Below are 144179 nucleotides of genomic sequence, written 5' to 3'. Positions count from 1 at the left end.
GTGCAGAGAACTGCTTCTAAGCTACTTGGATGGCCCCTTAAGTCTAGAGAACAAAAATTTGAACTGAGTTTATACTTATGAGAAGCACTAGACTGAGTCCTAAAGACAGAATCCCTCTATCCACAGAACAGGCAGAACATATGGTGTGGTAGTCCAAGTTCCCCACCATAGCAGGCCTGAGTCCTATTTCAAAAGGGCCATTTCTTAAGAGTATAGGTCAGACTCTAGCCCCATTTGAATCCTTTGGCTTCATGCTGAAACTGCCAATTATTGCTAAATTATAGATACCTACTGGGATGACTGCATCAAGAATGCCAATTCATTTCATACAAGACACCCGACAGCCATTAGTTGGTAACAACTGTCACTAATTATCTAGATTGGATTCAGATCTCTGATCTAGAGCTGGAAAACACTATTCTATTCATGAATGAAGCAATCTAGTTCTCTCCCCCCCATTACACACAGTTTCTAATAAATACTACACTCATTTCTACGTACATCATGCACGAAGCTATTTTTTGTAAGTTGTTGGGTGTCTGTGGTTTGATTACATGTACACCAGTGGCAGATTTGCCAAGGCCAACACAAGAAGGCCTGAGACACTGGAGACGTGTTTCTCTGATACTGCAAAAACTACAAGGAAGCAGGACAAGTTGAGAGCCTAAAATGCTGCTGCAATTAATATTGGAGTTCTACTCAGTCTTAAATCTTGGTTTCTTCAGAGTCTGATGGCTTTCAACCATAAAAGGTAGTTTGCAGTTCTGAGCGCAAGAATTTCCATATATAAACTTACTAGTGGACCTAAAAGCAATATGAGCATATCCACTCACAGTTGAAACAAGTCTACTGAGAGCTGCTTAATGAGGGGGGCTGGAGGGGAAAATAATCTTTTAACACACCACCCACCCATAATTTGATTAATCCAGTTACCTTCTCTCTTCCGTTGTCTCTTTTGGCAGAACATATTTTCTGTTCCCAGCTTTTGAATCCTGGGTGGCCTTGGTCCCACAGGTTACAGAAACAGACTTTGCTGAAGTTCCTAATCTGACATCTCTGAGTGGAACCTCAGTTCTCTTTGCCGTAGGTACAGAAGGGGGCTTAGCATTGTGAAGAGCTGTCTTTAATGATGGTGGCCCACTTCTATCAGGCTTTCTTTGGACAGTCATATGATTTACAGACACTCTTGTGATTTGTTTCTCCTTGTTCTGGATGGACTTTGAGTGGGTACTATGAGAAGCCCTCACAGGTGGTCTCTTCTGGAAGGGCGGGGCATGTATAGGTTTAGTAGCACTAGCCAAATTTGTGGCTTTAATGTTATTTATGACTGCATTGTTGCTGCAGGTGGATGATGGTCTCACTGCTGGTTTGGTGGCAGGAGTTATAGGTTTCTGGTTTGCTAAAGAACTCTTTGCATCCTCATTTTCTAGTGTTTTTCGAAAGGAGTTTATCTTCGATGGGATAACCTTGCCGCAATATGAGCCAGGCACATGTTTCTTTGGCAGGCTGGCATCAGAGTTCTGATTGTCTGCAATCAGTTGCTTCTCTTTAATGTTTCTTTTGTGCAGGAAGGACTGACTAAATGACACACGGTAAGTAAGTTCATTTTTGGAAGCATTAATAGCTGAACAAAAATCTTCAGGACTGCAATTTGTTCCTACAGTTGAGTCTGTCAATATGGTGGTAGTTTTCAAGGTTTCATCCTTTGAAGAAGCTGTGCTTTTTTTCAGAGCGTTGCTTGGTTGAGTCCCTGGAGGTCTATTAGCATTTTCTTTATCTTCCTGAAATTAGAAGTAACATGAAGATATTAAAAATGTATAGCATAATATAAGTTGCTGAAATGAAATGCAGAAGCCTTCCAAACAGTTGTAGGCTTACAAGACTTGAGAAAATTAATACGGAAAGTTGGCCTTGAAGAAAATGGGGATGCATCACATCTACAAGGGAGTCAAACAAGGGGAATGTGAACTGTTATTTCTGCTTGCCACTGCAAAATCCTCACCCAAGCATTAAATAAGGATAAGAGGCCACTGTCTCTAGAATCTAGGGCAGGGGGGAGTGCACTGTAACCCCCATATTCATCATTTATATATAAATTGTGATATTTTATATAAAGCATGCTATGTGAGGCATCAGTGGAAAGGTTGTCAGAGAATATCAGGGTTGGAAGGGACCTCAGGAGATCATCTAGTCCAACCCCCTACTAAAAGCAAGACCAATCCCCAATTTTTGGGCCAGATCCCTAAATGGCCCCCATCAAGGATTGAACTCACAGCCCTGGGTTTAGCAGTCCAATGCTCAAACCACTGAGCTATCCCTCACCCCCTGTGATCTGCTGAAAGTCATGGTTCTATCTAAATATGTATATCATTAGTGTATATGAAGTTATGAGATTGTGTTGTATGGTTGTCACTAAAACATTCTGAGTTGGGGAATTGTCCAGATATTAGAACCCTAGAGACAAAGACAAGGGAGCTAACCAATGCCCAGGCGGGTGTCCAACAACTATCAGCTGCCATTGTCCAGCAAGGGAGCTACCATGCAATGACTTACTTGCACAAGGCCACACCCAGGGAATTGCTCAACCTTGCCTGGTGACTCAGCAATACCCACCAGACATGCCTGGACTTGTGTTCTCCAAGCACATGGACTAGGGGTATAAAGCAGAACATACTGGCCCCATGCTTGGCTTTTTCTCCTCCCCCCATATATGGTGCAAGCAACAAGGACACCGGCCGAGGTTTCAAGAGTGAAACCTGTGTACTATGAACTACAATATCCAGTAGGGGGAGAAAAACTGCTTAACCCAGAATGTTGTCCAGTCTAATAGGATTGAGAGTTTAGACTGCATGCTTATTTTATTTTGGTAACTAACTGACTTTTTGCCTATTACTTATAATCACTTAAAAATCTATCTTTTTTAGTCAAACTTGTTTTTCTGTTTACCTTTACCAGTGAGTTTGCCTAAAGCGTGTGGTAAATCTGCTCAGGTTCACAAAGGCTGGCGTATATCAACTTTCCATTGATGAAGTGGTGAACCAATTAATAAACTTGCATTGCTTGTCTTGAGCAGAGCAAGAGGGTATATTCCTGAGGTACAAGACTGGGGGGGGGGGGGGGGGGGGGGATTTGGCTGGTGCCTTACTCTGTGATTGCATGAATGTTCCCAGAGCCACTCATGAATCTAGCTGGGTGCAGAGCTCCACATGCAGTTGTGCTGAGGATCCCATCACACAGGGGCACGTGTACCCCTGGGCGTACAAAGAGTTCTTCCAGGGGCTACATCAACTCATCTAGATATATGCCTATTTTTACAATGGACTACATAAAAAGCACTAACGAATCCAGTACAAACTAAAATTTCATACAGACAATGATTTGTTTATATTGCTCTATATATTGTACACTGAAACATAAGTACAATATTTATATTCCAATTGTTTTATAATTATATGGTAAAAATGAGAAAGCAAGCAATTTTTCAGTAATCATGTGTGGGACACATTGTATTTTTAGGTCTGATTTTGTAACGGTAATTTTTAAGTGAGGTGAAACGCAGGGTACACAAGACAAATCAGACTCCTGAAAGGGGTACGGTAGTCTGGAAAGGTTGAGAGCCACTGGTTTAAAGTAATTCTGTCAAACATACAGCCTGCAGGTCAGATTCAGACTGTGCAGAATCTAAGTTTTGATTCTTAAAAAATGTTTTTAGCCCATACGACTGTAGAGATTGCCTTCCAGACAATGTTACTCCTGCTGGAATTCTGTGCCAGAAAATTAGAAATTTTGCAGCGAATATTTTAAAATTCTGTACATTTTATTTGTGAAAACACCACAATATAATCACACCAGTTTCAATTGGTTTTGGTCAATTATTTCAAAATACCTGTCAACAAGTATGTCAAACAAAACAGACAACAAAAATGATTCAGGAAATTTTTTTGACAAGTAGATTCCTTACTAGACATTTTACAGAACTCTTGGTAATAATTCATTTAAACTACAATACAGAACCGTATTTCCTACACCCCTCAGAAGCAGTGTAAAGGCTTGGAGGAGTTGGGTAATGGAGGAGCTGAGGAATCATAGAATCATAGAATATCAGGGTTGGAAGGGACCCCAGAAGGTCATCTAGTCCAACCCCCTGCTCAAAGCAGGACCAATTCCCAGTTAAATCATCCCAGCCAGGGAAATTTTTTTTAAACATTGAGGATATTTAAAGTGGAATACATCTCAAATCATAGAATATCAGGGTTGGAAGGGACCTCATCTAGTCCAACCCCCTGCTCAAAGCAGGACCAGTCCCCAATTTTTGCCCCAGATCCCTAAATGGCCCCCTCAAGGATTGAACTCACAACCCTGGGTTTAGCAGGCCAATGCTCAAACCACTGAGCTAACCCTCCCCTCAAAGGGGAGGAAGAGGGAAGCAAATTGCTAGGAAGGAGCCTGGGTGTGAACTTGGAGGGTTGTTGGGTATGGGTGGGAAAAGTATGGAACAGGGTTTTGTTTTTTTTGTTGTTTTTTTTTTTTGGGGGGGGGGTGATGGGGGCTAGTGGGGGAGAGCCACTGGTTTAAAGTAATTCTGTGCCCTCACCCAGCCACTCCCATTTCTATGTAGCTCTACACCCCCAACACCATGTGTCTGTGCCCCCACCCAGCCACTCCCATCCCTATGTCTCCCTGTGCCCCCACCCCATGTGTCTGTGCCCCAACCCAGCAACCCTGTATCCCCCCATCCTCATGTGGCTGTCCCCCCCACCCAGTCACTCCCATCCCTATGTGTCTCTGCACCTCCCTCCCCCCTGTGGCCCTGTGCCTCCACTCCCATTCAGCCCCTGCCCCAGTCTGTCCTCCCCCACTAGTCCCCATCTCCTGACAGGGCCTGCTGGCAAGATAGTTCTCTTCCCTCACTGGCAGAGAACTGCAGCTTTGTTCTGTCACCACAGCACCCTCTGGTGGTAAAAAGGCAGAACTGCAGCAACATTCTGGCAGAAGCTTTTTTCTGTGCAAAAAATTAGAAATCTGCGGGGCTCAATTATGCGTATATGGAGTGGCGCAAAATTCCCCCAGGAGTAAGACATGAACTGAGTGTAAACCAATGTCACATCCTTTCCCTGAGGCAGTAGACAGCCCAAAATGGCAACTCGGGTTCAAACACCCCATCACCTAGTAATCCTACTGGAGAATCAAATACAACATTAACTATTTCATTGCTGACTATTTTAGCAGATGAAATGGAAAAGGTGGTGGGGAGTGAAGGCCTCCAAAAGTTGGAATTGGAAGTTGCTGCAAGGAGGGAAGTACAGAGGGAGAGAAACAAGGGTAAATAGCTGTGGCCTAAAGGGGAGTATATGTTTCTTACTGAATGTGACAATAAGGTACTGAATAAATAAAAAGTTTAGTTACTACATACTGTGTTCTTCCCTTGGTCTTTGTGCAAGCCATCTCCTGACATTAGTAGGAGAGTCCTTGTAGGTTGAGGGGAATATGAAGTTCTGAATTTATATCCCAGCCCACAGATTATTAAATATGGAATCCAACTCTCTCGTCCAAATGAGTTTGACAGCCCTGCTCTACAGTAAATGATTTAGTGCAGCAATCAGCATGTTTAAGATGAAGTTGGAAGATCCAATGAGTTTGATGGTAAAGATGCTCTCTCTAAAATGTAAGTCAACTCTCATTCTGGGGCACTAGCCTTTTTCTCTTTTTGAGACACTAACTTTTTTCTAGGTCTTTTTTTAGGATTTTTTTTTTTTTGCAGAAAACACAGATGAGAGAGCAGAGACTACAAAAAAATTAGCTTTTAAAACGTTTATTTCAAGGATCTCATTTTACCAATTAGAGGGACATGACATTTAGGGCCATAAGGCATGCCTTGTTTGAGAAAGGCAAGCCCCATGCAGCATCATAAGAGGCCTTATAGATTTCACACAACTGTCTGGAACCTCATGGGCTGTGGAGGGCATCACTAATTTTTAAAAAGCTCTTTTTATGCTGCATGAGATTTAGAAAGGAAGTTTTAGGACTTAACCAAGTTAAGAGTGTTCTTTCCGCACAGGAAGCGGATCTCTCTGAAACCCATCTTGTTCATCCTCTTATCAATGAAATATTGATCCCTTTCATCTACTCTAAGGGTTTCCTCGACTCTTCCCTTTGGTGGTTTTCTACAGCTCAAGTTCTCCCCATGGGGCAACTTCCTACCTAGCCCTCAGTTCCAACCTTCCTTCTTAATTTCATTCTGTTACTTCTAATTGTATTGTCTTGTTATATTAGTTCTACTCTGTGGTTGATGGCGTACACCTTTCAAATTGGAAATCCTGAAATTGTGGATGTATATTCTGATATTTTCCCCTTTTCCTGACAAGGCAGTTTTTGGAAAGGAAATTTAAATTTAAATTGTTCAATCTCCTCTTACAAGTTGTCCTACCAACAATCTCTGTGCGCATCAGATCTGGAAAGGCCATATGTAGTGATCTACAAGTGGGGAAAGAGCATTTTTAAACTCTAAGATTTTTAGCAGATTACTTCCAAACATCCTCAGTAGGTTTAGCAGTGCTTTATAACTATGAGAAGCACACACTTCACAATTATACCCATGCCACATTAATTTTTTATCAATGACTTTTACTGTGATCCTGTTAAAGTGATATTAGAACTTTTACAGTAGAACTTTCCACTCCCTTAACAGCTAAAGAGATTTTGCTCAAACTTAAAAAAAAAAAAAGAATACAAAGACTAAGCATGGAAAATGTCAGTCAAAAATTATTTCCTGAAGATATGAGTATGTGAAGACAGGATATTATAATGGAATTTATTCCAGTTTGAATTATAGACGTCACAGTAAAATAATTCCATTAATCAGTCCCTTCAGTCTCTTAGTAGTCAGTTCAGAAGGTTTATTCTGTACTGGAGAAAAAAAAATTGGGACACAGTATATTCATAAAGATTGCACTTCATAAGGCTCTGCAGGAGCACAGATTAAGATTTCGTTCACACTAACCAGTTAATCATTTACTGCTACATGCGTACAAGTTTTCATGTTGTGGAAGTCACTTATGTTAATGCTAAACAAAAAAAAGGTTATTTGAATTTGTAGCGACAAATTCAAAACAAGCAGTTTTACCAGTGTTTCTATCAGTTATGTAAAAGAAAAAAAGACCTCACACAGACTTACCATTTTCTGCTTCGCAGATTTTAAGACTTTTATTTTGTCTTCTGGTTTATCACTAGCTGCTTTCCCAGTTCTGTTATTGCTTTTTAAAAAAAAAGTCAAAAGCAAAGAGTTAAGAATAGCTAAAAATATATTTTGAATATATAATATAGTAACATTTCTGTAAGTTAAACAAGGAAACCACCAAGATCTAACATTCACGGTTTCCACAAGATAGCATGATAGTAATTTTGTCCCAAAAGGAAATCTATTTCAGTTTGAATTTACAAATTAAAACCACTGCATAGAAATATTTCATGCCACAAGCATAAAACATGTATACCAGTTCCTCTTGCCAACACAGAAGAGAGACAGAGTTAGTAGCTATTATTTTTGCTTTAGAACAGTGGTTTTCAAACTGCAGGTCACAACCAAGTACTGGGTTGTGGAACGTAAGGCACTGGGTCACAGCAGCTCTGGTCAGCACCACCAACCAGGCCATTAAAAATCCCGGGGACAGTGCTGCCCGGCTAAGGCAGGCTAGTCCCTACCTGTTCGGACGCAGCGCTGCACCCCGGAAGCAGGCAGCAGCAGGTCTGGCTCCTAGGCAGGGGGACCACAGGACTCCACGCTCTGCCTCTGCCCTGAGCACCAGCTCCGCACTCCCATTGGCTGGTTCCCAATGGGTGGTGGAGCTGCTTACGCGCCTCTGCCTAGGAGGCGGATCTGCTGCTGGCCACTTCTGGGGCACAGCGCAGTCCACGGTGCCCGGACAGGCAGGAAGCCTACCTTAGCACCCTCGCTGCGCTGCTGACTGGGAGCCACCCGAGGTAAGCCCGTACCCTAATCCCCTGCCCCAGCCCTGAGCCCCCCCCCCCCAAACCCGGAGCCCCTTCCTGCACCCCAAACACCTCATCCCCAGCCCTGACCCAGAGCCTGTATGCCCAGCTCAGACCCCCTCCTGCACCTCAACCCCCTGACCCAGCTCAGAACCCCCTCCCACACCCTGAACCCTCATTCCCAGCCCCACCTCACAGCCCTGACCCACACCCCAACCCTCTGCCCCAGCCCTGAGCCCCTCCCACACTCAGAGGCTTTTAGCCAGGACCATGATATAAAACTAAAGAGATTTAAATAATGTAACTTTTTAAAATTTGGTTAAGTGCTATTGATTGGTAATTCAGTTTCCCACAGCAAGAGTGTAAAGGGGTAAACTGGTCCCTTCCTGGTAGACAGATTTAATTAAACAAAGGTATTGACTCCACCTGATGTTTGTCCGCTTCTCCTGTATGAGCAATCCAGAAATGGCCTTTTTTCTCAACAAGTATTCTTCAACCTTTTGTCTTCTTTGTTCTAATGGATTAAAAGAAAGCTGAACATTTTTTAGTTATACACAAAATCCTTATTTCCAGCTCAACCCATTTCTAACAAATTTATAAGAATAAAATGAAATATGTTTAGGCCAATTTTAAACAAGACTCAAAACACAAATTAATAAATAAAGCCTCTGGCCCAGAGATTTGAAGAAAAAATTCTGACTATATATAAAAATCTTAATATCCACACACTGAGCAATTTTAGCGTGATTTTCATTTAACACTTCGTACATATTCAAGCGTCGCTCACAGTCGGCGTTCTGCTAAATTAACCATTGAGCAAGAACCCCCAAGTCACAGTGGTGTTCTTTTATTCTCTGTGGCTGCCTCTACAGGGACTTTTCACCTCTTCTACTGTAGGTCTAGCGTTGGCGCAGTTCCATTTGCAGCAGCAACAATGAAGTGCTATCATAAAGGGCACAGAGGTGCTTATGCCAGCACTGAGTCTACAGACAAACAATACTGGTAAAAACCATCTGAAGAAGATCATTTTATATTTGTGCTTTTTTATCACCACCCAGATGTGGAATCAACAGTAGAACAAGCATGGAGAAATGTTTATTTAGATATAGTCTTACCATGTAAAAAGGCCTGAAAGGGTTGGTTTCTTTAAAAAAAAGAAAACAAAAAACACACAAAAAACCCCCAAACCATTTTTTACACCTCAATGAGACACTCAGGAATGTGAAGCCTTAATTTCCCTGTTTTTACTGAAGGAGTTGGACAACTGATGTAGACAGAATTCTCTCAGCCCCGTAACTGAAGGGACAGGGTGCTGAATCTTCAGTCAGGTTTCCCCCCTCTACACACAATTCAGTATTAAGGGTCTCAATAGAAGTCCCTTCCTATCTCAATCAGTTTTCACCCCCACAGTTTTTCCTAGTGTCATAACACTAGTAGCTCTCCAGTTATTGACAGAGTCATTCAGTAAGAGAAAAGTGAACAAAAACAAGTAGAATTATTATTATATTTTGTTGTTTAAAACTTTTCAGGCGTTTCAAAAATCTACCATAAAGTGAGGAGAACAAACCTTGTACCCTGGCCCCTTTTTTTGTTCCCTGTATCAGAAGTTAAGGATGCAGTGTTCAGATTTTAAATCTGAATTCTAGACAATAGTGTGATGTGTTAAACTTTTAATCTAGGATTACAGTTTTAACAACCTAACATTCATTGTTAATATTTCACCTCTTGGTGCCATGTTTTGGAAGAATGTTTATACTATATAATATACACATTTATTTGGTTGCCTCTATCTGTGGAAGCCTTTAGTTAACACCAGCTGTTAGAGGCAGCTTGCTCCCCACTACAACTTCAGGTGACAGGTTAAAAATCTGCCTTTCACAGAACTGGTAAAGATTTTTCTAAGGCATAAGCTCCAGAGAAAAATTCCATTCTGTCTCCACCTGCTTTGCTATTTGCTTTCTTCTCACCTCCTGTCCAATGTGTTTAAAGTCTATTGAAAATAATACTGTGAAAGAGGAAAGGAAAGGCATTAAGGAAGATTTGGGATTCCACTATCACCAGTATGCTGATAACACTATGCTGATGTTTCTTTAGACCCAGGATTGGTCTGCACTAGAAAAGTTATACCAGTGTAATTATGGCAGTTAGGGGTATAAGGTTTTTATAAAAGTCCTAGTGTGGACTCCATTACATCGGAACAAAGGTGCCTTACACACAGTTGTGACAGCCTACCCTGTGTTCACACCATTGTAATATTGTTTGTACAGTAAAATGTATGCCTAGTGATGTATTTGAAAACTTCAATTTGCTGGTCAGCATTGTCCTGATAAAATATGTTTGGCAACATTTGAGTTGTAAGATTCCCCTGTATGGTGTTATTAAAACACAGATTCCAAACCCCACAGCCCTGCCCAAACAGAAGGTGGCAAACAGGTTTATCCTAAGCAAAGAAAAGAATGTGTGCTTGCCTTCATTTGCATTTAAGCAGTAAATTAAATTAATCAAACAGGAAGGGAAGACAAAGGAAGTTCAAACAGGTGCAGGGGAAGAGGAGGGAACAGAAGGGAATATCCTCTCACATAGACTGTCTCCTGAGTCTCAGTTGGAAATGTTTTTCAAGAGGGGAACAAACAATAAAAAAGGACAGACATCCCAAGGCACCACTCTTTCTATCCTGCCTATCACATTTACTGCACCTGAAAAGACAAAGGAAGTAGCCATTGGATTCTGGGGGAGGGGTCCTGACCTAAAAGAGTTTGGTCAATAAGACTGCCGAAAGCATGTGATGAAAAGCTTTGCTTTGAAGCTAATAGTTTGTTAAAGTTAGGCACCAGTAACCATTTTATCTTTATTTTTCTTGTAACCATTTCTGACTTTTATTCTTCATTTGTACTCACTTAAAATCTCTTTGTAATTAAACTTATTTTATTGCTTTATCTAATCCAGTGTGTTCAAATTGAAGTGTCTGGGTAACTCCATTTGGGGTAACAAGTTATGCACGCATTAAGGGTCAATATAGTTGTACTGTCCAGGATAGGGCTGGGAAGTACAGGACCTATTGGGGGGAAAATCTGGGACTGGGGGTATGTTCGGGTTACCCTGCAGTATAACCAAGGTTGTAAGAGCCAAGGTATGACTGGCTGGCTCACTGGAGTACACAGACATGGCTGGAAGTGATTTACATACTGGATGCTTTTTGTCAATAGTCCAGGCTGGAGGCTACAGAAGCAAGGTATTGTAAAGGGCACCCCAGGTTACAGGGCACGGGTGACACAGCCACTCAGTCTGCACTGTATAGCTTATTTTTCCCAAGCCAGAATAAAGCTATACTGGTATAACCACTTTTATACTGGTATAACTGCATCCACACTGGGGGGGGGGGGCCGCAGATGTGTTGTGAATTTTAAAGCAGCAAAACTTTCTAGTTTAGTTTGGTTATGAGAATGTCATGTGGGACAGTGTCAAAATCCTTACTAAAAATCAAGATATATCAAGTCTATGGCTTCCCTCCATCCACTAGGCTAGTAAGCCTGTCAAAAGAAGGACTATAGCCCAATCAAAGCATTTCAGTGGTCTCAACTTGTGGAAACTCAACATATCAAAAGGCAATACTGGTTGTAATTACAGAATGGGCTATTTGCTTATCAATTTTATTTTAATTTGTTTTATTCTTATAGTCAAGTAGTTGGTAAGGCCTCACTTGTCTTTTTCAGCACTTTAAATGTGAAAATTGTCTAGATAAATCTGAAATTCTATTAACAATTGACCAAACAAATACAAAATCATCCACGCTGGCAATTACAGACTATAAAGTGGGAAGGAAAAAAACCCTACCAACATGTAAATAAAACATTCTACTTAAAAATCCCCACGCATTTTATAAAACTTAGTCACATTTTTACCTACCCTGTTGAGAACATTTTCTTTTCTGACCAAGTAGGCCCTTCTTTTGCTACTCAAGTTTCCAATCTTGGGGCTCTCTTAAAATCTAAACTGTCTGTGGTGACCAGATAGCAGTATTGGTCAAGAGCAATTTTATATCTTCTTGCTTAAGAAGTTCTGATCTTTCCTTTCAGATAATGATCTAACCAATATCATACATGCCTCTCCTCATCTCTAGATTGGATTACTGCAATGTGCTCTAAATGGGGCTACACTTGAAGACAGGGAAACATCAGTTAATGATGATGATTGTAGCTGATCAGTCACTTAATAAGATTTTATACAGGAGCACATTATACTTGTACTCCAGAGACTGCGCTAGATTCCACTTCACTTCCAGGTGCTATTCAGGTTGTTGGTTTTGTTACATAAAGCTCATTATGCTGGGGCTCCCAGGTACCCAAGAAAAAGCCTCTCCCAGAGAGGTGAAATAATCTGGTATAGTCCCCAGATTTGAAGTTTGCAGACTGATCTCAGAGTGTCCTTACTGTGGAATTTGCTCTCCCCCCCCCCCTTTAAATCTGACAGTGTCCCAAATTAGATCATCTTCAAGGCATACTTTCTCAAGGCCCTTTTTTGATTAAAAAGGAGGAAGAATTAGGATGAATTTAGCCATTTTGGGTTGCAGAATCAGTTTCTTTAACAAGGTATCTTTAAGGCACAACAGTAGTGGTAGTTAGTTGTGTATATGAAAGACGAGTCGGATTGTGCTGTCCCTGGAACTGTCACATGTTCACACTTGGGTGGGGGGGGGGCGGGAGAAGAGGGTTAAGAAGTTGACTCCGTGTAAACTAACCCGAGGTTTTCAAATGAACGAAGAGGCTACCCCCCTCCCCCCGCCTTCTCAGCCACAAGGGACGGACCCTGCCCCTTCCCCCGTGGCTCGTTTCTCTGGGTTGTGGGATCTCGTGGGACTGTGGCTCGGTGGCCCCGGGACATGAGAGACACACGGCGGGTCAGGTGAGCCAGTCAAAGACACTGCGTCTCACCCACCTTGTCGGACCTCGGCAGCTGGGCGGATTTCAGACCCGGACTCGCCCGCAGGCGACACGCCGGCTGTCCCGCCGGCTGGAAGCTGGAGGGAGGTTTCAGGGCCGGAGCCAGCTGCGGACGGGACGGGGCCCCCGAGCAGGGGGCGAGGGAGGGGCTGGGGCTCCCTCCTCCTGGCGGGGGGCCCTGGGCCCGCAGCACCGGGGGGCGAGCCCGGCTCAGGGGCGGCTCCACGGGCCCTGCCGGGCGCCTTTCAGCTGCGCCCCGCGAGAGGGGCCCGACGGGGGGGAGCGCGGCCCTTACCTCTGTAGGCCGGCTCGGCTCTCCGGGTGGCCGGGAGCTGCGGGGGGAGGCGGCCGCTCATAGCCGCGGACGATATAAAGGGAGGGAGCCACCGAACCGCTGCGACCACCAGCTCTGCCGTTTGAATTAGGCGGTCGGTACGGTAGCGCCTCCCGGATTGGCCCGGCTGCGGGACTTGAACTGGCCAATGGGCTCGCTCCCTGGGAGACGCGGCGCCTGACGCAGTGCGCATGGGCAGTACCACGGCCAGGGGGGCTGCTTGAGAGAGCTTTGAAACTAAACAGCTGCTGAGGGCTGGGGTGCTCCCAGAGCTACAAGATAAAAAACGCTGCAAAGCCCTCTACACCAACCTGCCACACAAAGGTGGACTACAAGCCGTCAGGAACAGTATCCCTGATAATGTCATGGCAAACCTGGTGGCTGAACTTTGTGACTTTGTCCTCACCCGCAAGTATTTCACATATGGGGACAATGTATACCTTCAAATCAGTGGCACTCCTATGGGTACCTGCATGGCCCCACAGTATGCCAACATTTTTATGGCTGACTTAGAACAACGCTTCCTCAGCTCTCGTCCCCTAACGCCCCTACTCTAGTTGCACTACATGGATGACATCTTCATCATCTGGCCCCATGGAAAAGAGGCCCTTGAGGAATTCCACTGTGATTTCAACAATTTCCATCCCACCATCAACCTCAGCCTGGTCCAGTCCACACAAGAGATCCACTTCCTGGACACTACAGTGCTAATAAACGATGGTCACATAAACACCACCCTATGCCGGAAACCTACTGACCGCTATTCCTACCTAAATGCCTCCAGCTTTCACCCTGACCACACCACACGATCCATTGTCTAAAGCCAAGCTCTGCGATACAACCGCATTTGCTCCAACCCCTCAGACAGAGACAAACACCTACAAGATTTCTATCAAGTGTTCTTACAACTACAATACCCACCTGCTGAAGTAAAGAAACAGATTGACAGAGTCAGAAGAGTACCCAGAAGTTACCTACTACAGGACAGGCCCAACAAAGAAAATAACAGAACGCCACTAGCTGTCACCTTCAGTCCCCAACTAAAACCTCTCCAGCGTATCATCAAGGATCTACAACGTATCCTGAAGGACGACCCATCACTCTCACAGATCTTGGGAGACAGGCCAGTCCTTGCTTACAGACAGCCCCCGCAACCTGAAGCAAATACTCACCAGCAACCACACACCACACAACAAAAACACTAACCCAGGAACCTAACCTTGCAACAAAGCCCATTGTCAACGGTGTCCACGTATCTATTCAGGGGACATCATCATAGGGCATAATTACATCAGCCACACTATCAGAGGCTTGTTCACCTGCACATCTACCAATGTGATATATGCCATCGTGAGCCAGCAATGACCCTCTGCCATTTACATTGGCCAAACTGGACAGTCTCTATGTAAAAGAATAAATGGACACAAATCAGACGTCAGGAATTATAACATTCAAAAACCAGTCGGAGAACACTTCAATCTCTCTGGTCACTCGATTACAGACCTAAAAGTTGCAATTCTTCAACAACAAAACTTCAAAAACAGACTCCAACGAGAGACTGCTGAAGTGGAATTAATTTGCAAACTGGATACAATTAACTTAGGCTTGAATAAAGACTGGGAGTGGATGGGGCATTACACAAAGTAAAACTATTTTCCCATGTTTATTCCGTCCCCCCCCCCCACACACACACACACACACACACTGTTCCTCGCATGTTCTTGTCAACTGCTGGAAATGGCCCACCTTCATTATCACTACAAAAGGTTTTTTTTCTCTCCTGCTGGTAATAGCTCACCTTACTTGATCCCTCTTGGTACAGTGTGTATGGTAACACCCATTGTTTCATGTTCTCTGTGTATATAAATCTCCCCACTGTATTTTCCACTGAATGCATCCAATGAAGTGAGCTGTAGCTCACGAAAGCTTATGCTCAAATAAATTTGTTAGTCTCTAAGGTGCCACAAGTACTCCTTTTCTTTTTGCCTTTCCACAGCAAGCCCAAACCGAGCCAACCCCATTTTGGAGGCACCGCCCACTGCCAATCACCAAGCCAAAACCAAGCCACACACTTCAGTGGCAAAACTATTTAAAGAAAAGCAACAAGCTACTTAATTTAAATGAATGGGCATCTATGTACACAAACACAACAAGGAGTCTGGTGGCACCTTAAAGACTAACAGATTTATTTGAGCATAAGCTTTCGTGGGTAAAAACCCCACTTCTTCAAATGCGTGGAGTGAAAATTACAGATGCAGACATAAATATACTGAGTTACCTCCCTTCTCTTCATGTGTCAGTATATTTATGTCTGCATCTGTAATTTTCAAACTCAATTTTTTTTTTCAAAATTTCTGGCATAGTGAAGAGTTGAAAAAATTTCACTGCCGGTTGAATGAAAAACCTTCTTACTACAAAATCAAAATGTTTCCTTTCAAGTTTGACCATTTTACATATTTTTGATTCAAAAAATAAAATTTAAGTACATTTTGAAACAAAAACATAATTGCTAACTAAAATATCATAATGTTTAAATTCAGAGTTTCTTTTTACCCAAAACAATTCAGCTAAACTGACAAATTCAGAAAACATTTCAGAATTGCAGAATCTAGGTTTTTCATTGAAAAACAGTTTTGGCTGAAAAATGTCACCCAGCTTTAGGAGACTAATGAGGATCTGAACATAGATTTGCTTGGTTAAGAGTATTCTACGCTCCATGCCTCTTTTACGTGTAGAGCCCCCTCTACCCTCCAGCACAAGTATAAACAGCAGTATAGATAGACCATGAGGCATTAGACATAGGGCAAATACATTAAAAAAGCACACACACAGAGTTTATGCTCAGAAGATAGATTCTCAATCCCATGTTAAGGGGGCATTTGCTATTATCCAAAGACAGTTTATTTTCACAGATAATTGGGCATTTCTGTATCTCTATTTGTTATGACAAAGGCTGATTTAAACTGATTTTAACAGTAATTTTACCTTCATTCAAACTCAAAGAGAATAAACAGACAGTGAAGCATTCACACGTTGAACAGGGCTTTTGGAAAGAAGTCTGCGGGCATCCCTTTATCAAATGCAGTCCACTAAGGCTATGTCTACACTGCATACCTTACAGTGGCACAGGTAGATGTTCCTGTGTGTTCTTTGCCTGCACGAGAGAGCTCTCCTGCCAGCAAAATAAAACTAGCCCCAACAAGCGGCGGTAGCTCTTTTTGTCAGTAAAACTTTTGTCGATCCATGATTTTTCCTTGCCTTCACAGATGGGCCACTGGAGAGCGACAGCTGCTCTCTGTTGCCCAGCTTGGAAGGTAGTACCTCCTCCAGCAGTGACGCAGAAGGAAGAGTGGCAATACCATACCATGCCTCCCCTCCTTCTGCGCTGTTGCTAGTGGTCATGCTGACTTCTGAGCTCGGTGATCTGCCAGGGACTGCTGCTCTCCGGCCACCCAGCTTGGAAGGTAAAGCTATCACCAGCACTGGCATAGAAGAAAGGGTGGCAATACCATACAATGCCACCCTTCCTTCTACACTGCTGCTGGTGGTCAGACTGCCGTCCAAGCGGGGCACCCGGCCAGCAGCCGCCACTCTCCTGCTGCCCAGCTTGGAAGGCAAGGAAAAATCAGACATTTTTTCATATTTCCAAAATCTGCCTGAAGGGAGATTGGAGGAACAAAAAAGAGGTCATGTCTGGAAAAACCCAGACCCGTGGTGACTCTTCTTGCAAACTCCCTACACTAGGCTTGCAACACCCTTTGCAGTTCAGACCCCAGGTTTCAGAAAGGCTGCACTAGGGGATTCCCTAATGACTCTGAGGTCCAACACAGCCAAAAGTTTCTGGCGGACCATTTCCCACAACTTCTGCCGAATAGGTTGTAGATTCTCAGGAACCTTTTCCCCCAGGTTGGTATCCACTTGATTGTAGGCTAGGTGGGTTTGTTCTGGCAATGCTAAGAACACCAAGGGGAGGTCGTTGTATTTGCTGTTTCTGTTCAGGCCAGAATCATGGATTAAGGGTGCTTGTGGGTTGAGCTCAGGTTCTGGTGGAAAAAGAATTATGAGGAGGCCCTCTTGATCCTTCCAAGCCTTCAGTAGGTTCAGATGGTACACTCTTTGTCTCTTTTCTCTTCCCTGTGTGGTGGATTTCATAATCAACTGCTCTTGCCCTTTTTATGACCTTGAATGATCCTTGCTATGACACTGCACCCCATATTCTTCATAGTGATATTCTTATTATATGATTATGGCATAATTATAATGTATTTTATGCAAGATAAGTCATGTGAGGTGGCATTGAAAAGATTATGATTTACTGAATATGATTATCTTATTTGTATGCATGTATGATTTTTTGTATTTGAAGTTAGGAATATTGACTATATATCTGTATTACAACTGTGTTTACACCTGGGGAATGCCCACTAGGCAAAAATCTTTGTCTACATGGCTGGCTGGGAACAGCCCATTCAGGTTAATGAACCATTAGGAGAAAACAATAGGCCTTAGAAGGAGCTTATCTTCAACCAGGGAACCTTCCTGAAGAAGATACAAACAGCCTCTGACTCATGGCTGCTATGACTCTACAGGATCACCCTCGAGCCTGGGAGAGGGCTTGGCAGTATAGTGTAAAGTGCAGGTCACAGCAGTATAGTGTAAAGGGAGCCCAGGCTGGTGGGTCACGGGGCCCCAGTTCCAGGTGGCACCCTGGGAGGAACCTATCACACTTGCCACTTAGCCAGCAGTTTTGACTTCAAGGTTGGCAGCAACAACAAACCCTACCACTGAGCTTAAATTTTCACGGCCTGGCCCCATTATTGTAGGTCCATTCCTGGTTCTACTGAGATTACAGCAGGTTCTCTCTCAAGAAAGCCCACAGTGTCTCCAAGTTTTCTCTCAGACAGAACACGTATTATACCATGTTGGTTGTTCCTGGATCTGGTTCCTCCCATGTCTTGTGGAGCAGATCTAGGATCCTGTGGGGCTACTTCCCATATAGTAGCTCAAATGGGGATAATAGTAGGTGTGGGATCAACCAGGCTCAGTGATGGGGGATCTGTGGCCTTGGCCTTCTGGCTGGTTCACCAATTGAGTTCCGGGTTAACAAAGTCCAGCAAAATGTATACAGTCCAACATCCTCGTAAAAGAAAGGGTCTTCAACACACCTCTGGATGCCTGTGAGTGATACACCTTTGGCTCAGGGCTTATAATGTCTCTCTCCATCCTCTTCTCCCCTCCATGGGAAGGAAAAGGGGTCTATATCCATTCCATGAAATGGGTGGTTAGTATAGGAGCCTGGCCCCTCCCTCTCCACTGGGCATATGGTCAAATGCGTCACCCATGATCCTCGAGAAGTTAGATCAAAGGGTTTTGCAGTCTTAGGGAAAGGCTAGCCCCTCCTCTCAGGCCTGGGGTAGCTACTGCTAGCAGAATCTCTTCTGCAGCCTGGACTCCTGCTGCACCCTTATTCAGGATCTCCCCAAATAAGTCTCTTGTTCTCCACTGTCTCTCCCCTTCTGAGCTGTATAGCTCTGTGAGGTGGTGCATCAGTGCAAATGTTCCTCCCCTAGCCAAATGGGAGAGGGGGAGAGGCATGGCTCCGGCTTATTCAGCTCAGTGGGGCTGTCAGTCCACTCCTGGTGTCCAGTAATCTGGACAGCCTTTCCGTTCTCTGGTCCACTAGGGGAGTTGGTAGGGGAACCCAGGCCTGCTCTCTCCACCGGGTTCCAGCTCAGGACACTCAAGCTAGACAAGGAGAGTCAGGGTGAGCTCTTTCCTATCTTCCCTCAGGCCTCTGTAGGCTCTTCAGTCTGTTGGCCTGTTCACCCCTTTCTGGGGTGTTGTCCCTGGACAGCACTCTAGCAGTCTGCTGACCGGAGTTCCTTTCTCCTGCCTGCTCACTCATCTGCTTCTCAGCCCTTTTGTCCTTCCACCTGCTGTTAGCCTGCCAACCAGTAGTGGCTGGCCGTGCCTGTATTAACCCTTTGGTCACTGGGCTAGCGTGGGGGTGCATACACCCCATGACAGGCTCCATTTTAAACATTTCCTCCAGCTTGAGCAGGTTCTGCAGGTGCGATGGGGCAGGATCACAGCAGCCCAGCACTGCTCTCTGGCCCCTCCTGGTATAGTGTGGGGTTATACACACCATCGGAGGCATCCTAAAAGTTGTAGCCCCTGCAAAGCCTTGGCCACCTGGTGAAAGGATCAGATGGTGTGGAGCTGGTGTATCACCTTGGCTGTGATGTCCTCCTGTCTCAAGAGAACGAGAACCTGTCAGAGACTTGGATGCCCCCAGGAACCAAGGGGGATTAATGGCAACTGCAACCCTGGGATGGACTCTTGTCTTTCTCTCTAGTGACCGCCAGTGCCGAACACTCCCCACCCCATGGTAGGGTGAGCTCCTGTCTCCATTCCCTCAGTCTTCCTATGACAGATGTTCGTTGGCAGCTTTTCTTTCTCAGATTTCTCTTTCTGGTTTCGGTGCCTGTATTCCTCCATTTCCATTGGTGGCTACACAGTGGGAGGAGTCCTCGCTGCATCCCTGGCCCAACAGAATCGCAGGGCTCCCTTCAGTGGGTGGAGTATCCTAGGTGCCTGGGGAGGGGGGTTGATCCTAAATTGGGTTAGGGGGAGAAAGAGAGAGACAGATTCATCATCCAGCTGGGGTCAATCTCAGAGGATTCGGTGGGTTTCAGCAGGGGTTCCATTACCCAGGGGGGTCAGTCTCAGATGGGAGGGAGGCTCATTTCTTCAGGGGTTCCATTGCCCAGCTTCTCTGTCAATGTCTCTCTTCTATTGAGTCCCATTTCCAGATGGGTTTATTTATCTCTCTGGTGTAGCAGGAGTTCCCAGACCTGGTAAATACCCTCCGGGGCCTGCCGGCTGATGTCCTTGGCTGGGTCACTGATGTACAAACCCAGCTGAGTTACAAGGTTCTCTATTTTGGGGGACTGTGTTGAGTTCTAATGGAAGGGAATGAGAGGGGGCTCCATCAGCATTTTACCATCAGCTCCCAGTCTCCCCTGGGCCAGCAGTCTCTCCCCCAAGTCCCTCTGCAGGAGACACTGTGGGAGAGGAGCTAGAGCTAGCCCCTTAGTTCCTTCTGCCCCCAAAGGGATCCAGGAGCAAAGGGATGTGGGCAGGGCCCTCCATGATGATTTGCACCCCCAGCTGCTCCAGGATGACAAGAAGGGGCCCAAGGCTAGGCATGAACCTGGCTGGAGCAGGGGCTGGAGCATAGTCCCCTTAAAGGCCCAGGGTCACCACTGAACCAGGAGAAGAAAGTTTAAGTCAAGTTCAATCTCATTCCCTGCTCTGATTCTGCCTTCCCAAGGGGAACACTCCCAACCCACAGCCCTTGTGGCAGCAGATCCTGTAGCATATCAGAGCCAGCTCACCTATGCCTGGAGTCAGGAAGCTCGTGTCAGAGGTCACTCACATTAAATTCTCGGAGGGTGATGGTGAATCAGAGCAGGGCTGTGCTGTTCTTTATGGCAATGGTTCTCTCCTAGGACACTCTGGACCTGATGAAGAAGTTGACATGCTGTGGACGAAGGAGGTAGGATCATGCTGTGCAAATGGACAGGGGCAGGTGGATATGCTGTGCAAATGAGTCCCTCCCCATCCCCATGGGGCTGAGACATTGTGCTCAGGGCAGAATATCTGATTAATTGATCATAGAGCTTTAGAAGGGGATTGTTGCACCCAGGACGATGCATTTATCTTGCAGGTCACAACTTGTCTTTGTCTCTCTAGATTGGGAAAACTTTTGGTGTTGGGGCTGGTCCCATACTCTCTGTAGTCCTGATTCATGAACAGCTCATCAGGATGGAGATAGACCCCCTTGCCCCTCTCTGGCTCTAAAGTCCTTGGACAGATGAAGGGGGTGACTTTGAGGACAAACCCTCCTCCCCCAAATCTCACTGCCTGTAGGAGAGGAGAGCTGATTCCCTGGCCCCCCCCTGGTTCTCTCGGAAGGAGCCTGTGACTCTTCTGTGAAGACCATCTCTTGGATCTCACTGTGTGTGCGGGGGAGGTTGAGGCTTTCACTCCCCAAGCCAGCCAGGGGCCCTGTGGTTACTGATCAATGGAACTAGACAGAGCCTTTGCTTGAAGTTCCAATTCCTTCCCCTGTCCCTGAAGAAGGAAGCACTCAACATAGCATTGCACGGACTGCCTGACCAAAGATGGACCACTGGGGTGCAGGCTAGGAGGAAAATGGAACTTCCAGTCTCCCCTTGCCAGTACTCCCCAGCACTAAGGTAAAATTGTCTCCTGACCCTCCTTATTGTGCTCACCTCCAAGATGTATTGCAGGTTGTGTCTGGGAACACTACCAGCAGGTTCTCCAGCATGGCATCCAGGAGGTCTGCCAAGACCTTGTGCAGAGTCTGCAAAGGAAGGGAGATTCACTGGTCATTTAGGGAAACTGGGGAATCTTCTCCTCCCTGTCAATAGCTGCCTCCTTGGCCAATCAGCATTCAGACTCTGAGAGGTGGGAGGCTGAAGGGTCTCAGTAGATGTCCCAGAGGATGTCCCAGGTCACCACTTGAGGGGATCACTCTCAGAGCACTAGTCCAGCCCCACCGGTTTGTCAGGGCCTCCCACAATGAGAGCAAATGCGCCACCCTACCCCTCTCCCCCCCACACCTCCTTGGTGGAGGGAGGGAAGCATAGAAAAGGGAAAAAAAGAAGAAAGAGAAGAAGGGAAAGGAGGGAGGGAAACAAGAAAAGGGAAACCTAAGGGGATAAACCCCCATGTCCCCAGTGATTCTACGGGACAAAGTCCTAGGTACAAAATCAATTTCTGCCACCTTAACCTAGTGATTCTTATGCCTAGAATTCAGCCAGCACCAGGTGGATCAGACTGAACAGGTTCCAAACTTCTGAGGCTTAACCTTCTAAAAAGGGATGTTTGTTTTCTAGCAAAAGGAGTAGTAGGAAAGGAGAAAACTCCGAAGAGGTTCCTCCTCAAGCTCATATACATGAATCCTAATTCTCTCTCAGTCCTCAAGAGAGACCTTGAGAAGGAGACTTGCTGCAGCAAAGCCATAGGAGTCTCTGAGGTTGCCCCTGCCCTGCCTGGCTGATGTCAGGGTCTCTCTATGAGGTCACTGCTCCCCACCACCTTTGTCCAATAGGCTGAGGTCCTGCAAAAGGCCTTTGGTCACTGCCACACCCACCGCTCCCCTGCAAGGCTGATGTCCTGCCCCTTGCCAGCCCCTTTGGATACACCAACTGATCAGAATAAAGTGCTCTCAAATGAGCTACAGACCAATAATTGTTCATAGTCGTTATTCAGCGAGTATTTTAGAAGAAGTAGAACATTAGAGAGAATCATGAACTGCTCAGAGACAATTATTGGAGAGAAGCAGCAAGATTAATCAAATACATGATTGGTTATTATGACTTATTTGCTTGGTTATAAAAGAGAACAAAAGGACTTGAGTCCTCCATGTCAATAGCCCCCTGCTCAGCCAATCAGCATTGAGACTCTGAGAGCTGGAAGACTAAGGGGTGTCATCGGATGCCCCAAAAGGATGGCCCAAGTCACCACCAGAGGGTATCACTCTCAGAGCATTAGTACAGCCCCACCTCTTTGTCAGGACCTCCCACAATGAGAGCAAACCCCCCCCACACACACACACACCTCCTTGATGGAGGGAGGGAAGCAGGGAAAAGGGAAAAAAGAAGCAAGAAAAGAAGAGAAAGAGGGAGGGAAAAAGGAAAAGGGAAACCTAAGGGGATAAACCCCTAGGTCCCTAATGATTCTACGGGACAAAGTCCTTGGCAGGAAATCAGATTCTGCCACTTTAACACAGTGATTTCTATGCCTAGAATTCAGCCGGCACCAGGTAGATCAGACTGAACAGATTCCAAATCTCTCTGAAGCTCTTACCTTCTGAACAGGGACTACAAAATGAGTAGTAGGAAAGGAGAAAACTCTGAAGAGGTCCCTCCTCACGCTCTAGTAAATGAATCCTAATTCTCTCTCAGTCCTCAAGAGAGACCTTGAGAAGGAGATTTGCTGCAGCAAAGCCACAGGAGTCTCTGAGGTTGCCCCTGTCCTGCACCTCAGTCCTGCCTGGCTAATGTCAGGGTCTCTCTGTGAGGTCACCGCCTCCGCACCACCTTTGTCCAATAGGCTGAGGTCCTGCAAAAGGCCTTTGTGATGTCACTGCCACACCCAGCCCTTCCCAGCAAGGCTGGTGTCCTGCTCCTGGCCAGCCTCTTTGAATGTTTGAGTTACTTCCCCTGGATCACTCCCCTCAATTACTATTGAGTCTGGAGATCAATCTGGCTACACAGTAAAGCATCAGAGGCTGCTCCCCATGCCACACTCAGTTTTTCATAAATTAGTAGACTGTATGGCCAGGAGGGAACATTAGAGCATCTAATCTGACTTCCTGCATATCCCAGCCCTCCCTGTACATCACAAAATAGCTAGGTTTTGAACAAAACATGTACCAGAAAGGCATCTAGTCTTCATTAGAAGACATCAGGAGATGGAGAATCCACCACTTTCTTTGGTAGTTTGTTCCAATGGTGTATCATCCTTGCTGTTAAATATTTATACCTTATTTCTAATATAAGAATATAAGAACATAAGAACACCCATACTGGGTCAGACCAAAGGTCCATCTAACCCAGTATCCTGTCTTCCAACAGTGGCCAATGCCAGGTGCTTCAGAGGGAAGGAACAGACCAGGTAACCATCAAGTGACCCATCCCCTGTTGCCCATTCCCTGCTTCTGGCAAAACATGAAATATGAATATTTGTCTGGTTTCACCTTCCAGCCACTGGGCCTTGTTAGGCCTTTCTCTGCAAGATTAAAGAGCCCTTTAATACCCAACATTTTCTCTCCATGAAGGCACTTAGACAGTTCAATGAAGCCATGTCTCGACCTTCTTTTTTGTAGATTGAGATCTTTCAATAGCTCAGAAGAAGGCGTTTTTCTCCAGCCCTCAAAATATTTTATGGTTCTTTGCTGCACCATCTCCAATTTTTCAACATCTTTTTAAAATGTGGACACCAAAACTGGCTGCAGTATTCCAGTCTCAGTCTCACTGATGTTGTGTCACCTCCTTATGCTACTCACTACTCTGCTCATATGTCTAATGATGGCTTTTACCTGCTCACCACAGCATCGCACTGGGAGCTCATGTTGAGCGGCTTGCCCAGTATGGCCCCTAAATCTTTTTCAGAGTCACTGCTTTCCTGGATACAGTTCCCCCTTTTGTAGGTGTGGCATGCTTTGTTGCTAGGTATAAGACATTGCATTTGGCTCTGTTAAAACCTGTTTTGTTTGAATGGGGCCAGCTTACCTAGTGATCCAGATTGCTCTGTATGACTGCCCAGTCCTCATCATTATTTACTACTTGGCCAGTATTTTGTCACACACAAATTTTATCAGCAGTGATTTTATATTTTCTTTCAGTTTACTAATAAAAATGATTTTAAAAAATTTGTTCTTAAGAGCCTCTTCAGACCCCTAGTACCAAGTACCTGCTCCCTACAGCACAGCAGGAAAAGGCCATCCAACCCTGGTGTTATATAGGGGATAAGCACAGAACAAACACATGCTTAGGAGCTGTTTTATCTGTAGGATCTGAACAACATGTGGGGGTCAGCAGCTTACAAATGCACTACAGTCCTGTAGCATAGACAGGCCTCAAGTGTGTCTCACTCTCCCACCCTGTAAAATGGGGATAATAAATGAAACCTTGATTATCTCTCTTTTATAGTTGGGAAAACAGAGGCACACAGAGGTGAAGAGACTTGCTCGTGGTCAGAAAGCCAGGAATAGAAAACAGCAGGTCGCCTGCTTGCCACTCTTGGGCCCGAGCTCTGATTATCCTGGCCTCTCTGCTCTAATTTTAGTCTCAGCCCAATTAGAGGTTTTCCTCTTCTCCATGTCCCTTAACTCCACATCATTACAGAAAAACGATTTCCTGTTAGCCATCTGGCTCTAATGCATATGGATGCCTTTCCAAGAAACATGCTCTGGCTCAGTCACATGTTATGGGTTTGATGGAGGAACCACTTGGTGACATTCTAGGGCATGTGTTATACAGGAGGTCAGACTAGATGGACATAATGGTCCTTTCTGACCTTAAAATCTATGAATCTGCACATTTTTCTGCTGCTAGTAAGATAATGCTGGTCGTAATTCACTTTCAGGTGGAATAATAAAGCAATACTTACAAGCACACTCTACTCAGGGACGTTTATTTATCCAGTATTGGCTCCCAATCCATAACACCAAATTAGCCTTCTTCCTTCTCTGAGCACATGCTTTATCTTGCCTCCTTTCCCACCTCCTCCCCAACTCTCTCTTCTAACGAACTATCAGCAATTTGCAGTAATACAGGGTAGAAACAGGCAGAGTTATATAAAGAGAGCATGGGCAAGTCAGGGTGAGTTAGTAGCAGATGCACACAGATTATCTTTATTAATGAACAACCCCAGAGAGGAGTGCATATATTTAGCACTGGAAAAGCCATTACAGGTTATCTGCATTCATAGAATAGTGTGGTGTTGTAATATTTCACAAGATTAGCAGCGTCAGGATTGGTTGGTGCTTCGATAAGTGACCTCTAAAGAAAACAATGTGCTGTTGGAGTACTGTGGATGTTTTAGTAGGAAGCACTTCTGTTTGAGTCAGTTTGGAATCAATGTCCCAGCAGGGTGCTGCTGGACATGCAGCTTTTTGGAAGAGATGGAAAACAATGCTGCTGACCACCCTGCAGGGCCGGATTAACTCTCCTGTGGGCCCAGGGCTATTAGATTTTGTGGGGCCCCTGTGGGTTTGGAGTGGGCTCAGGGCTGGGGCAGTGGACTGGGGTGATGAACGGGGTGCAGCTCCAGCTGGGTGGGTGGGCTCTGGGGTGGGGCCAGGAATGGGACAGGGGGTTGGGGTGCAGCAGGAGGTTTGGGGTGTGGGCTCTGGGTGGGAGTTTGGGTGCAGGAGGGGGCTCAAGGCTGGTACAGGGGATTGAGGTGCAGGTGGGAGTGCGGGGTGTAGGCTTCAGCCGGGAAGCACTTACCTTGGATGGCTCCTGGTCGACGGCGCAACAGGGCTAAGGCAGGATCCCTGCCTCCCCTGGCTCCACGCTGCTCTGCTCCCCAAGGTGGCCAGCATGTCCGGCCCTAGGCAGAGGGGCCAGGCTGCTCTGCGCGGTCCACGCTGCCTGTGCCCACAAGTGCCACAGGGTATCTGACCAAGGGGAGCTGCGGAGCCGGTGCTGGGGGCAGCGCGCAGAAATTCCCTGAACTCTCCTCGCCTAGGGACTGCAGGGGCACATCGGCGAGCCAGCGCTTGCGGCTCCAGCCCCGGGGCGGGGGGCGCCAAGGCTCAGGGACTGGTGTTTGGCCCGCAGCACAGAGACTTGCCATGGGCTGGATGAAAAGAAGTAGCGGGCCGCAGCAAGCCTGCAGGGTCCCCCCTTAGCCTGAGGCCTTGGGCTGCAGCCCCTAAAGCTCCTGCATTAATTCAGCCCTGCCACTCTGGTGCTCAAAAATCCTAGTCCCAGTTTCCTGACCAGATGCCAATGTAAGAAGCTACAATATGCCTACCCAACCCCACTTTGAATATAGGATGCTTTCTTAAATACCTGTCCTCAACAGTTTTTCAGCAGCTCATGTTAACGCTGCACAACTATCACCTTCCACCCCAGAAGTAGCTGCATTTCAGTAGAAGATAAAATGGTTCCTCTTTCATGAATCTGATTCAAAACCCAGTGAAGTCAATGAACATGACAGAAAGACTCCCAATAAGTGTTGTTGCAGGTCCGATAGGCATTAAGGATAGCCTTATTAGATCATAACCTGATCAGACGTTTCCAAGAGGTTCTTTGTATAAGAAGAGCCTAGTATAAAGGTTAATCCTATGGTAAGGCATTTATCAGCCTTCTGAAGATCCCTTGATTATGTCTGGAACGGATTTCAGGCCAACCAGAGAAGCAAAGGATTCTGGAGTTTAGACACCTCTATGATGGGCTTCATTGTAAAACAGGAAATTGAATGTAAACAATTTTTTTTTTACTATAAAGTAGCTTAAATTTCAAAACAAAGTTGTATCAACTTCAAAAAACTACAACTTCTGTGTTTTGAAAATGTGTTTAGAAAGTGGAGGAGGATCTTTTGATAATTTTGACAATATTTTTTAATTTTTTTGTTGAAGCTGGAAATTTGTCACAACCTTTCTTTTCCCATGAACAATTTTGGTTTCCACAAATCAGCATTTTCCTTTGAAAAAGCCTTTCATCAAGAAATTCTCACCCTGCTCTACATCTGAGGATTAGCCCCACTGCTGCTGTGAAGCTCCAAGTGGCCAGACACAAAAACTGTGAGTTCAACTATGAGCCCCAAGGTTACCTCCAGCCACTTGCTTAATACAATCCAACTAGGCGGCTAGAATACTGGCTTCAGACACTGCCAGTCATTCCTGTTGAAGCTGTTTCACGTTGTATAAATATGAATTGAGCCAGAAACAAAGATAGATTCTATAACCTAGTGGGTAGGAGCCTGAGGACCAAGTCTGTGCTGGCTGATTCAGTTCAGGGACTTGAGCTGTGGTCTCCCACACACAGATGCCCACTCCATGGATGCTCCACGGCTGGAGCACCCATGGAGAAAAATTAGCAGGTACTCAGAACCCACCGGCAGCCAAGGCTAGGTTGTAGATCCTTGATGATGCGCTGGAGACGTTTTAGTTGGAGGCTGAAGATAATGACTTTGACCCCACATGGCCCCACAGTATGCCAACAATTTTATGGCTGACTTAGAAAAACGCTTCCTCAGCTCTCGTCCCCTAATGCCCCTACTCTACTTGCACTACATTGATGACATTTTCATCATCTGGACCCACGGGAAAGAGGTCCTTGAGGAATTCCACTAGGATTTCAACAATTTCCACCCCACCATCAACTTCAACCTGGTCCAGTCCACACAAGAGATCCACTTCCTGAACACTACAGTGCAAACAAGCGATGGTCACATAAACACCACCCTATACTGGGAACCTATTGACTGCTATACTTACCTACATGCCTACATTACCTACATGCCTCTAGCTTTCATCCAGACCACATCATTGGATGGGTCACTACAAAAACTAATTTCCCCTTACTAATTTCCCCCTACTGTTACTCACACCTTCTTGTCAACTCTTTGAAATGGGCCACCCTGATTAACACTACAAAAGTGATTTTTCCTCCCTTGGTATTCTACTGTTGAGAATAGCCCACTTCCACTTTAATTGAAGTGTCTTGTTAACACTGACCCCCCCACTTGGTAAGGCAACTCCCATCTTTTCATGAACTCTGTATTTATACCTGCTTACTGTATTTCCTACTACATGCATCTGATGAAGTGAGTTTTAGCCCATGAAAGTTTATGCCCAAATAAATGTGTTATTCTCTAAGGTGCCAAAAGTGCTCCTTGCTGTTAGGACTAAGTGAGGCATTAAGAGTGATTAGTGTCCAGTACATAGGTACATTGGAACCTACCGTGGCAGGTTATATCTTAGAGGAATATGTCACTCATCCTCAGATACTGGTAAGGAGGGTGGGGGAGTCTGGAAAGCTCCAGATATCTCACGTTGTTCCAAGAGGCATGGTACCTGATTATGTCATTGTGATATAGTGCAGAGTGAATTGCTCGCATGTGGGTTCACCTTGGATGAAGAAACCTGAAATTGCACCATACAGCTGAGGCAATCAGGCTACAGTCAAGCCAAGGTTGCAAAGGTTGGAGAAGACAAATATTGTGTAACCTTATGGATCAGATGCTTCTAATATGGAACACAGACATGTTATTATAACTGGCCAGTGTTCTGCTTGGTTCCAAGAAAGATTACCCAAATAGGGGATAAAGTAATATTTCAAGTTCCCAAGCATGAGAGCCACAATATATCAGCTGATGCCCCTATGTTTGGTGCTGCCCTAGACTGTGTGGTATAGCTAAGCTGAGTCATACAACCATTACATTTAAATGTGCAGGCCTTAATGAGCAGACATCCAGAACATTTGCTGACCTTAAGACAGGAGAGTTGAAATATACAAAGCAACATAGGTACACTGGGAAATGTCCCATGGCAGGAATTAGCATGCAGTATTGGGGAACATCCACAGATACGTATAATATCAATGGGCTTTGTAACTGTGTAAGCCATACTACTAGTGGTGTTAATTGCATTAATTTGGAAGGTTAGGAACTTGGTTAGGAAATTGGGAAAGAGAAGAGATGTTTAGGAAATACAGGTTTTAATGAAGCCTTAGGCCTTGTGTAGCAAAGGGGCATAGCCTCCCTCGGAGATTGACAGCGAGGGAGGGCCAGATGCCCCCTGATGAGGGAACCAGGAAAGCCATGCCTGGAAGCAGAGGGGGTGGGACAGGAACAGAAATTATAAAGGGCAGGCCCTGTAGCTCAGTTGGGCTGAAGTTGCCAAGGGAGGTAGATACCTTCATCCTCCTGCTGGAGCTGAAGCCTAGTGAGGACTTCTGCTGTCCTGAGGACTTGTCTGAACTGTCTGAGCAACCTGATACTGAAGAGCGGCTGGGATTACCACTTGCAGTGTACCCAGGGGAGATGGAGGACAAGCCTGAGATCCAGGTACAACCCCAGGGAACGGTAGCAAGTGGCCCAGGGACAGCTGACTACAGTCTGGCTGAGTTGCTGCCTGAGTTCGGGTCAGTGTGTTGTGGTTGGATCCCTGCTGACCCAGTGGCAGACCACTTTGCCACTGTTAGGGCCCTGGGCTGGAATGTGGTGGAATTGGGTAGGCCTGTATCCCCCTATCCCCTTTCACCCCACCCCTGGGGTGGCAGCCTCCCCACCTTTAGCCAGGAGGCCTGTGTGAATCTACTGCCTACTGAGCTGGGATGCTAGACTGTTTGCTGGGTGCTCAACCCCTGCCTGAGCCCCCTAGACTGTTTGCTGAGGGCCTGGGCCCCTGAACTATTTATGGCTCTACCCTGCCTAAGGGTTGGAGCCAGAGACTGCTATGACCATATACCACTTTAATTACATCACTTATGCATGTCCACACAATGCTCCTTGTATCAGCAAAGCACGTCCACAGTCAGTACTTTTGCATCCACAGAGAGAGCATTGCATCATGGGTAACTAGCCCACTGTGCATCTCCCCACCCTCTGCTGCTGGGAGATCTGGGAATGGATCACAGGGGTGTGCTCACCATCCCATGATGCAGTTCTTTCTGTCCCATCATTCCATGGGTTTCTGACTTCATTTTGTGCTGTTTTTTAACTGCCCTTCTAAACTTTGCAATCACCATCTCTGCCTCAAAGCAGGGATCCTGAACTGCTGACCAGTCTATGGATGAGCCTTATGAACACAAAACAGCTGATCCTGCAGTATTTCATGAGCTGGGAAACAAACTGAATTTATGGTGCTTGCCCTGCTGTGTGCAATGGAAAGAAACAATTCAAGATTGCTGCTGGCATTCATGGAGCAGCTGCACATGGTGGATGGTTGGTACTGGGCTCTAGAAACAAGCACTGAGTGATGGGATTGCATTGTGATGCATATATGGAATGATGAATAGTGGTTGCAGAACTTTCAGAAGTGCAAAACCATCTTCCTAGAACTGGGTGCGGAGCTTGCCATTGCCCTGAGGTGCAAGGACATCAGAATGAGAACTGCCCTCACTGTGAAAAAGTGAGTGGTGATTGCTGTGTGGAAGCTGGCAAATCCAGACTGCTAACCGTCAGTCAAGAATCAGTTTGGAGTTGGAAAGTCCACCGTGGGGGTTGCAGTGATGCAAGTGTGCAGGGCCATTAATTATCTCTTGCTATGAAGGATTGTGACTCTGGGTAATGTGCAGGAAATAACTAATGGTTTTGCAGCAATGGAATTCCTGAACTATGGTGGGGCAATAGATGGAATGCATAACCCATATTTGGCCCTAGACCATATTGCGACAGAATACATCAGCCAAAAGGGCTACTTTTCCATAATCATAGAATCATAGAATCATAGAATATCAGGGTTGGAAGGGACCCCAGAAGGTCATCTAGTCCAACCCCCTGCTCAAAGCAGGACCAATTCCCAGTTAAATCATCCCAGCCAGGGCTTTGTCAAGCCTGACCTTAAAAACCTCTAAGGAAGGAGATTCTACCACCTCCCTAGGTAACGCATTCCAGTGTTTCACCACCCTCTTAGTGAAAAAGTTTTTCCTAATATCCAATCTAAACCTCCCCCACTGCAACTTGAGACCATTACTCCTCGTTCTGTCATCTGCTACCATTGAGAACAGTCTAGAGCCATCCTCTTTGGAACCCCCTTTCAGGTAGTTGAAAGCAGCTATCAAATCCCCCCTCATTCTTCTCTTCTGCAGGCTAAACAATCCCAGCTCCCTCAGCCTCTCCTCATAACTCATGTGTTTCAGTCCCCTAATCATTTTTGTTGCCCTTCGCTGGACTCTCTCCAATTTATCCACATCCTTCTTGAAGTGTGGGGCCCAAAACTGGACACAGTACTCCAGATGAGGCCTCACCAATGTCGAATAGAGGGGAACGATCACGTCCCTCAATCTGCTCGCTATGCCCCTACTTATACATCCCAAAATGCCATTGGCCTTCTTGGCAACAAGGGCACACTGCTGACTCATATCCAGCTTCTCGTCCACTGTCACCCCTAGGTCCTTTTCTGCAGAACTGCTGCCTAGCCATTCGGTCCCTAGTCTGTAGCTGTGCATTGGGTTCTTCCGTCCTAAGTGCAGGACCCTGCACTTATCCTTATTGAACCTCATCAGATTCCTTTTGGCCCAATCTTCCAATTGGTCTAGGTCCTTCTGTAGCCTATCCCTCCCCTCCAGCGTATCTACCACTCCTCCCAGTTTAGTATCATCCGCAAATTTGCTGAGAGTGCAATCCACACCATCCTCCAGATCATTTATGAAGATATTGAATAAAACCGGCCCCAGGACCGACCCCTGGGGCACTCCACTTGATACCGGCTGCCAACTAGACATGGAGCCATTGATCACTACCCGTTGAGCCCGACAATTTAGCCAGCTTTCTACCCACCTTATGGTGCATTCATCCAGCCCATACTTCCTTAACTTGCTGACAAGAATACTATGGGAGACCGTGTCAAAAGCTTTGCTAAAGTCAAGAAACAATACATCCACTGCTTTCCCTTCATCCACAGAACCAGTAATCTCATCATAAAAGGCGATTAGATTAGTCAGGCATGACCTTCCCTTGGTGAATCCATGCTGGCTGTTCCTGATCACTTTCCTCTCATGCAAGTGCTTCAGGATTGATTCTTTGAGGACCTGCTCCATGATTTTTCCAGGGACTGAGGTGAGGCTGACTGGCCTGTAGTTCCCAGGATCTTCCTTCTTCCCTTTTTTAAAGATTGGCACTACATTAGCCTTTTTCCAGTCATCCGGGACTTCCCCGGTTCGCCACGAGTTTTCAAAGATAATGGCCAGTGGCTCTGCAATCATAGCCGCCAATTCCTTCAGCACTCTCGGATGCAACTCGTCCGGCCCCATGGACTTGTGCACGTCCAGCTTTTCTAAATAGTCCCTAACCGCCTCTATCTCCACAGAGGGCTGGCCATCTCTTCCGCATTTTGTGATGCCCAGCGCAGCAGTCTGGGAGCTGACCTTGTTAGTGAAAACAGAGGCAAAAAAAGCATTGAGTACATTAGCTTTTTCCACATCCTCTGTCACTAGGTTGCCTCCCTCATTCAGTAAGGGGCCCACACATTCCTTGGCTTTCTTCTTGTTGCCAACATACCTGAAGAAACCCTTCTTGTTACTCTTGACATCTCTGGCTAGCTGCAGCTCCAGGTGCGATTTGGCCCTCCTGATAACATTCCTACATGCCCGAGCAATATTTTTATACTCTTCCCTGGTCATATGTCCAACCTTCCACTTCTTGTAAGCTTCTTTTTTATGTTTAAGATCCGCTAGGATTTCACCATTAAGCCAAGTTGGTCGCCTGCCATATTTACTATTCTTTCGACTCATCGGGATGGTTTGTCCCTGTAACCTCAACAGGGATTCCTTGAAATACAGCCAGCTCTCCTGGACTCCTTTCCCCTTCAAGTTAGTCCCCCAGGGGATCCTGGCCATCCGTTCCCTGAGGGAGTCGAAGTCTGCTTTCCTGAAGTCCAGGGTCCGTATCCTGCTGCTTACCTTTCTTCCCTGCGTCAGGATCCTGAACTCAACCAACTCATGGTCACTGCCTCCCAGATTCCCATCCACTTTTGCTTCCCCCACTAATTCTACCCGGTTTGTGAGCAGCAGGTCAAGAAAAGCACCCCCCCTAGTTGGCTCCTCTAGCACTTGCGCCAGGAAATTGTCCCCTACGCTTTCCAAAAACTTCCTGGATTGTCTATGCACCGCTGTATTGCTCTCCCAGCAGATATCAGGAAAATTAAAGTCACCCATGAGAATCAGGGCATGCGATCTAGTAGCTTCCGTGAGCTGCCGGAAGAAAGCCTCATCCACCTCATCCCCCTGGTCCGGTGGTCTATAGCAGACTCCCACCACTACATCACTCTTGTTGCACACACTTCTAAACTTAATCCAGAGACACTCAGGTTTTTCTGCAGTTTCGTACCGGAGCTCTGAGCAGTCATACTGCTCCCTTACATACAGTGCTACTCCCCCACCTTTTCTGCCCTGCCTGTCCTTCCTGAACAGTTTATAACCATCCATGACAGTACTCCAGTCATATGAGTTATCCCACCAAGTCTCTGTTATTCCGATCACGTCATAGTTCCTTGACATCACCAGGACCTCCAGTTCTCCCTGCTTGTTTCCAAGGCTTTGTGCATTTGTATATAAGCACTTGAGATAACCTGTTGATCGCCCCTCATTGCCAGTATGAGGCAGGAGCTCTCCCCTCACAGACATTCCTGCCTGTGCTTCCTCCCGGTATCCCGCTTTCCCACTTACCTCAGGGCTTTGGTCTCCTTCCCCCGGTGAACCTAGTTTAAAGCCCTCCTCACTAGGTTAGCCAGCCTGCTGGCAAAGATGCTCTTCCCTCTCTTCGTAAGATGGAGCCCGTCTCTACCCAGCACTCCTCCTTCATGGAACACCATCCCATGGTCAAAGAAACCAAAGCCTTCTCTCCGACACCATCTGCGTAGCCATTCGTTGACTTCCACGATTCGACGCTCCCTACCTAGGCCTTTTCCTTCCACGGGGAGGATGGACGAGAACACCACTTGCGCCTCCAACTCCTTTATTCTTCTTCCTAGAGCCACATAGTCCGCAGTGATCCGCTCAAGGTCATTCTTGGCAGTATCATTGGTGCCCACGTGGAGAAGCAGGAAGGGGTAGCGATCCGAGGGCTTGATGAGTCTCGGCAGTCTCTCCGTCACATCACGAATCTTAGCCCCTGGCAAGCAGCAGACTTCTCGGTTTTCCCGGTCAGGGCGGCAGATAGATGACTCAGTCCCCCGGAGGAGAGAGTCCCCGACCACCACCACCCGCCTTCTCCTCTTGGGGGTGGTGGTCGTGGAACCCCCAACCTCAGGACAGCGCATCTCATGCCTTCCAACCAGCAGAGTCTCCTTCTGCTTTCTCGCCCCAGACATATCATCTGGTCCATTCTCCGCAACGATACCTGTGGAGAGAACATGAAAGCGGTTAGTTACCTGTGTCTGTGTTACTGGAACCCGGACATTCCGCTTACCTCTTCTGGAGGTCACATGTTGCCAAGCTTCTTCACTAGCCTCTTGGCTCCTCTGTGCAACCTGCTCTATATCTGTAGAGCTTTGTGCCCCTAGAAGCCTATCCTGAGTTTCGTCCAGGAAATCCTCAGTTTCCCGTATGCAACGCAGGGTTGTTATCTGTTGCTCCAGACCTTCAATCTTCTCTTCCAATATGGAGACCAGCTTGCACTTTGTACAGACAAAGTCGCTTCTGTCCTGTGGAAGAAAGACAAACATGGCACATGCAGTGCAGGTCACAACAGCTGAACCCCCCCCTTCCATATCACCTTCCTACTATGAGCTTCCTCAGAGCAGTTTGCAAGACGTAAGCCTCACTGGGCTCCCTCCAGGCGAACTCCCAGCTGCTCAGCTGGTTCTCCGCCGCTCAGCTGGTTCGCGAAGCTCTGGCTATTTTTAAACAGCCAGGCTTCCCTGTCGCAAACAAACAGACACCCTACTGCCCGCCCCCTGCAGGCTAGCAGCCAATCAGACACTCACTCAGGCTCTCACACTGCCCCCCCCAGCAAACACACGCTCGGATACTTCCTCAGCAAGCAAACAAACACAGACTCGGATACTTACCAGTCCCAGGCAAACTCCTGCTGTGTGCTGCTCTGCTGTCCCCGCTGCTCAGCTGGTTCTCCGCCGCTCAGCTGGTTCGCGAAGCTCTGGCTATTTTTAAACAGCCAGGCTTCCCTGTCGCAAACAAACAGACACCCTACTGCCCGCCCCCTGCAGGCTAGCAGCCAATCAGACACTCACTCAGGCTCTCACACTGCCCCCCCCAGCAAACACACGCTCGGATACTTCCTCAGCAAGCAAACAAACACAGACTCGGATACTTACCAGTCCCAGGCAAACTCCTGCTGTGTGCTGCTCTGCTGTCCCCGCTGCTCAGCTGGTTCTCCGCCGCTCAGCTGGTTCGCGAAGCTCTGGCTATTTTTAAACAGCCAGGCTTCCCTGTCGCAAACAAACAGGTGCATCTTGCAGGTGCTGGTGCATTACCAGGGCCGTTTCACTGACATCAGTGGGGGTTGTTCAGGGAAAGTTCATGGTGCATGCATCTTTCAGAACACTGGACTGTACAGAAAGCTGCATGCTAGGACTTTCTTTCCAGACCAGATCATTCCAGTGGGGATGTGCAAATGCCCATAGTGATCCTGGGAGTCCCCACGTACCCCTTGCTCCCATGGCTCATGAAGCCTTACGCTGGGAACCTAGACAGCAGCAAGGAGTGCTTCAACAACAGGCTCAGCAGGTGCTGAATGACTGTTGAATGTGCCTTCGGCAGATTAATAGGTCACTGGCGCTTCCATTTTGGCAGGTTAGACCTCAATGAGGAAAATATTCCGATGGTCACAGCAGCCTGCGGTGCTCTGTAAAACACTTGTGAAGCGAAGGGTGAAAAGTTTCCCCAGGGGTGGAGCGCTGAGGTGGGTCATCTGGCTGCCGATTTTGAACAGCCAGATACCAGGGCAATTAGAGTGGCTCAGTGGGGGGGTTATTGGAATCAGGGAGGGTCTGAAGGAACATTTTGATAACAAGTACTAGTAATGCATCTTTATCTGATGCATTTGGTCAGGCAATGTTTACTTGCTGCCTTAAATAACTCAGTAATACTTGCTTCCTGAGTTTTAATTGTAGTGAGCAAAAGTTCCTGTCTATAGCCACTGTGTTTCAATTTTAGCAGCAACTACCATGTGCATGACACAAATAAAGACTCATTTTGTTTCAAATACCGTACTTTAATTAAAGGATAAAACACTTCTCCCCTCCCCCCTCAAGTGGGACATGGCAAGGAGGAGCAGTCTCTCAGTTCAGGCTCTCACAGCTGTGTATAACTCTGGTTTCATGATGAAAACTGGTTTCTAGGGGTGGATTGCAAAGGGTGGAAACAGGCGAGGAATGTGTTGGGGGAGTTTGGGGCAGGCATGGAATGGCATTCCGTATGGGCTGCATCTGTTGACTGCAACATTTCTCTAAACATATCCTCCTGGTTTGTCTCCTTATCTGACAGAAGTGCTCTGCCAGTGTGTAGGGGTTGGTCCTCAAGGACACATCTGCAGAAACCAAAGAAACAATGAACAGAGACAGTATTGAGAGTGCACTCAAAGCCATGAATCTCAAGTCACATACACCTCTTTCTCACTGTCTCTTTGCTAGCACATAACTAGGCGAGAGTCCCAATTATGATGAGATTGGCAGGGTGGGGGAGCTGGGCAGGGAGAATGGATAAGAAGAGACAGAGGGTCTGGGTGGTTTTGTGAAGAGGGTCACTACATGCACCTAAGGAGGGTATTCTGAATGTTGGTACCCTTTTCCACAGGCTGAGGTAATTGAACCTGATATCTCACTCCTGAGAGTAACTCAAGATGCAAGGCTGCATCTCCTGCATGCATGCAGCTTCAGACCGGGTCTTATGCTGCTCGCCTGTGTGCTGCTTTGGTCCCTGCAGCAGTAATTGCCATTTGGCACAGCAAAGTTTCCTACAGCAGAGGCAGAAACAAGGCAGCTCTGCCAAGGAATCTTTCCAGAGGATTGCTGAGTGCCACACAAAAGTTTCCTAGAGATTTCTATGGTGGATTCCCAGGACATCCCAGTATACATTAACAAACTGTTCTGCTGGATACCCCGACTGCATAGGCTCTGTTGTTAATTTCTATATCTTATCCCTCCTCTACCATTTAACAAAGTAAATGGGACCTCAATCTCCTATCACTGTGCAGTATCAAAGCAAAATGTGTGCTTACCAGAGCTTGCTTCTCCTGCTTCATGAGCGCCAGAGTGCTGCGACTGGCTAGACTCCTCTGGGGTCGAAAATAGGTCCTGGCTTGCCACACCACCGGACAACCCTGTTGCATGTTCCACATCCAACTCCACTTCCTCATCCACCACTTTGTCCTCTGGATTGACTCCACTGACCCCTAGCTCCATTCCCCACGAAGTATCCATGGAGCTCTTGGCAGTGGGGTGACTGCCAAGGATAGCGTGCAGTTGCTCATAGAAGTGGCATGTCTTCAGTGCTGTACTAGAGTGATGGTTGGCCTCCCTTGCCTTCTGATACACCTGCCTCAGCTCCTTGATCTTAGCATAGCACTGCTGCATGTCCCTTTCATGTCCCTTCTGCATGCCATGAGCAATCTACCCTTAGATATCAAAGTTCCTATGGCTTGAGCGAAGCTGCAGCTGTACAGCCTCCTCTCCCCGCAGATCCAGCAGCTCTGGTGTACTCATGGAAAGCCAGAATGGTCAGCTGGGAAGATGCTGCATGAACTGTGCATGCTGAGCATTCAGGAAGAGGAATTTCAAAAATTCCCAGGCCTTTAAATGCATGCCTGTTTACCTGCAGGACAGCGGAGTTCAAAACTGCTGACCCGAGTGGTCATGATGGGCATTGTGGGACACCTCCTGGAAGCCAATTAGGGTGACAAGCAAGTGCACTGTCTACACTGACACTGCGTTGCTCTAACTACGTTGCAAAAAGGTCTGTGCTGCTCATCGAGGTGGTTTTATTTTGTCAGTGTAAGCAGGGGAGTTACATCTGCAGGAGGAGCATTGTTGTGTATACACCTCCATTGTTTTGTCGAAGAAAGCTGACTTTTGTCAACAAAACTGTGTAGTGTAGACAAGGTTTTAGGCCTGGTCTACACTACGAGTTTAGGTCAAATTTAGCAGCGTTATCTCGATTTAACCCTGCACCCATCCACACAACAAAGCCCTTTTTTTTCTACTTAAAGGGCTCTTAAAATTGATTTCTTTACTCCACCCCCGATGAGGGGATTAGTGCTGAAATCGGCCTTGTCGGGACGAATTTGGGCTACTGTGGACGCAATCTGACGGTATTGGCATCCGGGAGCTATCCCAGAATGCTCAGTTGTGACCGCTCTGGACAGCGCTCTCAACTCAGATGCACTGGCCAGGTAGACAGAAAAAGGCCTGCAAACTTTTGAATTTCATTTCCTGTTTGGCCAGCGTGGCGAGCTCACCTGCACAGGTCACCATGCAGAGCTCATCATCCTAGGGGACCATGTGGTCCCAGAATTGCTGAAGAGCTCCAGCATGGACCAAACGGGAGGTACGGGATCTGATTGCTGTATGGGGAGATGAATCTGTGCTGGCAGAACTCGGTTCGAAAAGACGAAATGCCACAATATTTGAAAAAATCTCCAATGGCATGAAGGACAGAGGCTATAACAGGGACTCACAGCAGTGCTGCGTGAAAATTAAGGAGCTCAGGCAAGCCTACCAAAACACCAGAGAGGCAAACGGCCGCTCCAGTTCAGAGCCCCAGACATACCGCTTCTATGATGAGCTGCATGCCATTCTAGGGGGTGCAGCCACCACTACCCCAACCATGTGCTTTGACTCTGTTCAAGGAGTGGGAAGCAACACGAAAGCGGGTTTTGGGGGCGAGGAAGATGATGATGAGGAGGAGGAGATTGTAGATAGCTCACAGCAAGGAAGTGGAGAAACCGGTTTCCCCAACAACCAGGATCTGTTTATCACCCTGGACCTGGACCCAATACCCCCCAAACCCACCCAAGGCAAGCTCCCGGACCCTGAAGGCGGAGAAGGAACCTCTGGTGAGTGTACCTTTGTAAATATTATACATGGTTTAAAAGCAAGCATGTTTAATGATTAATTTGCCCTGGCATTCACGGCCAGTATAGCTACTGGAAAAGTCTGTTAACGTGCCTGGGGATGAAGTGGAAATTCTCCAGGGACATCTCCATAAAGCTCTCCTGGATGTACTCCCAAAGCCTTTGCAAAAGGTTTCTGGGGAGGGCAGCCTTATTCCATCCTCCATGGTAGGACACTTTACCTTGCCAGGCCAGTAGCACATAGTAGGGAATCACTGCAGAACAAAGCATTGCACTGTATGGTCCCTGTGTTTGCTGGCATTCAAACAACATCTGTTCTTTATCTCTCTTTATCTCTGTTACCCTCAGGAGAGTGATATCATTCACAGTCACCTGGTTGAAATAGGGTGGTTTTAGTAAGTGGACCTTAAGAGGTGCCTGTTCCTGCTGGGCTGTTTGCCTGTGGCTGAAGAGAAATCTTCCCCACTGTTAGCCACGTTGTGGGGGGAGGAGTGAAGCCATCATCCCAGAGAATTGGGTGTGTGTGAGGGGAGGTGGGTTAGTTGGGTTTCTGCTGCACGTGAACCCCAAAACTGCAGCCCCTCCTTTTAAATTGCCAACCCATTTTTAATGGCCAACCCAATGGCTACTTCATATGGGAAATGAGGGCACTGCTGTTTGAAACCATTCCCACATGTTATGAAGGTTAAAGAAGCCAAAAGACTGTGGCTTACCGTGGCTACCTGCAAGCCGAATTCTGCTGCCCGGCCCTGCATGAGTGATCTCTCACACCAAACCGGCATACCCTCAATAAGAGGAAAATGCGACCTCGTAATGAAAGTACATGTGCTATGTATGTAATGTTAACAGCTAGGTTTACCGTGAAAGACTGTACCCATTGTTTTATAAAATGTGTCTTTTTAACTACCACTCTCCCTTTTTTCCCCCCTCCACCAGCAGCATATGTTTCTCCTTCCCAGAAACTAGCGAAGATTAGAAGGTGGAAAAAAACAACCTCATGTTGTCCTGCCATGCTGACAGAGCACAGCAAATTATGCGGAGGCAGACAATCTCAGAATGCAGGAAAACACTATATGACCGCGAGGAGAGGTGACGGGCTGAAGATGGTAGGTGGCATCAGCTTGCTGAAAGAAGGCAGGAGTCAATGCTCAGGCTGCTGGAGGATCAAACTCATATGCTCCAGCGTACAGTTGAGCTGCAGGAAAAGCAGCAGGAGCACAGACCACCGCTACAGCCCATGTGTAACCAACCGCCCTCCTCCCCAAGTTCCATGGCCTCCTCACCCAGCCACCCAAGAACGTGGTGGGGGGGCCCCTCTGGCCACCCAGCCACTCCACCCCAGAGGATTGCCCAAGTAACAGAAGGCTGGCATTCAATAAGTTTTAAAGTTTTAAAGTGCTGCGTGGCCTTGTCCTTCCCTCCTCCACCACCCCACCTGGTGCTTCCCTCTCTACCACCCCTTCCAAGCTACCTTGGCAGTTATCACCTTATTTGTGTGATGAATTAATAAAGAATGCATGAATGTGAAGCAACAATGACTTTATTGCCTCTGCAAGCGGTGATCGAAGGCGGGAGGGGAGGGTGCTTAGCTTACAGGAAAGTAGAGTGAAACCGGGGTGGGTTTTCCATCAAGGAGAAACAAACAACTTTCACACCATAGCCTGGCCATTCCTGAAACTGGTTTTCAAAGCTTCTCTGATGCGCACCACATCCTGCTGTACTCTTCTAACCACCCTGGTGTCTGGCTGCGCGTAATCAGCGGCCAGTCAATTTGTCTCAACCTCCCACCCCACCATAAACATCTCCCCCTTACTCTCACAGATATTGTGGAGCGCACAGCAAGCAGTAATAACAATGGGAATATTGGTTTCGCTGAGGTCTAACTGAGTCAGTAAACTGCGCCAGCGTGCTTTTAAACGTCCAAATGCACATTCTACCACCATTCTTCACTTGCTCAGCCTATAGTTGAACAGCTCCTGACTACTGTCCAGGGTGCTTGTGTATGGCTTCATGAGCCATGGCATTAAGGGGTAGGCTGGATCCCCAAGGATAACTACAGGCATTTCAACATCCCCAACAGTTTATTTTCTGGTCTGGAAAGTAAGTCCCTTGCTGCAGCTATTGAAACAGACCAGGGTTCCTGAAGATGCGAGCATCATGTACCTTTCCCGGCCATCCCATGTTGATGTTGGTGAAATGTCCCTTGTGATCCACCAGTGCTTGCAGCACCACTGAAAAGTACCACTTTCGGTTTATGTATGTGCTGCCTTGGTGCTCCAGTGCCAAGATAGGGATATGGGTTCCGTCTATCATCCCACCACAGTTAGGGAATCCCATTGCAGCAGAGCTATCCACTGTGACCTGCACATTTCCCAGAGTCATTACCCTTGATATCAGCAGCTCAGTGATAGTGTTGGCTACCTGCATCACAGCAGCCCCCCCCCCCGGTAGATTTGCCCACTCCAAATTGATTCCCAACTGACCGTTAGCTGTCTGGCGTTGCAAGCTTCCACAAGGCTATCACCACTTGCTTCTCAACTGTGAGGGCTGCTCTCATCTTGGTATTCTTACGCTTCAGGGCAGAGGAAAGCAAGTCACAAAGTTCCATGAAAGTGCCCTTACGCATGTGAAAGTTTCACAGCCACTGGGAATCATCCCAGACCTGTGACACTAGGCGGTCCCACCACTCTGTGCTTGTTTCCCGGGCCCAGAATCGGCATTCCACGCCATGAATCTGCCCAACTGACACCATGATGTGCACACTGAAGGCCTCACCTCAGCCTCACCTCAGGCCCCGGAAAAATCATAGAGCAGGTCCTCAAAGAATCAATCCTGAAGCACTTACATGAGAGGAAAGTGATCAGGAACAGTCAGCATGGATTCACCAAGGTCATGCCTGACTAATCTAATCACCTTCTATGATGAGATTACTGGTTCTGTGGATGAAGGGAAAGCAGTGGATGTATTGTTTCTTGACTTTAGCAAAGCTTTTGACACGGTCTCCCACAGTATTCTTGTCAGCAAGTTAAAGAAGTATGGGCTGGATGAATGCACTATAAGGTGGATAGAAAGTTGGCTAGATTGTCAGGCTCAACGGGTAGTGATCAATGGCTCCATGTCTAGTTGGCAGCCGGTGTCAAGTGGAGTGCCCCAGGGGTCGGTCCTGGGGTCGGTTTTGTTCAATATCTTCATAAATGATCTGGAGGATGGTGTGGATTGCACTCTCAGCAAATTTGCGGATGATACTAAACTGGGAGAAGTGGTAGATACGCTGGAGGACAGGGATAGGATACAGAGAGACCTAGACAAATTGGAGGATTGGGCCAAAAGAAATCTGATGAGGTTCAATAAGGATAAGTGCAGGGTCCTGCACTTAGGACGGAAGAACCCAATGCACAGCTACAGACTAGGGACCGAATGGCTAGGCAGCCGTTCTGCGGAAAAGGACCTAGGGGTGACAGTGGACGAGAAGCTGGATATGAGTCAACAGTGTGCCCTTGTTGCCAAGAAGGCCAATGGCATTTTGGGATGTATAAGTAGGGGCATAGCGAGCAGATTGAGGGTCGTGATCGTCCCCCTCTATTCGACATTGGTGAGGCCTCATCTGGAGTACTGTGTCCAGTTTTGGACCCCACACTACAAGAAGGATGTGGATAAATTGGAGAGAGTCCAGCGAAGAGCAACAAAAATGATTAGGGGTCTGGAACACATGACTTATGAGGAGAGGCTGAGGGAGCTGGGATTGTTTAGTCTGCAGAAGAGAAGAATGAGGGGGGATTCGATAGCTGCTTTCAACTACCTGAGAGGTGGTTCCAGAGAGGATGGTTCTAGACTATTCTCAGTGGTAGAAGAGGACAGGACAAGGAGTAATGGTCTCAAGTTGCAGTGGGGGATGTTTAGGTTGGATATTAGGAAAAACTTTTTCACTAGGAGGGTGGTGAAACACTGGAATGCGTTGCCTAGGGAGGTGGTAGAATCTCCTTCCTTAGAAGTTTTTAAGGTCAGGCTTGACAAAGCCCTGGCTGGGATGATTTAATTGGGGATTGGTCCTGCTTTGAGCAGGGGGTTGGACTAGATGACCTCCTGAGGTCCCTTCCAACCCTGATATTCTATGATTCTAAGGGGCCCGTACTTTGTGAGAAGTCTATGTCCATGTCCTCATCACTCTTGTCACCGTGCTGCAGTCGCCTCCTCCTCGCCTGGTTTCGCTTTTCTTGCAGGTTATGGTTCTGCATAGCCTGCTGGATAATACGTGCGGTGTTTATAGTGCTCATAATTGCCGCGGTGATCTGAGCGGACTCCATGTTCCCAGTGCTATGGCATCTGCGCTGAAAAAAGGCACAAAACGATTGTTTGCCGTTGCTCTGACGGAGGGAGAGGCGACTGACAACATGGCTTACAAAGTTGGCTTACAGGGAATTAAAATCAATAATGGGGGTGGCTTTGCATCAAGGAGAAACAGAATGGCGCCCTCAAGGATAGAACTCAAAACTCTGGGTTTAGCAGGCTGTTGATTTCACAGAGGGAGGGAGGAAGGGAGGAGAAAATGAATACAAAACAAATCTGCTCTATTTCTTGTTTTGATCCACTTCATCTATCTTTATACATCTTGCTGGCAGAAGACGGTTCAGTATGACTGCTGGCCATCGTCGTCTCCTGGCTGCTCATTAGAAGACGATGCAATAGGACTGCCGGCAGGACTGAATCGCCATGAGACGAAACTTAAAAGGGAAATGACCTGGCTGAGTCACTCCCATGTTTGCCCAGGCGCCCCTGACTGACCTTACTGATGTTGGCTAAAAGAGCACCCTGGAGAACGGCGACGACGGCTACCAGTCATACTGCACTGTCTGCTGCCAAAAGGCAATAGCTGCTGCTGTGTAGCAATGCAGAACCATGTCTGCCAGCACGCCGGAGACATACAGTGACGGAGAGCTGAGCGGGCTCCATGCTTGCTGTGGTATGGCATCTGCACGGGTAACCCAGGAAAAAAGGCGCGAAACAATTGTCTGCCGTTGCTTACACAGAGGGAAGGAGGGAGGGAAGGGGGTGCTGATGATGTGTATCCAGAACCACCTACAACAATGTTTTTGCCCCATCAGGCATTGGGATTTCTACCCAGAATTCAAATGGGCGATGGAGACTGCGGGAACTGTGGGATAGCTACTCACAGTGCAGCGCTCCAGAAGTCGACAGTTGCCTCAGTACTGTGGACGCACTCCGCCTACTAAATGCCGACTAAATGCACTTAGAGCATTGTGTGGCAACACACACAATCGACTGTATAAAAACGCTTTCTACAAAACCGACTTCTATAAATTCGACCTAATTTCGTAGTGTAGACATAGCCTTAAAAAGATTCTACAACTTTGTGATGCTGTCTAGTCAGGAGCCCGCTCAAGATATTGCTGCAGGCTAATTCACTCATTCTAATAGAAATCAAAGGAGTATCCAAAGGTATTGTACTGTAATCATGCCAATTCACTTGTGTGTTAGTTTAGTTCCAAGGAAATGTTAATGGTATTGTCTTCACTTATCTATAATCTATTGATTGCTATTTCATTACATTATGTATATCCCTGTAATTAGTTAACCATAGAGCAAAAGTGTGGGTTAGTGTTAAGATGTTTGCTATTACATTACTGTACATTTACATTGTGTATATCCCTGTAATTAAGGCGATTGGAGTCTTGGAAATGTAAATGAAGAAGAGTGCTACTTTCAAAGCAAGGGCCGTTGTGTTCAACAATGAAAATTCACAGATTTAGTCTGCATTTCCTACTCATCAAACCCACGTGGGTGAAGCCACTGTGCAGATTATAGCTTCTTCTCCAGAAAACAAATATTGATTCAAGGAATTGTCCTGTATCGTTGACTGTTTGGACTCGGACAGGGAAGATAACAAATGCAAAGTGAAGATTGCCAGAGGCAATCTGGGTTACCCTGAGAAGACTTTGAGGAGACTGGCAGTTTATTACATCACTGCCACCATTTGGGTTACAAACTGTGATTTACCTATTATATTTTACCTGCTTTAACCTCTCAATAACTCTCATTCCTTTTCTTAACTAATAAATTTATAGTTAATTTAACAGAGAATTCCCTGCCAGCATTGTCTTTGGTGTGAGATCCAGGCAGGGGTGAAAGTAAGTCTAGTGACTTACCGGTACGGTGCTGGGCGGAGGCCAGCTCTGGCCCCCAGAAGGGGCGGGACTTGCGGAGGTCAGAGCCAGCCCCGGCCCATCCTGTACCAGCAAGTGCCTCCTTCCCCCTTCCCAGGGTAACAGCGGCAGCTGGGGGCTCTGGCAGCAGTTTAAAGGGCCCTGGGCGGTAGTGGCGGCCGGAGCCCTGGGCCCTTTAAATTGTCCCTGGAGCCCTGCTGCCAGAGCCCTGGGGAAGCGGCAGTGGGGCTCTGGGGACGATTTAAAGGGTCCAGGGCTCTGCTGCCGCTACCACCCCGGGCCCTTTAAATCGCCGCCCCAGCCCCGCCGCCACTACCCCAGGGCTCTGGCAGCGGGGCTCTGGCAGCAATTTAAAGGGCCGGGGGCTCCAGCTGCTGCTGGGAGCTGCAGGCCCTTTAAATTGCGCCTTGGGAAGCCGATCCACCCCGGTACAGCGCACCGGCTCTTGCCAGTACACCGTACTGGGGCGTACCAGCTTACTTTCATCTCTGGATCCAGGGAACCAAATTGATCTGGGGAAAAGTGACTGATCCTTTGGGATTGGCCAAATGTGATGTGATTTTTGGCTTATATAACCTTTTATCACAAAGTCCAGTTTGTCTTTGTGGCACGATAGGTGGGGGAGCCTAAGGGACTGTCTGTGACTCCTTGGTAAGATTAATATAGTGACCCAGGAGTTCACATTTGTTACTGGCTTGATGAAATCTAATTATAGAATATATTACCAGTTTGGGGTGTCTGCCCTGTTTTCTGACAATCTGACCTGAGATTGGCACTCACAGTTGTGAGCCACTCCAGACTGTGTGACAGACTTCATGGTGGGGAGTATTGGGCACAAAGGCATACCTAGGCCTGATAGTGGTCTGCTGTGGATTTTAAGACTGTTCTGAAAACGTTTAACAGTGTAAGCACAAGTAGAACTGTGTATGTGTAAACAGTTATAGACTAATCATATTTGTGAGACTAAGAAAAGAAAGTAATTAAAAAACTAGAAAAGATCGGTTTGAACTAACTGTACTGATGGGGGAGGAGAGTTAACATGGAAATGGGAGACACATACAATGTATAAGAAAAAAGTTGTAAATAAGTTTGTGTAACAAAGGGAGGTTGAAGCTGTATTGTCCAGTGCTGGAGGCAACTTTGATGAGATTGTCCAGATGATTTTCCATTTGTGCATGTCATAAATATAAAGGGAAGGGTAAACCCCTTTGAAATCCCTCCTGGCCAGGGGAAAGCTCCTCTCACCTGTAAAGGGTTAAGAAGCTAAAGGTAACCTCGCTGGCACCTGACCAAAATGACCAATGAGGAGACAAGATACTTTCAAAAGCTGGGAGGAGGGAGAGAAACAAAGGGTTTGTGTGTCTGTCTGTAGTCGTCTTGGCCAGGGACAGAACAGGAATGGAGTCTTAGAACTTTTAGTAAGTAATCTAGCTAGGTATGTGTTAGATTATGATTTCTTTAAATGGCTGAGAAAAGAATTGTGCTGAATAGAATAACTATTTCTGACTGTGTATCTTTTTTGTAACTTAAGGTTTTGCCTAGAGGGGTTCTCTATGTTTTTGAATCTAATTACCCTGTAAGATATCTACCATCCTGATTTTACAGGGGGGATTTCTTTATTTCTATTTACTTCTATTTTTTATTAAAAGTCTTCTTGTAAAACACTGAATGCTTTTTCATTGTTCTCAGATCCAAGGGTTTGGGTCTGTGGTCACCTATGCAAATTGGTGAGGCTTTTTATCCAACATTTCCCAGGAAAGGGGGGGTGCAAGTGTTGGGAGGATTGTTCATTGTTCTTAAGATCCAAGGGTCTGGATCTGTAGTCGCCTAAGCAAATTGGTGAGGCTTTTTACCAAACCTTGTCCAGGAAGTGGGGTGCAAGGTTTTGGGAAGTATTTTGGGGGGAAGGACGCGTCCAAACAGCTCTTCTCCAGTAACCAGTATTAGTTTGGTGGTGGTAGCGGCCATTCCAAGGATAACGGGGGTAATATTTTGTACCTTGGGGAAGTTTTGACCTAAGCTGGTAAAGATAAGCTTAGGAGGTTTTTCATGCAGGTCCCCACATCTGTACCCTAGAGTTCAGAGTGGGGGAGGAACCTTGACATGGTGGCACAGTGGTGGGATTAACCTGAAATCATTTTGAGATCCAGTTGAGATTTTTTGAACTAGAAATACAGATTTTAAAAAGGAATTTTTAGGAAGTCCAGAAGGCAGCTTTGAAACTGAAAGCAGCTTGGTTTCTCTCTGCTTTGTGGCCAAGCAGAGACAAAAGGGGATTATCTTGTGAATTGCAGATTTTCTTTGCCTGGAGGCAGGGTACTTAACTCCTGCAGGGAAATTCACAGTCTTCCAACCCAGAGGTTTTTTTTTTTTTTTTTCTTTTCTTCCTAAAAGTAAATAGGGGGTGTGTGCTCTACCCATTTGCCTGGAGACAAAAGTGGCAGGGTTTTTTTTTAGGATTTTGATTTTTTTTTTGTTTTGTTTTACAAGGAGCACAGGTTTGAAAAGAAATTTTTTTCTTCTTTGGGCTGGGTAAGCAGGTTTCCAAGTAGTTGGAGGTTTTTTGCTTTAATTTGGGCCCAGAGCAGAGACAAGGGAATTGTCTTTTTCTGTAGGCTGACAATCACTATCAGAGAATAGGTATTCTATTCCAGCACAGCAAAATTTTACAGCCAAGTTTTGTTTGTTTATTTCTAAACCTCGGGTGTAAAGTTAGTTAAAAACAGAGAGGTTAGAATGGCCAAATCCTCAGCTCGACTACAGCTGGAATTAGCCAAATTTCAGGCTGAGGAAAAACAAAGGGAACATGAAAGACAGATAGAACTCATGCAGCTGAAGAAGGAACAAGAAAGGGAGGCAGAACAACACCAAGAGGCTGCCCACAAGAGGGAAATGGAGGCAAGGAAGCATGTGGAGGAGGAGAGGGAAAAAGAGAGGAAGCATGTGGAGGAGGAGAAGGAAAAAGAGAGGAAGCATGTGGAGGAGATGGAGAGGATAAAGGCCCAGCAGAATATACCAACAAACCCTAGCAATCCTTCTCCAGGTACCACTTCCCATCCCAGAAAGTTCCCCACCTACAAGGCAGGTGATGATACTGAGGCCTTCTTAGAAAACTTCGAAAGGGCCTGCCTTGGGTACAACATCTCTACTGACCAATACATGGTAGAGCTGAGGCCGCAGCTCAGTGGACCCTTAGCTGAGGTGGCAGCTGAAATGCCTAAAGAACACATGAACAAGTATGAACTGTTTAAATCCAAGGCGAGAGTCAGAATGGGGATAACACACGAGCGGTCTCGTCGGAGGTTCAGAGCCCTAAGGTGGAAACCAGACATGTCATTTACCCGACATGCCTACCACATTGTAAAACATTGGGATGCCTGGATATCAGGAGCAAGTGTTGAATCTCCAGTAAATTTGCCCTTCCTAATGCAAATGGAACAATTCTTAGAGGGTGTTCCTGAGGAAATAGAAAGATACATCCTAGATGGGAAACCCAAAACTGTAATTGAGGCAGGAGAGATTGGAGCCAGATGGGTGGAGGTGGCAGAGAAGAAGAAAACTGGTCGCAGTTGGAGCGGAGACCAGAAGGGACCACCCCAGACCACACCCTATTACCGGGGGCCGCCCAAAGCCCCACCTACCTCCCAAAGAACCCTCCAGACCCCTTATCGTCCCACCACCCCGTTCTCCAGCAACCCTCCTCGCCCCAGTGACCCGTCAGCTGGACGATGTTTTAAGTGTAACGAGCTGGGGCATGTAAAGGCCAACTGCCCCAAGAACCCCAACAGATTACAGTTCATTGCACCGGAATCACACCAGAGGTCCACAGGCCCAGATACCTCCCAGATACCCTTGGAGCGGAGGGAAACTGTGAGTGTGGGTGGGAAGAAGGTCACCGCGTGGAGGGACACCGGAGCACAAGTGTCAGCTATCCATGCTTCCTTAGTGGACCCCAATTTAATCAACCCAGAGATCCAAGTGACGATTCAACCCTTCAAGTCCAACTCTTTCAATTTGCCTACAGCCAAGTTGCCTGTCCAGTACAAGGGCTGGTCAGGAATGTGGACTTTTGCAGTCTATGATGATTATCCCATCCCCATGCTGTTGGGGGAAGACTTGGCCAATCATGTGAAGCAGGCCAAGAGGGTGGGAATGGTCACCCGCAACCAGGCTAAACAAGCCGTGAGGCCTAGCTCTGTTCCGGAAACTTCTATCAGGACCCAGTCAGAGGTGATGGACCTGGACCCCAGGCCAATGTCTGCAACAGCAGTAGTGGATCCAGTCCCAGAGACCCAGACGGAACCAGTCCCAGAACCGGAACCAGCCGAACAACCAACACCAGACCCCGTGTCAGCACTGAATCCAGTACTTGCAACCTCAACACCAGAGGGCCCCACCGAACCTGAACTGGCAGCAGCCGATAACCCTACACAAGAGGCTCAGCCGGAGCCTGAATCCCAACATAGTACACCAGCGGAGAGCGGTTCACAGTCAACAGAAACAGCTCCATCCCCTATATCGCTTCCAGAGGGACCAAGCCTAGGTCCACAATCCCATGAGGAACTGATGTCTCCAGCATCAAGGGAACAGTTCCAGACCGAACAAGAAGCAGATGAAAGCCTCCAGAGAGCTTGGACGGCGGCACGGAGCAACCCACCGCCTCTCAGCTCTTCTAATCGATCCAGGTTTGTTGTAGAAAGAGGACTTTTATACAAGGAAACTCTTTCTGGGGGACACCAGGAAGACTGGCATCCTCAGAGACAGTTGGTAGTTCCAACTAAATACCGGGCCAAGCTCTTGAGCTTAGCCCATGATCACCCTAGTGGCCATGCTGGGGTGAACAGGACCAAAGACCGTTTGGGGGGGTCATTCCACTGGGAGGGAATGGGCAAGGATGTTTCTACCTATGTCCAGTCTTGTGAGGTGTGCCAAAGAGTGGGAAAACCCCAAGACCAGGTCAAAGCTCCTCTCCAGCCACTCCCCATCATTAAAGTTCCATTTCAGCGAGTAGCTGTGGATATTCTGGGTCCTTTTCCGAAAAAGACACCCAGAGGAAAGCAGTACATACTGACTTTCATGGATTTTGCCACCCGATGGCCGGAAGCAGTAGCTCTAAGCAACACCAGGGCTAAAAGTGTGTGCCAGGCACTAGCAGACATTTTTGCCAGGGTAGGTTGGCCCTCCGACATCCTCACAGATGCAGGGACTAGTTTCCTGGCAGGAACTATGAAAAACCTTTGGGAAGCTCATGGGGTAAATCACTTGGTTGCCACTCCTTACCATCATCAAACAAATGGCATGGTGGAGAAGTTTAATGGAACTTTGGGGGCCATGATACGTAAATTCGTAAATGAGCACTCCAATGATTGGGACCTAGTATTGCAGCAGTTGCTCTTTGCCTACAGAGCTGTACCACATCCCAGTTTAGGGTTTTCCCCATTTGAACTTGTATATGGCCGTGAGGTTAAGGGGCCATTGCAGTTGGTGAAGCAGCAATGGGAGGGATTTACACCTTCTCCAGGAACTAACATTCTGGACTTTGTAACCAACCTACAAAACACCCTCCGAACCTCTTTAGCCCTTGCTAGAGAAAACTTACAGGATGCTCAAAAAGAGCAAAAAGCCTGGTATGATAAACATGCCAGAGAGCGTTCCTTCAAAGTAGGAGACCAGGTCATGGTCTTAAAGGCGCTCCAGGCCCATAAAATGGAAGCATCGTGGGAAGGGCCATTCGTGGTCCAGGAGCGCCTGGGAGCTGTTAATTATCTCATAGCATTCCCCACCTCCAACCGAAAGCCTAAGGTGTATCATATTAATTCTCTAAAGCCCTTTTATTCCAGAGAATTAAAGGTTTGTCAGTTTACAGCCCAGGGAGGAGACGACGCTGAGTGGCCTGAAGGTGTCTACTACGAAGGGAAATGTGCTGGTGGTGTGGAAGAGGTGAACCTCTCCATGACCCTTGGGCGTATGCAGCGACAGCAGATCCAGGAGCTGTGCACTAGCTACGCGCCAACGTTCTCAGCCACCCCAGGACTGACTGAACGGGCATACCACTCCATTGACACAGGTAATGCTCACCCAATTAGGGTCCAACCTTACCGGGTGTCTCCTCAAGCTAAAACTGCTATAGAACGGGAGATCCAGGATATGTTACAGATGGGTGTAATCCGCCCCTCTGAAAGTGCATGGGCATCTCCAGTGGTTCTAGTTCCCAAACCAGATGGGGAAATACGTTTTTGCGTGGACTACCGTAAGCTAAATGCTGTAACTCGCCCAGACAACTATCCCATGCCACGCACAGATGAACTATTAGAGAAACTGGGAAGGGCCCAGTTCATCTCTACCTTGGACTTAACCAAGGGGTACTGGCAGGTACCGCTAGATGAATCTGCCAAGGAAAGGTCAGCCTTCATCACACATCTCGGGCTGTATGAATTTAATGTACTCCCTTTCGGGCTGCGAAATGCACCCGCCACTTTCCAAAGACTTGTAGATGGTCTCCTAGCGGGATTAGGAGAATATGCAGTCGCCTACCTTGACGATGTGGCCATATTTTCGGATTCCTGGGCAGACCACCTGGAACATCTACAAAAAGTCCTTGAGCGCATAAGGGAGGCAGGACTAACTGTTAAGGCTAAGAAGTGTCAAATAGGCCTAAACAGAGTGACTTACCTTGGACACCAGGTGGGTCAAGGAACTATCAGCCCCCTACAGGCCAAAGTGGATGCTATCCAAAAGTGGCCTGTCCCAAAGTCAAAGAAACAGGTTCAATCCTTCTTAGGCTTGGCCGGTTATTACAGACGATTTGTACCGCACTACAGCCAAATCGCTGCCCCACTGACAGACCTAACCAAAAAGAAACAGCCAAATGCTGTTCAGTGGACCGGAAAGTGTCAGAAGGCCTTTAACAAGCTTAAAGCGACACTCATGTCTGACCCTGTACTAAGGGCCCCAGACTTTGACAAACCGTTCCTAGTAACCACAGATGCATCCGAGCGTGGTGTGGGAGCAGTTTTAATGCAGAAAGGACCTGATCAAGAATTCCACCCTGTAGTGTTTCTCAGCAAAAAACTGTCTGAGAGGGAAAGCAACTGGTCAGTCACTGAAAAAGAATGTTATGCCATTGTCTACGCTCTGGAAAAGCTACGCCCATATATTTGGGGACGGCGTTTCCACCTGCAAACCGACCATGCTGCACTAAAGTGGCTTCACACCGTCAAAGAAACTAACAAAAAACTTCTTCGGTGGAGTTTAGCTCTCCAAGATTTTGATTTCGACATCCAACACATCTCAGGAGCTTCTAACAAAGTGGCTGATGCACTCTCCCGTGAAAGTTTCCCAGAATCAACTGGTTAAAATCGTCCTTGAGATGTGGAAAATATTGTTAGTCTTTATGTACTTGGTAGTATATTTAGAGATGCATGTGTCTTATTAACTCTGTTTTCCTAGAGCTCCAGGAAGAAATCCCAGCCAGTGTTTCACCCTAGCTGAGATTTGGGGGGCGTGTCATAAATATAAAGGGAAGGGTAAACCCCTTTGAAATCCCTCCTGGCCAGGGGAAAGCTCCTCTCACCTGTAAAGGGTTAAGAAGCTAAAGGTAACCTCGCTGGCACCTGACCAAAATGACCAATGAGGAGACAAGATACTTTCAAAAGCTGGGAGGAGGGAGAGAAACAAAGGGTTTGTGTGTCTGTCTGTAGTCGTCTTGGCCAGGGACAGAACAGGAATGGAGTCTTAGAACTTTTAGTAAGTAATCTAGCTAGGTATGTGTTAGATTATGATTTCTTTAAATGGCTGAGAAAAGAATTGTGCTGAATAGAATAACTATTTCTGACTGTGTATCTTTTTTGTAACTTAAGGTTTTGCCTAGAGGGGTTCTCTATGTTTTTGAATCTAATTACCCTGTAAGATATCTACCATCCTGATTTTACAGGGGGGATTTCTTTATTTCTATTTACTTCTATTTTTTATTAAAAGTCTTCTTGTAAAACACTGAATGCTTTTTCATTGTTCTCAGATCCAAGGGTTTGGGTCTGTGGTCACCTATGCAAATTGGTGAGGCTTTTTATCCAACATTTCCCAGGAAAGGGGGGGTGCAAGTGTTGGGAGGATTGTTCATTGTTCTTAAGATCCAAGGGTCTGGATCTGTAGTCGCCTAAGCAAATTGGTGAGGCTTTTTACCAAACCTTGTCCAGGAAGTGGGGTGCAAGGTTTTGGGAAGTATTTTGGGGGGAAGGACGCGTCCAAACAGCTCTTCTCCAGTAACCAGTATTAGTTTGGTGGTGGTAGCGGCCATTCCAAGGATAACGGGGGTAATATTTTGTACCTTGGGGAAGTTTTGACCTAAGCTGGTAAAGATAAGCTTAGGAGGTTTTTCATGCAGGTCCCCACATCTGTACCCTAGAGTTCAGAGTGGGGGAGGAACCTTGACAGTGCATAACTGATTTCTACTTTCTGAGTAGTTTGCCTTACCATAAAGATTTGTTAGATAGACTAATTTGCTGAGTAAGCAAATCTCAAACACCTTCCACAGGACTAAGTCTGCATACCCATTCCCTGTAGTTCCACTCCATCTGCTGAGCTCTTTTATGAGGAGATCCAGATGTTCATTCTAACAAATTATGGCAGAGAGGGGGCTGGCCCCATTTCCCTTTAAAAGGGACCATTCACACTGTACCAATTTATTTTGCTGTGTGTGTTGTGGACACTTTTACACTGGGGATTGGATTGGAATGAGAGGCCCCAATGCGAACACCTACACATGGGCTTAATTTTACTACCCTGAGTAGTCACAGGAGTAAAGTTAAGCATGTGCGTAAGTGTTTGCAGGATCAGGGCCATATTTTGTTGGAATGTTTACCTGATAGGCTCCAATTCTGCAACTGCTGTGCCCACATGCAACCCCATTGTCTTTCCTAGTGTTGTATATAGGCACACTAGTATGCATATACAGATCACAATGTACAGTTGGATCATATTTATTTATTGTAAAATGCTTTAAAGATGAAATGGGCAATATGAACTGCTGTCTGTGAAAAAATACCCTTTTATGCTCCCCACCTATGCCCTACTACTCATCATGACCTGCTGGCCTTAATTCCTTATATATTATTCATATTACTACCCATACATATAATTTTCTCATAAAATAGAACTGGACCTAGGTTTGATCTTCCCCAGAGTTTGGTATTCAGCAGCTGCTCCAAGGGTTGGTCCATTCCATTCACCAGCAGCTAAGTTTGGATTTGTAGGTTGACTTCTATACAGTGAGGGGGGGCTCCACCAGCGGGTTCAGCCCTTTATGGAGCATGTTCCCAAGCTGAATAATTTGGATCTGGGTCTGAACTTCTTTAGGGGGTATCAGATTCTGGCTCCGGGTGGCTGGTTTGGCCCAATCTTTAATAGCTACAGCTGGGGCTAGACATTGAGGCAGGACTCTGGATCCCAAGTGCCTGAGTTCTGGGCACATTCAGACCCACAGAGGTACTGTGGCACCCAGCCTCTCTCAAGCGCGGGGGAAGTGCCTGTCCAGCTGCGGGGCCTGGCCTGGCTCCCGGGCCCATCCCTCCCGCGGTCTCCCCGCTGCCCGGCGCTCCCGGGGGCGGCGCTTACAGTCACCCCGCACCCGGGGCCGAGGCCGGCGGCCAGCAGAGGGCGCAGCGCGCGGGGTTGGGACTCCGGAGGAAGCTGCAGCCGGACTAGAGGGGCGGGGAGCCGGCGGCGGCGCGGGGTTCCCGGCCGCTCGGAGGCGCCGCCATGGACCGGTTCGCGTGGGCCAGCGGCCTGCTGGAGATCAACGAGACCCTGGTGATCCAGCAGCGCGGGCTGCGGCTTTACGACGGGGAGGAGAAGGTAAAGGGAGCGCCCGGCTCGGGCCTAGCGGCGGTCGGGGCCTAACACCCGCCCTGGCCCAGAGATCACCACCGGTACCCTGGGCAGGGGCAGCCGGGGCACCCCGCCCAGGAGCCCCCCGCTGCTGAGTGCCCCGGCCACGGAGCCCTGAGCCAGCCCTGGCCGCCGCAGTGCTCCTCTCTCTCTGCCGGCCGGCCGGGCTGCCCCCCCCCAGCGGCGGGAGCTGGCTCGGTGTCCGGTGGATGGAGCTGGCGGTACCGGCAGGAAGCTAGGTCCTGCCGGGTGTTTTTGATGCGAGGGTTGCTTTGTGGTAGGCCAGGAACAAACAGCCTCTTCCTTGAGCCGAGAAGAAATGGAACCGCCTGGTGGGTCAGGGAGGGGTTCGCACTGGACACCCAACGTGCTGCTTTAGTTTTTAACTCCTTTCCCTAATCACAGCAGTGTAGGGCAGGAAGGGACCCCACGTCCGTCCTCTGTCTAGCATGCTGCATGTCTGCACTCCCAGCGGGGCAAAACCTGAAACGCCAATCGCCTTGTTAGAAACGGCTTGCTGTTCTCGGGCGTTGGTACCCTCGGGAAGGGAGGGCCCTGCCGGGTTTCCTGGGGGAAAGTTTATACAGCTGAAAAGGAAGCTTGTCCATATCAGTGTTATCCGCTGGTAATAATTCTTTTTGTGGCTTCATCAGCTTGGCTGGCTTGTGTTAACAGCAAAAACAGGGTGTTCTCAAAATATTTGATTAATTAGGGTGCTATATTATGACAACATATAATGCTTCAAAAATCAATGTTTACCCAGCTTGTTTGTTAAATTTGTGGTTAACTTAGTATCTGTTTTTTTTGGTCAAGGTAAAGTTTGATACTGGGGTATTGCTGCTTAGCACACACCGACTGATCTGGAGAGATCTGAAAAATCATGTAAGTACCCCATCTTTTTTGTACGTGGGTTGACTATACATTCCGTAATAAACCAATAACTTTTAATGATGCGACTGTGCGAGAAAGAACTAATTTTTATGTGACTAAACTTTTTCCTCACTGTGTAAGTGCCTTATGCTCACAACATGGAGAGGTAATATAGTCTGATCAACTGGGGTTGGAAATTTTAAGATAATTTATCAACATGTTCATAGCCCACTGAGTAACTCATTCCTTTTTCCCTCTTCCCCCAACCATTCACACAGACCCAAAAACAACACAGAAAAGACAAAAAAAAAAAGAGAACCCATATAAAAACATCCATACTGGGTCAGACCAATGGTCCATTTAGCCCAGTATCCTGTCTTTAACATTGGCCAGTGCCAGATGCTTCAGATGGAATGAACAGAATAGGGCAATTTTGAGTCATCCAATCCTAGCTTCTGGCAGTAGGACGGTTAGGGACACCTGGAGCATGGGGTTGCGTCCCTGACCATTATGGTTAATAACCATGGCTTATCCTCCATGAACTTATTTAATGCTTTTTTGAACGTAGTAATACTTTTGGCCTTCACAGCATCCCATGGCATTCCACAGGTTGACTGTGCCTTGTGTGAACAAGTACTTCCTTATGTTTGTTTTAAACCTGTTGCCTGTTAATTTCATCTGGTGACACCTGGTTCTTTTGTTATGTAAAGGACTAAATAACACTTCTTTACTCTCTTTCTCCATACCATTCATGATTTTATAGACCTCTATCATATCCCCTTAGTCATCTCTGAATCTTTTTAATCTCTCCTGATATGGAAGCTTAATCATTTTTGTTGCCCTTCTCTGCATCTTTTCCAACTCTAATATATCTTTTTTGAGATGAGGCAACCAAAACTGCATGCAGAATTCAAGGTATGGGCATATCATAGATTTATATAGTGCTATTATGATATTTTTTCTTATCTATCCCTTTCCTAATGGTTCCTAACGTTCTGTTAGGATTTTTTTTTTACTGTTGCTGCACATTGAGCAGATGTTTTCAGGGAACTGTCCATAATGACTCTTAAGAACTGTTTCTTGACTGGTAACACCTAATTTAGACCCTATCATTTAGTATGTATAGCTGGGTTTATTTTTTCCAACATGCATTACTTTGCACTTATCAACATTGATTATCATCTGCCATTTTGTCACCCAGTTTAGTGAGATCCTTTTGTAACTCTTGGAACTCTAGGAACAAGTTACTCTTGTAACTCTAGGAAGACTCTGCCTGTCTTCCTAGTCCTGCATGTGGAACTGGAAGCATTTCAGAGAATGCTACCATGGAGGTCCTGGACTTCAATCTGTTACCTAGGAGCCTAAATTTGGCCTCCAGAACCTTTCTCCTACCTTTCCCTATGTCACTGGTACCTCCATGTATCAGACCACTGGCTCTTCCCCAGCACTGCACATAAGTCTGTCTGGATGACTCTTGAGATCCACAACCTCCACACCTAGCAAGCAAGTCACTATGGGCTTCTCCCATTTATCACAAACCCAATTATCTGTATTTCTAATAATCAAATCCCCTGTTACTATTACCAGTCTCTCCCTAATAATGAGGGTCCCCTCCCCAAGAGGAGTTTTCTCCTTGCGAGAGGATACCATGACATCATCTGGAAGGAGGGTTCCAATTATGGGATTGTTTCCCTCTGCTCCAGCTTAATGTTCTCCTTCCCTGAGACTCTCATCCTGCTTAACAGCACAGAGGCTGTCAAACTGGGGGTGGGACCAGTGTCTCTGAAAGTCTTGTCTGTACCTGTCTCTCTCTCTTTGCTCCTGCAGTTCAGCCACTCTGGCCTCAAGAGCCTATATAGTCTCTCTCAGGGTCATGAGTTGCTTGCACCAAATGCACACATATACCACCTGCCTACAAGGCAGGTAATTGTAGATGCTGCATTCAGTGCAATTAACTGGATAGCCCCCACTCTCTCGCCAGACTTGTGCCTGTTTTATTTTTACTCTCGTGGGGTTTTTGTTTTCTTTTGTTTTTTGTTGTGGAGGGAAGTTATTGGCCTAAGTTTAGTGTATCTGCCTCTTTCACTCCCTCTCTAAACTCCCTCATGAAACTCCCCATGTCACTTCGGAGCTGGCTTTTTAAACCCCTGTTCTCCCTGTGGTAGTCCCGCCCCCTTGTTGAGGGATTAGGGATCAAAGCGTAGCAGGTTAGAGCCTTGCTAGTGAGCTCTCAACCTAGATTTGCAGGCCGCTTGGCTCAGTACACAGGTCCCACAACAGACCACACTGTAGGGCTTTCCTACACTTAAAATGCTACAGTAGCACAGTTGCGCTGCTGTTGTGCTTCAGTGTAGACACTACCTACAGTGATGGGAGCGATTTTCCAGTTTGGTGGAGGTATTCTACCTACCTTAGAGGTCATAGCTAGGTTGATGGAATTCTTCTGTCGATCTAACAGTGTCTACGTAGGTTCTTAGGTCAGCATAACTATGTCACTCAGGGATGTGAATTTTCTAGTGTGGACCAGACAATAATCTTTAATCAAGCAAGCACATAGCAAACATATTCACCCCAACGGTCACACAGGTCTGGTCTACACTACAGACTTATATTGGTAGAATTATGTTGCACAGAGGTATGAAAAATCCACATCCCAAGCAACGTAGTTATCTGACCCAGCCATGGTGTAGACAGCACTGTGTCGGTGGGAGAGCATCTCCCATCGACATAGCTCCTGCCTCCTGGGGAGATGGATTAACTATGCCAACAGGAGAACTCTCTCCCATTGGGGTAGAGTGTCTTTATTAAAGCACTAAAGTGGCAAAGCAGCTGTGCTGATGCAGCATTTTAAGTGTAGACTTTCCCGTAGTCTCTCCTCCTTCACCTGGAGAACTCCCTTGCAAAATTCCCATTTGCTGCTTCTGTTCACTAGCTAACTACATGACATAAAGGCAGAATACTAATTAGAGATTAAATTTCAGCATATGAAAGTCCTTCCAACAAACATGGTAGTGTTACAAACATGGTAGTGTTACACTTCAATTGTAGATCCCTAGTTATAATCCCATGAGAGGTTTCCGTGTGTTTTCACATAAGTCTCCCTGGTACTATTTATTTTAAAGTGCGTGAATGCTTTCTCTAGAGATGCAATCTGATAAAGGGCAGCGTCCTAGTAGGGATGTAAATATCAGTTAAAAAATTTATCTGGTTAAATGATTAAAATTATATTGTTTAACCGCTTAACTGTTAACTGAGGTTGCCCTGGTGGGCTGGCGCAGGGCGGCTGGGGCTGGGATCCCGGCGGCTCGGCCTGCTGCTCGCGGATGGGGTTGGGGTCCCACCTGCCCAGCGCAGCTGTGGCCAGGGTCCAGCTGGCCTGCCTGCCTGGTGTGGTCGGGGCCGCTCCAGTCATTTGGCCTGGCGCCACCAGCCGGCCACAGGGGTTAACAGTTAAGGTCTGGTTAATGGTAAGCCTAATGCTGACTGGTTCACCCTTTAGATCCCTACGTCCCATTCTGTTCCTCAAGGCAGAGACCTGTTTTTCCAATCTATTAAGATTGGTGGTGGCAAAGAAAACAGTCTAATATACATCCATGTTGTCTTAATTTGAGGTCTGTTTTTCAGACCAGGAATATCTTTTTACATACCAGTAGTCGGGTTAGCTATGAAAACCATCGTTCTGTACATGGATATCTTCTGAAAAAAATTGGTAGATTGCATCTAAGACTTAAACATAATTTTTGTTGGTGTTCTCAAAATAATATATAGAGCCTTAGTTAACAATTGTGTTAAATATGCATGAGCTGGAAGAGAATCCATATTTTGTCACTTAAACCATAGTGATTTGTAATGGAAACAAACTAGGTACAGTATAAGGTGGCTTGTGCCGCCACATTCCGCTTGTCTACTATCAATACTCACCCATCCCTGCCTTTTTTCAGTGCTGTTAAGATTTATCCTCTTCCTCAGCATACAAAGCAAGAGAGAATCTGAGGATGTGTACTAGAAACTGTTATCCTTGAGACTGATCCCCCATTATTCAAGTAGGTAGAAATCCACAACCCATAAAGATCAAAATCAAACAAGCATTATGATGGAAATCCCTGTCCCAAAAGCCCATTGTCACTGGAAGCATCTTCTTTAACAAAGCCCTAGAAGACAGGATAACAACAAATTCTGAGGCTACCCAAAAAAAAAAAAAAAAAGTCTTATTTTGGAGTTGTGACTAGAGTTCTGTTGTAAACCATACAAGTTTGCTGGGCTTTGGGTCACAGCCTTGAAATGTCCCTGAGAGCAGCGTACTACTAAGGATGGGGTCTTATGCCATAATTTTCTTTCCCATTTCCTTTTCTCACCTTAAAAAGCATGAGAACAATGGGGGATGGAGCAGCAAATCTTCCTAAAACTAGTCAAAATGCTGACAAAAGAAACAGAAGTTAAACAGACCTGATGAAGTCCTGAGTTCTGTTCATGCCCTGTCTCTGTTTCTTTTTCACATGGTATCAAAGTAATGTTACTTATAAAAGAACAATTTATACAGGTATTGCCCACAAAATAACTAGGTCAAAAGAACATTATTAAGGCTACAAAGTCAAGCACTCCGTTAGGAATGCCAGAATTAAGGTTGCCTGTGCAATCTTAATTTGGCCCCCTTGTGAGTATGCATTATGATAGTCTTTAAATATATGATCACATACTATTTTTCCAGTCTCTACTGAGCATCTGCAAACTGCGATTTTTTTCAAAAGCTTGTAACTTGACCAAGTGTGGGTGGATTTTCACAAGGATGGCAAACAGAATATCTCCGACCCAAATTTCAGGTCCCTGCTCCACAAGATAGGGGTGCTAGAGCTGTTTAAAGAAAAAGTTCTAGAATTTTTTAACATGGGCAAAACAATGTATTTTTTCCATATCCTTGCTCTAGGAAACAGCCAAACAGTTTTGCCTGAAATTTTCCAAAGTAATTCAACCTGAGGGAGACAGCACAGGAAACTTCAGCCCAAATGGTTGAAGTTTGGCAAAGTTATAAGCATCAGAAAACAGGGTCTCAAAATGGGAAATGTCAGGCTACTTTTGTAATAGCCCCACCGATAATTATTTTTAGGTATTGCATCTTCTGTGAAAACAAAACTGTGACAAATAGCAGCAGCCGTTTTATAGCTGCTGTACAGTCACGTACCATATGTATTTGGTCAGTACGGGAAAATGCTGTGATTTCCAAAATACTGAATTCTTCCTAGTTTGATGCATAGATGTGTAGTTCTAAACTGGTGTCAATGAGAATGTTGGGCATTAGAAAATAAATACAAATAAATTCTGTGATCTCAGACACCTACTGCACTCTTAACCCAGCTGTCTGTCTGTATCGCCTCCTTTTGCTTCTTTAGCAGAACATCTTACATAGCCTGCAAGGATACCTTTATGCTTCGAGTCAGTTCACCTGTTTTTGGACTTAGGAACTTAAAAAATGGGATATCTACAAGAAGCAATTGTTACCTTTTGTCATTGTCTTTGCCAGCGTTTAAGATCTCTGTAGTGGGGTCCTTGACTTACCTGTATGTGAAGCATCTAATTCTTTCTGACCACTTTACAAATAATAATAAATTTGTACACCACCTAAAGTGCCTAGACATCCAGTGGCTGAGTTAAGGACATTGTGTCAGTCCTAAGTCCCTTCCTTGTCTGATTATCTAACAATTTATACCTTCATGTTCACTTTTTAGTTTTCAGTTTAAAGTCCTTTTTAAATAGTAACGTAAGGATAATTTTCTATTGCAACCAGCGTCATCTTCTATATGAAATGGCTTGTGGGAGAACCTCCTACAAATATTAGCACTGTTGACTTTTTTAGTGATTAAAAGAGTATGAAAATTTATTTATTTATTTTACAAGCCATTCAAGAAAATAGTTCGTAATTTCTAGTTGTTATTCTGTGTTCCTTATTCTAGGAATGCTGCATTGCTATCCCTCTTTCTCAGATTGTCTTCATTGAAGAGCAGGCAGCTGGCATAGGAAAAAGGTAAGGTGTGTGTCTTTCACTTTGGAAGCTTAGGCACATAGGTTATGTGCCATGCTCAAAATCACACAAGAAGTCTGGTAGAGCCCAGGAATGTAACCCAGATGTCCTGATTCAGATACAAGGATCAAATGGGGGAGAGGGTCGTTATGAAAAATTGTATGTGTGTGACTTGATTTGCTAAATAATTGCCCTGTAATCAGTGGTTAAGTTTGTGATTCAGTCTTCCGCTCGTAGCAATGAATAATTGGGTTTATCTCACTTAATCAGCAGTGCCATGGTGATAGGTTAGTGTTCAAATTTAGGTCTCAGACCAGGTCTCTTGCTCTGCAAGGCTGGTTGGGAGTAGGAACCCAGGAGAGGAGCATACTGCTCAGTTCTCAGCAGATGTAACTTACACCATCATCTAACCTGATTCTGAAGGAAAGACCAATAACTGGGACCCTCTCACTTGACAGATAATTAGAGCAGTATGATATGTGTTCAACAAGAGAGACGTTAACACCGAAGGAAAAATAAAGCTTTTATGAAGAAGTGTGCCTGGTCTACATCTGCTTATGTCTGTATCCTGGATGTTATAAGCAGATCAAATTGTTTCAGCCTACAGGCTGAAACAATTATCCCATCTGGTAGAACCATACACTGGGGCTTGCGAGATCTGGTGCTAGAGGAGGTGACTAAATAAGAGTAATAACAAAATAGATATATTATTAAAGCTGGACAAGAATAATAGAATTATTGTGATGAAATGAGATGGGGCTATTATATTTGCTGAAACCGTGCTCTTTCATGAGTTGTTTTGCTGTTGGGCTTCATTCTAGACCATGTTGCTTTCATGCATACGTTAGCCTAGGATGTTGGTTTTGGATGAGTTCATATGCAAAATCTTCGGCTGGCACACATGGTGAGATAGTTTAAACATAATATTGAGACCTTTTTGTTTCCATGAGAAAGGTAGTGTGTTTTGGCAGCAGCTGTGAGTCACTGTAGAGCCTTTTGGGGTTATATTGCAGGTGGGAAGCCTTAATCAAAAGTACAGCTTGACAGTTTGTAGTTCAATTTTTTTTTTTCAAGAATCTTTGTTTAATTTTCTAATATTTATGCTAGATCATCTTCTGAGAGTTGATTGTACATGTGTTTTATTATTAGTGAGGTTTTATATTTTTTAGGGGTTACAGTATTTTTATTATGAAAATTCTAGTATAGCAATAAAATAATATAATATAAAAATATATTATTATTAATGTGTTGTTTAATGTACTTGACTCTTATTAAAATCCTGAAGGATTATCTGAAATGTTCTGAATGTAAAATAACCATCAGTTAATATAGAACTAGATTAAGCTTTTAAACCTGACTCGCACGATTAAGAAATATTATTTTATAAATTAGGGATATATCTTTTTCTCCCCTCCATCTTCTCTCCCTACACCTTTCCTTAGTGCCAAAATAGTGGTTCATCTTCATCCAGCTCCTTCAAACAAAGAGCCTGGCCCATTCCAGAGCAGCAAATATTCCTACATCAAACTTTCTTTCAAAGAACATGGTCAGATTGAGGTATGTGTACATACAGTGCAACCAAATAGGTTAAATGTTTTGTCACAAATATTTCTGCTCTCCCTGTATTAGTGATACTATTCATCTTGCAGTATTTGCTGTGGAACTGTGTGTGTAGGAGGCCTTGTCAATCAATAAACCATCACCACCCACTAGCATTAACCCAAACTAAACGAATGGGATTGCTCCATTGCAATTCCATCCACATGGCTGGATTAACGTAATCTCATGGTAATGGTATCAGTAATAACTGGATTGCTCAGTTTTTTTTATCACTTTTGGACAGATACTGAGGATGGAAATTTCAGTCTCTTTAAGTGAAAGTTTTGGAAAGTTATGACTGTCTGAATGTGTTTAGAATGGAGATATGTAATCATGCATGTTTAAGTCACAATTGTTACAGCTACCATTGAAATGTATATGATTGCATGGTCTGTAACTTTTTTTTATCCTAAAAAAAGGAAAAGTCCAGTATAAATGTGACATTGATATTTAGTTTGATATTTAGTGGAATTCATTTTGTTGATCTCTGAGATGTTAAATATTCTACAAAACTTGGATTGCCTTTTTTTTTTTTTAAACATATGCAGTTCTATAGGCGGTTGTCAGAAGAAATGACACAGAGGAGATGGGAGAACATGCCTGTTTTTCAGACCGTTCAAATTAACAGGGGTCCACAGGTACTTACTACATGCTTGATACTCTCTTCTTTATGTTAGACTTCTCTTCATATTTGAATGCTTAGGTTCAGATCTCCAGTCTATTGTGTCCATTTTGTGCTGCCAGCATAGCCATCGCCCACATCAGCTCCTCCCCACCCCTGGGCATTCCGAGGTCAGAAAGGGGGCATGGCAGAGTTGAACTCCACCATGGCTGCTTCTCCACTGGCATAAACTAGAGCTGTTCTCTTGCAGTTCCCCCTTGTACTGGGTCTGAGCAGCTGGGTGTCCTCACTGTATCTGAGAAGAACTCAGACACAATTGGGAACCTGCCGTTAGGTTACGTAGTTAAATACATTCAAAATAGAGTTAATGGTATTCTCAGAATGGCACAAAAGCGAGGAAATTCTAATTTATGAGTGAGTGTGGTGTTTGGTTTGATGTGCCATTTGTAGTCTTCTAATAATGTGTAGGTATTGAAATTCTGATGTAAAATAATCATATTCTGTGTAGAAACTTCTACAATATGAGACACACAAGGAAGATGAAGGATGGAGTTTCAGCCTTAATTTTATACTTTCTTGGTTTTGTGGGTTCTAGACTCTTTACATTGCTTTAATATAGTTGCTTGGAGTCTGTGTGTGTCATATGTGTGAGTAGCTATGATTTAAATGAACAGTTTTGATTATTGGGAATATCTTCAAGATTGCTTTCTTTCATCTATTTCTGTATTTTGAGATCATAAACTCTTTGAGATCATCATCATCTGTATTTGGAAACTGCTGGTGACATTTTGGATACAGCCATCATATTAATGAGTTACAGTAGGGAGGATGGTGCTGTTGTCAATGGTGACAGAGAATAGGAGGGGACAGAGAGAGTTCAGTTTGGCAATGTTAAGTTGCCCATGAGACATCTATGAGAAGCTGTTGAGACTGGCTGAAATACAGGATTGGATGGAAATAGGTCAGGAATGGAAAGGTAGATTTGCTCATGTCTATGTAAAGGTGGTAGTAGAAGCCACGTGCACAGATGAGATCGCCTAAAGAAAAGGTGTAGACCAAGAAGAGGAGGGGATCAAGGACTGCGACTTCTGGGACACAGAGAGTTGGAGAATCTAAAAGAATGAGCAGAGAGATGGTGAGAGAACCAGGAGAGGATGGCAACTCAAGGATTTGCAAGATTTTAAGGTTTCAGAGTAGCAGCTGTGTTAGTCTGTATGCGCAAAAAGAACAGGAGTGCCACAAGTACTCCTGTTCTTTTTTCAAGATTTTATGGAAAGTACTATTGAGTGTCAAAATCAATAGGGAGGATTAGGAGAATGAGGGTGGAGTTAGAGATCTGGAGGCTAGACCAGGAAGAGGCTGATAAATTTAACATGACTCTCCAATTTAGTAAAAGGATGTCACCCCATATGTTGCATGTATGTGTCACATATTATCTGTATGACGCACTATCAATAAATGGGGTGAATGTCCAATCTCGTACCCTTCTAAATCTCCCCTCAGAGAAACCTATTCAGACTGTGATGGAGCAATGGGGAGAACAACTTCCTAAATCCAGGATCCTCACTGAAAATGCTCTACCTCTAGGCTCGCTCCAGTTAAACTAGGGAAGCATCAGTTTGCGCATCCCAGCTTATCTCTACTGTCTCTGTATCCTACATGAGATGCTGTGTTATACATCATTATACTAACAATTTAAATAACGTGTTTTTCCTGTAGTATTCTGCAGCAAATCTGTATTCGGTGTATTTTTCTTATTTGTAGAAAGTTATTGTAGATAAACTATGACCTTGACTTAAGGAATGTTTTTCAGGAAATTAGATGTATTGTAGATCATTAACAATCATTACATTTTACTTAGTTCTTTGTGGGACGTTTTCCTGTGTTGTAAATATAAGCTCTTTCATAGGGAGGTGGGTGAGAGAACTCTTAACATTTGCTTCCTTTTCTTTTCTTTAAACTATTTTATTTTGCAGGCAGGAAGAATAAGGGCTGTAGGAATTGTAGGTATTGAGAGGAAATTAGAAGAGAAGAGAAAAGAGACTGACAAAAACATTTCTGAGGTAAATACTGCTCAAGTTTCAAGGTCAGCCACCTGCATTCCTTCAGACTTTCTTCTAGATGTAGCCGTGTACTGTTTCATCAGTAGAAAGTTTTAAAACTCTGAAAAGATTACACGTGTGTAATTTACAGTTATGTCTTTAACTGGCTTATCCCAGGTGTTTAAGAATATTTCATTTAAATGCTCCATTTCAAGAGGCACATTCATTGGTGCCAAATGCTTTGTATGTTTATGGATTTCAGTGCAGTTGAAAGGCAAAGTTCAATGGCCTTTCAGGGGGGGAAGCAGAACAAAGAGCCTTCTACAGAAAGGGACCGGTCCAACAAGACTATTGTCTTAGCAGGTCTAATTATGGATCAGATGAAGATTAGATATTCATTTACCAGGTGTATTGTTCAAAGGGGTTTTATATATGTAAATAATTATTATACAGTAAATTTATCTAACAGAAATTCATATTTTTAAATTTTAATTTGTTTATAATTATGCATGGCAAAGTGTTCAATAATCAGATGTCACAGTAATTTCTGCAAAAATATTTTCCAAAGAGAAAACAACTGCTTTTCCCACAAACAGTCCCATAGTTGAATTTGAGATATTACATGTACAAGAGAAGCTTATTCCTCCCCTGTCCACCTCATTCTTTTCCTCTCCTTAAAAGCCTTTTGACCAGTGTTTCTCAACCTTTTTGATACAGGGGCTGGCTTGCTGCCTTCCTCAACTGTATCAGGGAGATCTCAGGGACTGGCACTGGTCCACAGACCAGTAGTTGGGAAACACTGCTTTAGCTCTATATATAATGGAGCCATCCCGAGACTGCAAATATTCATCAAAGAAAAGATTATACTGGTTTTGTCACAGTAATAGAGATGGATTTGAAACATCACGAAGTCTTCATAAATTAACTATAACAAATTCATTCATATGGCAACTGTTTGTATCACAACATAGCAAAATAAAAAAAGACCTCACGGATCCAGTTTACAGGAAATTTGTACCTGCTTTGTGAACACTTTTACTGTGATCTTCCAGTTATTACTAGCATTAAAGGGTGGTTGGGTTTTGTTTTTTCTTTTAGTTGTTTGGTCTGCCCCCTCCCCCCCATTTATGAAGAAGGTAATGAATGAAGTTACTTGTGTATATAGTTCAAAAGGTATTGTCTGGTTATTTTTTCCTCACTGACTTTGTCAGAGAGTAAAAGAAATCCATTTGTGTGAGTTGTATGAGCAAAGGAAAAACGTGATTTGTGAAATCCTGCCTTCCCCCAGCTTTAAATGTTATAAATGACTTAATTTCAAAAGTGGTGCCCTGGGTTCCACGAAAAGGTTTCCTGCATCTGCTGTTCGCCGCTGATAAGAATCCAGTTCTTTAGCCTTTTGTTTATCTGAGGAAGTTCCTGTTAGGTGTGTGCACATTCCCCTTTGTTTCCAGGCCTGCCCTGAGTGAATTGGTCAGAGGAGGAACTATACACAACATGCTATTTATTTAGCTAAGTCAAGGATTTTTTTTTTAATGGGTGATGTTTTCATGCATGTTGTTGAGATTGGAGTTAAACTAGTAAAAGCCTGGATATAAAAATTTTTTGTTTGTTGATATTAAAATTCAATACGTAGAAGCTCCTTAATTCATGCTAGTGCCTGGGAGACACATTACGAATGTACTGAATTTGGCAAATTAGCAAGTTTTCTTTTTAAAAGAAAAGACACTGTATCACAAATATGTGTGATCTGACAATGGTAATTCATTATTTTATGGGAATATATTATAATTTCTTTAACACTCCATATTAAATTTTTGCCAAGATGTATGGGGAGTGATTGTCATTTGACTATGTGGACTAGAAGAGACAAGCTGGGTGAGGTAATATATTTTATTGTACCAACTTCTTTTGGTGAAAAAGACAAGCTTTTGAGCGAAACACAGAACTCTTCTTCAGGTCTTCAGGATTAGCAAAAGTCTACTGTGTAGATCTTTACATTAAATGGAAGCCATGCTTTTGTTACCTTCAGATTAGACTATTAAATCGTTGGGACCATAGGCTGGCTACATTTGTGGTCTGTAGTGGTGTTCTGGCTGAGTTGCCCTCTTTATAAAAGGGAGGTGCTGCCCTCACGGATCTAACGCTGATGGTTCTAGGGTTCTGGGACTCCCCACATGCATTCACACACACACACACTTGGTCCAAAATAATCCAAATTAATGACCACCTGGACATATCGCAAAAGCCATTTATTAGAGAGGATTTTGAAGGAGGGATGAGGGTTTGTCCTTGAGACAGTAAAAGTGCCTTTCTGTGGCATTGATATATTGATAGGCTAAATTCACTTTTTTCATGTGTATGATTATTTTTATGCTGCTGGGAGGTAATTGTAAATCTGCTTACTTGTTAACACACTGAAAGCATTTGTTTGTTTTTTATTCTTTAAATAAAATATGAAAAAAATGAAAGGTTTATCTGGTGTTATGTGCTCCATATAGCAATTTTATATTTGAGAACTTCACACCTTTATTAAAGTAACTTGTATTTTAAAAATCCTGAAAATAAATAATTTGTCCTGTGATGGAAATCCAAATTTTTACATGGTTTTTGTAGAAAAGTTCCATAAAAGTTCATTGTAGTAAAAAATCTGATACTTTATAGAAATATTTTAATTTCCCCCTGTTTTTATCAGATCTAGCAAGTACAGATTTTATCACAGGGTGCCTTTTATCTAATAATGCATTTCATAAGCCTGATTTCAAACAAGCCTTAATTGGGATCTTGTTTTGTGTTAGCAGAATTTAGTTCAGTTAGACGTCTACGTACCTAATTGCTTCTGAGAATCAAGTATTTAGATGCGTAAATTTTGCCTGCAAATAATTTTCAAAGCTTTATGTTTTCTTAATTAAGAGTGGTGTGAAACGAACCTAGCAATCCATCTCCCTTGTTATTTCCAAATGAACTGTGATCTTGCCTGCTATTTTAGCAACGTCTACTGATAAAAGCAGAATTGTGATGTCACTATGAGCATTTCCACAGTTGTACTATGGGCTCTCCACTGGCCAAAATTAGGGGTAGGTGTGTGTGTGAGTGTGAGAGAGAGTAAATAAAAAAATACACCTAACGTTTTTAGGAAGAAGGGGTAAACTTGATGAATTTAATTTAATTCAACTCTCAGTACTTTAGCTCTGAGCTCTGTTATTTACATTTTGTAAATCAGTATTAAGTAGAAATTAGTATGTGTCTTCCATGCAGGAAACCAAAGGATTGTTTTACTTTCCTGTATACTTTCTGTTGTCCTTGTCTTGTCTGATTTTAATTATAAGCTCTCTGGGAAGGAAAAATGCCTGTTTGTAAACCAGAGCATGAATTTATAACTCTATAAACACTTTGAAATGATAACATGCTGGTCTAAAGCATTAGGTGCCCTAATATTCAGAATTCTTGGAGTTTGGGAAGATCATTGGAAAAATTACTTCATTAAATCATTTAATTTCTTTAGGCAGACTATATTATAATGTCAGTTTTTCATTTTAGGCTTTTGAAGATCTCAGCAAGTTAATGGAAAAGGTATGGGATGTGACATTTACCAGCACATCTATCTAAATTTATACCAATTTCCTAACTTTTAACCAAAATGTCTGAATACACTGCTGAAAGCTGACATATTTGTGTGTGTTTTGATAGGCTAAGGAAATGGTGGAGTTATCCAAGTCAATAGCTAACAAAATTAAAGAAAAACAAGGTGACATCACAGAAGATGAGGTAAATATGCTTTCTTTCTAGATTTTCACAAAATGCTTTTTTGTCATTTCACGTGTAAACTTAAACAGCTATTGTGATAATATTCATAATGTACATAAATAATATTTTACTAATGTCCCATTGTTTCTTGACTTTTATTTAATGAAAAGCTTTCTTTATACAATACATCTGAGCAGTGGAAAGAGAAGACAGTCAGTCCATCTGAGACCTTGTTTCAAAAATAACTAGTATGAAGTGATTACAGGATGTGCACGTCTCTTCCCCACTTAGTTTGCTTTAAAAGGGGTCCGAAATGCTCGCTCCATTAACTAGGAGAAGACGACAATTTTCTGTTTTTTTCTTTTGGAGATTTCAGTGTCCCTTACAAATTTCTGAAGACTTGTGTAGAGCTTGTCACCATTTTGATAAATTTATATTCTGCCCAATAGTTGGCATTGTGTATTTTCAAATCTCCCAAAATGCGTTGAAGTCTACTATAAAAACAAAAGTGTAAAAGTTTTTTTTTTAAAAAATAGAACTGTGAAATAACTGATACAACTTGCTTTTCTTTTTTATGTAGACTATCAGGTTTAAATCTTATCTGTTGAGCATGGGTATAGCTAACCCAGTTACCAGGGAAACGTATGGATCTGGCACACATTACCATATGCAACTGGCAAAACAACTAGCTGGAATACTACAGGCACCACTAGAGGTAAAGCCCCTGAGATGCTCTTTTTGTGCATCTTGATGAGTTTTTAATGCAGTGCATTTCAGTATCATGGACCTTGACAATGTGTCTCTTTTCAAGATCTAAGATTTCAATAATGCAACCTTAAATTCAGCTTTTAGAGGAGTCATCATTTTGCCTTTGAATAACATTTATTCTCTTTCTCAGCAGAAATATCTAAAAGGAATTATGGGAATTTTTATTTGTAGTAATGATTTCTCATCTTCCATGTAACAGAGTTTGTGTGATAGTTCTTTCATAGGTCTCAATTAGTAGTCGTCTTTTCCCCGCCGCAGGGCCTTGAAAATACTGTGGCTACAGAATTCACCCCTTGCCACAGAATTGTGCTTCTGAATCTAAGCTATTATTTTAAAAAATATGTTTCTGATCTATATGGTTGCAATACTAACTTTGAATAAATGAATAGTGCATAAACCAATTAAGAGTTGTCTTCTGTGACTCAAAAGTATGAGCAGCTCCATTAAGAACAATGTATTGTTAACTCTGAAACTTAAAAATAACCGTTTCAATGTAAACTTAATATATATCACTGCTATAATACAGGCTACTATAGAGATTTTATTATCAATTTTTCTATTTAATTCAATAAAATTTCAGTTTTTAATTTATCTGAAACTTGTCTATTTGAAAAAGGATATGCACATTCAATATGTATGTGAAACTCACATACTGTACTATCTCTTAGATTTTTTGTCTTACGTTATAACCCTGTGAGTTCGAAAAACAGAAGCTTGATAAATTGGTTAAAAGATTTAATATAATGAAATTCCATGTACTTTAACATGTATTTTAACCTTCAAATAATCCACAATTCTTGAATTTTATAATTGGTATTCTGCAATTTGAAATTATTAAAGAAAATTACAGTTTGAACACTGACTTATAATTTAGATATCATTGATCTTGTCTGTGTATGTTTTTAAATCAAGCTGATAGTTTATCTTCTCTGCTTTAACATGTCACGTGGTGATTAAAACTTTCATCCATCCAAATGTTTTATTATATGCAAAATAGTGTGCTCTATGTTCTAGGTTAATACTATTTCACTTATTGGCTTCATGTTTCCACAGGAACGAGGGGGAATAATGTCACTTACAGAGGTATATTGTCTGGTAAACCGAGCTCGGGGATTGGAGGTAAGAGACTGATTTTGTGGTATTCTTTGACTAAATCTGCTTGAGAAGGAACTTGAAAGAAAGAAATGTCAAACAAATCTTTAACTGTCCACCACATGCAGTCCAGCTTCTTAAAATGATGGATGTATTGCTGTTCTTGTAATGGAAAATGGAGCTTTTGGGGGGGACGGTTCTCCATCTTTCTGCTAATATTCAATCTTTGGCCATCTTCCATAGTATGTCATTCTGATGTGCCTTTCCTGTAGTACCAGTAAAGGAGGATGACAGCTAGCATACGAAAATGAAACATACAAAAAGGGGGAGTCCCTCCTCACACAGGGAAAGTAACATGAGGGACAGACACAGAAATAATAAAAGAAGCGGGGGGGACGGGGACGACAGTAATCAAATAAATTACCTGAAGAGACAAGTCATGAACAGGAGTAATGTAGGGAAGAATAGGAAGAGAGCAGAAAATGGAGTAAGAGGGTGAGAGAAGGCTGCAAGACATGGGGGGGAGATGAAAGGCGTAAATGCAATCGTGTACTACGTCATTGCTTGTTCTGTTATTTTTTTCATCTATAGTTGTCTGTCTTCTTTGAGTGTGTGTGTGTGATACCGTGTATTTAACGTGTAAAATGTGAGTAAATATGTTCTTATTTTTAAATAGTTGCTCTCTCCAGAAGATTTAGTAAATGCTTGTAAGATGCTAGTGGCACTGAAATTACCCCTAAGGTAAGAGTCCTTCACGTGTATTTCTAAATAAATTTTCAACTGTGGACCCTTGATTCCCTTATACAGACACAGTTTGTGAAATGCCTTACCTTCCAAAATCCATTTTAATGTAAAATGTGAACCTATTTCTGTGTGTTACTTAATCTTCTAAGAGGTCAGTATTAATTCAGTTTCCTATGTAATTTTCTTTACGTTCATAAACATCACTTGTCTATTGATCCAACTTAAAAGGACCCCCTTGCTGTATTTTGTGAGCACCTATCACTCTTTAATATGTATTTATCCTCCTACCACCCCTTTGAGATAGGATTACCCCCAATTTAGGAATGAGGAACTGAGGCATTGAGAAGCTAAGTTATTTGCCCAAGGTCACACAGGTAATGAGGAGGGAATTGAACCCAGGTTTCTTATGTCCCATGGTTGCACCTTACCTACTGGACCATCCTTCCTTTCCACAGATGTGACCTACAGAAATCGATTCACATGGTCTTTCTTCAGGTGCAATTGATAACGCTAACAAATACATATGTGCACCATTGTTATTCAGCATGAACAAAATTTACTTCCGTTTCATCCAAAACTAAATTATGTGATCACTAAAAAATACAAATGTGGCTGAATTTAAGTTGCCGGGGTTTTATTTGCCAAACGTATATTTTCAGGATGTGAAAATAAAGCCACTTTGGTGCATCGTTAATACATTTGTTCACCTTGTTCAGTTAATTATTCTTCTGTTTTTGTTTGTGAAGATTCAGCAGTTGATTTTTATGTTCAGTTTTGCTCTTCCAATTTTTTTCTTTTAGTTATTACAATGGATTCGTTGACATGTTATCACATTTAGATGTGTGAAACTAAGAGACTGCTAAATACACACATTTTTCCGTTGTTGATATTTGCAGATTTGAGTTTTTTTGGTCTTTTCCCTTTGATTTTTAGGCTTCGTCTATTTGACAGCGGTGTAATGGTGATTGAGCTCCAGTCCCACAATGAAGAGGAAATGGTGGCTTCTGCTTTAGAGACAGTATGTGAACTTCATTTCCTCCAGTAATCTGTCTGCTAGGAAAACTTAGACACATTAGGTGTAAAACTTGAGGTACAGGATTTCCTTTTGAGCTTTTGAAATACAAAATTTTCCACTTCCAAAATCCTAAAACAATATTTTGTACTTAAATAGCATTTTTAATCTTTAGAGAGCTGTACACACATTAATCTTAGGGCAGGTCTACACTACCACTTAAGTTGCTCTAACTTACATCACTTAGGGATGTGAAAAAGCCCGCCCCCCCCCCCCCCCCCCCAGCCAGGCAGTGCAAGTCTTGTGCTGTCCACACTGGCACTATGTTGGCAGGAGATGCTTTAACACTAATATAGCTTCCGCTTCTCACCAAGGTGGAGTAATTATGCCGACAGGAGAGTGCTCTCCCATTGGCAGAGTGTGTCTACACCAGACGTGCTGCACTGATGTAGCGCTGTAATGTAGACCTGCTCTAGGTCACTGTTCATTCCTCAAGGAATAAATCTCTCTTAGAGCTCTTGTAAGACTTCATTACCTTAAAGTCCTTCCTCAAATCTTTTGCATAGTAGGAAGAGTTTATTTGGTGTCATGGTAGTTGGCTCATACATTAACTACCGGTAAGTAAATTGGGCTTCAGACGTTGTGTGGTTTGATTGAAAGTATATTTGAAAGCAGATATTAAATGTAGGTATAGAATGTGGGCTTGTTCTTGCATTTATACGTTAACGGAACATAGTATGTGCCATACATATTTTACATTGAGTTTGTTACTTTGAGGAGACTACCTGTGTTAGAGGGTACTGCGTAGAGGTAGTCTTGATCCATTAAAAAGGGGTAGTAGAACCTGCACAACATAGTCAGCCGATACTGGTTCTGATTTTTCGCAGGAGTGGGTGGGTGAGATTCTGTGGCCTGCATTGTGCAGGAGGTCAGACTAGATGATCATAATGGTCCCTTCTGACCTTAATATCTGTGATACATTTTGATACGTGAAATGCTGTTACTGCCACATCATCTGCTGTGTTTCCCTTGCACGTTATAGAACATAGCACACACTCTTAATTTTCACAAGCTGAGAAGGCTACATATCGGTGTTTCCAAAAAGTCCTGTCAAATGAGAACATTTAGTGCTAGCAGATGCACCTTTGCTCTTGAGACTGGAAATGGACTCCTCAGAATAATGTATATAAAACCATATGTGCAGAACAATGTTCCTTCATTAAAAGGGATACTTTAAAACATCAAATACGGTCTCAAAACAAATGCCATAGCTATAACGCAAATAACACCTTTGTTATTAAAATTGAAATATTTAAATTCTGATTTATCTTTTAGGACATTTCATGCATTTTTGTTAATTTTCTGCATTTCTTTCAAGAAAATAGACTCATTGGTTTTCCTTTTGTTTTTTTGTCAATTTTATGGTGATGGTGTATTAATTTGTTGTCTTCAGCAAGTGTGCTCAGCATTGTAAAAAAAACACATTCCCTTCCTCAGGCAGCTTTAAACAGACACATGGACATTATAAATAAGGTCAGACACACAGTGGAGAAGGTGGATTTATCATGAAGTGGTGCAGATTTTTGACATAACACTAGGCTTCATAGAAAAATATGCTGTAAGGAATGGACTTGAATTAAGAAAGATGGGTGTCTTCCAAGAAAAGAAAGCTCCAGGGATATAGGCGTTGAAGAAGACACGAGTGGGTTACAAAGGGAACAGGACTGAGGTTTGAGTGGAAAAAACAGTGATAAGGGGGAAAGGAGGAAGAAATGAGATTGGAGATTAGTTAAGAGCTCACTTGTGTATAGTCTCCCAGATACAATAAGATTGTGTTTTTGAGGGAAGATGAGAGGAAGCCAGTGTGGGGATTGAAATAGGGGAGTGGAATGGTTTGAGTGGCAGGTGAGGTAGGAGAATCAAAGGGGTCATCAACATAGAAGCTGAAGTCACTTGGGACTTGGGAAGGAAAATTATTACGACCCATGGGTCATATTAAATTGTGCAGTTTACTCAGTATGCTCTGTGTTTCACCCCTAGGTTTCAATGGTTTAGCTTTACCACATCTGAGTATAGGGCCTACTTTAATCTGAGATCCTGTATAGGATAACTCCAACATAATTAGAAATTGCAGTGAATAATGCAGAATAAATCCCTCAAATTATGAGGGCTGCAGGAGAAGGCATGTATGCCTGGGTCGGAAGGCTGCTTGAACCTGCAATAATGGAGAAATATAAGAACAATTCATTTGCATGAAAACATGGCTTCTCCTGGGCCTGCCAAAGTCCTGAGACCTAGTGAATGCTGGTTTTCACAAGTTAGTACTGGGACAGTGGCCTTTTTTAATTAATTAACCACAATTCCGTACCCTCCTCCTGGGTGACTTCAGTTTCTAAACTGAAGACCCTCCAACTTTGGTGCCTTTCATTTCCTTTTCCAAACTTCATTGTTGACAAAATCACTTAGGGAAGACTAAGTATGACTGTGCTGTATAACTATTGATTGCACAAGTATATTGCTATTTATGGGCAATTTTTTTTCCCACCCACTTCTCACAAGTTATCTTTACACGTACACATACACACACACACACAAAAGAGACACACGGTTTCATTTGTTTGACTAGTTCCTGTCCTTTTCTGCATGCTTCCTTTTTCATACTTAGCACACTTCTGAAACACTACATAGTGTATTGGACAAAAATTGCTTTTTTTTTTTTTTAAAACAAAAATGCAGATAAAGCAGTAGTCTTCACTAGGGATTTGTTACCAATTTGTAACAGTTAACCCTCTGAACTGAGACTGAACTAAAAGAATGGAGAAAATTCTTTCATCCTGTAATAGAAAGGAAAAGATCAACACTATTTTAATGCCATGCTTTTCTCTTTGATAGGTATCTGAAAAGGGTTCTCTTACAGCTGAAGAGTTTGCCAAGCTTGTGGGGATGTCTGTTCTTTTAGCCAAAGAGAGGTAAATATAATTTTTAATAACTCCTTGATTATCATATTGCCCTTACCAAATATTACAAGAGTTCTTTCTCTTTCTTCAGGCTGCTTCTAGCTGAAAAGATGGGCCATCTTTGCAGAGATGATTCAGTGGAAGGCTTGAGATTCTATCCAAACTTATTTATGACACAAAGTTAACGATATTGTAGTTCATGCATGTTTATCATGTAATGGTTGAACACAAGAGAGCAGAAGGGGGAGCCCTTCAAATTACAGATTTTAAGATTTTGCTTTGTTAATCAAGACAGTGGTGAATATTGTGATGAAAAAGCTTTTTCAGCTATTTCAAATGCTGAGTGGTTTTATATGGAATGGAGAGGAATATTACAGAAAGTAACAGGAATCATGGAGTCAGAATCATCTGATCTCAAATTGGCAAGCTGACATATATAGTCAGCGTAAGTTTTACTCTATAGTCGGTTTAACTTTTCACTTCAGGAGAAGTGAGATGATTTCACAAGAGTTAAAGTGGAGGAAATATCCTTTGTGGTCTGTTTGCAGAGGCAAACAGTACATAGAACATTGTCATTTACTGCCTACAGATGATAACAAGGAAATAGAAGTGTGTACATTCCAAAGCAAGCTTCCTCTCTGTACTCTCCAACTTCAGTATATTTTGTGTGTCTGTGAGTTCAGATCAGAGACATATATCCATAGGGATGAGAAATGTGACATGGTTTATGCATGTTGAGGTCTGAGGAACAAAGCAATATTGAATGCTCCCTTTTCCCAGGAACTATAAAAATTTTTCCTAGTGAGGTTCCCAAATTCTGGGAGTCGAAGCCCAGGGAATTCTTTATAGATATAAATAGAAACTAACCTATGTTATGAAAATCTGGAAAACATAGTGTTTAATGTGTCATGTCTAATGCTAAATAGACAAACAAGAAGTATTGTGAGTGCAGAGTTCCTCGTTTCTTTGCTCTCCCTCCCCCAAAAAGCTTCATTATGTTGCTGTTTGTGTGTGCTTTTGCCCGCTCCTTTAGATAGTGTTGAGGGAAATCAATTATTCTGTCACTACATCCTGTCCAGCAGCATAATGAGCTGTTTTTCCTTTTGCACTTCTAAAGAAACGTCATTGATCAAAGCTGCGTACCATGTGTCTGTCTTGGAGAGACGGTTGGTTAACTTGCATATCCTTAGTCTGCAGAAACCAGTGCTTTAATATTAAAAGGAGGAACAAAAAAACACACACGTTTACCAGTCAAGAGGTGTAAATCCTTTGGTTTTACCTAAGCTGTGGATTTACAGAATTCAATTACACAGCCATAATTTTCTGTCACTCCTGTAGACTTGTATATTAGTTATATGTTTTAGAAGAGCTAAAGTTACATAGATGATGGTAAGTGGATGTCAAAGGCCCACATGACCAATTATGATATATTATTGCAGAATTCAGTTCAAAGTTTGGATGAAGACCACATTGATGTAGCTTTGAATTAAAGATATGGCAATAATAATCAGATGGAAGCTAAAATAAAGGAAATAGAGAGGTTCTTTTAATTGTCTGAAAATATTTCTAGAAATCTTACAATATCACCACAGTTTGGTCAAGGTTGAAGGGCCTACCCACGCTCATGTTTTTGATAGAGGTTTGAAAAGTTACTGTTTACCTGTTTGTTTTCCCATGTACCTCTGCTTTAAATTTGCTTGTGTTCCTCTCCCATGCCTTCATTGCAGGATCTTGTAGGATGCTCATTTGGAGCAAAGACATGCTGTCCCCTAGTGCATCTCCCTAGTTAGCTTTCATGCCGTGCTCTCTTAGGGCACTGTTCTTGCATTTCCTCAAGTGGAGGGGAGCCAAAACTCATTGATCAGGCAGGGAAAGGAATTACACGGGGAAGCACTGGCACCAGGATATTCTTAATGCTCTGTACTCTCTCTGCAGCAGCTTTGTAGGGATCCAGATTTATGGGTGGGGACGGAGGGGCCAGTTGAACTCCTCCACATTCTCTGTTTTTTCACCTCCTCCAAGTAAACAATGGGACAGATCTGTACAAATTACTCTGGACAATGTACTCTCAAAGAGTTGAACTGAGAAGCAGAGAGGACACCTAAAGTGGATGTTCTTGCTGTCTGTGTGTTGCTGGAGAATCATGAATGTTAGGGAAAGATCCACTGGTTTAGGTGGCTGAAACCTTCTTTATAAGGGGGCAGCTTTTCCTCTCCACAGTCATGATGCAAGTGTAAAAAGAAAATACCAAATTTACACTCCTAGCTTCCATTCCCCTACTCAGGAATAACCCACATAGAGCCCTTAGTTTGTCTCAGTTGAGCAATAACGGTACAACATACATCTTAGCTTTAGCCTTATGGTACTTCCTTGGCCTTTTTTCAAGATAAGTCCTTTCTCTTTGTATAGGGAGAGAAAACTTCATGGGTTAAATTATGTGGCTCGTTTAGAATTTAATTGTATATATTAGAAAATCGTTGCCACAAAGTAATAAAAATAAACTGATTTTCTTAACGTGTCTATTTCTGTTTTCTAAATGCTTTGGGGAACTTTGAAGCCACAAGTCACAGGCCTGGCAGTTTGATAGGATAAGTTTTTAAATTTTCACTGTCTGATTGTATCCTTATGGATAAGATACAATGTATCTTTTGCTGGAATGTAGTGGTTAGACACATCTCAGCAGAAGTGCCTTGTCACACTTCCATCAGGAAACATATACTTCCGCAGAGCTCTAAACATTTATTTTTTTAGTCCCTCAGTAGCCACTCTTCCCACCGGTATATAGTTTAGGGTTCAGCACATGGAACCTCGGGTCCGATTTTAGCCCTGATTGTTATTAGAAATCAAGGATTCTTTCTTTAAAAAAAAAAAAAAAGTGTTTGGAAATATCTCTTGAGTGACAACAGCAGGATACAAATGATCATCTGCAAATTTTCCAACAGTAAGCTCTTCTAATAGCTAAAGAAACTCTGTCCAATGGCCTGAGTCTGAACAGGTCTGCTGCTTCTGATTGCCTGGGTAGACTTACACCCCAATAATATAAAAGAGCACACATACTCAGTAACATATTCTAGAATTGTGGGTACCAGTACTCTCAGAGCCTAGGGCCAAGACTTCCTAGTTCTTTGATTTATAAATCCAGATACCCACAGAAAAAGGGACTGACTCCAAGATAGGACTTTAAATTTTCTTTTAAAAGATTGCAGGAGGAAACTGTTTCAAGCTGACATTTTTTTTAGTTCTCTTATTTCCATGACCACTCTTGAAGTAAACAGGGACTATTTGCAATGAAAAATCAGGGCATAACTAATTGTCACATATATAAGAATATATTTATTTTGGTTTATATTGTAGGTGTTTAGTGATTACCTTTATGTAGTTCTTTTCAGATGCTTGTTTAAATATGACAACTTTAGATTTTTTCCCCCCTCCATGATAAATGTTTTTTATTAGACCAATTAAGACAACATCAGTTGTGCCAGGTGAGGACTGCAGAATTAGGAATTAGAATCCTGCAAGCCTAAAACAGGCTTGATCCACCACTTGTTGAAGCTTCTGGCAAAAGTCCCATTGACCCCAATGGTGCTGGATTAGTCCTAGTGTCTAGTATAATTATTAAGCCCCAGTGAGTTAATCACTTAAAAAAGAGGAATATATTGAGTGGTTGTGATACCATATTAAAAAAGGATTGTTTAAAGGACATGGTGAAATAACAACACAAAATGTTTTGGCCTGTGCAATATAGTCAAAGGGTTACTTGAGAGTTAGGGGAAACTGGAGCCAATATGAATAAAAGATGAAATGGTGGGAAGGGATATATAATTATGGTTCTGTAATATTTCCACTTTTCTCTTCACTTTAGCTAGCCTCCCTTCACCTATTATTATCAACCCTGGGCTTTTGTATTTTGAGAGCTTCTTACTATTTACTAGACCATTCCTTATTCCTTCATAAATGTTTAAATTTGGGTATACTAGAAATTTCATCACCTTGAATCTTGCCACATGTCACCAGAAGTAATGCTTGAACAATTACTATTTTTGATGTTTCAACAGTCTTGGGGGGTTTTATTTTTCAGGAATATTTTGGGAAAGCGATTATCTTTCTCTTGAGCTTACTTCCAGCAGGGACTAAACTATTTAAAGACAACCAGCTTTAATGATAATGAAGTAGACATTTTGTCTGCTGCTAGCCAGCTGCCTCAAAAATCCGTGCTGGTCAAATAGTTCTATGAAAAAATTGTTCCTGCTGAAATTTAGTGCTTTAACAAAATTGGACTTCAGTTCTTAGCATGACAACATGTTTGTTATGTGTAGACCTAAACAAGGTGTTATGAACGTCATAATAATCTTATCTAGGTTTTCATACTGTGTTCATCACTCTATTATCTGAGTACCTTACATTTTCAACCAAATAATCGCAAAAGGAGAATTTTGTTTCCTTATTGCAAACTTTTGGATTATATTGCTTTTGGCAGAGCAGATAATAAGCAGAGAGATTGGTATGAAGGAAGCATGAGCAAGGGCATGTGGGGGGTCTAGAAGAGTTGGGTTTTATTCTTGGTTCTGTCTGTAACTTCAGCTAAATCTCTCAGTGAATCAGTTTACCTAGCTATAAAATGGGTATAAAACCTCTGTCACAAGGGTGCCTTGAAAATTACTTACTGTTTTTAGAGCATTTTTAGATCACTGAATGAATGGTACTATAGAAGTGCGCAGTATTATGAGTAAAGTATACTGCCAGGTCTTCCAGACCCTTTGAATAACTATGAAAGAACTAGATTATGTTTTCTTAGGTACTTGTGACTAAATTAGAAAAAAAGTCTTATCCATAGAGGAAAAACTTGGTGAAACATTCACTGATATAAGGTTTTGCAGATGTTAAACGTAGGCAGCATGAGTGAGGCGTTGATTTGAGTGCTGGGAATTCAACAGAGCCTCCCGTGGAGAAAGACTTTTTTACAACATAATCCCTCTAGTCTCAACTGCTCAGTCATTATGAACATTATTTTACAACTTCTTTACTGAAAGGGAAAAGGGGTAACTGAGTGTGGTTTATCACCCATTTCACACAAAGCACTCTGATATTACGTTACATCTGTTCTGGGCAGCAGAGTACCAGGTATCTTAAGAGACCTATGTGGAATGAGCTGGTGGCCTTAGTCCATTTCCTAGTGCATGTGACCACATCAGTCACCCCCACTGCTGGCATGAACTGGGATTTTAGTTGCCAGAGTGATCAGACAGGCCAAGGACTGAGCTGGCAAGAAAGACTGTTATCCTCTAACCCCTGTAGATTAGGGCTGAGGCATCTCATAGAATCATAGAATCATAGAATATCAGGGTTGGAAGGGACCCCAGAAGGTCATCTAGTCCAACCCCCTGCTCAAAGCAGGACCAATTCCCAGTTAAATCATCCCAGCCAGGGCTTTGTCAAGCCTGACCTTAAAAACCTCTAAGGAAGGAGATTCTACCACCTCCCTAGGTAACGCATCCCAGTGTTTCACCACCCTCTTAGTGAAAAAGTTTTTCCTATATCCAATCTAAACCTTCCCCACTGCAACTTGAGACCATTACTCCTCGTTCTGTCATCTGCTACCATTGAGAACAGTCTAGAGCCATCCTCTTTGGAACCCCCTTTCAGGTAGTTGAAAGCAGCTATCAAATCCCCCCTCATTCTTCTCTTCTGCAGGCTAAACAATCCCAGCTCCCTCAACCTCTCCTCATCTCACCTGAGTCTTGTCCCTGAGAAAGTGAGAGACAGCTTGCATGGCTGCTGCTTGTGCTTTGCCATTTAGTGGTGTTAGAACTCCGTAATATCAAGTGAGATTTGAGAACTGGACCCCCAAACAAACAAACTTTTACAAGTACTAAAACATGGGTGGTCATCATGGCTGCATAAAGAAACCACATGTCCATCAGTTGCTGTGGGGGAAGAGATGACCAATGTTGTTAGCATATATCTATGCTTGGGTTGTCTAAGTCAGGATGAGGAACATAGGTTTGAAAGGTCTTTATTACTGTAACACTTTACTCTTTGCTTTCCAGAAAATTGTCCAAATTACTATGCAAGTATTTATCTAGCTTTCTGAATGTTTCTGACAGCACTCCAGATGGCAGTCTGCCTTTGAAGCTTAAAACACCCTGGACCAAGATTACCATGTGGAAAAGATTTTAACTTATGTTGATCAAAATAGAGAGACTTTCACAATGAGTGAACCTGGGAAAGGGGGGGGGATGGGGGGGAGCTGCAGCGGAATTGCTGGATAGTTAGATGAAAGGTACCAATTGCATGATTTCAATATTGGGTGAGGCAAGAAATACTCAATGTTTTTGGATGCTTGATCTTCCTAATCATTTGAGATAAGTTAACTGTAAAAACCCAAAACTTCTTTTGCATATTTTCAGACAAAAATACAAAATAATTTATGTTCATGTTCTTATAACATGTCCATCACCATAGAATCTGAGTGCCTGAAAGCAGAAAGATTCTTTACATATAACAAATATTGATAGATTTATGCAGATTGAGAGAGAGAGAGAGAGATGTAACCCAAGCAATAAGGACACTAGTTTTAGCAGTGATCTTAAGTACATGGGGTCAGTTCATTGCACAAAACAGAAGGAAGAATTTGTTTTACTCTACAATGTCTTTCTGCAAGAAGGTAGTTTTTAATTAAGTATCCCTTTCTTAATTGTCCTTCATAATAGTATCTAAGTGCTCTCTATAAATCTTGAGTACAAGGAATAGCCATAAATGCAGTAGCTTCAGGTTCATATCTGTGCTACAAATATTAGGGGCTGCTGCTCTGGCTTAACTGAAGCATTTTAGTGCTATGTCTTCAATTTTATACTTCAGCTGTAAGAAGTTTTTTGAAGATTCCCCTGCTACCTTCCCACTCTTAGACAACAATAAAAACAATATCTGTATTATTCAAGCATGGGGCTTACATTTAGGTAAATAAATCAATATTTATAAGTGCCTAATAGAAGTGGCCTAATTTTTTCAGAGGTGCTGACACTCATGGTTCTCAGTGCTTTTAATGGGAGCTGTGGTACGGTGCCTCTGAAAATCAGGCTACTGATGTAGGCACTGAAATGTGGTTTTCAGTGCTTAACTTTAGGCAATTGGGTTTGAAAATTTTGGCCATCATGCTTTGAAGGGGCAGTTTAAATGGTTAATGGTGTCCTGGTTTTAACATGTGTGTCGCATCCGGCTTATTCTTCACACCCACCATAAGACACAAAACCTGGAGGAGTTCAGGAGAAGACAGGGCCAGGCCATTTGGCTGAGTGGCTGGTGGAGTGTGCATAGTATTGGCACTTGGCATTGAGATCCCAGGCCCCCTGCCAGCCCACCCTTTTCTCTGTGTTTGTTTTTCCACTAGGAGAGGAGCATTTTACTGAAGCATTTACTTTGAAGTAGATGCTGGAGACACATTTAATCCTTAGACCACCTGGATTGTGTTGACTAAAATAGCTCAAACAGTTTCTCTAGGCTGACCTCATTTGGAGTAGGGGTTGCTGTTAAGTTGGGAGGATCGGACTGAGGAAGAATCTGTACTGAGTTTGTACTAAGGAGGTGGTTTGCAAATTTAAATGTCTGAAACACAGAAGAAGCCTCCATAAGAACGGCCCCACTAGGTCAGACCAAAGGTCCATCTAGCCCAGTATCCTGTCTTCCAACAGTGGCCAATGCCACGGGCCCCAGAGGGAATGAACAGACCAGGTAATCATCAAGTGATCCATCATCTGCCATCTTTTGGGGGACAGAGGCTAGGGACACCATCCCAGCTCCTAGCCATTGATGGACCGGTCCTCCATGAATTGATCTAGTTTCTTTTTGAACCCTGTTATAGTCCATAAGGAGTGAGAGAGTTAAACTATTTTACCTCGGCCTGCATTCAGCTTCTGCCCCTGAGCCCTGCGGGGCTGACCTATGCTGCAATAGGCCGCGTCGGGCTAATAGGCTGCCCGGCCGCTTAGGGCCTGGCTGTGGGCTCCAGTGGGTCCTCGGCAGAGGGGTCGGTGCATGGGCCAGCCAACGCTTCGGGGCCCGCGGTCCCTGCCCGCTCTCTGGGGCGGGGCGGGGCGGGAGTGGGACGCGCCGCAGAGGCGTGAACCTCCCTCCCCCGGCCCCGGCAGATCCCGGGCAGGGCTTCCCGTCTCCATCCGGCGCCCCCTGGCGCTTCCAGCTGCTCCGCCCGGCTAGGGGAGCGCCGCGCCGCGCCGCGGGGGCGTTGACAGAGCGGTGCCAGTCAGCCGCGGGGCGGCGCGCCCTCAGCCCGGGCGCGGGACTAGCTCCGCTCGGCCGGGACGCGTCCCACTGGGCGGCGGCGGCGGCGGCGGGCTCGGCGGGAGAGAGGCGTCCTTCCCTTCAGGTAAGGGCTCGCTTCGCCCCCGGGCTCGGGCGCCTGGCGGGGTTTGCAGCCCATTGCTCCTGACACGGGCAGCGGGTGGGCGGGATGCGTCTGCTCCCCTGCGCTTGGGTCCTGCGCGGAGCGCTGGAAACGGTGTCCGCTTGGCCGCAGCGCCGGCAGGATCCTCCGAAAGATCCGCGTCCTGCCGGTCGGCAGCAGCCCCCGACTTGGCGTCGTGTGACAGCTGGCTGGCTCAGTGCGTGCTCCTAACAGGGGCTTGCCGTTACGGCCGCAATTTCCCCAGGCAGAAGGGACCCGGTTCGTGCAAACGCCTACCTAAACGCGGGCTGTTCCTTCTCGGTTCTCTTCCCTGGGGCTCCACGCTGCCTTTTTCAGACAATGGGACAGATCCTGCCTTCAGCGGCGCCGGTGCAGCCTCATTCGTTTCTTTGGGATTGTAGCAGTGTAGCCCTCAAGATAATTGGCAATGATGCACGCTTCTGCAGACCTTCACTTCGTCATAGTAATGAATTTAAATTAAATACTTACTTTTCGTCGTCTTTAAAAAAAAATTCACATGAAAATATTTCCAATATCTTGATGCAAACAGTCATATAAGCTTTTTTTTTTTAATTCCCTTGGCTAATGTTGTTTGTGCTACAGTTAAAAATATAGCACACTGCATTTCTCTTAACACCTTTTTTCCAACCTCAGTTAGCCTTTCCACCCCCCCTACTTTTTTTTAAAAAAAAACTAAAACAAAACACTTTTTTTCCCCACACATATACAGCTGTGCCCTCAAGTACAGAAGTTCCTTAAAGCAATGGGACCTGCAGAAAAATGTGAGAATGCAGCTACTTGTGGCTAAAATGTTTTCATGTTACAGCATAGAAAAAATAATCTGGAAATGTAGTGTTACTGAGCCAAACTAGTTCTAACTTCTGCTGACCAACCAATCTCAATACATACAATATTTATACCAGTCTTTATCCTTCATCCTTTTTCCATTGGACCTTCTTTGAAAATGTGTTATGAGAAGTGCTCTTATATGTACCTGTTTATCATAGAATCATAGAATATCAGGGTTGGAAGGGACCCCAGAAGGTCATCTAGTCCAACCCCCTGCTCGAAGCAGGACCAATTCCCAGTTAAATCATCCCAGCCAGGGCTTTGTCAAGCCTGACCTTAAAAACCTCTAAGGAAGGAGATTCTACCACCTCCCTAGGTAACGCATTCCAGTGTTTCACCACCCTCTTAGTGAAAAAGTTTTTCCTAATATCCAATCTAAACCTTCCCCACTGCAACTTGAGACCATTACTCCTCGTTCTGTCATCTGCTACCATTTAGTTAGTGAGAAGCTTCGATAACCCTGCTAGTTGAAAACTTATAACCAGCCTACATGGAAATGCACCAAAGACAAACTCTCATCTATAGTTGGACTCTTGTTTTTACTGAGCATGGCCTCTCATTTAAACCACTGGATTGAGACTCGGGAGATCTGTTGTCAAGTTCTGTCAGAGGCTTCTTATGAAACCTTGGGCAAATCACTTAGGCCTAGATCCTCAAAAAGTACTTAGGCTCCTAACTTCCATTGGAATCAATGGAAATTAGGCGCCTAAACACCCTTGAGGATTTGGTTTGAATCCCTGTACTTTAATTCTCCATCTGTGAAACTGACATACTTCCCAGGGTGCTGTGTAGCTCCCTTGATTTCAGAAAAGCATCATTAATGAGTGGAGTCCAGGAAGAATTAAATAGCACAGAAAATATTTTAAAAGGGAAAGAAAAGAAACCCATAAGGGTAAAAGACTGGATGCTTGAATTCCATCTCTGATGCCACCAAAGGCAATACAGTATATTTAATTCTTGACATTCATTATTTATTCTTCCTTGAAAGTTCTTCCAAATCCTTTGATATATAGTAAACTCATCATTCATTCCTCACAGCAGTCCTTCAAAAGGAAATCTCATCCATATATATGATCTCTAAACTAGTTCTAGACATCCTGAGGCTGAAGGTTGCTGGCTACTTGCTGTGAGGTGCTGAGCTCCCTAGCCATACTGATGTCAATAAAAGCTCAGCACTTAGTGAGATTAGGCCCCAAATGTTGGTGGAAGCAGACTTTACCATCTTTGTAGTAATATCTTTCTTACACATGGCATTTCTAGTGCCATTAGTGTCTTTCAACTCAAGACAAGACTTCTAATTTGAATAAAACCACACACAATAACAATGCAAAATTGTCTTGCTCATATGTCCAACACTGATCAGGTTTTGATAAAATATGATGCCACCTAGACTGCTCTGTTGATTATAATGAGTTGGGGGTTTATATTAGAAGATCTGAAATTCCCAGCAGATCTTAACCCTTAAGAAATCAGCTAATCCTAAAGGCAGTTAAAGAGCTACTGGTTAAAAATAATTAGTCACCTTTCCTGAAGTATAGATCATTAGAAATAAGAAACTTTAAAATAATATTTTCTTTTCACAGTTTATACCGTTTGCATTCTTTTCATGTTGGGCAATATAAAGGAACTTGTCAGCCAGTTTCATACTTGTGCTGATATTGAGTTTCTGGTTGATTTCACACTCAAGTTCTCCAGCACTAGTAAGATGCTTCAATGTTTAGTTTGCAGAGACTGTTGAAGAACATTTATTAATGAACAAACATTAAGCACACTGTTTTTCACCAGATTTAAAAAAAATCCTGGCAACATTTCTGTTGGTCTTAGATTTTGTAAAATTTTATTTTCCCCGACCATTTTTATTTTGTTCCTGACAGTGTCCCTGGCCAGTTTCCTGATGAGCTGCTAGGGGACACTATAGTGTGGATGAAAGAGCTGCTGTGGAGGAGAGGCTCAATCATGAGTCTTGAGAGGAGCCAGTCCAGACTTGAGACTATTCGCTTGCCTGTCTCTGGAACTCCTCTCATCCTCCAAGTCTGCCTGCTCAGTGTGCCACTCCTCCTCCCACTGCTTGGTCCCACCCTGCTCCTGAGTCCAAGAAGTTGCTGAGGACAGGGAGGCACTGGCATGGTGTCAGCATCTTATCTGAGTAGAGAAGCAGAAGGGAAGTGGCTGATAGCTCAGGTGAGATGAATGGATCTCTTTGTCTATTGCAGAGGAGGGGTGCGGTTCCAAGGCTTCTCAGGGTGGGTAAAGGGGAGCAAGAGAAGATTGGGGATCTGAGAGGGAGGAGGAGGGTGAGCACTTGCTGTTGGGAGAAGTGCGGGAGCCACCAAAACTGCTGCTCCCCTTAACACTGAAGTGGGTCAGAATTGTGAGAGTGGAAAGATGTTGCTTTAAGTCAAGTTCATTTTATAACCTTATTGAACTAAATCCTCAAGTAGTGTTCATTAAGTATCTGGTTAACTATTGAAGGCCCTTTGAAGTGTAGTATATAATCTGCTTTATATGAAGACTTACCTTCCTTTACAAAGAGGGAATATTTGCTGCATAATATAATGATTCTCCTACAGAAGCTGGTAATGAACAGATATTTGTGCCATCACACTGGCTCTTGGATCTTTGGCAGTTGCTGTAAAAACGGATCCGGAAATTAAAGGAATCCACTGGGTGGTAAAGAGTTTTCTATCTATTTTATATAAAATCAGTAGAGTCAGCAGCATGACTATGAAGCAAGAGTCCTGTAATTTTTAGTATGTGGGAAAACTCATTTGAATAGGTGAAAACAGTCTATGTAAATTTAGCAGGCTGTGTCCCATAAGTCCACTTGACTTAAATATACTAGTCTGTCGATATTTGCACCAGGCTGAGATGGGAGAAAAAGATGGAGGGAGCAATAAGGGGAGAGGATTGAGGCATGTGTATGGAGCCAGAGGGAACAGGAAGAAATGAGAGCAGAGATGTAAACGGGTATAGGATTGAAACTGAAGCTCAGAACTTGAAATGTGAGACTGCAAGCTCTTCACTACACTGAGAGTTTTTAGCAGTTCTTTCACAGTTGGTCACCAACTGCTGATGCTCCAGCAGTGTTAGCGAAGGTGAGAACACTAGTGTAGACTGCATGCAAACATTTTTATCACTGTATTGAAGCCTTCTCTGAGCAGATCTAGACAAATCAGTGGTAAACACACTGGCACTTGATCTGTATTAGTGCTTCCACCAGTTGAGCAGCATTGGTACTAGGCCAATGGTGGGAGAATTTCTAAAATTCTCCATGTAGGTACAGCCTAAAACAGTGGCTCTGAACCTTTCCAGGCTACTGTACCCTTTTCAGGAGTCTTTGTTTTCCATACCCCCCAAGTTTCACCTCACTGAAAAACAACTTGCTTACAAAAATCAGACATAAAAATACAAGTGTGACAGCATGCTATAACTGAAAAATTGCTGGCTTTCTCATTTTTACCATATAATTATAAAATAAATCCACTGGAATATAAATATTGTACTTACATTTCAGTGTATATTATGGAGAGTAATATAAACAAGTCACTGTATGAAATTTTAGTTTGTACTGACTTCGCTAGTGCTGTTTATGTAGCCTGTTGTAAAGCTAGGGAAATACGTAGATGAGTTGACATACCCCCGGAAAATCTCTGCATATCCCCGGGGGTACACATAGTCCTGGTTGAGAATCCCTGTCCTAAAAGACTGGAAAGGATTTAAGGAGATGATTTTATCAGGGAAATTTTGAATAGATGAAAAGGGTAAAGGCCAAAAAAGAGAAGGTTGCAATTATTATTTGCATTACAGTAGCACCTAAAGACCCCAACTAATTCTGGGACCTCCATTGTGCTAGGTGCTGTGCATATGCTTTGTAAGAGAGAATCCTTGCCCCGATAGGTTTATACTCTAAATAGACAAGACAGGCAAAGGGTGGGATGGGAAACAGAGGCACAGAGATATAATAATAATACCTAGCTCTTATCTAATGATTTTCATCATTAGGTCTCAAAGCGCTTTGCACAGAAGGTCAGTATCCACATTTTACAGATGGGGAAACTGAGGCATTCACCACCGTCACCCCTATCCTCAAGACAACCTCACACACACGCACACTGGAGTCACTCACAGCCACCCCTCACCTCCGATGCACTCCCTCCCTAACACACTGGGGTCACTCACAGCCAATTGTCCTGTTCTGTTCATTCCTGCTGAAGCATCTGGCATTGGCCACTGTCAGAAGACAAGATACTGGGCTAGATGGACCTTTGGTCTGACCCAATATGGCCATCCTTATGTTCTTATGGTAGGAATGGAGGAATTGCCATACAGGACTTACAGTCCACCTGATCTGGTATGTTGTCCCTGACGATGGCCAGTACCACATGTTGCAAAGGGAAGTGCAAGAATACCCATAAAAGGCAGTTATGGAATAATCTGCCCATTTTAACCTTTAGCAGTGAATTTATGTCTTGAGACATAAGGCTTAATTATCACTGTATAATCTGCATCCTCTCTAATATAACTGTGGATGTTCTCACTACCTATATCAATGTCTAATCCTTTTTAGAATCCTGTTAAGGCCTTGGACTCAGTGATGATTACATTCTTCAGATATATGTGGCTTTATTATCATATTACCCTTTACTTATTGCTTTGCAAAGCTGTGCATGCTACTATTAATCAGTCTCTCTGCTGGGTAAGAGAATGTGGAGGAAGGATGGACATGGGGAATACAGGAGAAGAAACCAAGAAAATAAAAAACTTTTATGTGATATTCCTCCTATATTCTAGATCAATGACTTTAACAATCTTGTCAATATTAAATGAACTCACTGTGTTTACGATTACTGACAAATTGAATGGTCTGCTTGTGACTGAGAGACTTAAAACTTGTCTCACTGTCACCTTTGTGCTCTTCCCCCATCTATTGGTTGTATCTACCTGTGTTCTCTCATCTTAAAATTAATTATAAACTCTATCGAGCCAGAACTCATTCTTCATTGTGTTTGTACAGTATCTAGCACAGTAGGGTAGACACCATTATAATGCAAATAATAATAATAGCCTTTCTTTGATAATAGTGCCTTTTGGGAGGGTCTTATCTTTTGGGTTGATTGTAACTTCCTTTTCAAACAAATTGTTGCTGCTGCGATCATAGTCATGGTCCTACTTTTTTTTACTACAAGCTTCATGGAGATTTACTCGATTTACTTTAAAACAAAATTGTGATTAATCTATATAAGTGGAACGAAAATAAAAAATATGCATTGTAGGACGAATTGTCAAAAATGGCATCTATAATTGTGGCACAATCAACTGCAGGTGAAACTGACAAAATTTAGACTTAAAATATCTGATTCACCAATAAAATAGATGGTGAAACTCCAAATTTTAGCACCTTCCCCCTCTGATTAATATCAAGGATGTGCAAACAAATTGTAGATCTAACAGTGATTATTAAATATATTGATAAACCTGAACCAAAAGGGAAGTCTGAGAATCAATGACAGATTTATATTGATTCATTTTTGTGCTAATGAGGATTCTCTTTAAACACAAACAAAACAGTTAACAGAAAGCAAAGTTATTGATGGTTTTATATATGCAAGCGCTGGAATAAATTGCCTAGGGAGGTTGTGGAATCTCCATCATTGGAGATTTTTTAAGAGCAGGGTAGACAAACACCTGTCAGGGATGGTCTAGATCAGGGGTGGGCAAACTTTTTGGCTCGAGGGCTACATCGGGGTTGCAAAACTATATGGAGGGCCGGGTAGGGAAGGCTGTGCCTCCCCAAACAGCCTGGCCCCCACACTCTATCTGCCCCCCCTCAGAATCCCTGACCCCTCCAACCCCCCTGCTCGTTGTCCCCTGACCGCTCCCTCCTTGGACCCCCACCCCGAATTGCCCCCCAGGACCTCATCCCCTATCTAACCCCTGACTGCCCCAATCCCTATCCACACCCCCAACTCCTGACAGGCCCCCTGGGACTCCCACGCCCTATCCAACCCCCCCTATTCCCTGAGCCCCCCCCAAAAAACCTCCCACCCATCCAACCCCCCGCACTCCCTGAGTGCCCCCCCCAGAACCCCTGACCCATCCAACCGCCCCCTGACTGCTGCCCTGGGACCCCCCGCCCCCTTACCATGCCAGAGCCAGTCACGCCACCACACTGCCCAGCAAGAGCAGTGGGCCAGAGCGCAGGTGGCACAGCACGGCCCGCTCAGGCTGCAGGGGAGGGGGGACAGCAGGGGAGCGGCCGGGAGCTCAGGGGCCGGGCAGGATGTGGCCCGCAGGCCGTAGTTTGCCCACCTCTGGTCTAGATAATACTTACTCCTGCCATGACTGCAGGGAACTGGAGTAGATGACCTCTCCAGGTCCCTTCCAGTCCTATGATTCAATGAACACTAGCAATAATCTCTCAGTGCCTATGTGTGTAGAGGTCAGAATCCATGTTGTATTCTCAGTTTTAACCAATCTGTACTTTATATGAATCCTGTTGCTTTAGCGCAGCGGTTCTCAAACTGTGGGTCAGGACCCCAAAGTGGGTCAGGACCCTATTTTATGGGGTCACCAGGGCTCATGTTAGACTTGCTGGAGCCCAGTGCCTGGGGCCGAAGAGCAAGGGCTTCGGCCCAGGGAGGCGGGACTCGGGGTTCAGCTTTGGCCCCCACCCTGATCCGGGGCGGCAGGGCTTGGGCAGGCTCAGACTTTGGTCTCCCCTCCTGGGGTCATGCAGTAATGTTTTTTGGCAGAAGGAGGGTCACGGTGCAATGAAGTTTGAGAACCCCTGCTTTAATGCATCGAGATCCTGGGTGACTTTAATTTTCCTGATATCTGCTGGGAGAGCAATACAGCGGTGCACAGACAATCCAGGAAGTTTTTGGAAAGCGTAGGGGACAATTTCCTGGTGCAAGTGCTAGAGGAGCCAACTAGGGGGGGAGCTTCTCTTGATCTGCTGCTCACAAACCGGGAAGAATTAGTAGGGGAAGCAAAAGTGGATGGGAATCTGGGAGGCAGTGACCATGAGTTGGTTGAGTTCAGGATCCTGACACAGGGAAGAAAGGTAAGCAGCAGGATACGGACCCTGGACTTCAGGAAAGCAGACTTCGACTCCCTCAGAGAATGGATGGGTAGGATCCCCTGGGGGACTAACATGAAGGGGAAAGGAGTCCAGGAGAGCTGGCTGTATTTCAAGGAATCCCTGTTGAGGTTACAGGGACAAACCATCCCGATGTGTCGAAAGAGTAGTAAATATGGCAGGCGACCAGCTTGGCTTAACGGTGAAATCCTAGCAGATCTTAAGCATAAAAAAGAAGCTTACAAGAAGTGGAAGGTTGGACATATGACCAGGGAAGAGTATAAAAATATTGCTCGGGCATGTAGGAATGAAATCAGGAGGGCCAAATCGCACCTGGAGCTGCAGCTAGCGAGAGATGTTAAGAGTAACAAGAAGGGTTTCTTCAGGTATGTTGGCAACAAGAAGAAAGCCAAGGAAACTGTGGGCTCCTTAATGACTGAGGGAGGCAACCTAGTGACAGAGGATGTGGAAAAAGCTAATGTACTCAATGCTTTTTTTGCCTCTGTCGTCACGAACAAGGTCAGCTCCCAGACTGCTGCACTGGGCATCACAACATGGGGAATAGATGGCCAGCCCTCTGTGGAGAAAGAGGTGGTTAGGGACTATTTAGAAAAGCTGGACATGCACAAGTCCATGGGGCCGGACGAGTTGCATCCGAGAGTGCTAAAGGAACTGGCGGCTGTGATTGCAGAGCCATTGGCCATTATCTTTGAAAACTCATGGCGAACGGGGGAAGTCCCGGATGACTGGAAAAAGGCTAATGTAGTGCCAATCTTTAAAAAAGGGAAGAAGGAGGATCCTGGGAACTACAGGCCAGTCAGCCTCACTTCAGTCCCCGGAAAAATCATGGAGCAGGTCCTCAAAGAATCAATCCTGAAGCACTTACATGAGAGGAAAGTGATCAGGAACAGTCAGCATGGATTCACCGAGCAAAGGTCATGCCTGACTAATCTAATCGCCTTCTATGATGAGATTACTGGTTCTGTGGATGAAGAGAAAGCAGTGGATGTATTGTTTCTTGACTTTAGCAAAGCTTTTGACACTGTCTCCCACAGTATTCTTGTCAGCAAGTTAAAGTAGTATGGGCTGGATGAATGCACTATAAGGTGGGTAGAAAGTTGGCTAGATTGTCGGGCTCAACGGGTAGTGATCAATGGCTCCATGTCTAGTTGGCAGCCGGTGTCCAGTGGAGTGCCCCAGGGGTCGGTCCTGGGGCCGGTTTTGTTCAATATCTTCATAAATGATCTGGAGGATGGTGTGGATTGCACTCTCAGCAAATTTGCCGATGATACTAAACTGGGAGGAGTGATAGATACGCTGGAGGGCAGGGATAGGATACAGAGGGACCTAGACAAATTGGAGGATTGGGCCAAAAGAAATCTGATGAGTTTCAATAAGGATAAGTGCAAGGTCCTGCACTTAGGACGGAAGAACCCAATGCACAGCTACAGACTAGGGACCGAATGGCTAGGCAGCAGTTCTGCGGAAAAGGACCTAGGGGTGACAGTGGACGAGAAGCTGGATATGAGTCAGCAGTGTGCCCTTGTTGCCAAGAAGGCCAATGGCATTTTGGGATGTATAAGTAGGGGCATAGCGAGCAGATCGAGGGACGTGATCGTCCCCCTCTATTCGACATTGGTGAGGCCTCATCTGGAGTACTGTGTCCAGTTTTGGGTCCCACACTACAAGAAGGATGTGGATAAATTGGAGAGAGTCCAGCGAAGAGCAACAAAAATGATTAGGGGTCTGGAACACATGACTTATGAGGAGAGGCTGAGGGAACTGGGATTGTTTAGTCTGCAGAAGAGAAGAATGAGGGGGGATTTGATAGCTGCTTTCAACTACCTGAGAGGTGATTCCAGAGAGGATGGTTCTAGACTATTCTTGGTGGTGGAAGAGGACAGGACAAGGAGTAATAGTCTCAAGTTGCAGTGGGGGAGGTTTAGGTTGGATATTAGGAAAAACTTTTTCACTAGGAGGGTGGTGAAACACTGGAATGCGTTGCCTAGGGAGGTGGTGGAATCTCCTTCCTTAGAAGTTTTTAAGGTCAGGCTTGACAAAGCCCTGGCTGGGATGATTTAATTGGGGATGGGTCCTGCTTTTGAGCAGGGGGTTGGACTAGATGACCTCCTGAGGTCCCTTCCAACCCTGATATTCTATGATTCTATGATCCTTATATAAAAGCTGACTACTGCAGTCTTTGCAATGGGATTGCTATCCAGACCTTAACAGGTTGGTTGGAAGGGTAAAGCGATAAGAAAATCTCATTGTTCTGATACAGGAACTGACATTGGGGAGGTGAACTTTGTTATATACTGAATTGTAGCCATGCATGTCTAGGTGCACTGGAGATATGTAGCTGATTGTAAGGTGGATAGAAGAGGAAATGGAGATATTAAGTATTTGTCAAAAGTTTTTCAACTAATGTTCAGGGTTTTTTTCTTTTATGAAGCAAATTCAACAGGGTTCTAATTTTTTGAAGTTTTAATTTTCAGGTGTTCTTGAAAAAAGTGTGTGCGCTTTGGGGGTGAAAAAGGACATGAGGAATAAAAGGACCTGGGAGCCCACTGATCAGAATGAAACAGATGTTGAAAGATTTTTCAAATCTATTGTTAGTTGTGCTCTGTGATTATGGTGAGTATTGTAACTCTAAAAGGCGTACTGTAGATATTTAACTAAAGTCATTTGAAAATGTTAATGTGTAGTGGTGTTAACAGATGATCTGGTTCATTGGGAACATGCACAGAATCCATCTCAAGAGTGCCCAGAAATATAGTCCTGGACTTGTGAAAAATGTAAATGACTTAACTGAAGGCTGTATTTGTATCAGAACGGAAGGAGGACCTTCTCCAGCTGTGGATTTGTTCAGAATAAGAAACATAATATACTGAACAGATTTCTGTGGGTATCAGCAAGCAATCCTGGCTGTCACCAGTAACTAACTGAGCAATGTTGTATGGCAAACCTTCTATATCACTGTAGTTCACATAATTCAAAGGAAGTGGGGGAATGTAGAGCAATGAAAATTTTTTCCAATGCACTTAAGTGATGTAGGAGCCCTAAATGCCAGTTTTCAAAAGTGACAGGCACCTAGGTGCTTAAAAACCATTGACTTTTCAGAGAGACATGAGTTACTAAGTGTCTAATTCACTTTGAAAATGGGGTTTAAGCTCCTAATTCACTTAGATGTTTTGAAAATGTTATCCCTGACATTTAAATTAAGTGAAGTTGGTATTTTGACTCTCAGTACATTTTCAAGCTCAAGCAAGAAAATTAAGCTATGCATTGCTCAACCTTAGTGTACAGCCTTGAAAAGTTTGGAGTCCTGATTTAGTCTGCTTCTATGGATGTGGTGTGGTAACAAGCTGCACACTGGCCAAAAAGATGAAGACCAGATATAAATGGTGCAAAATTTACAGCTATTTGCTCTCAAAATATGTGTGAGAAACTGAATTACAGACAGTTATTAAATACTGCACCTGCCCCGTTACACAAACCCACATCTTTGCTCCCAGCACTATGACAAGAGATCAGTTCTACATTTAACAGGCCTTTCAACTGTAACAGTTTGGGATGTAATCTAGCTCACAATAGAAATGGGGACATTTGTTTTTTGTGATGGCATGTAGATGTCCATCCAAGAATCTCAAAGCATTTTACAGATATTAACGAAGTAAGTCCCAAAGCACAGCACAGCACCCCTGTGAGGCAGATAAGTGTCATTCTCATTTTGCAGATAACTTCTCTGTGCCTCAGATTCCTAAGTGAGTTGCCTGCGGTCTCACAGGAGAATTATAGCAGAACTGGGATCTCTCTAGGTCCTGTGCGTTAGATATTGTCTTTCCCTGCTAGTCAAAGCATGTTCCAGAATAATTTGATAACCTGCACAAGCATGCTCATGCCACAATTAGATTTAAAGTAAAACCACTCCGTTTATAATGAAATGACGTCATTTCGACATGCTGCACCACATCTTAGATGGGGAAAAAATGCTGCTGTTATCATTGCTTTTATTTTCAGCTCTTTCACTCCTCAAGCATCTCTGTGATGTAAATTAGTAAAATAAAATGAGTTTTTCAAAGAGACCTTATTAAGGGAACAAGAGCCAACTATCCCACTGCACAGGAAAGATGGGAAGAGACCACTCTGGCTTAATTAGTCAATGATTTGAAGCTCAAAAGAGAGACCTACAAAAAGTGGAAACTAGGTCAAATTACAAAGGCTGAATATAAACAAATAACACGAGTATGTAAGGACAAAATTAGGAAGCCCAAGGCACAAAATGAGATTAAACTAGCTAGAGACATAAAGGGTAACAAGAAAACATTCTATAAATCCATTAGAAGCAAGAGGGAGACTAAGGACAGCGTAAGCCCATTCTCAGTGAGGAGAGTGGGGTGGGAAATAATCACAGAAAATGTGGAAATGGCAGAAGTGCTAACAGACTTTTTTGTTTCAGTTTTCACCAAAAAGGTTGGTGGTGATTGGATGTCTAACATAGTGAATGCCAGTGAAAATGAGTTAGGATCTGAGGCTAAAATAAAAGAAGAACTAGTTAAATATTACTTAGACTAGTTACTGTCTTCATGTTGCCAGGGCCTGATGATATACATCCTAGAATACTCAAGGAGCTGACTGAGGAGATATCTGAGCCATTAGCAATTATCTTTGAAAACTCAGGGAAGACGGGAGTGATTCCAGAGGACTAGAAAAGGGCAAATATAGTGCCAGTCTATAAAAAGGGAAATAAGGACAACCTGGGGAATTATTGACCGGTCAGTTTAACTTCAATAACCAGAAAGATAATGGAGCAAATAATTAAGCAATCAATTTGCAAACACCTAGAAGATAATAAGGTGATAAATAACAGTCAGCATGGATTTGTCAAGAACAAATCATGTCAAACCAACCTAATAGCTTTCTTTGACAGAGTAACAAGCCTTGCGGATTGGGGGAAGTGGTAGATTTGGTATATCTTGAGTTTAGTAAGGCTTTTGATACTGTCTCACATTGACTTTCTCATAAACAAAAGAGGGAAGTCCAACCTAGATGGGGCTACTATAAGGTGGATGCATAACTGGTTGGAAAACCATCATTACCAGTGGTTCACAGTCAAACTGGAAGGGCATATCAAATGGGATCCTGCAGGAATCAGTCCTGGGTCTGATCTGTTCAATATCTTCATCAGTGATTTAGATAATGGCATAGAGAGTTCACTTATAAATTTTGCTGACAATACCAATCTGGGAGGGGTTGCAAGAGCTTTGGTGGACAGGAATAAAATCCAAAATGATCTGGACAAACTGGAGAAATGGTCTGAAGTAAATAGGATGAAATTCAATAAGAACAAATGCAAAGTACTCCACTTAGGAAGGAACAATCAATTGCACACATGAAAAATGACTACCTAGGAAGGAGTACTATGGAAAGGGATCTGGGGGTTATAGTGGATCACAAGCTAAATGAGTCAAGAGTGTAACACTGTTGCAAAAAAAAGCAATCATCATTCTGGGATGCATTAGCAGGAGTGTTGTAAGCAAGACACAAGAAGTAATTCTTCTGCTCTTCTCCCCACTGATAAGGCCTCAACTGGAGTATTGTGTACAGTTCTGGGTGTCACATTTCAGGAAAGATGTGGAAAAATTACAGAAAATCCAGAGGATTAATGATTAATTATAAATGATTAAAGGTCTAGAAAACCTGACCTATGAGGGTGGATTGAAAAAACTGGGTTTGTTCAGTCTGGAGAAGATTGAGGGGGGCCATGATAACAGTTTTCAAATACATGAAAGGTTTTTCACAAGGAGGAGGGAGAAAAATTGTTGTTCTTAACCTCTGAGGATAGGACAAGAAGCGAGGGGCTTAAATTGCAGCAAGGGAGGTTTAGGTTGGACATTAGGAAAAACTTCCTAAATGTCAGGGGAGTTAAGCACTGGAATAAATTGCCTAGGGTGGTTGTGGAATCTCTGTCATTGGAGGTTTTTAAGAGCAGGTTAGACAAACACCTGTCAGGATGGTCTAGATAATTCTTAGTCCTGCCTTGAGTGCAGGGGACTGGACTAGAAGACTTCTTGAGGTCCCTTCCAATGCTACACTTCTATGATTCTATGAAAGATTTGTAAACTAGCAGTATGAAAAGTGGCTTCAAAAAGCATCATATAGTATTGTTAATTTGTATAACTTGGGTGGTATTTTCTACACTTCTGCTTTTAGAAACTCCAATTCTATTTTTTTTCATTATAGTAAAAGTAAGTGGAACAGCAGCAGGACATTGTGAAGCTGGGAGAGATCTTGATTTTGAATAAAAGATAAAGAAGGATAATTCAGAAGTGGGACCTCAGATTACTTTTGCTTGATAGATTTTAAAGTTGGGAACTACAAAAGGCCTTCATAACTAAGATATGAATTTTTAAGGGATCTTTTCTGTAAGGTTGTCCTGTAATTAAGCTTTATAAATAAAATGGTTATTAATTGTAAAGCAGTGGTTTCCAATTGCTGCTAGACATCACCTGCTCTGATACTTCAGGCTTGTGTGACTGATGTTCTCTGCTCTTCCCGTTGTGCACACTGTAATTTCTGATGGAGCTTGACTTGCTCCAAACCACAGCTCTGCATGAATGGAAAGGGGTGAGCGCCAGTTGGTATAGCCAAGGTCTTACTCGACTAAATTGATTCATTTGCTTTGAAAGGATTGGGCACCACTTCTTAAAGCAGCTGATTGTCCATAATATTAATGAAATGTGTGGTATTCACTTTTCTTTTTGCTTATTAACAATCTTGTGAAACTGTTTTCTTTCAGTTCTTGGTGAAATGGAATATCTCCTCTTGGAGCGACCGTGTCATGTAGCCTTAAGTAACGACACAGTGTCTGTTGATTTTCAGTACTTTGTCAATGGTAATGTGACAGCAAAGAATGTATCCATCCTACTGCTGGATGCCAGCACCAACCAGACGATTGCAAAAAAACAGCTTCCACCAAGCCAGTTACAGGGAATGGTAGGGTTTGAATGTTTCTATTTCAAGAGTGCTGGGGACTATTGGTTCAGAATGATCTCTGAGATTGATAATGGCACTGAAATCCACTGGAGGGGTGGGAGCACCCTCCTAAGTGTGGAATGGCCTGTATTTCACATTGACTTGAACAGGACCTCTGAGGCGCTCAGGAGTTTCCTTCAGGTTGGACTTTTCACGAACAAACAACTGTGTGCTATGAATGAGAGAGTGGTTTCATTGGACGTGATATTCACCAACAGCCTTTATGAACTAGGAAGATTAAGCTCTGATGAGGCATTGGGAATGCGAACTACCAAAGGAATCTTTCTCTCTGGATCCCAGTGGGTTGAGTTTGACTGCCCACCTATTGATCAAGACATGTATGTCACTGTGTTACTGAAATCATTGGAGACCAACTCAGTCATCACCTCAACAGGGCCCATAGACCTCATCCACAAATTTGGATACAAGTTAGTGGTGGCACCAGAAGTGATGTGCAAGTCGTCCATTCTGGTGTTTATTGTCTCCCCTCCATGCATGGCCATCAATGGGAAGGTTGCTGTGTATAAGGAAGCTCTCAGACGTCCTGGTGAAAGAACGATGTGGCTAGATGAAAATGTCCTACGCCCAGGGAGCAACAGAACAGAATTTAACTGCACTTTGTTTGACATGGGGAAAAATAAATATTGCTTTGAACTTTTTGACATTTCAAGCCAAAGCCAATCGCCCCCAAGAGTTAAGGAATGTATGGTGATCCGAAGGAATATAGGTTTGTATTGACATTTTCCGTCTTTAATTAGAAACCCTGTAGGAAAATGACCATCCTTCTATATTGTCAATAAGGATGATAACCTGGATTGATGAAGTTGTAGCTTTTTGAGTCTCATAGCACCAGACAAAATAAGTCATGATTAACTGCTGATGGAATAAAATTCTGTTTGTGTGTGAACAGATACACCAGGATAGTTGATAACAGGTGGTACTGCAATGGTTTAATGTCACCACTACATTAGAGGTACTCTAACCACAAGTCCAAACCTGCCATGCCAGTGGATTATCTGGATATCTAGTCCCAATAGGAACTAAAATCTGGTAATCGCAAAGAATTACATGAGAAACTGCTATAGTGGCTAGGGGCCAATTTCGCGCCCATTTGAAATTACTGGGAGTTTTGCTAATGTGATCAGGATTTGGCCATGATGGAAGAACTCTCTCCTGGGTGCATAGCTCATAGGTTTCTTTGGCAGTCTTTCAGTTGGGAATGGTAGATTGGAATCCCAGGTTTGGTAGTGCTCACAGTATCATGGAGGGGAGAGGTGAGTGTCAAAATCACTACTGATTCATGGAGGGCAGTTGTAACTAGAGACTGGCTAAGGAGGTGGTGTTTAGATGGGGATGGGGTTTTGCGGGTGGTTTATGTTCAAGGATAACCCAGGGACAGACGCCACTCCATTCTCATGAGCTATTGTGCAGTTTCTGTTGATCCTAGTCCACAATGTGAAAATGAGATCGTTCTAGTTTTGGACCTGACCTGGAATCAAATTCATAGGTCAGATTCAAATCCAGGGATATAACCAATTGTCACTCCCACAAAATTCAAAGTGTTTTAGATTAGAGCTTCCGATTCTGGCCCATCCCTAATTTTAACAGTCTCTTGAACGAATGTTTCCTCTGTCTTCTCTTGTGTGTTGAAGTGACAAAACTGGAATTTTAGAGCTCCTCATAGATTGACAGTCTCTAAAATTAACACAAGCTTTATAATTTCAGTCCTTCATAAAGTAAGGAGATGCTATACTGTCTGTGGCTTAATTACAGTTGTGCTGCTATGCTGTTTTAAAACCTACAAAACAGAATGAAGTAAAACTACTAACTTTTCAGTTACCAGTGTATAGCCTGAAAATTACTTCTACGCTCACTGCATGGAAAACTCATCTCATCAACTTCAGTTTCCCTCATTACTCTGTGTCTGACACACACAAAACATTTAAAAAATTCATTCATTAATCAAGGCAATTCTTCCATAGCTAGAAGAAGGAGAAAGATTATTTATATTTCTTTCCCCTACCTAGGTGCTTGGATGCTACAGTTCTGTGGTCTATATAAGTATCGAGTCAGACAGATGCATTCCAGTGCCCATTATTTCTGTTTTATTTTGTGGGATTCACTTTGTTATGACTCCCTGCAATTTGCTTTGTAGCCTTTGCTTTCACTATAGTAATGTATTTATGAGCTCCAGCAGAAAGAATCAGGCTACACATGTGAAGAAAGGATTTATGTAAGTGACTGACAAGTTACTTGTACAGAGCGGATAAAAGCAACCCTATACCACGTAACTGTAAATAAAATGTCAACTTCAAATTAATTAGACTGCAGGACATCTGACTTTGTGGCAGTGTCTGCAGGACTTCAAAGGCCCATGGCAGCATTCTAGATGCACAAGTTATTCTGTGAAGGGTGCAGCCATCTGAAGACAGTACAAAGATGGAAATCTTTGCTGCTTCTGCATGAGCTGGAGTGGCATTCCAAGTCAGAACTTTGTCATGAAGCCCCTCTCCTGAATGATCTGGCTGTGCTTCAGCCTGGCTTGGGACTGTGTTGTGTCTAAAGACCTTGATCCCATGACAGACTGCATTTGTGAAATAAAGACAGATGTGTTAATATTTTTCTTTTGTAAGATGTAGAAGAAGAAATAGAGTAACCTATTATCCTTTTGTGATTCTGGCCCAATGGGCAGTTTGAGCACAGATCTGGCTTTGAGATCCTGGACCCCATACCAAGGAGATTAGGTCACCTTGTGCTGCATTATGGGTGGAAGGGTACAGAATGCATCTCTTATGCTGTGGCACCCAAGAGCATTAGTGATGCCTGTGAAGAGGGAGTTCCTCATACATCCTCTGAGTAGTAAATACAGATCTCTAGGTAACCCTGAACAGACCAAAATGCCATTCCAGTACTCTCATCTCAGACCCATCCATTTTTAAACAATGTCAGCGTTTGTTTAAAAAAAGTCTATCCTGTCTAAGGTTGTGAAATAAACCTTTTAAATGTGAACCAAGGTTGTGCAGTTTTCCTAAACCTGCAAAGAGAGGGGCCGTGAGACAATAGCTCAGATGGGTGTGGCCACTCTGACTATTCATCTCAATGGGGTGCTAACTCTGAAGCTTAATGATAGCACCTTAAATGTCAAAAGTTAACTGCTTCTCTGTTGATTTTAGTAAAATCATCCAGCTAATCTATCTATCTAGTTTGGTTCTATACCATAGAAGTGTGAGATACAAAATTCCTGTTAGGCCAGTGTATGCATTACCTGGGTCGCCGGAAGTTTGTTCTCTTCACTATGTTCTCCTGTGTTTTGTCCAGTACTCTTTTAAAATGTCCCAAGCAACAAGGCTTTCACCAATTTGCTTGAGAGAATATTCCATGTTCTAGTCCTGATCCCATTTGACGTTTCTGGGCTTTACTCTACTAAAAATAATCAAAAATAGTATCAATAGCACTCATAATTGGGAAGGTTTTCTTGACCTTTCTGGTCTTAATTTCACCCCATTACACTTAGTTATACCTGAGGATAAGTTCAGCCTGCATGCAATTCCCATTAAATCCAATGAGAGTTGTGCTTTCTTACATCAGGGCTCAATTTTGATCCCTAGTGTTCTTAGTGAGCAATACAAAGGGATAAGGAGAAGGTGGTTAGTAGCACCTTGAGAGTACAGCTGCTACCAAAGAAGGGTGAAAGGGAACAGGGGCAGAGCCACCATAAGAAGGGGCAGTAGTTACCAAGGGAAGGGAGCAGAAGAGCAGTATCTAGGAAAAGGATGAGACACGGGTAAAGTTCCATCTAAATTTGTTCCACCAGGTCCCTGAGTAAGTAAGATTATATTAATCAAACCCCCTTATTCTGTGAGTATTCTAATCCCTAGGAAGATCTGAGAACCATCTAGTTTTATAGCCTGAATCCATATCTGACACATTTAGCTGATGTGGTTTTAATTGGGATAAAAATAGAATTTGCAGATTAATTCAAAGTAACCAGTTATGACAGTATTAGAAAAGAGATCTTATGTGCAAGACTGCTCCATTACTACAAAACTATGCCTGCTTTCCAAGTCTCTTAGGGCCCAATCCTGTTCCCATTTACATCAATAAGAGAAGGAGCAGGTCCTTACTCTCCATATTCCAGATAAGTTTTTTATACATCTGATGTGATGTACTAATATGGACAGCCCTTAACTTCTTGCAATAACTTTGCAAGAGCACTGAATGTGGAATTTTTAGAGGGGTCATTTTGGGTGGGAAAATTAATCTGAGTTGATTGTTCTGTTGGATAACATGCTATATTATAACATCCCATTGCAAGTTGAGAATGAAACACACAATTGGAGAGAGATGCTACACAAAACAATTAAAACAGTCACTCACTTGTGTTTGTTTTTCATGACTCCCGAATTGCCAATGTGTTTCAAATTGTCTAACTCATCAGTTAAACACCTGCATGTTGATAGGCTCCCCAATTTTACATTTAAAATTCACATTTAACAGTTAGTTTACAGTCTGTGTCTTCTTCTGTAGTAAAGATTTTCCCCTGGCTCTTTAGATCCATTTGTCTTAATGATTTTGTGTCCATGGAGAAAAATAAGTTGTGCTTTACTTTCTTTTTTCCTTTGTTTTTTGTAATTCTAGTAGATTGTAAGGAAAGATTCGAAGCTTAAAACTATTATCTTTCACAGAAGTAATTTCCTCCCATGAGAGACTTTTTGATTATTGTGAGCTCCAAACCTGCAAGGTGCTTAGGCCCAGAGCCACAAAGGTACCTAGGAGCCTGAACCCCAGACTTAGGTGCCTACGCTCTGCTTTTAGGCTTCACTGCGATTCACGAAACACCCGCTAGGCTGCCCCCTAACCTGTAGGTGCCTAACTCACTTGGCACCTAAATTTCTGCTGTAAAAGTTCCCTACCACCTAAGTTTCTACCTCTGGTCACGTGTACTGCTGCCCCACTCTAGGTGCGTGTACACCTCTCTCATGTCTAAGCCCCGGAGCGATTCATAACCTAGGGGAAAAGATGGGTGTTCCTCCAGCACTCTCACTCATAAGGCCCCATCTGGTAGACAGGTCCCATTCAAAATCTGGCTGGAGAAGGTGGTGGTGCCATTGCCTCCCCACCTTGTAACTTTTAGCCAGAGGTGAAAGGAAGCCGGTACGCCCCGGTACGGTGTACTGGCAAGAGCCGGTGCGCCGTACCGGGGTGGATCGGCTTCCCCAGGCGCAATTTAAAGGGCCTGCAGCTCCCAGCAGCAGCTGGAGCCCCCGGCCCTTGAAATTGCTGCCAGAGCCCCGCTGCCGGAGCCCTGGGGTAGTGGCGGCGGGGCTGGGGCGGCGATTTAAAGGGCCCGGGGCGGTAGCGGCAGCCGGAGCCCTGTCCCCGGAGCCCTGGGGAAGCGGTGGCGGGGGCTCTGGAGACTATTTAAAGGGCCCAGGGTTCTGGCCACCACTACTGCCCTGGGCCCTTTAAACCACTGCCAGAACCCCCAGCTGCTATTGTTACCCCAGGGAGGGGGAGGGAGGCACTTGCTGGTACGGGATGGGCCGGGGCTGGCTCTGACCTCCCCCAGCCCCGCCCCTTCCAGGGGCCAGAGCCGGCCCCAGCCCAGCCCCGTACTGCTAAGTCTCTAGACTTACTTTCACCCCTGCTTGTTAGAACGCTCAGCCTGGCTATGGGAGACAAGTTCAATTCCTCTCTGCCTGTGTGGAAGAAATGATTTGCACGGAGGTCTCCCACGAGAGTACTCTAACCACTGATCCATGGGACAGTCTTATAGGGGGCTCCCTCAATCTCTCCTCTTGAAGCTGTTCCACTTTGGATAAATGATTAGTCTTTGGAGGAGGGGGGGCTGGATTTTGGGGGTTCCCCCTCCCCAGGTGGGTGCCCTATCCACAAGACTCTAGACTCATTCTGTCTCTGGCCCAATGCTAAGCTTTTATATACAATGGAAGAGCTTCAGCAGGGGAGATGGAGGGGGCCTGATATCAGAATATCCCCTAGCTCAGTCGTTAGAGAAGGCTCCCAAGAGATGGAGGGAGGGAGACCTCTGTTCAAAAGTGTTCTCCTCCTCAGGCAGAGGGAGAATTGAACCTGTGTCTTCCACATCCCAGGCGAGTGCTCTCACCATGGGGCTAAAACAGCAAGGTGGGTGGCACCAGTATCACCACCTCTTCCAGCCATCTTATGTGGCATGAGGCAGGCACCTCACTCATTCTGGCAAGAAGCAGCTTAGACACCAAACCCACCTGACTCCAGGAGAGAGGTTCCTGGTAGGGAATCGCCAGCACAGATAGGTGCCTCGCTACAGCCTGGAATTAGGCATCTAACTCCATGAGAGGGGAGGGGTTTAGGAAACATCCATCTTGTCAGCATTTCCCCATTAGCTACTGTAGGCAGCTCCTTGTCTCGCAGGCTGGCTTTTGCGGATTACATTCTAAGGTGTCTGTCACTACAAAAATTAATTTCCCCCTGCTGATACTCACACCTTCTTGTCAACTGTTTTAAATGGGCCACCTTGATTACATTTGCCTCATTAGCACTACAAAAGTGATTTTTCCTCCCTTGTTATTCACCCCTTCTTGTCAACATTTGAGAATAGCCCACTTCCACATTAAATGAATTGGCTCGTTAGCACTGACCCCCCCCGCCCCCCCAAACTTGGTAAGGCAACTCCCATCTTTTCATGTGCTGTGTGTTTATACCTTCCTCTGTATTTTTCACTCTATGCATCTGATGAAGAGGGTTTTAGCCCACAACAGCTTAGGCCCAAATAAATTAGTTAGACTCTAAGGTGCCACAAGGACTCATTGTTTTTGCTGATACAGACTCACATGGCTACCACTCTGAAACCTGTCTCTCCCAGTTCATTGTATGGGGAATCTGAGCACTTAACTCAGGTTTTTCAGATTACCTTGTCCTTCCTGTGATTTTCTAGGTGCCTAAAAGTAGAGTGTTGTGAAGTGCAGCATTGCACTACCCTGGTCCTTTTGTGGATTCAGACCCAAGTGTCTTCTGTAAGGAATTGTGCACTCTCGGCTCCTACTGAAATCATTGCAGAGATGAGGAGAATTGGTACCTTACAGGAGAGGGCCTGAAATTAGAAAATATCTTTGATTTAAATTGTGTGTATTTTATTTAGTCGCTGAGCCTGATCATGTGATCTGACCCTCATCTCCCACTAAAGTGAGCAGCAATTGGGGAGCTCAACATCTTGCAGTATCTGTTCCTATAACTGAATGAGATTAACAGGGGTAAAACCAAGGTGTATCCCACATATGCATGACACACTTGTCACAGAGGCATATAAAAGAGAGTAAGCTGATAACCTAAGGCTCCAATCTTGCAATCATTTATGCATGTGAGTAACTTCAAGCATGTAAGTAATCCCTGAGTTCAATAGGACTACTCACCTGTGTACATTTACTGATGTTGGCATGTTTGCAAGTATTTACAGGATTGGGGCCCAAAGCAGTTAAAAGCCTCATATTTAAATACAGTTGCATTTTCCCCTTTGGTCCTTTGCAAGTAATAACACAGCATGAACAATACTACACCTAATGTACCATAACCTCCATCTCTGTCATACAACCACATTCTTTAGATTTGTGTAAACAGTTCATGAATCAGGGGTTAAAGCAAGAGTCATAGGGACACTATAAGGTTAAGAATCATGTAATTAAAACTAAATTTCATGACCTGTATTAGTAATAGCAACACCAGAATTATTACAGAGAATTAAGAAAACCCTAATTTACTTTCCCATCATTTATGTAGTTTTACTTTTTGCATTTTACTCCTCCTAAATAATGAAAATAGTCAGTTTAATGGTTTTATTTCTGGTCCATTTCAAATCAGTTCCTATAAGCCAACTAATAATATTTAATGGGGACAATCCCAAGATATCTATCACACATTGTTCTGTCTCTCCAAAAAAAAAATCACACCAGGACTAATGAATTTTATTAGTGTTTAAGGGTGTTGTATTTTTCTTTCCTAATGTTATTTATAGCATTCAAAAGTTGGCAGGCATGGTCACTTTCAGCTTCTGGATTCTCAGTGCTGTAAAGTTTGAGTTATGAACACAGCAAGAGGATACTGAAATTCAAACAAAAAACTGCTTTCATTGCATTTAAAATAATGAAAATGCATTCTTCCTTGAACCTTGCCCCCTTAAAAAAAACTTAAATTTTCATCCTAAAACTCCTTGAGTGCCCCCTCAAACAATAAAAGATTAGGACTTCTAAAAAACTGTTAAACTAGTGGTTCAACATAATTTGTGTGTTATGAAGATAACAGGAGAGAAACCAACACTGCTTTTTCAATAGTCCCTTTGGGCCTCGGACTCCTCTCCCAGCAGTATAAATCAGGGGTAACCCCGCTGAAATCAATAGCTATGCTAATGTAAAACCAGCGTACACAAGGTAGGAACTGGACCCTATAAATGCCTAAACTTCTAAGTCGTTAGAAAGACTTGTGGATTCATTTCCATTTGCTGTTGTACAAGGCATATCCTGCTGGCCTTAGTTAACAGAGTAGGAGTGCAATCCTGCTGCCATGGGAGGTGATGGAAGCATTGCCCCTGACTCCGATGGGAGCAGGTGCAGGCCCCGGTAGCTATTTACTTTACAGGGTTATAATTGCAGAGTTGGGGTTGATCAGTTTTTATATAAAGGAGGGATAGTTGAAAGCTTTGCTGTAAGATGAAATGAGTCTGGCTGCATTCCTCATTGCTGTGATCTCACGTATCCACAGAAACATGGAGCCTGTGGCAGCCCTGGAGTCCTTGCAGCGTGACCTGTGGGGATGGTGTCCGTGAGCGACACAGAGAATGTCTTACATCACTGCCAGCAAAACCAGGCTGTGTTGGGACACCAAAAGAGACTTCGCTGTGCTCTCTAGAGGAATGTTCTAGTATGTGGTCCTGCTTTCTTTAGAGCTTTTCTCCTTGACATGCGTCTGCTTTCTCTGGGAAAAAGACAAAATGCATATTATAATAGGTTTGAGAAACTAAAGCATTTAAACCAGTTCTTGTGACTTCTTAGTCACTGGGGATGAAATCCTGGCCACATTCAGGTCAATGGAAAACTCCCATTGACTACATTGTGGCCAGGATCCCTGGAGTAAATTCCACCAACTGGCTGATGAAAACCTATGCAGTACTGTCCATCTGTGTGTTTGCTGGGGATAGAGAGATACAGGCAGAATGGCTGGTCCAGGGACACTCATACCATGAAGGTGGATTCCACGTTGGCATCACATCTGCCAACAAGGAAGGGAGTATTGGTGTTGAGTATTGCGGGAGAGGTCACTGGTCACAATAGGGATCAATCTGGGCTGGCTCAGTCTGTCACAGTTGCTCAGGCAAAGGAAGCCAGTAAAGAGTCACACACAGTCCAGCTTTATCACTAGCTTCTGAACAGAGGAGAGAGATTTTTAATGTATTTCAAAATATATGAAAAATATATATACTGCCAATAATGAAAATTTATTTCAAATATGATAAAACTGGAAGTTTGTGTGGAACAGATTGAGAATACATTAACCATATGTATAGCCATATATAGATATATATATAGAGAGAGAGAGCACGCCATATGGTACCTGACAGCGTCAGACGCTAAGTACTTCCTGTTAGTCAGCCCTTAGCATTTTTATCTGGGCCTGCAAACCCAGATTGACTCCCACTCTCCCAAGTGTAACAGTCATCTGCTACACTTCCTTTAGAACGTAACAGCCATACTGGGTCAGACCAAAGGTCCCTCTAGCCCAGTATCCTGTCTTCCAACTGTGACCAACGCCAGGTGCCCCAGAGGGAATGAACAGAACAGATAATTATCAAGTGATCCATCCCCAGTTGCCCATTCCCAGCTTCTGGCAAACAGAGGCTAGGGACACCATCCCTGGCCATCCTGGACAATAGCCATTGATGGACCTCTTTTTTGAACCCTGTTATAGTCTTGGCTTTCACAATATCCTCTGGCAAGGAGTTCCACAGGTTGACTGTGCGTTGTGTGAAGAAATACTTCCTCTTGTTTGTTTTAAACCTGCTGCCTATTAATTTCATTTGGGGACTCCTAGTTCTTGTGTTATGAGAAGGAGTAAATAACACTTCCTTATTTACTTTTTCCACACAAGTCATGATTTTGTAGACCTCTATCATGTTCCCCCCCCCGCTCCCCTTAGTTGTCTCTTTTCCAGTTGAAAAGTCCCAGTCTTATTAATCTCTCCTCATGTGGTAGCCGTTTCATACCTCTAATCATTTTTGTTGCCCTTTTCTGAACCTTTTCCAATTCCAATATATCTTTTTTGAGATGGGGCGACCACATCTGTACACAGTATTCAAGATGTGGGGGTACCATGGATTTATATAGAGGCAACAAGATATTTTCTGTCTTATTATCTATCCCTTTCTGAATGATTCCCAACATTCTTTTCGCTTTTTTGATTGCTGCTGCACATTGAGTGGATGTCTTCAGAGAACTATCCACAATGACTCCAAGATCTCTTTCTTGAGTGGTAACTGCCAATTTAGACCCCATCATTTTATATGTATAGTTGGGATTATGTTTTCCAGTGTGCATTACTTTGCATTTATCAACATTGAAACATTGTTCCTGCTACACTCTTCCCCTCCGTGCATAAATCAATGTGCACCCATTTTGTATACCCACAGAATGTCTCAGCTATGCAAGTTATACTAGCTTACTGTGTCCCTGCCAAATTACCTTTACACTTGTTTTCTGATCTTCCTGCTCCAAAATCAGATTTGTGCCACTACAGAATTATGCCTGAATTATTTAATCTTGTGTAGAATTTAAAAGATGTTTTCACATTGTGCTCCAGCTCTGGGTACTGCTGACCTTGTTCTGTAAATAATAGTGTCAGACCATCCTCTGCTGTGACTCTGGTCCATCTAGGAGAGTCTGTTTCAGCATTATTGTATTTGTATTCGTTAGTCCAGTAGATGGAGCAAGTGTAACAGAAGCCAGCACAGAGGGTTGGAACCCTGGTGGAAGGGCTGAAGAGGGAAAGCATAAATAAATAGAAAAGATCAACAAACAGCAGTGAGAAAAGAAAGTGAGGAGAGAAGCAAAACAACAACTAAAACATTCAGATCCATATTCTTCTCTTTTCCACTGGTATAAATCTGGAGTAACTCCAGGGGTTTCAATCACAGCCACAGTCACACTTAAACAAGACCAGAATTTGGCTCTCTTCTGATGGCATCATCTTTCCCCACACCTCCCACCGTGTGACTAAGAATTTTGTAGTGCTACTTAGACAGCGAGCCTCTAGTGACCAACTGAGTACAGTTTTTTTGACTTTACATCTGGAAATGAATGTACAAGTTATTATTAAAATGAACTGCTAGACTTCCTGAATTAGTGACCATGCCACACTGCAGGTGCATTCCTTATGGATCTGTTGAGCCAAAAATATGGTATAAATAACAAGCTAATTATCCAGGTGGCATTTTACAAGGCCGTGGGAAGGAAAAAGTGTTTTCCTGAATTTGGGAGTACACATGTGGTTTGGTGACTGCAGCTATGAATTCTGCATGTACACTGCAGTTAGTTGAGCAGTCATTGTGGAACACTGAAAAGCATTCTGGGAATTTATATGGTGGACACTCCATAACATACATGTAAATGCGTAGAGTGGATACTGGATGGGGTGAGGGACTGGTAAAGGGATACCTGAGCCTTTCACTTTTAGATAACTGATTTCTGTCCAGGTCTGGGCAGTAACAATTGAACATTACCATCAGAAAACTGTTTAGTGGCCTATAAGAAATTAGTGTTTGAACACCATGATAACAGGCACTAAATAGAAAGCTAAGCTAGATAGAAACTAGAAAAGGAGTATTGTCTAATGGCTAGAAAAGTAGATTCAGAGCCAGGATTTTGGGGTTCTCTGAGTGATTTTGCCCAAAGTCACCAGCAAATCAATCTCTCTGCACCTTGGTTTATTCTTTGGTAACATGGGTATAATACTTGTCCAGGTGTGCTGTGAGGCCTAATTAATGTTTGTAAAATGCTTTGAGAACCTCACTATAGCTGTGCAAGGTATTGTTACCCGGATTTCTCTTGAAAGTCCATCTCCAGTTCATAACAGACAACTATCAATACTAAAAAACCCAAGACCCCTTCTTAGCCCAGAACTGAACGGGCATGGAGAATACTCAGTTGTCTGACTCAGAGGTGAAACGCTGGGTGAGAGTCTGAGAAACATTCTCAGGGCAAGGTGGGGAAATTTGTGCTGCCACTGCTTATGCTGTCCATCTTCTTTCTAGACCTCAGGGCTGTCAAGCCACTTACCTTTCACATTGGGGATCTGCCTGGCATGAGGGGAACAAATACCTTTCACAAACCCTAAAATCAGCCACTAGACTGACCTAATATATCAATTCCAGTAGCAAATTGTTAACTCCTAGATAGCACTTTTCATCTGTAGATTTCCAAGTGCTATTCCAAAAAGGGCAAGTGTCTTTATCACTGTTTTACAGATGAGGAAACTGAGGCACGGGTAGTGATGTGACTTGCCCAAGGTCAGCTAGCAGACCAATGGCAGAGCCTGACATCCCCTCCAGTTGGTCACACTGCCTCTATGAGGTTGCTCCTTTCATAGAAACCCTGCCAACTCTTGCAAAAAGCTTCTCACTGGATTTGTGAAACTCAAACCTAACATTAGGGCTAGGTGTATAAAATATTCTTCTGGCATCATGAAAAGAGGTGAGACTAGCAAAGGTAGGTAAGCAAATGAAGTTTAAAAGGTAGGCAAGTCTGCAGCACCCTCAATATAAAGTAGGTGGATTTGCTGCCGCAAACCAAAGTTTATCCGCTTTTATCTGAAGACAGATGTGAGCAAGGGACATGCTGGCAAATAGACAATTTAATGTATTTTATTCATTGATTCTTTTTCTTAATTGTAAAGTATCTTATCTAAAACTCCAAATGTCCAGTGAAAATGCAACATTGATAACAGAATGTGTTCACTCTTTGTTACAGTTATAAAGCCTACACCCCCTCCTTCTGTACAGCACCAAGAGGACCAGAAAGCTAATAACGTAGTCACCATCACTGGCATCTCTTTGTGCTTGTTCATAATCCTAGCCACTGTTCTCATCACCCTGTGGAGGAAGCTCTGCAGAGCTCAGAAGTGCAGCACCTCTGTGCGCCATAACTCTGTCCATTCACCCAGCTTCCACAAAAACTCGGATGAAGAAAACATCTGTCAAGCCGGCAAGCAACGGGGGAGTTTTTCCGAGGGCAGCGAAGCACCTCCAGCACATGCTGGAGAGCCTGTTAACATACCTTTGACCTGCAGGAAGAGCCTTCAGTTTGCTCAAGACGACGACACCTCTGTCAGTGACAGTTTTCAGTCAAATGCTCAAAAAATAATCCCTCCAATTTTCAGCTATCGCCTTGCACAGCAACAGCTGAAAGAGATGAAGAAGAAAGGCCTGACTGAAACCACAAAGGTGTATCATGTATCTCAGACGCCTCTGACTGACACCGTTATCGATGCCACAGCTGTGCTTCCCCTGGGCACAGAAAACCAGGAGGAGGCTGCTGCACACAAATTCAGGATCAAATCTCCATTTCTGGATCAGCCAGTCAATCATCTCAAATTCCCTAGGGAAAAATCTAATTCTAGGGTGGACTCTGTACTGTCACAGGCCAATCCTGTAACAAGCCCTAGTCAGACCCTCATTAGACGAGCTCACCTGAAATACCAAGATAACAAAGGGGAGCCATTGGAGAGAGGCTGTCACAGAAACCCACAGTTCAGAAGAACAGCCAGTTTCCATGAAACTAAAAAGGTCAGGCCCTATAGGGAACGGAGCATGTCCACTCTTACCTCACGGCAGATTCCTCTTTATAGCTCCAGGACCAGAACTTGGGGTCAGGCACTGGTAGACAAGTCCCGGCCGACATCTAAAGATGCTGATCCAAGTTCTGAAAAGTTTGACCAGTCTCCTTGCACTCTGTTAACTGGTGAACCACTGAGCTATGGCACAAAATACCGGCACAAAGGGGGTCCTCCAGTGAGGAGGCCGGATCTGATCAGTGACCGTCAGCCTGCAGGCCAAGTAGCAGGAGCTGACAAACCAGAGCCAAACAGAAGTAGGAGGGGCCCTTCGCCAAACTATCGAGGAGCTTTGAGGAAAGAACCCATCTCAACTCTGAAAGATAATTACCAGCAAGGCAGTGCTCTAAGCCCTCTCCAGTACAGAAAGGAGAAATGCCAGAGCTTCCCCACAGACCCTGAATTTGCCTTTTACAATAATAATTCTTTTGGCTTAACAGAATCGGAGCAATGGATGATTGACCTGCCTGGATATTTTGGTTCAAATGAAGAAGATGAAACAAGTACTTTAAGTGTTGAGAAACTGGTGATCTGAATGACTCATTGCAACACTGTAGGGCGGGGGTGTGAGAGAAGAGCTGCAAAACCGGTTGGTTTATAATAAAAGCAATAATGGAAACCAGGTTCCAGCTGTTTGGGGCAGGAGGGAAATCCTATGGCTTAACTTGTGAGCATGCATTCCTTTTTAATTACTAGAAAGTGCTTTGATGTCATTGTTTTGTCCAATACACCCCCCCGGGAAAGCAAATGGAAATGATAGTGTGACACAGAGGAAATTGGACAGATTTTATTTTATAGAGCACTGAAAAGAGCAGTGCTCAATGAATAATTTATACTGAATCATGAATCCAGTCAATTTAGCCTCTTTTTCTGCTTGTGGACCATCCACCAGCAGAGCATGTTATCCTCTAACATCTGTTGTTCAACACTATTTAATGAATTGTTTCACAAGTTTTTTAACCTAGGTTGTAAACAGTTTTCAGCATATCTTTAAAATTTACTATTTGTCATGGGGCTCCGTGCATCCATTGGAGGGTGGGTGCCCCGGCTTGCCCAGTGTGGCGTTGATACACTCCACCACACAGTCATCAGGACTCTCAGCTGGGCCAGACAAACAATCAGGGGTTCTGGCCCACAGGGAGGGACTGAACAGACAAACTGTCTATAGCTCCTGAGCCTCCTGGCTGTGGCAAACAATCACAAACAGGGCTTCAGCCCCCAGGTGGGAGGGGACAGACTAACTAGTCTATAGCTGGGGTCTCTAGCAGTAATAGCCACTTGTCAGTGCCAAGCCCACCCTGCTCCACCAGGTTCTGACCCAGGGCCCTGTGAAGCCTGCAGTCTCCCTCTTTAGGATTCAAGTATCAGCTCCCCATATATTCCCTTGGTCACTTCCTACCTCTAAGACCACTTTGGGCTTGTCCTCCCGGGCAGAGGCTTGACATCTCAGTCAGCCTCCATAGATAGGAATCCCTCGTAATCTAGTCAGGGAGACTTGATTCTGTAATCTGGAAGGCTGGCGGTACCTCAGCAGGAGCCAGCAATGCACATCCATCTTCCTCCTCCAGCAGCCAGGACTGGTGTGAGATGTTCCCTTTTATCTACTCCCTCCAACTGGAGCATGTGCAGCAGAGGCAAGAGGGCGTGGCCTCTTGGGTCCAAAGTGACTGGTTAACCCCTGCTTACCCAGTGCGGCATTGACACACCCCATCACACTATTGAACTGTGTTGATTGGTTGTAACTGGTCAGATAAGTCATGTGGTGCTTTTTGTGTTCCCTGATTAGATGAGGAGAGCATGAGCAATTCTGGAATGAGTACTTGTTTACAATTTGTTTTTTGTGATTCCTCACAAACAAAACTTCGCCATTTGCTTTCTGATACTATGGGTGCCAGGAAAGCTTGAGATTGCACAAACGTGTGGAAAGGAACAGAAAAGCATTGTAGAAAATAAACAGAAGAGGGTTGCTAGTGTGGTCAATTCATTAACAAATTTGAGTACTAGCAAAAACTATTGTTGCAGTATTCTACACACCTGTAGAAGCCAGTGAAAGACCTCTTGTCTTCTCTCCTTCACTGTAATGCTCTTTCTCCTTAACAAATGTTGTCTTTTTATTTTTGCTTAAACAAGTTGACAGATACTACAGCAAGATACAAATAAATTAAGAACAAAACCCATGGAACAAAATGGCTATTTAATTAAGATATACTTTGCAAACAAAAGGAAATTAACTTGTCCATGTCTGTTGATTCCTGGAGAACCTTCTCCGTAGGTGTGTTTATTTCACCAGAGGATATTAAACAAATGGGATTGGACACTGCTGCACTTGTTCAACACTTTTAGCGAAGTCACTGCACACACTGGAGATGCAAACAGTGGCAGGCAAGCCAGTTTGACTCAGGTTCTTTACTCCAGCCATTTATTGGAATAACAGACTCTTCAGAGGTATAGAGAAAACAGGTGGAAGGAATACATTTGTCACGGTTCCTCCCCCACTCTGAACTCTAGGGTACAGATGTGGGGACCTGCATGAAAAACCTCCTAAGCTTATCTTTACCAGCTTAGGTCAAAACTTCCCCAAGGTACAAAATATTACCCCCGTTATCCTTGGACTGGCCGCTACCACCACCAAACTAATACTGGTTACTGGGGAAGAGCTGTTTGGACGCGTCCTTCCCCCCAAAATACTTCCCAAAACCTTGCACCCCACTTCCTGGACAAGGTTTGGTAAAAAGCCTCACCAATTTGCCTAGGTGACTACAGACCCAGACCCTTGGATCTTAAGAACAATGAACAATCCTCCCAACACTTGCACTCCCCCTTTCCTGGGAAATGTTGGATAAAAAGCCTCACCAATTTGCATAGGTGACCACAGACCCAAACCCTTGGATCTGAGAACAATGAAAAAGCATTCAGTGTTTTACAAGAAGACTTTTAATAAAAAATAGAAGTAAATAGAAATAAAGAAATCCCCCCTGTAAAATCAGGATGGTAGATATCTTACAGGGTAATTAGATTCAAAAACATAGAGAACCCCTCTAGGCAAAACCTTAAGTTACAAAAAAGATACACAGACAGAAATAGTTATTCTATTCAGCACAATTCTTTTCTCAGCCATTTAAAGAAATCATAATCTAACACATACCTAGCTAGATTACTTACTAAAAGTTCTAAGACTCCATTCCTGGTCTATCCCCGGTAAAGACCAGCATGTAGACAGACACACAGACCCTTTGTTTCTCTCCCTCCTCCCAGCTTTTGAAAGTATCTTGTCTCCTCATTGGTCATTTTGGGCAGGTGCCAGCGAGGTTACCTTTAGCTTCTTAACCCTTTACAGGTGAGAGGAGCTTTCCCCTGGCCAGGAGGGATTTCAAAGGGGTTTACCCTTCCCTTTATATTTATGACACGCCCCCCAAATCTCAGCTAGGGTGAAACACTGGCTGGGATTTCTTCCTGGAGCTCTAGGAAAAACAGAGTTAATAAGACACATGCATCTCTAAATATACTACCAAGTACATAAAGACTAACAATATTTTCCACATCTCAAGGACGATTTTAACCAGTTGATTCTGGGAAACTTTCACGGGAGAGTGCATCAGCCCCTTTGTTAGAAGCTCCTGAGATGTGTTGGATGTCGAAATCAAAATCTTGGAGAGCTAAACTCCACCGAAGAAGTTTTTTGTTAGTTTCCTTGACGGTGTGAAGCCACTTCAGTGCAGCATGGTCGGTTTGCAGGTGGAAACGCCGTCCCCAAACATATGGGCGTAGCTTTTCCAGAGCGTAGACAATGGCGTAACATTCTTTTTCAGTGACTGACCAGTTGCTTTCCCTCTCAGACAGTTTTTTGCTGAGAAACACTACAGGGTGGAATTCTTGATCAGGTCCTTTCTGCATTAAAACTGCTCCCACACCACGCTCGGATGCATCTGTGGTTACTAGGAACGGTTTGTCAAAGTCTGGGGCCCTTAGTACAGGGTCAGACATGAGTGTCGCTTTAAGCTTGTTAAAGGCCTTCTGACACTTTTTGGTCCACTGAACAGCATTTGGCTGTTTCTTTTTGGTTAGGTCTGTCAGTGGGGCAGCGATTTGGCTGTAGTGCGGTACAAATCGTCTGTAATAACCGGCCAAGCCTAAGAAGGATTGAACCTGTTTCTTTGACTTTGGGACAGGCCACTTTTGGATAGCATCCACTTTGGCCTGTAGGGGGCTGATAGTTCCTTGACCCACCTGGTGTCCAAGGTAAGTCACTCTGTTTAGGCCTATTTGACACTTCTTAGCCTTAACAGTTAGTCCTGCCTCCCTTATGCGCTCAAGGACTTTTTGTAGATGTTCCAGGTGGTCTGCCCAGGAATCCGAAAATATGGCCACATCGTCAAGGTAGGCGACTGCATATTCTCCTAATCCCACTAGGAGACCATCTACAAGTCTTTGGAAAGTGGCGGGTGCATTTCGCAGCCCGAAAGGGAGTACATTAAATTCATACAGCCCGAGATGTGTGATGAAGGCTGACCTTTCCTTGGCAGATTCATCTAGCGGTACCTGCCAGTACCCCTTGGTTAAGTCCAAGGTAGAGATGAACTGGGCCCGTCCCAGTTTCTCTAATAGTTCATCTGTGCGTGGCATGGGATAGTTGTCTGGGCGAGTTACAGCATTTAGCTTACGGTAGTCCACGCAAAAACGTATTTCCCCATCTGGTTTGGGAACTAGAACCACTGGAGATGCCCATGCACTTTCAGAGGGGAGGATTACACCCATCTGTAACATATCCTGGATCTCCCGTTCTATAGCAGTTTTAGCTTGAGGAGACACCCGGTAAGGGTGGACCCTAATTGGGTGAGCATTACCTGTGTCAATGGAGTGGTATGCCCGTTCAGTCAGTCCTGGGGTGGCTGAGAACGTTGGCGCGTAGCTAGTGCACAGCTCCTGGATCTGCTGTCGCTGCATACGCCCAAGGGTCATGGAGAGGTTCACCTCTTCCACACCACCAGCACATTTCCCTTCGTAATAGACACCTTCAGGCCACTCAGCGTCGTCTCCTCCCTGGGCTGTAAACTGACAAACCTTTAATTCTCTGGAATAAAAGGGCTTTAGAGAATTAATATGATACACCTTAGGCTTTCGGTTGGAGGTGGGGAATGCTATGAGATAATTAACAGCTCCCAGGCGCTCCTGGACCACGAATGGCCCTTCCCACGATGCTTCCATTTTATGGGCCTGGAGCGCCTTTAAGACCATGACCTGGTCTCCTACTTTGAAGGAACGCTCTCTGGCATGTTTATCATACCAGGCTTTTTGCTCTTTTTGAGCATCCTGTAAGTTTTCTCTAGCAAGGGCTAAAGAGGTTCGGAGGATGTTTTGTAGGTTGGTTACAAAGTCCAGAATGTTAGTTCCTGGAGAAGGTGTAAATCCCTCCCATTGCTGCTTCACCAACTGCAATGGCCCCTTAACCTCACGGCCATATACAAGTTCAAATGGGGAAAACCCTAAACTGGGATGTGGTACAGCTCTGTAGGCAAAGAGCAACTGCTGCAACACTAGGTCCCAATCATTGGAGTGCTCATTTACGAATTTACGTATCATGGCCCCCAAAGTTCCATTAAACTTCTCCACCATGCCATTTGTTTGATGGTGGTAAGGAGTGGCAACCAAGTGATTTACCCCATGAGCTTCCCAAAGGTTTTTCATAGTTCCTGCCAGGAAATTAGTCCCTGCATCTGTGAGGATGTCGGAGGGCCAACCTACCCTGGCAAAAATGTCTGCTAGTGCCTGACACACACTTTTAGCCCTGGTGTTGCTTAGAGCTACTGCTTCCGGCCATCAGGTGGCAAAATCCATGAAAGTCAGTATGTACTGCTTTCCTCTGGGTGTCTTTTTCGGAAAAGGACCCAGAATATCCACAGCTACTCGCTGAAATGGAACTTCAATGATGGGGAGTGGTTGTAGAGGGGCTTTGACCTGGTCTTGGGGTTTTCCCACTCTTTGGCACACCTCACAAGACTGGACATAGGTAGAAACATCCTTGCCCATTCCCTCCCAGTGGAATGACCCCCCCAAACGGTCTTTGGTCCTGTTCACCCCAGCATGGCCACTAGGGTGATCATGGGCTAAGCTCAAGAGCTTGGCCCGGTATTTAGTTGGAACTACCAACTGTCTCTGAGGATGCCAGTCTTCCTGGTGTCCCCCAGAAAGAGTTTCCTTGTATAAAAGTCCTCTTTCTACCACAAACCTGGATCGATTAGAAGAGCTGAGAGGCGGTGGGTTGCTCCGTGCCGCCGTCCACGCTCTCTGGAGGCTTTCATCTGCTTCCTGTTCGGTCTGGAACTATTCCCTTGATGCTGGAGACATCAGTTCCTCATTGGATTGGGGACATAGGCTTGGTCCCTCTGGAAGCGATATAGGGGATGGAGCTGTTTCTGTTGACTGTGAACCGCTCTCCGCTGGTGCACTATGTTGGGATTCAGGCTCCGGCTGAGCCTCTTGTGTAGGGTTATCGGCTGCTGCCAGTTCAGGTTCGGTGGGGCCCTCTGGTGTTGAGGTTGCAAGTACTGGATTCAGTGCTGGCACGGGGTCTGGTGTTGGTTGTTTGGCTGGTTCCGGTTCTGGGACTGGTTCCGTCTGGGTCTCTGGGACTGGATCCACTACTGCTGTTGCAGACATTGGCCTGGGGTCCGGGTCCATTACCTCTGACCGGGCCCTGATAGAAGTTTCCGGAACAGAGCTAGGCCTCACGGCTTGTTTAGCCTGGCTGCGGATGACCGTTCCCACCCTCTTGGCCTGCTTCACGTGATTGGCCAAGTCTTCCCCCAACAGCATGGGGATGGGATAATCATCATAGACTGCAAAAGTCCACATTCCTGACCAGCCCTTGTACTGGACAGGCAACTTGGCTGTAGGCAAATTGAAAGAGTTGGACTTGAAGGGTTGAATCGTCACTTGGATCTCTGGGTTGATTAAATTGGGGTCCACTAAGGAAGCATGGATAGCTGACACTTGTGCTCCGGTGTCCCTCCACACGGTGACCTTCTTCCCACCCACACTCACAGTTTCCCTCCGCTCCAAGGGTATCTGGGAGGTATCTGGGCCTGTGGACCTCTGGTGTGATTCCGGTGCAATGAACTGTAATCTGTTGGGGTTCTTGGGGCAGTTGGCCTTTACATGCCCCAGCTCGTTACATTTAAAACATCGTCCAGCTGACGGGTCACCGGGGCGAGGTGGGTTGCTGGAGAACGGGGTGGTGGGACGATAAGGGGTCTGGAGGGTTCTTTGGGAGGTAGGTGGGGCTTTGGGCGGCCCCCGGTAATAGGGTGTGGTCTGGGGTGGTCCCTTCTGGTCTCCGCTCCAACTGCGACCAGTTTTCTTCTTCTCTGCCACCTCCACCCATCTGGCTCCAATCTCTCCTGCCTCGATTACAGTTTTGGGTTTCCCATCTAGGATGTATCTTTCTATTTCCTCAGGAACACCCTCTAAGAATTGTTCCATTTGCATTAGGAAGGGCAAATTTACTGGAGATTCAACACTTGCTCCTGATATCCAGGCATCCCAATGTTTCACAATGTGGTAGGCATGTCGGGTAAATGACATGTCTGGTTTCCACCTTAGGGCTCGGAACCTCCGACGAGACCGCTCGTGTGTTATCCCCATTCTGACTCTCGCCTTGGATTTAAACAGTTCATACTTGTTCATATGTTCTTTAGGCATTTCAGCTGCCACCTCAGCTAAGGGTCCACTGAGCTGCGGCCTCAGCTCTACCATGTATTGGTCAGTAGAGATGTTGTACCCAAGGCAGGCCCTTTCGAAGTTTTCTAAGAAGGCCTCAGTATCATCACCTGCCTTGTAGGTGGGGAACTTTCTGGGATGGGAAGTGGTACCTGGAGAAGGATTGCTAGGGTTTGTTGGTATATTCTGCTGGGCCTTTATCCTCTCCATCTCCTCCACATGCTTCCTTGCCTCCATTTCCCTCTTGTGGGCAGCCTCCTGTACCTCCTTCTCCAGCCGCATGAGTTCTATCTGTCTTTCATGTTCCCTTTGTTTTTCCTCAGCCTGAAATTTGGCTAATTCCAGCTGTAGTCGAGCCGAGGATTTGGCCATTCTAACCTCTCTGTTTTTAACTAACTTTACACCCGAGGTTTAGAAATAAACAAACAAAACTTGGCTGTAAAATTTTGCTGTGCTGGAATAGAATACCTATTCTCTGATAGTGATTGTCAGCCTACAGAAAAAGACAATTCCCTTGTCTCTGCTCTGGGCCCAAATTAAAGCAAAAAACCTCCAACTACTTGGAAACCTGCTTACCCAGCCCAAAGAAAAAAAAAATTTCTTTTCAAACCTGTGCTCCTTGTAAAATAAAAAAAAATCAAAATCCTAAAAAAAAAACCCTGCCACTTTTGTCTCCAGGCAAATGGGTAGAGCACACACCCCCTATTTACTTTTAGGAAGAAAAGAAAAAAAAAACCTCTGGGTTGGAAGACTGTGAATTTCCCTGCAGGAGTTAAGTACCCTGCCTCCAGGCAAAGAAAACCTGCAATTCACAAGATAATCCCCTTTTGTCTCTGCTTGGCCACAAAGCAGAGAGAAACCAAGCTGCTTTCAGTTTCAAAGCTGCTTTCTGGACTTCCTAAAAATTCCTTTTTAAAATCTGTATTTCTAGTTCAAAAAATCTCAACTGGATCTCAAAATGATTTCAGGTTAATCCCACCACTGTGCCACCATGTCACGGTTCCTCCCCCACTCTGAACTCTAGGGTACAGATGTGGGGACCTGCATGAAAAACCTCCTAAGCTTATCTTTACCAGCTTAGGTCAAAACTTCCCCAAGGTACAAAATATTACCCCCGTTATCCTTGGACTGGCCGCTACCACCACCAAACTAATACTGGTTACTGGGGAAGAGCTGTTTGGATGCGTCCTTCCCCCCAAAATACTTCCCAAAACCTTGCACCCCACTTCCTGGACAAGGTTTGGTAAAAAGCCTCACCAATTTGCCTAGGTGACTACAGACCCAGACCCTTGGATCTTAAGAACAATGAACAATCCTCCCAACACTTGCACTCCCCCTTTCCTGGGAAATGTTGGATAAAAAGCCTCACCAATTTGCATAGGTGACCACAGACCCAAACCCTTGGATCTGAGAACAATGAAAAAGCATTCAGTGTTTTACAAGAAGACTTTTAATAAAAAATAGAAGTAAATAGAAATAAAGAAATCCCCCCTGTAAAATCAGGATGGTAGATATCTTACAGGGTAATTAGATTCAAAAACATAGAGAACCCCTCTAGGCAAAACCTTAAGTTACAAAAAAGATACACAGACAGAAATAGTTATTCTATTCAGCACAATTCTTTTCTCAGCCATTTAAAGAAATCATAATCTAACACATACCTAGCTAGATTACTTACTAAAAGTTCTAAGACTCCATTCCTGTTCTGTCCCTGGCCAAGACGACTACAGACAGACACAGACCCTTTGTTTCTCTCCCTCCTCCCAGCTTTTGAAAGTATCTTGTCTCCTCATTGGTCATTTTGGGCAGGTGCCAGCGAGGTTACCTTTAGCTTCTTAACCCTTTACAGGTGAGAGGAGCTTTCCCCTGGCCAGGAGGGATTTCAAAGGGGTTTACCCTTCCCTTTATATTTATGACAACATTAATGGAGGAAACAAAGAAAATAAAAGAAGCCTCAGATGGGGGCTGAAAAGGGAGGGTTTGGGGTAGGGGAGTGAGACCTGACAATTTTAAACTACCCTGTCCTCATAGTACCAGGCTTCCCTTTCAGCAGCTCATCCCCTGGTAACCTGTAATCCACATTCCAGTGAAAAGCTAAATTCGGAAATGCTCAATATTCCAAATATAGGCTCAGATCCTGCAATTTACAATGTGCAGGCAGATCCCTACACTTTCATAGAGCCCCACTGACTTCAGTGGGGCCCTGCACAGGCACATGGGATTGTTCAGGCTTTGTGCATTGCAGAATCAGGACCACCATTTGTACAGTAAAATATGAGTTATAAAGGGATTGCGTGGCAACAAATTGCTGAGGAAGTGTCAGCCAGGATCCGGAGAATCGGGGGCAGGAGGAGGGACAAGGGTCCAAAGAGTTCAGAGAGTCTTCTCTGAACTAGGGCTAGAGAGAGAGAGAATGAGAGAGTGAGAGAAAATGAACTCACAATCAGTATGTTCCGATTAGAAGGGAGAAATTATATTTATATCCTTCTCCAGCCTAGTTTGGCGGAGCCTTTTACTAGGAGCTACTTTTCAGCATGCAAGGAGACATAATGTTTTAAGGCATTGGTATTTTCTTTAAGAGAAAACAATTTAAAAGGATAGCGCAATAATGTCATCAGATGTGCATTAGTAGGGCAGTGGGTTGCCGAAGGCATGAGGCGGACACACCCATGGCATGCACAGATAGCCTGCTAACGGACAGCCTGGTGTGGCTCATTGCTATAGTATAGTGAGTGAGTTGTTCAGGATTTAGTTGTAGGTGGTTAAACTTTCCCTGCTTACTCAAATAGCATCATTTGGCTGTGTTACCTCTGCCCAGCTGCTGCAGTGAGGGCAGGTCTGACTTATGTGAGGTGAGTCACTGTTTGCTCAGAGCCTGTTCCAGCATGCTGTGTTGGGAATGTTCGGCCCGTTTCAGGAGTGGGCTTTGGTGAGTTAATCTGTGTAGCAGAGCGTCAGGACCAGTTTTTATATTAACTAGCCCAGGGGCGGCGAGTTGTATCTCCACGTGGTGCCTTGGCACCAGCAATATTCAGAGCCCAGGGGCCCAGCTCCACCAATATTTGGGGCTGGGTGTCCCCCACACGCGGCACCTATGCCGGCCCCTGCTTGCTACCCCCACGCACCTACCCGGGCCCCGCAGCAGAACATCCCTGCCTCGGCCTCTTCCGAGCAGCTCCATGCTGCCTCCAAGTCCTAGTGCCCCCCCCACTTCATTGTCAGGGCAGACTGACTGACCCTGCCTTTCCACCTCAGACCCTTCCCTTTTCCGGCGGGACCCTCCACCAGCTCAGGACCCCCATCTCTCACCCCCACTGAGGCTACAGTGAGGCGCAGCAGGAGAGGAGGAGGCGCACGCAGCACCCCCTGGCCCCCACCACGGGGGGCGGGGGGGCAAGGGAGATTCCTGGACCTGAGAGGGGCCCTAGGAGCACATGCAGTGACAGTGGTGGGGGTGAGTGTGCTGCTCAGGGGGCGGGAAAGGGGGACTCCTCCCCCAGCGCTCGCTGCTGCTGGCAGGGAAAGGGCTGGGGGGAGTCCTCCTCTCTGGCCCCTGTCCTGGAGCAGCCTGCCTGCACCCCATACTCCTCCCCAGCCCTGCCCCACCCCAGAGCCCACACCCCCAGCCAGAGCTTTCACCCCCCCACACACATCCTCAACCCTCTACCCTAGCCCTGAGCCCCTCCAGCACCCCAAACACCTTATCCCCAGTCTCATTCAGAGCCCTCATCCCCCTGCACTCCAACCCTCTGTCCCAGCTCTGAGCCTCTCTAACACCCCAAACCCTCTAGTCCCAGAGCCCTCACCCCCCACACTCCTACTCTCACCCTGAGCCCCCCTCCCACACCCCAAACCCCTCATCTGCAGCCACACCCCACACCCCTGTACCTCCTCCCACTGCACCCACTCCCATCCCCAAACTCCCTCCCAGAACCTGCACCTTGCACCCCAATCCCCTGCCCCACCCTAGGGCCTGCACCCCAGACCTCCCCCACCCAAAAATCCCTCCCAGAGCCTTGGGCGGGGGGGGGGGCGGAGTTTGGGGGAGGCAGAGTTTGGGCAGGGGTGGGTTCTGGGCACCACCAAAAATTATACAAACCTGCCACCTTTGAACTAGCCACTGTAAACGGCCAGCCTAGATTTTTAAAACACACCCAATATTCGGGCCCAATCCAAAGCTCATTAACATTAATAATGAAAGGCTTTCTACAGACTTCACTGGGCTCGAGATCAGGCTTTTAGAGTGTTTACTGCTTCAGCTATTTACCAGTTGTGTGTCAATGTAAATCATTGTCCCTGCAGTGGTGCGATCTGTGGATTTTAGAACTTGCAGTGCTGAAATAGCTACTTGAAGGCCTGCATTTGGCTCATTGAGCCTCCCAAAGCAGGTGCTCCTGTGGCACCAGAGAAAATGCTGCAGGTGATGCAACAAAGCTCCACTGTGAACAGCAGTCTGACACCCTGTGGCAACAATTTGCATAACTTACCCTGGGAAGTGCCTGAGTCCAGCTGTCTAGCTCAGAGCAAATAGGTACCTGACCAGTGGGACTTTTCAACTTGTATTAAGAAAAATGTGTCTATACTGAGGGTATGGCTACACTGCAAAAAAAGACCCACAGCAGCGAGTTGCAGAGGCTAGGTCAACTGACTCAGACTTGCCCTGCGGGGCTAAAAACTAGCAGTGTAGCTGTTCATGGTGGGTTGGGCTGGAGCCTTGGCTCTGAAACCCAGTAAGGGCGGGAGGGTGTCAGAGCTTGGGATGCAGCCTGAGCGGGAAAGTGTACACTGTGATTTTTAGCCCTGCCGTGCAAGCCCTGCAAGCCCAAGTCAGTTGACCTGGGCTCTGAAATGTGCTGCCCTGGGTTTGGTTTTTTTATTGCTGTGTAGACATATTCTGAAACCCTTTCTGGGACTTGTACAAGATTTTGCAGGGAACACCACAAAGTACTACAGGGTTCCATCTAGCGCCCTCTCTCTCTGTGATCAGGTACATCTTCCCGCATCCCCTCCTGTGCAAGGTCATCTTCTAAAGCAAATATCTGGTTTATACTATTTGATTACATTATTTTAAACTCTTATTTAAATGTTCTAGTGTCAGAGAGTGGCTGTTGGGTGTCCCGTGACTTTCTGGGCCAGGACAGCACTGGCTTTTTGGCACTGAAATTGATTTTCAGCTTCTTGATGTGTGCAAGCACCTGCTGGTAGCTTTGTCCTGGAGCATGTCCCCAGCAGGATGTTGCCAAAGCAATAATGTTTATAAGAAGTGCCAGCATCAGCCTGAGTAGATTGGAAGCAATTGTTCCACCTTAACTAGTCTCCATGCCTATACATTGACAGAAGTTTCCTTATTGCTACTGGATTTTGTGCCAAGGGCTACACTGTTATAGGGTTGTACTATATGGTAAATCAGGGTTGGTAGGTGCCACCAGGTTAGCACTGATTTCTTCTGGCAACTTTTCATTTAATAAAATGCTCTAGATACATAATTATGACCCCCGCGGTAAGGCTTACTGGTTGTGTAGTACAAATAAAGTGAGTTAGTTGAGAGGAAGTTCTGGTGTTGGACTCCACTCCACTCCCTTTGGTGACAAGCATGACTCTCGTTCCAAAGACATAGGTGTAGTTCTCATTTCTCGTGGGCACGTGTTACCTCTTGGACTGAGGGCATCCATGCATTCTTCCTGGGCTGCAGCCCTTGAGGCTGTGTCTCACTGGTGAACTAGCACCGTGGGAGCAAAAGCGGACATTGGTCAGCATTTTAACTGACGTGTTGTCTACACTCAAAAGAGGTGTAATGGAGGGCAGGATTTGATCCTTGTGTCTCTAGGCAGATGAGCCATCAGGAAGCAGAGCATGTAAAATTTCACACTGAACATCCAGCTTCCCCAGTGTTGCTTGATTCAAGAAAATTAAGCTTGCCTTACAGGCCGTGAAAATGTGACTAGAACCAGTGATAAAAGTGTGAGTAAAATGTCTTGGAGCATCTTCTCTCCCAAACCATTTCTGATTTTCCAACCAAAACTTTGTCCATCTCCCAGTATTGTTTAAGAACAAAAACAATGTAAATTTCCATTCAAATGATTTTTAATTCACATGTGTACGAATATATAATACAAATTACAATGTGTATTTATGTAAAGGAAAAGTAAAATAAATTGAAAAGAACGACTAATTTAAAAGAGCATATTTATAATATACAAAGTGTAGACTCATTTTGCAGCATGGAGGTTAAAGGATTTATGTCAAGCCCAAGTCTTTTGTTACTAACAACTTAAGAGAATTAATTGTTGGCATTACATTTCTTGTTTTTATTCTATACTCATTCATTTGTGCTGTATACTTTTCTCATTTCACTTGGCTAATATAATGAAGTGGAAGTGAACAGTGAACTAGAAGAGAACTTTCTAGTTCTCATTCACTAGCACAAAGTTGTCTGTTGCAGAACACTGACAAGAACATATAAATAAACAAATAGCAACTGAAATAAAGAATTCTCCAGAATATTGAACCTTCATATTAGGCTTTGCAAAGTCCACTTCAAAACAAAATCTAAATCTGAGACCTAGATCTAGCTGACAGCTTTAAGGGCCAAATCCTTATTCCCCTGTTTGTTCTATTTCTGTGTTCTTACATTGCTTACCACATTCACTGACCATTGAAATCAAAGTGAGAAGAATTTGGCCATTATAAGGTACAAATGGCTAAGAGGAGTAAGGGCCTGATTTTGTAAGGTGCAGAGAGTTTCCTGTGAACTGCTCAGTACTCTCCTCTCCACTAAAGATCATTGGAAAACAAACTTGTGGCGTTTCCATTGGTTTTAGCAAGAATGAGAGACCCTTACATCCTCCATTAGACCATACGATAGGAGTATTCTAGTACTCTACCCTGGGGATGGATCCTCAACTAATATAAACTGATCAAATGCCAATTACTACAGTGCAACTGTGCTAATTTACACCAGCTGAGGGTTTGGCCCTTGATTTCTAAAATCCTTTCTATCCTGTACTCTCTCTGTCTCCAATGATGCGGATTCTAGCTGTCCTAGCTGCTTTCACCATGTCCACTCCCTATGTCAACAAAAGATGGAAGCCTGATTTTCATGGCTGTGTATTTCAGGGAGTACCACAACCCACGCCACGTTGACCAAACCACTCCATTGTCATGGCGTCCTGTGTAGTTTCCTGTTTTATAATATTGTCCATTGAGATTTGCTGCGTGGCATCTTGTAGGGACAAAAGGGGGTGGAAAAAAGGAGACTCAGTTTAACGTGAGACGGCATTGCATCATTACAGCAAAATACGAAGTATTTTTATTGATACACATTTGAATTCAATGGATCTATGCCAGTTTACACCTGATGAGGACCTGGCTTATAAAGGCTTAATATGAAACAAAGGGCTTAGTCTTACAAACTGTCCACATGCAGAACTATTGACTTCAGTGTGCATTCCCTGCACAGAGGGCCTGTGAGACCAGACCCAGTAATTGCTAACATACCGGTAATACCCACCAATGAAATATAACATCAGTGAAATATAATTATGGCCAACTGTGATAGAAAGCTCAAAAATTAATCACCCCAAACTAGAGAAATGCCCTTAACATACACTCTAACTGCCAAGTTAGAGCCTCAGGCCGTTGGTACACAGGACACTTCTCTTATGCTTTTATTCTGAAAGTCATCATGAAAGCTATTTAAACTTCTCTGTCTTGAATGGTAATGAAAAAACACTGTTGCTGCACACCCATCCACAGCCCTAGTCCCATGTGCGTCACTCTTTATGTAATGGATACAGTCAACTTCTTCCCATACCTGTTAAACCACCAGCCACACTTGTTCTCTTGTGCACAGTTGCCTGCTAGGAATCTATCATGATCCTTGTCTGATGTGGAGAATGGCATTCCACTGAGAGATGCTGACCACTGCTCTTCAAAGTTACTCCCGCCAGACAGAGCATCACCAGCATTACCAGAATAGGTGCCAACCCATAACCTGTAATTGTCCTGCAAGAGTTAAATGTAAACATTTCTCTGTTATCAGCAGCCTTTTATTTCTTTTTGAAAGCTCATAATTGTTTTCTGCAATATACTGTGGGCCAAATTAATCCCTGGTATAACTCCACTGAAGTCAAAGATGATTTTGGCCTTATGCTTTTTGATATTAGCCCTGGGCCAAAACCCCATCTAATATACCAAATATACTGCCAAGTTGTTCTCCTGCTACTAAAGGCTACAAGTATTATTCTCTTTCAACACCCACATGATACAAATTGGCTGATCCTGGCAGGAATGCCTAGACACTAGAAGAGTGGCTCCAGGGGCAATGGTTGTGAAATACCCCAGATTTCTCATCTTGGAAGATTTCAACATACACACTGACAAAGGTTGCAGATGCAAAAGTCTAAAAATTCATCTCCTCTCTTGCCTCCCTAGGACTTTCACAGATCATCTCTGGTCCAACCTCACAGCCAGTCACGCTCTGGACCTGATTTGCAGCCTAGATGTCAAGATAGAGGACATCACAACCCAGCCACTGTTTTGGACAACCCATCACCTCATTAGGGCAGTGGCCAGAGAACCTTCCAGCATCTAGGCAACAAGAAAGACCAGTGAGTCTGATTTGACCATAAAAAATCATGGACTCCAACAAATTGCAGAGTTTGCTGAAGGACAACAGCACCTCACGCACGGCATGAGGCGTCAAGGACCTGGTGAACCATTACCATTCTACACTGGCCTTGGCCACTGTTATGCTGGCTTCTATGCAGCACCTTCCTTCCCATTGCCCACACAGATCTCCTTAATTTTCTGATACCTTGCAGTGGTTGAAGAGGGGCAGAAACTTGAGTGCCAGTGATGGAAAACAAAGGCTGATTCAGACAGGATGAAATAACAAATTCCTCAAAGCCTGTACTAAGACATGTTGTGCTCCCCATCAGTACCCGGTCCAAGGAAGCTAATGATCCAACCAGCAGACCAAATTCGGTGATGAATCCTGATGACGTGCCACCCGAGGCATGTTGCGCATATGCTAAGAAGAAGAACAGGTCAAGAGAATGTTCCTATCAGTCTCTATTGAGTCTGCCAAATCCTGTCCCAAGGAGTCATCCAGGGTGATAAACCTCTTAGTCAGTCCTGAGTGCCTATAGCCTGCATCAAAACAGAGCACCAAGTATAGCAAAAATCTATCATCCTACTTCTCTGAAAAGATCATACACATTCAGGAAGGCTTCTTAAACAGTATGGATCTACTCTGCCTATACCCACTAACCAACAGCCCTCCTGCATTCCCAGAGTTCAGTACATTCACTCCTGAAGAAGTTATGGACACCTAAAGTAGTCTTGACCCATGCCCCTTCTGGCTTGTGAAAGAAAATCATGAACAATTGGTGCCACTCCTGAACGAAATAGTCAATGTATCATTTAGAGAAAGAATCTTCTCTTCCTCCTTCAAACACACAATAGTCTAACCAACACTGAAGAAACTCACCCCAGATACTTCAGTCAAATGTGTCAAAGCTCTCATTCCTGAGCAAGCTCACAGAGAAGGGTTCAAAAAAGAATTAGATAATTTCATGGAGCATAGGTCCATCAATGACTATTAGCCAAGATGGTCAGAGGTGCTCAGAGTGTCCTAAACCACTGACTGACAGAAACTGGGACTGGAAGACAGGGGATTGATGCACTCAGTAATTGCCATGTTGTGATCATTCCCTCTGAAGCATCTGTCACTGGCCACTGTCAGAAGATAGGATAGATGGACCACTGGTCTGATCCTGTATGGCCATTCTTATTCTCTTAAACTAGCAAAAGGCCAACTACAAGCTCATCTAACGGAAGCTAACATTCTACATCCAGCACAATCTGAATTCAGGCCAGGACCTGGAACCAAAACCGCCTTAGTGGCACAGATGGATAATCTCCTGCTGTCGATTGATAGAAGATATATCCATTCCCATCCTTCTGGACCTGTGCGCAGCATTCAACACATGAGATTCTGCTGACTTGCCTGCGAGAGGTGGCCGGGGTCCAGGGTAATGTGCTAAAATGGTTTGAGTCTTTCCTGAGAGGACACACCAAAGAGTAGTGATGGGAAACTGCACTTTATTGATTTGTGTTATGCTGATAGTATGCTCAACATTTTACTGCACCTCCATCACTAGACCACTCACTTGTAGAAACCCACAAGGATCAGTTCTCTCTCCAGTCGTATTCAACATCTACATGCAGTCATACGATATGGACTCAAGTGCCAGCAATATGCATATGACACACAGCTCTATCTTTCACCACAAACAACCACACCACCAAGATGCCCCAGTGGTTGGATGAGATCAGCTCTTGGATGAAAAACAGTTGGCTGAAGCTGAACCCATGCAAGACAGAGGTGATGCTGGTGGGCAGAATAAAGCATTCTGAAGAGTTTTGAGCCTTGATGCAATCTCCACTGGTCAAAGATAGACACCCACAACTGTTCAATTCAGTCTATAGTCTAGGAGTTTAGCAAAATCCATTAATAATGCTTTCTACCATCTCCACTTGGGTAGAAACTCCATCCCATCCTGGCAGATAAAGACCTGGCCTCAGTTGTTCATACCTTCACCACCTCTTGGCTGGATTACAGCAATGCAATATACTTGTTCATGAAGACTTCAGCATTTGGAAACTTCAATTAATTCAGAACACTGCAGTGCATCTCCTCGGCACACCAACTACCAAGATCATAGCAAACCTGTCCTCCATTCTCTACCCTGGCTGCTAACAGGAGTTCAAATTAAGTTGAAGGTCTTGATCCTTATGTTCAAAGTGCTCCAAGGTGTGGGCCCAGTATACTTAAAAGATCATATAATGCTCCAGGACAAAAACTGTGGTCTGCGGCTATGCTCCTTTGGCGCAACAGAACTCTCAATAATAAGAGTAAATCTTGTCTGTGTGGGAGACAGAGCCTTCTCCATGGGCCAGTCCAAGACTGTGGAATGAACTCCCCTAGGAACTATGGAGCATCACAAACTCACCACCATTCATTCCAACTGCCAGGCACATCTTTTTGATCTTGCCTTCTCTAACATAACGCACAAAACCAGGTATATTTATGTAAAAAAATAAACAGAACCCAAAAATACTCAACAACCACATCCCACCAAAACAAATCACTCCACTGAACATGCTTCTCCCTCTAGGGAGAGGATGGGAAAACAAACAACCCATGATATATGTGTGGCCACGTCGCTTAATGTACCACTGGAAAGTGCTCAGATACTACAGTGATGAACACAGTAGATCCGGAACGAGACTGATAATGGATGTGTAATAATTGTAGGTTCTCTCTTTCATAACATTTGCTTTTTTCACTGATTGAAATGGAGTTGTCCAAAACTTTCATAACAAAACTTGAAATGTGGACAGGTTCTCCAGAATGTCTAGTGAGATTGGCAAAACTTTTGGTGAACTTGGGCCAAGTTACAAGCAAACCTATATCAAACTCCAACAAAACTGAACCAAATTTGGAGTGAACGTTGGCCTATTTCAGGTTTTCAGGTGTGAACCATGTGAAATGTTATGTTTTCATATTGTGACCCCAAACCAGACAAAACTTGGCAGTTTTGGTTGAATTTTGCTTTGAGTTTCTGCAATCATTCAAATCTGAAGCCCAAACAAAACTCACAGGGTACAAACCTATATGAAATTAATCTTAAAGAAAGATGCACAGTTGAGATGAATCAATGCCCCACATCTGAATACCTCCAAGCTTTGGAAAATTTCAGCTTCTGATCTGCTATCAAGCTTCTCTGCCATCCCTTCTCTCTATAATGGGCCAAACCAAAATACCGAATCTAACTGCAACTGAACTTTTCAAAAGTTCTCATTTAGGCTCTTTGTGGCTTGGTCCTGTCTCTAGTTGATATGGATCCCGGTGAACAAAATGGATGAGTTTTTCAGAACTTTATTATTAAGATCTCAGCAGGACTCAAGCAGAAGTACTAAAAGTCAAAGAGAACCCTCTCCCTGCAATAACAAACAAATCACTACTGTCTTCATTTCTTACCTGCTCATTCTTGATCTGGAAGTTTTCATAGATTGCATATCGTCTTTCTCCTTGCCAGTCCATCAGGTCAATTTTTAGTGAGTTTTTCTCTGGATTATAATGCAGTATCTTGTTAGATTAGTATTTCACAGTGAACCATACAATGCAACTCGTAAGAAATTGTGCAGATGAAATAATACCCTTACCTCTAACCAGCAGATCATAAATGTGGTCATTGCCCAGCCAGTATTCATCATTCTTGCCCTGGAACTGTCCAAATCCTTGTTTGTAATCAGCCCATTTCCTGAAGCGAGATTGCTGAAATTACGGAGTTTGTATCTGACAATCTCAGTCGCCCTATTATTGTGAAATCTCTTGACAAGTAAATCTTTGGCTTTATCTAAAGAAACATTTTTTCTACGTATCCTATTCAAAGCATAAGAGACGACAGATTTATAGCAGCTCATTACAAATAAATACTAAACAATGTTGACTGCTTTACATATTACTCTCTCTCACTCGCTCGCAGTGGGTTCAATCCTGCTAACGCTGCCAGGTGTAGTACTTTCAGAATCAGGACAAATGGTACTGGACAAATGGAATGAAGTAGATATCCTAGATTAGTCTTTTAGTAAAGCAGCTGACACTGAGCCTCGCAAAATCTTAATTAAGTAATTAATTCAAATTGTCTCCTTACACGTTACAAGAATTCTGCCTTGCACTCTCAAGCACCCTGCAAACTCAGGGCTACTATGCAATATAATAATGAATTGAAAACTGGCAAAAAGCTGCAAACAAAAGGTAGTGATGTCTCAAGTTATGAATCAATCACATTTATTATGGCAGTGCCTCAGGGCCAATCAAAATTGGGTCCCCATTGTGCTAGGCACCATACAAAGAAAGTAGTAGACAGGCCCTTCCCTGAAGAGTTTATAATCTAAATAGACAAGACAGACACAGGGTAGGGGAAGAAGTAGAACACACAAATGGGGTGATCAGTGTGAAGGTGGCAAATGGCATGTTAATCCCACTTTTGGCGGGGGGGTGAGTGGGCTGAGTTAGGAGTGGATCACCTAAGTGGAAAGAAAAAGGGCAGGGGAGAAGAGGGTAAGAGAGGCAGGTGAGGAGATTGAGGGGGAAAGGGGAATGTTGGAGCCAACAGCCAATCAGCACAGGGCAGAGAAAGTTGGCGTACATTCCAGTTTTAAATGGAGTGTCCAAAGGTCCCAGCTTTGGCTGCTTCTGGTCCCACCAGTGAGAGTCTCTGGCCACTTGACAAGGAGGAGGGGAAGCACTGCCTGGATCCTAGTACCCCAAGCGTGTGTATATGTGGGGGTGTATCCCTGCACAGTTCTTGCTCTGGAGGGGGAACTGGCTGGAGGGAAAGGTGGCCCTGTCTGGGCCTCATTTTACCCCCCTCCCCCAAAGTGCATTCTCTGCTTTGGTGGAGGTATGGGTGGAATACATTGGCCTGTTTTGTATCCGTATCCGATTTCAAACCCATGTGTAATTTTCTGTCCACTGTCACCCCTATATGTCTTGCAGCATCACTGCTTGCCTGGCCTGTCCCTCCCTTCAAATATATGTGTTTTTAATTATTTTTCATCAGATTATGTAGACTGCATTTTTTCAAGATGAATCTCTTTCTGTTACTTTCTGCCCCTGTTTTTTCTCCCTCTAGACTCCTCTGTGTTGTTTCTATATCCCCATCCATATTCAAAGATCCTTCCAATTTAGTATTCCTTTCAGATTTCATTAACATACTGCTAAGTAGAGCTGGGCAATTTTTTTTCAGCCAATAATTTGTTCTCTGAAAAATGCAGTTTTGGGTCAAATTTGGTGAATAATTTCAGCAGAATAAAAATGGAGGGGAAAAAATTCTGAAAAAGTCAAAGTTTCATTTCTACATTATCAATATGAAACATTCTGACTTTTCATTTTTCAAATGACATTTAATTGAAATTTAACTAGATTTATCTTAAAAGGGCATGGGTAAAAAAAATCCCAAACCTAAACAAAATATTTTGTTTTAGGACAAAATAACCATTCATTCATGCCCCTCTCTCCTCCCCCCCGAAAATTAGTTTTTCGTTTGTCAAGAAAAAAACAAAAAATTGTGATTTGGGTCAACCCGGAATGAAAATATTTTCAGATATTTTGGTTCAGGCATTGAACCAAACCCTCAGTTACCCCTCTAGCTCTAGTGTTTATTTCCTCTTCCACATCATGAATGAGGACGTTATATAAGACTGATCAAAACACCAATCAATGGACCAGTTTGCCAGGTTGAAAGTGGCAGGAGGAAGCTTTTTGGGTAGAAATCTCCATGTAAAAGCCACCTTCCCATGGCTTTAAGCCAAGACAATCTGGACCAGTCTTATTTTGCATCTTCATTAACATTCTGGAAGAGGGAGTAAATAGTACACTGTGATAGTTTTCATGATATGAGAGAGGATATATCATTTAATTGGTTGATAGCAGATGGTGGCAGAATCAAAATCATTACCAGATAATGAAATGTCTCCTATCATAATAACCAAAAAGACTTAAACAGACAAAGACCAACCAATGAAAAAGTATCACAAGTGCATTCTAACTTCAGTCTAAACTATTAAAAAGGGCCCGATCCTGCCAGCCCTTACTCCCAGGAGTTGTCCTTATTTGTGCAAATAGTTCTAATCAGTAAGGACTAGAACTGAACGAATTTTTTTCAACAAATTGTTTTTCTATTGAAAAGTGAAATTTTTGGTCCCTGAAACTATTAATTGAATTTGGGTTGAATTCGACAAATAGATTTGGTTGAAAACACCTTTTTTTAATGAGTTGAAATGTTCTGTTTTAACGTTTAGAGTCCAAACAGCATTTTGATTTCAAATTTGGCCAATTTCAAAAACAAAATATAACACAATAAAAAGGGTGAAGTGCACCGGAAACAGCAGAATCAAAACAAAAACTAGGAAAAAAATTCACGTGGAGACAGCCCCAATGTTTCGATTGACTCAAAACAAATTGAAAAATTGGAAAACAATAATTCTGAGTTGAGTTGAAATGTTTGTCAATTCAAAATCATATTTTTTGTGTTCTTCAATTGGATGAAAACATTTGAAAAATTTTTTTTTTGGTTTGAATTGAACCAGAATTTTTTTTTCCAGATTTTTCGGTTCAGCCCCGGAACAGAAAAACTCATTGTTCCCTCATCTCTATGAATGACTAAACACATGAGTGCACATTTGTAGGACTGTAGCCTAAAATAGCAGCCTTTGATAGTAAGGTGCCATCAGAGATTGAATGGAATTTAAAAATCACAGCAATCCTTAAAGGAATAGTTTAAATCCCCACTGAAATATTAACCACAGCACATACCTGTCAAAATTTTCTTTGCCATTACTGCGTCGCTGGATTACAGTCCATCCCCCTCCATCAGACATGTCACAGTACACCAGGAAAGGTTCTCGGTCTGCTCTGGGCCTGATTCGGTAGTATCCATTTTCGATTTTTCTGCTGTTAAACACTGCAGAGCAATCTGAGCAGAATAGTATTGCTTCATAAAACAGTGGTCATGGAAGAGCAAATAGCTGACTGTAGTCAAGAGAAAACATCCATAGAAGTTTGTCTTAGGACAATGATTTCTGGCTCTTCTGTATGGTCCCACCCTGGCTGAGCTGGGGGTTGTATTTGTAAAACAATGTTTAAATATGGTTCTAGCAAAAATTGTAACACAGTTTGGCCAGCCAGGATGCATCTAGATGAGCAAATTCGGGACCCATCTTTTGCAGCCCCACCAATGGTAACAGCAGTAGAAGCTGTAGTGCAGAAAGGACTCAGAAGAATTTACCACCGTCATCTCAACCTAAGACAGCATTAACTTAGATTCTTCCCACTGAAGTCCTTGAAATCAGGCCACTGATTTAAGAATTGAAATCAGGATTTCAGACTCTAATTTAAGGCCCCCTAGTTTTGAAAATTTTAGTGTAGGGTGAAAAGATTTGATGTTGTGACAATTGCAAAGCAATATCATTCTGTCATAGCGTGCTTCTGCACTATTGAACTGTTGCACAACAGGAACCATGCCCATGGACCATTGTGCCAGGTGCTGTACAAAAACATAGTGAAAGACAGTCCTTGCCCCAAAGAGCTAAGTGGATGAGATGGGAAGAGTGTAGGTGAGGAAGAGAGGTGCAGGGAAATAAAGTGACTTACCTGAGATGACGCACTAGGTCAGTGGCCTTGGGCCATGGATCTACCCTTAACCCTCCTATGCATATAATAAATAGTACATATTCTAGATTAAGCATTTTTAAAGATATAAACTTCCTGTGTTGATTTTGTTAAGGTAATTGGATAAGATATAAATATGCCTATCTGTTTATAAATGGAATGTTGCAGCAAGAAATAAATATTTTGATATGCTGAAGTGACAGTGTCTATTATATCCTTCTGCAACATCCTACCTTGATCGTAGACTATCAAGTTTCCACTAGTTGTGGGTAAAAGTATTTCAGGCTGTATGCTCCTCCTGCCTGAGAAGAACTTGCTCTTTGCTCCATGATAGTTGTTCCCTAAGATGTCCTTCAGCTGTAATTCACACAACTGAAGCAAGTCTTGGAGCAGTTTTAGCCTCCGTTGTAATTTAGTGTTGTCTAACAGGCAGATGTCCTTATCCTAAGGGGGAAAAAAGAGGTATGATGTAATTAAAGTGGTAACAACAGGGAGAACGTCTGTAGCTCTTAATGATCCAAACACATACATCTATGTTGAGGAGGCAAGAGGATTCAAATTTAAAACATCTAACTGGGTAAAGAGGGCTATTATTTTTTATCTCTAAATCATTACAGCACAGTCTACAGATGGTCTACAGTCTACAGCACAGTCTGGCAGATGAATTGAGGCCAATGGGAAGAGTTTTTTGTGCTGATTTTGGCAAAGAGATTCCAGCAGTGCAGCATTAACTTTTTAACTGGCCCATCAGAAAGTGACTTTGGACGACTTGTGCTCAACTCTGCTATCTTTTGATGAAATCAGTGGACTTATTTGCAGAGGAAGGTACTGAGTGGCAAAATCTGGATCTTACAAAGGTCCTGTAAGGATGCAGAATTCTCAGACCTCTTATTGTAAAAGTGAAAGATAAAGGGAAAGAATCCGCTCACAGTTACTCTGGTATAAATCTGCAGTCGCGCCATTGAAATCAGTAGTTCCACAGATATCAGTGGAGTTACTCCAGATTTACACTGGCATCCCCGAAAGCAGAAACTCACTAGGAAAAACATTTTTGGTCAGAATCAAACCAGAAGCTCATATTGCTATATTCCTTAAGAAGAAGTCTTAGCCAACTAAAGTGGCAACGGAGTCTTATTACGTGGATTGGTATAGCCTGAAGTTCGTGTGGAGTAGTGGGCTTGAATGACTTGAAAAATACCAAGTGAAACTGAGTCTAGTTTTGTTTCAAAGCTATGCCAAGTCTTTAGATTTCACCTGAAACCGTACATTGATTTAGGTGGGCTAAAATCTTGACACAGACTCATGTCACAGAAACCACCAGAGAAACCTGTTGATATTGTTGATGACAGAACTACCTTCCTACCACTACCAAAAATGGTTGCTTCAAGTCAGGGCTGAGGCAGAGTGGGGAAGTTTATCCTACCCACTGGGTGCCCAAACAGAGGGTTTAAGCCTCCAGTGACATGAATACCCTCTAAGTTTTTGATGTGCCTTCTAGATATCACAAAAGTTTATGAAAAAAACAAATGGTCTAAAGAAGGTAGATCAGGAGCTTCTGCTCTCTTTGTCCCATAACACAAGAACAAGGGGACCTTCAATGAAATTAAAAGATGACGAATTCAGAACTGATAAAAGGAAATTCTTTTTCTCCTGTAATTAGATTACAGAACTCACTGCCACAGGAAGTCATTGGGCCCAAGAATTTAACAAGATTCAAAAAGGGACTGGACATTGATATGAGTGTTAAGACGATTCAGTGTTAGTGCTAACAACATTATGGAAGGGATATTAAACCTCACGCTTCAGGGCGTAAACCAATCTCTAACAATTTGAGATCAGGATAAGACCTAGTGTGTGTGTGGGCGGGCAGATCACCCCACATCTGCCTGCTGCAGGGTTCTTACACTTTCCTCTGAAGCATCTGCACTGGTTACTATCTGAGACAGGGTCCTGATCCAGTCTGGCTATTCCTGTTTCCTATGTAAATTCTCACTCCTGCCACTGGAGGAGCCAGTGGCCAGTCAAGAGGGAATAACCGACAGTTGCTGGCCAACTGTCCTTTCAGAGAATTCCAGGCATGTGAATTTGGACTATGGGCTGGACGACAGAGTAATATGCGCCCCCTGTTGACGTTGCCTTGAGTAAGAGACAGCAAATTGTTCCGGGACCGTCTGTGAGGTGACATTTATTATTTTGTAAGGAAAATTTACTGTACACAAAGGTCAAATGTAGAGGCTGGCTACACTCAGGTCCTTTCTTGTTTTCCTTATTATTCACATTGCAGTTGCACCCACCAGGGGAGAGGTGCCATCCAAACACAGAAGCAGGCAAAGGGCCTGGCCCAAACCGTGAACAGTCTAGGAAGATAAAGGACACAAGCAGTTTTTAATTTGCCAGCTCATAGTTTTTTTGTGCCAGTCTTAAGTATGTAATGCAGGCGGCGTCATGTGTTTAGTGCTAGTCTAGGACAGCCTTTCTGTGGTTTATTGAAAGCAGGTTGTGAGTACTTAAGGTTCCCATGCCACATTTGGAAGGAAAGCCCTTGGGTTATTTCCACAATACAGTCATTCCTTACTGTGGTCTGTAGGAATGTAACTTGCCGCTTACACTTACCCAGAGACTGCCTGGGCTACCTGTAGCTATGTTTCCTCCTGCTGCCTTTTTACCCCCAGTGGGGAAAAAAAAGAAGTAATCAGTTTGTTCCAGTTGGTTTTCTGTTTCTTCCCTGACCACAGAGCTGTTGTTTACTCTTCAAAAGGCTATTTTCACAGTATCCTCAGGAACATCAAGTCAACTTAGTTTATGAAAACAAGCTGTGGTTACTTGTGCCTATTCCAACAGGCCTCCGTTCCAAAACAGGGATTTAAGGATGAGTTAGAGCCAATAGAGTCCACATGGAAAGGCAGCATGACAGAGACACAATGTGTTACTTATTTAGATTTTTCTCTCATATTATCATAAAAATGGCAATTTTGACAGTTATTATTTTAAATGCATTTGTTTTCCCTATGTGTGTAAAGACTACTCAAGCGAGTAAGGGCATGCAGGACTAGGCCTGATGTTTTTCTGGAGCTACGATTCATACCACCTTCCAGGATCAATTCTGATAGCTTTAGTCAGGTTGAATAGTATTTGTCTCCAGACGCAGGGCCATTGAGGCTGCCCATGTAATACAATATCATTCTGCCCGAGTAAGGGATTCTGAATCTGACCCTAAATGTTATGGAAAGTTAGAGGAGCCTTTCTTGAGCTAAGAAAACACATTTAAAATATTAATGGCCAAACATTCGTATCATAACAAACTAGGTTAGAAAGTACATTCTATGTAAATAACATGCATTCGTCTTTATTGTGGAAAAATCAAAGTCAATGGGAGTTATGGCAACTCATAGGACTGAGCACTTTGTTAGCGGAAATGCTCTGGTATCAGATAATGCTTCCCATTCAAAGCACCTTCCATCTCAAAGCAGTTTCCAAAGAGTTAGCTTCACTCGCCCTCTATCTGTGAGGTAAGGGGATATTGTTATCCCAATTTTACACTCCGTGAAATTGAGCCACAAAGAGGTGAAGTGATTTGCCTGAGGTCACACGGAGAATACAGGCATGAAGAAAATGCAGATCTGGCAATGCTTTTCTGTAACCTTATGGCCATCCTTCCTCTCCAGCTACCTTTATGGAATTTGAATGCTTGGCACTCTGAGAAAAACACTACAAATACATCACTAAATGGGAGTTGCAGGTGCTTCGCACCTCTCACGACTGGGCCCCAAAAGAGCTATTTGTGGATCTCATCTACAAAACTATTCCTCCCTCTGCTTTCAAATATATCCTGAAGACCATCTTCCACTAGTGATGCCTGCAAGAAACTAACTGACTGATTTCTGGCACGGTTGTGGGCATAGTCTATAAATCTTACAATATAATGTCCCCGCACACACCAACCGACCACAATGAAACCCAACCCCCTATATTATGTAAACACTCTATTATCCGAATGCAGCCAATTCTCACCTGACTGTTTTGCCTGCATGCTGTAATACCTCCTCCTCCACTCCTATATCCCTCTGTCTGATTTAGCTTTTTAGGGAGTGAGTTATTTAGGAGAAAGGCCATGTCTTTTTTTGTGTATTTGCCATACCTAGCACACTGTGGATGCTCCTGGAAACAATCAGTAGTAATCAGCTAACAGGAATGATACAAACTACAGTCAAGTGATACATACCGAAAGTCGAGGTGCAGGTGAACACAAGTTCACAAGCAGAAGTAGCAACAGCAACCAGGATCTCATTGTATTCATTTCATGTAGCCTGGGGAGAATAATGAATTTACTGTACTACGTGCTTTTTTAACTCCACCAAAAACACAACCACAATTAAGTCCTCATATAAGTGTGACAGGACTTATTAAAGAAGGTATATGAAATGACATGGAGTACAAAATGAAAAGAAGATGCATCTTAGAAAGGGTTGGGACTCACTGGTACAGACGCAGTGCCATGGGGAGACCTAAGTTTGGGTTCCAAGCTCAGTACTTCCCTGATGGGATGAGTGACATGCTAGCAAGCCCCTCTGGCTCCCACAGACAAGCACATGCACCATTTACAGTACACGTCATTTTACTGGAAACAACTCTTTATAGAGTTCCTTACAAACTAGTTGGCTGAAATCTTGTAGTCAGGCAAAACTTTAATTAACTTCACTGGGTTTTGCTGGAGTAAAGATGGCAAGATTTGGCCTTATATTCCGTATACACTTCACCCACCACTGAAATGCAGTTCAGCTCTGAGGTGAGGGACAGCAGTCAGACAAGCAACTGGTGCACCTTCCTGCCAAAGGGTACAGGGAGGGATACATTTGGGCAGGGCCCCAGGGTGAAGCCTCAGCTCTGACAAATTGTGCCAAGGCTGTTCAGTTACCACACTGAGCAGACAAGACAGTGTGGTAACTAAAGTCTCATCTGAAATAAATGAGATTAAAGTCAAGCACATGGAAATGAACATGAGTCAAATGGCAAAACTGTCCACAATGTTTTGCATAACAACATTTTGTATAAATAAAAAAGCAAATGCAAAAACAACAAAGAACCCAACCCCTCCCCCAACATCTTAAACCCCATAGTTTTCCACAACTGTGGAAATTTAAATTGATAAAAATTGGGGGGGGGGAAATGCTTAACACCCATAATTTTGCACAATTGTGAAAAGTTAAATAAATAAAATAAATGCTTAAAAATAAACATCAATATTATTCATTGAAATTATAAAAACATAACAATAAAATTCTGCCAAATCTAAAAATATATCCGATGAAGTGAGCTGTAGCTCACGAAAGCTTATGCTCAAATACATTTATTAGTCTCCAAGGTGCCGCAAGTCCTCCTTTTCTTTTTGCGGATACAGACTAACACGGCTGCTACTCTGAAACTTGCATTAAACAGTTGCTCAAATCCTAATCATTTTGCTTGATTGTTACCTAATGTTAATTCTACTTGTTCTGAGTATGAGGAGACTAAAATCATGTTTATATCAGTGGTGTTCCTTAAAAGGGAAAGGTTCCATTTCCATGCATCATTATTCACATTATTTAACTGTGAAATGCAATAAAGAATGATTTGTTTAAGCATTTAAATGAATCACTGAAGCTAACTTTCCCCATGGGTGTTCCCCTACAACAGCGTTTCCCAAACTTGTGTTCCGCGGAACACTGGTGTTCTACACGATGTGAATAGGTGTTCCGCGAAAGAATCTAGAATTTAATTTTAACTCTTGCACTTGATTTTTGTACTACTTTATATGCGCTTTCCAGTTAGAAATTGTTAGTTCAAGTTATTTTATATTTGTATTTTTGCTTTGTTTTATAAAATAAAATATATTTGAG

At 44.0% G+C, this 144179-nt stretch overlaps 4 protein-coding genes across 12 annotated transcripts in view; 2 read left to right on the top strand and 2 right to left on the bottom strand.

Moving 5' to 3' along the window:
* CKAP2 (cytoskeleton associated protein 2) overlaps positions 1-34996 on the bottom strand; it is a 42393-nt gene extending 7397 nt beyond the window's left edge. The window contains exons 1-7 of one of the 5 annotated variants that reach the window (XM_078852792.1): positions 34942-34996; positions 21561-21652; positions 20702-20806; positions 18182-19876; positions 8416-8503; positions 7175-7253; positions 934-1781 (exon numbers count right to left, since the gene is read on the bottom strand). In XM_078852792.1, coding sequence (XP_078708918.1) covers positions 934-1781; positions 7175-7253; positions 8416-8503; positions 18182-18215 — 1049 coding nt within the window. In that variant the 5' untranslated portion in view covers positions 18216-19876; positions 20702-20806; positions 21561-21652; positions 34942-34996. Of the gene's footprint in view, positions 1-933; positions 1782-7174; positions 7254-8415; positions 8504-13224; positions 13638-18181; positions 19877-20701; positions 20807-21560; positions 30079-34941 lie in introns of those variants that run through there. The other 4 variants (XM_078852794.1, XM_078852791.1, XM_073342866.2 and 1 more) reach the window with 4 other exon arrangements.
* Positions 34997-55315: 20319 nt separating this feature from the next.
* On the top strand, positions 55316-79608 carry VPS36 (vacuolar protein sorting 36 homolog). 2 transcript variants are annotated; one of them, XM_073342838.2, is made up of 14 exons: positions 55317-55595; positions 56442-56510; positions 62447-62517; positions 63957-64071; positions 64662-64751; positions 66712-66798; positions 70315-70347; positions 70465-70542; positions 71102-71236; positions 72343-72408; positions 73058-73122; positions 74059-74143; positions 77030-77106; positions 77186-79608. In XM_073342838.2, exons 1-14 carry the CDS (start codon positions 55500-55502, stop codon positions 77277-77279), a joined length of 1161 nt encoding a protein of 386 aa, XP_073198939.1. In that variant the 5' UTR covers positions 55317-55499; the 3' UTR covers positions 77280-79608. The 2 variants fall into 2 exon arrangements, with proteins under 2 accessions (XP_073198948.1, XP_073198939.1); XM_073342847.2 differs by lacking the exon at positions 70315-70347 and having other exon boundaries at positions 55316-55595.
* Positions 79609-85422: 5814 nt separating this feature from the next.
* THSD1 (thrombospondin type 1 domain containing 1) lies at positions 85423-116517 on the top strand. 4 transcript variants are annotated; one of them, XM_073342790.2, is made up of 6 exons: positions 85429-85474; positions 88237-88543; positions 95936-96074; positions 100240-101202; positions 109227-109385; positions 113483-116517. In XM_073342790.2, exons 3-6 carry the CDS (start codon positions 96017-96019, stop codon positions 114877-114879), a joined length of 2577 nt encoding a protein of 858 aa, XP_073198891.2. In that variant the 5' UTR covers positions 85429-85474; positions 88237-88543; positions 95936-96016; the 3' UTR covers positions 114880-116517. The 4 variants fall into 4 exon arrangements, with proteins under 4 accessions (XP_073198901.2, XP_073198891.2, XP_073198923.2 ...); XM_073342800.2 differs by lacking the exon at positions 88237-88543 and having other exon boundaries at positions 85423-85474; XM_073342822.2 differs by lacking the exon at positions 109227-109385.
* Positions 116518-128232: 11715 nt separating this feature from the next.
* LOC140902599 (fibrinogen-like protein 1) lies at positions 128233-142605 on the bottom strand. The gene is made up of 7 exons (XM_073322890.1): positions 142526-142605; positions 138537-138747; positions 137449-137608; positions 134292-134389; positions 134107-134195; positions 129874-130064; positions 128233-129282 (listed from the first exon to the last, which is right to left on the bottom strand). The coding sequence occupies exons 1-7, from the start codon at positions 142598-142600 to the stop codon at positions 129102-129104; spliced, it is 1005 nt and encodes a 334-aa protein (XP_073178991.1). The 5' UTR covers positions 142601-142605; the 3' UTR covers positions 128233-129101.
* Between the last annotated feature and the right edge of the window lie 1574 nt (positions 142606-144179).

Source organism: Lepidochelys kempii, chromosome 1, assembly GCF_965140285.1.
Source record: "Lepidochelys kempii isolate rLepKem1 chromosome 1, rLepKem1.hap1, whole genome shotgun sequence".
NCBI lineage: Eukaryota > Metazoa > Chordata > Testudines > Cheloniidae > Lepidochelys > Lepidochelys kempii.
This window is presented reverse-complemented; position numbering and strand designations above follow the sequence as displayed.

Bases quoted from the DNA above. Each gene is read 5' to 3' on its own strand.
- VPS36 (XM_073342838.2), top strand. From the start codon at position 55,500: ATGGACCGGTTCGCGTGGGCCAGCGGCCTGCTGGAGATCAACGAGACC. The intron at 71,237-72,342 runs GTAAAGCCCCTG...ATGTTTCCACAG, and splicing joins TACTACAGGCACCACTAGAG to GAACGAGGGGGAATAATGTC. The intron at 74,144-77,029 runs GTATGTGAACTT...TCTCTTTGATAG, and splicing joins TGGCTTCTGCTTTAGAGACA to GTATCTGAAAAGGGTTCTCT.
- THSD1 (XM_073342800.2), top strand. From the start codon at position 96,017: ATGAAACAGATGTTGAAAGATTTTTCAAATCTATTGTTAGTTGTGCTC. The intron at 101,203-109,226 runs GTTTGTATTGAC...ACGTATCCACAG, and splicing joins GGTGATCCGAAGGAATATAG to AAACATGGAGCCTGTGGCAG. The intron at 109,386-113,482 runs GTATGTGGTCCT...TCTTTGTTACAG, and splicing joins CTCTCTAGAGGAATGTTCTA to TTATAAAGCCTACACCCCCT.
- LOC140902599 (XM_073322890.1), bottom strand. From the start codon at position 142,600: ATGAATACAATGAGATCCTGGTTGCTGTTGCTACTTCTGCTTGTGAAC. The intron at 138,748-142,525 runs GTATGTATCACT...TTTCCCCCTTAG, and splicing joins CACCTGCACCTCGACTTTCG to GATAAGGACATCTGCCTGTT. The intron at 134,390-137,448 runs GTATGTGCTGTG...ATCTCGCTTCAG, and splicing joins GGCAAAGAAAATTTTGACAG to GAAATGGGCTGATTACAAAC.